The sequence below is a fragment of the Ictalurus punctatus genome, chromosome 2 (genome assembly GCF_001660625.3).
Source record: "Ictalurus punctatus breed USDA103 chromosome 2, Coco_2.0, whole genome shotgun sequence".
In the NCBI taxonomy this organism is placed as follows: domain Eukaryota; kingdom Metazoa; phylum Chordata; class Actinopteri; order Siluriformes; family Ictaluridae; genus Ictalurus; species Ictalurus punctatus.
Window position 1 is genome coordinate 13,400,060 of NC_030417.2, and position 144,179 is coordinate 13,544,238.

At 38.5% G+C, this 144,179-nt stretch overlaps 4 protein-coding genes, 8 non-coding genes and 1 pseudogene across 12 annotated transcripts; 11 read left to right on the forward strand and 2 right to left on the reverse strand.

Moving 5' to 3' along the window:
• Positions 1–1,299: 1,299 nt before the first annotated feature.
• On the reverse strand, positions 1,300–5,934 carry LOC128635365 (forkhead box protein J1-A-like). Its single transcript, XM_053688002.1, has 2 exons — positions 4,959–5,934; positions 1,300–4,244 (listed from the first exon to the last, which is right to left on the reverse strand). Exons 1-2 carry the CDS (start codon positions 5,385–5,387, stop codon positions 3,399–3,401), a joined length of 1,275 nt encoding a protein of 424 aa, XP_053543977.1. The 5' UTR covers positions 5,388–5,934; the 3' UTR covers positions 1,300–3,398.
• A 611-nt stretch (positions 5,935–6,545) lies between these two features.
• On the reverse strand, positions 6,546–15,800 carry LOC108274255 (forkhead box protein J1-A). The gene is made up of 4 exons (XM_053685918.1): positions 15,686–15,800; positions 15,100–15,225; positions 13,642–13,709; positions 6,546–9,881 (listed from the first exon to the last, which is right to left on the reverse strand). The coding sequence occupies exons 1-4, from the start codon at positions 15,798–15,800 to the stop codon at positions 8,964–8,966; spliced, it is 1,227 nt and encodes a 408-aa protein (XP_053541893.1). The 3' UTR covers positions 6,546–8,963.
• Positions 15,801–21,833: 6,033 nt separating this feature from the next.
• LOC108275810 (forkhead box protein J1-A-like) lies at positions 21,834–24,579 on the forward strand (annotated as a pseudogene).
• A 21,549-nt stretch (positions 24,580–46,128) lies between these two features.
• tsen54 (TSEN54 tRNA splicing endonuclease subunit) lies at positions 46,129–79,087 on the forward strand. Its single transcript, XM_017460811.3, has 11 exons — positions 46,129–46,325; positions 61,999–62,157; positions 64,644–64,707; positions 64,845–64,928; positions 65,133–65,231; positions 66,446–66,498; positions 66,648–66,695; positions 71,177–71,781; positions 74,713–74,773; positions 74,933–75,040; positions 76,421–79,087. Exons 1-11 carry the CDS (start codon positions 46,264–46,266, stop codon positions 76,566–76,568), a joined length of 1,491 nt encoding a protein of 496 aa, XP_017316300.1. The 5' UTR covers positions 46,129–46,263; the 3' UTR covers positions 76,569–79,087.
• Positions 79,088–84,628: 5,541 nt separating this feature from the next.
• On the forward strand, positions 84,629–86,762 carry LOC108275479 (myeloid-associated differentiation marker-like protein 2). The gene is made up of 2 exons (XM_017486334.3): positions 84,629–84,872; positions 85,226–86,762. The coding sequence occupies exon 2, from the start codon at positions 85,382–85,384 to the stop codon at positions 86,291–86,293; it is 912 nt and encodes a 303-aa protein (XP_017341823.1). The 5' UTR covers positions 84,629–84,872; positions 85,226–85,381; the 3' UTR covers positions 86,294–86,762.
• A 3,935-nt stretch (positions 86,763–90,697) lies between these two features.
• trnan-auu (transfer RNA asparagine (anticodon AUU)) lies at positions 90,698–90,771 on the forward strand. The gene has a single exon. It is a non-coding gene; the product is annotated as a tRNA-Asn (tRNA).
• Positions 90,772–101,911: 11,140 nt separating this feature from the next.
• trnai-aau (transfer RNA isoleucine (anticodon AAU)) lies at positions 101,912–101,985 on the forward strand. The gene has a single exon. It is a non-coding gene; the product is annotated as a tRNA-Ile (tRNA).
• A 12,097-nt stretch (positions 101,986–114,082) lies between these two features.
• Positions 114,083–114,156, forward strand: trnai-aau (transfer RNA isoleucine (anticodon AAU)). Its single transcript has one exon. It is a non-coding gene; the product is annotated as a tRNA-Ile (tRNA).
• A 13,096-nt stretch (positions 114,157–127,252) lies between these two features.
• On the forward strand, positions 127,253–127,326 carry trnai-aau (transfer RNA isoleucine (anticodon AAU)). Its single transcript has one exon. It is a non-coding gene; the product is annotated as a tRNA-Ile (tRNA).
• Positions 127,327–129,507: 2,181 nt separating this feature from the next.
• Positions 129,508–129,581, forward strand: trnai-aau (transfer RNA isoleucine (anticodon AAU)). Its single transcript has one exon. It is a non-coding gene; the product is annotated as a tRNA-Ile (tRNA).
• Positions 129,582–133,715: 4,134 nt separating this feature from the next.
• trnai-aau (transfer RNA isoleucine (anticodon AAU)) lies at positions 133,716–133,789 on the forward strand. Its single transcript has one exon. It is a non-coding gene; the product is annotated as a tRNA-Ile (tRNA).
• Positions 133,790–135,970: 2,181 nt separating this feature from the next.
• On the forward strand, positions 135,971–136,044 carry trnai-aau (transfer RNA isoleucine (anticodon AAU)). Its single transcript has one exon. It is a non-coding gene; the product is annotated as a tRNA-Ile (tRNA).
• Positions 136,045–143,207: 7,163 nt separating this feature from the next.
• trnai-aau (transfer RNA isoleucine (anticodon AAU)) lies at positions 143,208–143,281 on the forward strand. The gene has a single exon. It is a non-coding gene; the product is annotated as a tRNA-Ile (tRNA).
• Positions 143,282–144,179: the final 898 nt, after the last annotated feature.

Genomic DNA, 144,179 nt, shown 5'->3' on the forward strand with positions numbered 1-144,179 from the left:
CTAATTATTGACCTTACTCTGATTAAGATAATAATGTGATTAAGGTGTTTACATGAGTTGCTTTTAGAATACTCCTGTCATGTTCCCGTTTTACATGTTCTAGAACATAATTAGATTAACAGCCTGCATCATCACCTCACCGCGCCACGGCGTCCGACGTTCCTCCAGAATTTCACGTATCAACATACAGTTCGTTTTTATTATGGTACCGTATACAGTTTTGGGTGTTTTTATTTATTTATTTTTTTACGAATGCTTTAAGTGCAGTTAATTATATTTCATGCTATACGTGCAAATAGACAACTGCATAAAGCCGTGGGCTGCGTCTCAAACCGCGTAATTACCGTCTATATAGTAGCCGAGATACATGTATTTTTCCCCACTACAGGCCTATAGTAGGAAAGTATGCAGTTTGGGACACAGCCGAACTCTCTTGTTCGCCGTAAAACATAAAACTGCTGTGTGTGATCGTGTCCTGTCGCAAAATGCGGTGAAAACTCTCACACGACCTTAATAATGTGATTAAGATGTTTACATGTCTGTAATACACGTCCATAATGCGACTAAAACAGGAGTACTCCACCTGTCTTATTTCAATTAGAGCTTAATTCGATTATGACCTTAATTAGATTAAGGTAAGTAAAAATTGCTGTTTACATGGTAGTTTATTAATCAAAGTATGGTCTTAATCGGATTAAGAGTGGATTATTGTTGTCCATGTAAACGCAGCTTCTGTTTCACTTCATCCTCTGTCTTTTCCAGTCATGTGCTTTAACAGGAGGACCAGGCACCATGCAAATTCAGTACTTGGGGTTAGAGTCCTGAGAATGGCTACCGCTGTGTTAGAATTAGCTCTGGCTGGGCTGCTCTTTGAGGGGGTCCCACTTTAGATCTAGTATTTGGGCCTTTTGTGGGGTTTTTGTCACCCCAGAAATAAATAAATTAAATTAAACCTTTATACTCAGCAGAAGTCTAAGTGCTTGTTTACTGGAGGGCATCCTTTAAATAAAGTGATTTTTTTAAAAAAGGCCATAATATATGGGAAGCTTTTATGTACTTTTTAAAAACTTTTTTTTACTGAGGCCTAGTGACATACTGCAGTAAATTTGGCTTGCCTCCCGCCCAGTTGCTAAGCAGGTCTGGACTTGCCCATTCAAAGTAGAGACATGGCCAAAAGGATTACACATGGCAAAGCTTGAACCTGGCTGCCATGGTCTTTGTTGTGTTTCTTTTTCTTTATCTCTATGTAATTGTCACCCTCTTTCCACTCTTTCCAGTTGTGTGCTCCTGTTCAAACATATTTTTTTTCAATTCAATTTTATTTGTATAGCACATTTTACAATAGACCTTGTCTCAAAGCAGCTTTACAGAAACATATAAACACGGTATACAGATATTAAAAGTGCGAATTTATCCCAAGAATTTGAGCAAGCCGGAGGCGACGGTGGCAAGGAAAAACTCCCTAAGATGTAAAGAGGAAGAAACCTTGAGAGGAACCAGATTCAGAATGGAACCCATCCTCATCTGGGTAACAACAGATAGTGTGTAAAAGTTAATTATGAATTTATATGAAGTCTATTTGTCCTTAGAAGCAGCCGTAGTCCCAGCAATCTGGAATTGGAGTAGATGAGAGCTCCATCCAGAGGTAGGACATCTGAAATGGATCAGGCAGGTCCGGAGAGCAGAAAGGATCAGGATCTCTAGTATCTCCATAAAATCGTGTGTGCCTCGACAGAAGAAGAGAGGGAGAGAAAAGATTATTAGGACTGTGCTTAGCGTAACAGAAAGTCTAGTCAGGGTAGGCTTGAGTAAACAAATATGTTTTAAGCCTAGATGTAAACACTGAGATTGTCTCTGAGTCCCAAACACTAATTGGAAGGCTGTTCCATAAATGTGGGGCTCTATAATAGAAAGCTCTTCCCCCTGCTGTAGCCTTCGCTATTCGAGGTACCGTCGAATAGCGTGCATCTTTTGATCTAAGTAGGCGTGGCGGATCATAGAAAACCAAAAGGTCACCTAGATACTGTGGCGCGAGGCCATTTAGTGCTTTATAGGTTAATAATAGTATTTTATAATCAATGCAAGATTTCACTGGGAGCCAATGCAGTGTTGATAAGATCGGAGTGATGTGGTCGTATCTTCTGGTTCTAGTTAGGACTCTAGCAGCTGCATTCTGGACTAACTGGAGTTTGTTTATGCTCCTAATGGAACATCCAGACAGTAAGGCATTTCAGTAATCTAGTCTAGAGGTGAGGAAAGCATGAACTAATATTTCTGCATCATGTAGTGACATTATATTTCTTATCTTAGATCCTAGTAATATTATCTATCCTAGTAACCTATCCTAGTAATATTATCTACATGAGCATCAAATGATAGGCTGGAGTCTATAATCACACCAAGGTCTTTTACTGCTGTACATGATGAAACAGAAAGTCCATCCAGATTTACTATGTGATCAGAAAGCTTACTTCTAGCTACACGTGGTCCTAATACAAGTACTTCTGTCTTATCAGAATTAAGTAAAAGGAAGTTAGTTAGCATCCAACGTCTAATGTCCTTTACACATTCCTCAAATTTATTAAGCTGCTGTCTGTCCTCTGGCTTCCCTGAAACATACAACTGTGTATCATCAGCATAACCGTGGAAGCTAATTCCATGTTTACGAATAATTTGACCTAGAGGTAGCATATATAAAGTAAAAAGCAGCCAAAATCACCATTCTAATACATACTATTGTTAATGTACAATTTTATTGTTAGTATTTGACATGAAAAGACTGCATCCACCTTTTCTGTTGTAATGTGAATGAAAACAGTTTCAGTATATGCAACCTCATAGCTAGGCATAGCTAGGAGTCCAGTATTATCATTGTGATATATGTTTATTTGCATATTTTATTTTATTCCTTCCAAGCAGGTACCTCAATTGCAATACATGATTACCTTTATAACTTCTTTTTATTTGTAGATGCTAGAAATTATTTATTGCTTAATTGTAACTGCAGTTAGTTAAAATGAACAACTACACTGTTAAGATTACATTTTTGCCATTCATTTATGCACTGTTTCTGTCTGCAATTTCATTGTTGTCCAATTCTGGTTTCACAGTCCAGTCATGAAGAATTAGATTTTAGTTCTTTTAGAAGAACCCACTGTTGTGGCAGTTTTTGATCAGTGGCTTTTTGATAAATCACTTGCCAATAAACAAACAAACAAACAAACAAAAAAATGCAAATATAATATGAAAAAAATATGAAAAATATGAAAAAAATATATAAAATGGAAATGCAATGGACCAAAATTTTTTACTCTTTGGTATAAAACAGCTCTCTCCACTCATAATATTTCAATGGTATTGGTTAGATATTATCTGTCTCAAAAGATACTGATGACTATTCAGAGAAGAGATTCAATTTTACTGTCAAGATCATCACTGAGTGAGCCTCCCAGATCAAAGAGTTGATTGATGTTAACAGTAGACATTGAAAGAAAATCAGGATGGTTCCCCGCTTCTTCTTCTATCCAAGGACTCTGTAAAAATTCTGTGGCTAAGAATGTCTCTTTGTCAAGGTCTACATCACGGTCCTTTTGTGTTTCTATTAGCATGTTACTTTCTGTAGTATTGACAGAGGCCCCCAGGGAATTAACATGAATGCCAGGTACCATGAGGTTCTGATCTTGTGGTATTGGGCTCAGAGGACCACACTCATTCAGGCTCAAATCCTCATTTAGGGCTGAATTTAGCAGAGCATCCCAGTCAAAATTACCCATAAGAGATCCCAGAACCTTTGGTTCCTCCATGGCCAGCAGTGGGGAGCTTGAGCGACACAGAGCTTGGGCACTTCCAGCCCAGTGGCCATATGGCTGTTTTCTTTTGGGGCCTTTTACTGTGCTCCAGCTATCAGATAAAGTGGTTTCTGCTAGGTGAGGGTCCCAGTTCTGGTCAAGTCTAGTGACTTCCTCAAATTCTTCTAAGAGCTGCTGTGACTCAGGATCAACATGGCGAAAACCCATGACATCTGTTGGCGCAGGCATAACTGGCTGTGAGATCGTTCCAAGTTGATTTTTAAGAGCTGGGTTAATCTGTACTGGAGGCATCCTTTGCTTCTTATAAGCCCCAGTCAGGAGACGTTCAGCATATTCCGGATCAATCTTCCAGAAGCCACCCTTTCCAGGCTCATCCTTCTGCCTTGGAACTTTTATGAAGCATTTATTCAGAGAGAGATTGTGACGGATGGAGTTCTGAAATAATTTATTTGGAGAGAAGACAAAACCACAATAGCAACTTTCATTAATCACTTTGTGAAATTCATGCTATTCCTTAATTATAGCTAGCAAAGCAGAATGTACACTGTTGGGAAGTTCTCTGCTCATTCTCTATTTTAATCAACACCATCATAGACTGAAAAACTACCAAAAAGAAGCTATACTTGAATGAAGCAGTGACCCTTTGATCTTAGTTAAACATTATATCTTAATGTTTTGGGTTAGAGTGGCTAAAAACTGAGGAAATGTCTGGCTAATCCTCAGAAAGCTAGAGGGATAATAAATCATTCACCAACAAGTGTTTTTTTTTTTTTTTTTTTTCTCAAAAAAATCCCAAATTGAATTAGTACATCTGATGACTAAACTGACTGAATTTCTTTCCTTTTATATAGAATCAGGCTACACAGCACCTATGCTTTTCTTCAATGCGATTTTATTTGTATGGGACCTCAATTCATATGAAAGACAGTCATTGTGCTCAACAGAGGTTTGTTTCTATCCAAAGGGTCTGATATGGATGCTATTATAATTGCTCTTTCTTGCTCACTGTAGTATAGTATAGTAGTATGCTCAAATTTAGTTCTGTCAAGTTTTTGGATACACGTGCCCCATTTAGCTTTTTGAGGAGGCAACTAAAATTGGAAACAAAGTGGTCACTATAATCAACTCTAGGTGAACAGCCTAACTTACCTGCCAGTTGGGGTCAGCATGGCGGAAGTAGCAGAAGTTGTCAGTGATCCATTTATAGATACAGGAGAGTGTGACTTTGCTTTTCTTGTTTGCCTGTATAGCCATGCAAATTAGGGTGGCATATGAGTGTAGTGGCTTGATGTGAGGGTTTGTCTTGTAGTCAACCTCATCTGGGCAGTGTCCATGTGCAACCAAGCTGGGCAGAGTGCACAGGGCAGGAACTGCTGTTGCTCTGGGCTTGCCAGGGGTCAGTGGCATACCTAGAGTGGCAAGGTCGCCTGCTAGAGGAGATGCAGGAGCTTCTCCACCCAGCTGCTGCTCAAAGAGTTTGCTCTGATGTTGGCTAATAGAATTCACTTGTTGCCTTCCACTGTCACTAAGGATAGAGAACTCTTGCAACCACTGCAGACTGGTCAGAGTGTCATCCATGTTGTCAGAACTGCTGTTGTTGAAACTGCTGCTTTCGATTAGGTCCTTTGTAGCAGGACTAGTACCACTGACTGGTAGGAATCATCAAGAATTTAGAATTAGAATTTTATGAAGTCATTGTGTATTGCTGTCTGTATGGAAGGGAGTCACTTACGTTTACATGGACAGCAGTAATCTAATTATTGACCTTACTCTGAGTAAGATAATAATGTGATTAAGGTGTTTACATGAGTCGCTTTTAGAATACTCCTTTCATGTACCGGTTTGACATGTTCTAGAACATAATTAGGTTAACGGCACACGTCATTACGTCAACACGCCACGCCGTCTAATGTCCCTCCAGAATTTCACACATCAACATACAGTTCGTCTTCGTTATGGTACCGTATATAGTTTTGGGTGTTTTTATTTATTTTTTTTTACGAATGCTTTAAGTGCAGTTAATTATTTGTCCTGCTGTACGTGTAAATAGACAACTGCTTGAAGCCGTGGGCTGCGTCTCAAACCGCGTAATTACCGTCTATATAGTAGCCGAGATACATGTATTTTTCCCCACTACAGGCCTATAGTAGGAAAGTATGCGGTTTGGGACACAGCCGAACTCTCTTGTTCGCCGTAAAACATAAAACTGCTGTGTGTGATCGTGTCCTGTCGCAAAATGCGGTGAAAACTCTCACACGACCTTAATAATGTGATTAAGATGTTTACATGTCTGTAATACACGTCCATAATGCGACTAAAACAGGAGTACTCCACCTGTCTTATTTCAATTAGAGCTTAATTCGATTATGACCTTAATTAGATTAAGGTAAGTAAAAATTGCTGTTTACATGGTAGTTTATTAATCAAAGTATGGTCTTAATCGGATTAAGAGTGGATTATTGTTGTCCATGTAAACGCAGCTTCTGTTTCACTTCATCCTCTGTCTTTTCCAGTCATGTGCTTTAACAGGAGGACCAGGCACCATGCAAATTCAGTACTTGGGGTTAGAGTCCTGAGAATGGCTACCGCTGTGTTAGAATTAGCTCTGGCTGGGCTGCTCTTTGAGGGGGTCCCACTTTAGATCTAGTATTTGGGCCTTTTGTGGGGTTTTTGTCACCCCAGAAATAAATAAATTAAATTAAACCTTTATACTCAGCAGAAGTCTAAGTGCTTGTTTACTGGAGGGCATCCTTTAAATAAAGTGATTTTTTAAAAAAAGGATATAATATATGGGAAGCTTTTATGTACCTTTTAAAAACTTTTTTTTACTGAGGCCTAGTGACATACTGCAGTAAATTTGGCTTGCCTCCCGCCCAGTTGCTAAGCAGGTCTGGACTTGCCCATTCAAAGTAGAGACATGGCCAAAAGGATTACACATGGCAAAGCTTGAACCTGGCTGCCATGGTCTTTGTTGTGTTTCTTTTTCTTTATCTCTATGTAATTGTCACCCTCTTTCCACTCTTTCCAGTTGTGTGCTCCTGTTCAAACATATTTTTTTTTCAATTCAATTTTATTTGTATAGCACATTTTACAATAGACCTTGTCTCAAAGCAGCTTTACAGAAACATATAAACACGGTATACAGATATTAAAAGTGCGAATTTATCCCAAGAATTTGAGCAAGCCGGAGGCGACGGTGGCAAGGAAAAACTCCCTAAGATGTAAAGAGGAAGAAACCTTGAGAGGAACCAGATTCAGAATGGAACCCATCCTCATCTGGGTAACAACAGATAGTGTGTAAAAGTTAATTATGAATTTATATGAAGTCTATTTGGCCTTAGAAGCAGCCGTAGTCCCAGCAATCTGGAATTGGAGTAGATGAGAGCTCCATCCAGAGGTAGGACATCTGAAATGGATCAGGCAGGTCCGGAGAGCAGAAAGGATCAGGATCTCTAGTATCTCCATAAAATCGTGTGTGCCTCGACAGAAGAAGAGAGGGAGAGAAAAGATTATTAGGACTGTGCTTAGCGTAACAGAAAGTCTAGTCAGGGTAGGCTTGAGTAAACAAATATGTTTTAAGCCTAGATGTAAACACTGAGATTGTCTCTGAGTCCCAAACACTAATTGGAAGGCTGTTCCATAAATGTGGGGCTCTATAATAGAAAGCTCTTCCCCCTGCTGTAGCCTTCGCTATTCGAGGTACCGTCGAATAGCGTGCATCTTTTGATCTAAGTAGGCGTGGCGGATCATAGAAAACCAAAAGGTCACCTAGATACTGTGGCGCGAGGCCATTTAGTGCTTTATAGGTTAATAATAGTATTTTATAATCAATGCAAGATTTCACTGGGAGCCAATGCAGTGTTGATAAGATCGGAGTGATGTGGTAGTGTCTTCTGGTTCTAGTTAAGACTCTAGCAGCTGCATTCTGGACTAACTGGAGTTTGTTTATGCTCCTAATGGAACATCCAGACAGTAAGGCATTTCAGTAATCTAGTCTAGAGGTGAGGAAAGCATGAACTAATATTTCTGCATCATGTAGTGACATTATATTTCTTATCTTAGATCCTAGTAATATTATCTATCCTAGTAACCTATCCTAGTAATATTATCTACATGAGCATCAAATGATAGGCTGGAGTCTATAATCACACCAAGGTCTTTTACTGCTGTACATGATGAAACAGAAAGTCCATCCAGATTTACTATGTGATCAGAAAGCTTACTTCTAGCTACACGTGGTCCTAATACAAGTACTTCTGTCTTATCAGAATTAAGTAAAAGGAAGTTAGTTAGCATCCAACGTCTAATGTCCTTTACACATTCCTCAAATTTATTAAGCTGCTGTCTGTCCTCTGGCTTCCCTGAAACATACAACTGTGTATCATCAGCATAACCGTGGAAGCTAATTCCATGTTTACGAATAATTTGACCTAGAGGTAGCATATATAAAGTAAAAAGCAGCCAAAATCACCATTCTAATACATACTATTGTTAATGTACAATTTTATTGTTAGTATTTGACATGAAAAGACTGCATCCACCTTTTCTGTTGTAATGTGAATGAAAACAGTTTCAGTATATGCAACCTCATAGCTAGGCATAGCTAGGAGTCCAGTATTATCATTGTGATATATGTTTATTTGCATATTTTATTTTATTCCTTCCAAGCAGGTACCTCAATTGCAATACATGATTACCTTTATAACTTCTTTTTATTTGTAGATGCTAGAAATTATTTATTGCTTAATTGTAACTGCAGTTAGTTAAAATGAACAACTACACTGTTAAGATTACATTTTTGCCATTCATTTATGCACTGTTTCTGTCTGCAATTTCATTGTTGTCCAATTCTGGTTTCACAGTCCAGTCATGAAGAATTAGATTTTAGTTCTTTTAGAAGAACCCACTGTTGTGGCAGTTTTTGATCAGTGGCTTTTTGATAAATCACTTGCCAATAAACAAACAAACAAACAAACAAACAAAAAAATGCAAATATAATATGAAAAAAATATGAAAAATATGAAAAAAATATATAAAATGGAAATGCAATGGACCAAAATTTTTTACTCTTTGGTATAAAACAGCTCTCTCCACTCATAATATTTCAATGGTATTGGTTAGATATTATCTGTCTCAAAAGATACTGATGACTATTCAGAGAAGAGATTCAATTTTACTGTCAAGATCATCACTGAGTGAGCCTCCCAGATCAAAGAGTTGATTGATGTTAACAGTAGACATTGAAAGAAAATCAGGATGGTTCCCCGCTTCTTCTTCTATCCAAGGACTCTGTAAAAATTCTGTGGCTAAGAATGTCTCTTTGTCAAGGTCTACATCACGGTCCTTTTGTGTTTCTATTAGCATGTTACTTTCTGTAGTATTGACAGAGGCCCCCAGGGAATTAACATGAATGCCAGGTACCATGAGGTTCTGATCTTGTGGTATTGGGCTCAGAGGACCACACTCATTCAGGCTCAAATCCTCATTTAGGGCTGAATTTAGCAGAGCATCCCAGTCAAAATTACCCATAAGAGATCCCAGAACCTTTGGTTCCTCCATGGCCAGCAGTGGGGAGCTTGAGCGACACAGAGCTTGGGCACTTCCAGCCCAGTGGCCATATGGCTGTTTTCTTTTGGGGCCTTTTACTGTGCTCCAGCAATCAGATAAAGTGGTTTCTGCTAGGTGAGGGTCCCAGTTCTGGTCAAGTCTAGTGACTTCCTCAAATTCTTCTAAGAGCTGCTGTGACTCAGGATCAACATGGCGAAAACCCATGACATCTGTTGGCGCAGGCATAACTGGCTGTGAGATCGTTCCAAGTTGATTTTTAAGAGCTGGGTTAATCTGTACTGGAGGCATCCTTTGCTTCTTATAAGCCCCAGTCAGGAGACGTTCAGCATATTCCGGATCAATCTTCCAGAAGCCACCCTTTCCAGGCTCATCCTTCTGCCTTGGAACTTTTATGAAGCATTTATTCAGAGAGAGATTGTGACGGATGGAGTTCTGAAATAATTTATTTGGAGAGAAGACAAAACCACAATAGCAACTTTCATTAATCACTTTGTGAAATTCATGCTATTCCTTAATTATAGCTAGCAAAGCAGAATGTACACTGTTGGGAAGTTCTCTGCTCATTCTCTATTTTAATCAACACCACCATAGACTGAAAAACTACCAAAAAGAAGCTATACTTGAATGAAGCAGTGACCCTTTGATCTTAGTTAAACATTATATCTTAATGTTTTGGGTTAGAGTGGCTAAAAACTGAGGAAATGTCTGGCTAATCCTCAGAAAGCTAGAGGGATAATAAATCATTCACCAACAAGTGTTTTTTTTTTTTTTTTTTTTCTCAAAAAAATCCCAAATTGAATTAGTACATCTGATGACTAAACTGACTGAATTTCTTTCCTTTTATATAGAATCAGGCTACACAGCACCTATGCTTTTCTTCAATGCGATTTCCTGATTTGCTGTGTCCCAAACCGCGTACTTACCGTCTATATAGTAGCCGAGATACATGTATTTTCCCCCACTACAGGCCTATAGTGGTGTAGCAACGTGGCTCTTATTTTCGTTTTGTACCAACTACGCCACCCCGAGGAAACGGGGAAAATAGAAACTACGCCACATGTAGCAATGTGGCTCGCTCATTTCGTTTTCTATCAACTACACCACCCTGAGAAAACGCGGAAATAACCCAAATAAAGACACGCAAGTACATTCCACTTAGAACAGGCAAGAGGCATGGGTTTCCATTTAAAAATACATTTTGAAGTTAAAAAGACTGGCCAAGAATTAATTTAAAAGAAACATCCAACACAGTCAGGCATTGGTCAAATAAAACAGTCACAAGTTAACAATAATCATAGGAGGGCTGAGGCTTCCTGTATGAAGGGCAGACTAGTACGACGGCACCCTACTAATCAGAATCATACCCAAAAAATTCATTGCAAATGAAAACAGCAATAATGACAACCCTTAATAAAGTAAAGCCAAAGGTGCAGCAAAGAACTTCCGCTCAGCCTCAGGAAGCACTCAGCTCCTACAAGGAAAAAACAAACAAACAAACAAACAAAAACAATTACAATAAGCTCAAAGCAGACGAAAGAAAGAATAAAACAAAAACAAACTTACTGTGACCAAAACACAGATAACCCCACACTCAATCTGATTGCAGGTAGCAACTTTACCAAAGCTGACCAAAACTACTTCTACCGCATAGCAGTATCAACATAGTTGATACAGACTATTACAACACAGTTGAATTAAAAAAACTGATGTTAGTGACAGTAACCTACACATAATAACAAAACAAAGCAAAACAAAATAAAGCAAATCAAAACACAAACAAGCACAAAGTAAAAGACAAAACAAACTGAAGCAACAAAACCAAATAATCAAGCAGCCCAAAAGCAGCAACGTGGCCCCGCGAGTAAGGGGGAGGAGCTATACCAAAACAACCGCACTCACTCAGCCTGCCTTAACGCATGCAAGATCAAGGACCCTAAGAACAACAAACAGGTGTTACAACCTCAATTTGGAAAGCATAGAAAATCATTTAACTCAGATAATTGAACTAAGCGATTTACCTACCGTGATCCGATGGCATAATACTCACGACGGCACATATGAAAATCATATGATAGCTTCTTTAATAGTTGTGACAGCAACAGCTGGCATTCCGACCGTGGTTACATTAAACTGCCATGCTACACAGATGAGAGCCCTGACGGCACACTACACTGAGAGCAAGCAGCACACCACACATGCACAGTCTCAGTAGCCCAACGTCACACTAAACAAATAAATCACATGATAAGTGGACAACGCTAGCATCAAACAGCTAAGCAACAAAGCTAACAGCACATACCTCTGCAGTCCGTAGCAATGAAAGGAAGGGGTGGGTTTTCGACCATGACGCATTCCGTGAAGCCTAAACAGCAGCTTATATACTATGGTAGGAAGAGAGCTCATTGGCCACGTAGTTCATAAGGATGACGTTTTAATCATGGCACACCTCACTACATTTGGCATGTATGCAGTTTGGGACGCAGCCGGACTCTCTTGTTCACCGTAAAATGTTGAGCACTGCCAAGTGTGATCGTGTCCTGTCACAAAATGCAGTGAAATCTCACACGACGTTAATAATGTGATTAAGGTGTTTACATGTCTGTAATACACGTCGATAATGCGACTAAAACAGAAGTACTCCACATGTATTAATTCGATTAGTGCTTACTTTGAGTATGACCTTAATCAGATTAAGGTAATTAAAAATTGCTGTTTACCTGGTAGTTTCTTAATCAAAGTATTGTCTTAATCGGGTTAAGAGTGGATTATTGTTGACTGATAAAAAAAAAAAAGAAAAAAAAAGAAAGAGGCGAAGTTCCTGGAACTTCTTATAAGAAATTGCTCCATGTAATACTTCTCTCAATGTAATACACAAGAGAGAGAAATAGGTTGCATATTTCCTGTGCTACCAAAAATCACTAATTGGTTTTGAGAGGTCTAGGTCAAAGGAGATCATCAAATATAATGATCTTGACAGGTGATCATCATCAATTATAATGATCTTGACAGGTGAACATCATCAAATATAATTATGTTGGCAGGTCATCATCATCAAATAAAATTAAGTTGGCAGGTCATCATCATCAAATATAATTATGTTGGCAGGTCATCATCATCAAATATAATTATGTTGTCAGGTCATCATCATCAAATAAAATTAAGTTGGCAGGTCATCATCATCAAATATAATTATGTTGGCAGGTCATCATCATCAAATATAATTATGTTTGCAGGTCATCATCATCAAATATAATTATGTTTGCAGGTCATCATCATCAAATATGAATATGTTAAATCCGATTCCGGTGCAATCCCACGCACACATACAAGTTCTTTCACATAGATTGTGAAACACTCAGGAGTTAGGCCTATGTCAAAAGGTTCATGATAATTATTGTTACATGCTGTTTCCTATAGATTTCCGGTGCAATTCCACACACACCACACACACATGCACAAACGCACGCACAGACACAGACACCGACAGTATAATTTTTAAAAGTAAGGAAAGTGACTGGGTGCCGCCTTAAGCGATTACATAGGTGGTCTTACCAGCAAACTAGATGATGGCGGTCAAATCGTAGAATTCGTAAGCGCAAGCCCTAAAACCTACAATTACAAAACCGTAAAAGGAAAAACAACTATGAAAGCGAAAGGCATTATTTTAAATTGTATCAATTCTGAAAGTGTCGATTTGAAATTACTGACAGATCTGGTGTATGAGCGAGTGAAAAATCTGAGTCAAACCAGTCAACTCGTAACCACGCATAACCAAATCATAAGAGATAAAAAGCGGTTTCATTTGAGAAACAAATCCCTTGCATCACTACTCATCAGTGCTGAAAATTTTTTTAAACTTGGTTAAACTAGGATAGCAGGAAACCGCTCAACTGACCCTGTCCTTACCTAAAATACTGAAAAGCAAATCGGAAGCAATGGTGACTGAACTGCCCAAAGACTTGTGCTTGCTAACCTTTCTGCGAGAAACAAAAGAAACACTTCGTACGTTATGGAAAAGTTGGTGCTTCGTGGAACGATAGTGGTGAATTTATTTTTAAAGGAAACACTATCAAAGGATCTGACATGGTGGATTTGCTTGAAAATCTCACGGCCCCTCATCGAGTATCCGACGAACGGAGGCCTTTAGGCTGGAAAGAGCTCTTACAGACAATAGCCAACCTAAATATACCCTTTTCAGCAATACCTAATGGAGGTGTTCAATGCAAAATATCTGACATAAAAAGATTTAAAAGATACTTCTCACCTTGTTTCTCCCCCTAAAAGTTTTCAAATCTCCTGTTTTTAACCGATCTGACTGGTTTGGTTTTTGAACTGGCAAGGGACAACAAATGTTATATTGTGTTACCCTTTATTTCAATAAAATAACTTTTTTTAACCATTTTCTTGTGAAGCCTCCTCATTTAATATTCCACTACACATGCAAATGAAACATATCTAGAGAGTTAACACATTGTACACAAGTAAATGAATGCTTTTTATTTACTCTAGGGTACTTTTTTTTAACAAAAGACACAACAGCATTATCATTTCTATTTAAATCTTTGCTATACATAGACATAATATGGTTAAACGAATAACCTTTAGCTTTGTGACATAGAAAAAAAAACGCAGTGTTGCCCGCAGCAAACTGAAGTAAAGTTTTGAACTTGTACAGGGTTACATTTCATTTTGTAACAGTTCTTTGTCAAAAAAATAATGAATCGATCGAGGAAAGAGTTCATAGTCTGGCCATCACGTCGTGAAATATTTTTTCTATTTCAGGACAACTTCTCATAACCTCCGTTATTTCTCTGGTATCCATGCGTTACTGGTAATCGATGAGCACGTTTTTTTTTATTGTTTAGTTCTAAAATACTGTTGAAACTGGCGTACACGATTAGATTCACTGTGCTCGGAAGCGGTTGTCGAAATCTGAGTTCCAATCGCATATTTCCCGACTTTATTAATGACAAATGTTGCCCAAGGTCGTTCTCAGGATTCAGGTTGAATGCGAATAAAGTATATCTGTTAAGGTACTCTTCTCTGTTTATTGCCAAAGCCTGATGTTTCAGCTGCTTTCCTGATGCTAAAATTAAAGAATGGAATTAACGAACCACATTACCGGACTGAAAAACAGGTTGAAACAGTTTTGCAGGATATTGAGTTCCATCTACATAGAGCGCGATAAACTCTGCATCATAATGTTTAAAATTAAAAGGGTTTTTATTGTAAGATCCGCTGAAGGCATTGTTGTCTACCATCCCAAAGATAATGGTTTTAGGTAAAGGCCAACAACAATTTGTGAACAAATGCGGCTCCCTGCAGCTAGTCTTCAAACTCTTTCGATCGGGTACTTGGCTGCAAACCATTTTAATCCTCAAATCGATACCGTTCAGTAAAAGTTTATCCTGAAAAAAGATATCCAAAGTGAATGTGTCCAATCAGGTCAAAGGTGTTGCTTTCAGCACTGAAACTGGCCCTTTTTTTGAGACCTTCGTTTCGACCGTCTGGGTCTGTGGTGTCCATATGCCCCGATGAGTCTTTGTAGAATAGCCCAGGGCAAAATTGTGTTTCCAGGGTATCTTTTCCATAGTTGAGAAGACTTTCAAAGGTAGCATGGTATGGGTATGTACTGCTATATTGAGAAATAAGACAATCCCCGAGCATGACATCCACTTATGAAAAAAGTGAGGCTACAGGATAGTTAACGACCCCAACTAACCTGCATCGTTAGTTATGTTGGAACCGTCGGGGTTAAGGATTTTGCAGGCCAGATGTAAAAAAGTGTTGTTCAAGTCGAGGTAATCCTCCCCATTTCCAGCCACGTAGAACTCCAGGGGCCTGTTGTCTGTAAGAGCAGAAAGTGGAGGTATTTTGACATAAGTGTACCTTTGAATAATCATTTGGGTATAAGGTAATGTGAAAATATCCAATTCTGTCTTGGTACACTCTGAGGATAGACTGTGTAAGAAACCCATGATGTTAGAAAATGTTCAGCCACTTTCTCTTGTGAGAGATGGAATGATGCCTGTTGCCTCACTGCTCGGTCTTTTTCACACTGGTCTTGATTTTACTAACCTTACATCTTTTATTCAGAATCACTTGTCGACACCCTAGGAGCCATTTAGATATTTTATGCGCAATCAATGCAACTCCAGATCCCTCTTGATTCTGAGTTTGTGTCTTGATCATAATGTTGCTTACTACGTTGCTTACAAAACCTTTAGCCGCTGTTTTTAAATGAGGTTTTGCGATAACAAATCCCCTTTTGAACAGAACCGCCATTTTAAAAAGACCCTTGAACAGACCTCCTAGTCCCGACCCATACATGGTGAGGGGTCCTTGAAATCCCAGAAGGCCATTTCCAGCCTGGTGGACATAATAATCCACGTAGGACGGCAGATGAACATAGCCCCTATCCATCATTTTACATACGGAATGAATGTTTAGCAGGTCTAAAGTGTAGTTTAGCTATAAATTTCCCATAACTAAAAGGTATAGGCTTGTTCTGATCTGTTTTAACTTCGATTACTATATCGGTAATGTGGTTCTTGGTGAGAGGTATGTAATGCAGCTTATCATAAGTAACTGTGACAACTTTGTTGTTTTCACTCGTTATATGTATGCATCTCAGTAACGGGGGAAAACTGTCACCAACTCGTTGATACTCAATAAGGTCTGTATATACATACATCCTGTAAAAGCCTGCATGAATATCAGCAGGGTTAGGCGCATCTGGTTCTCGGACCGTTATCGGATCACCGGGGTTCATACCGAGCATACTGTATATGCTAATTTTCCATTAGCTTTGAACGTAAAATGTTTTTAGGACGCTCTCTGGAATAGGCTCCAGGTTTCCCCATGACCCTGAAAAGGATAAAGCGGTATAGAAGATGGATGGATGGATGGATTTTTTTAGGACACGATGCATATTTTAATTTTCATAGGTTTATAGGTTATCTCTATTCCAAGTTCCAATTTCTTCATGTTTTTGTTGATTACACTAACCAGTTCTTCGACACTTTTATGATATCCTTGAGTGATATTAAAGTTACTGTTTTGTTACTGTTACTGTTTTGTGTTTTCTGTCCATCCCTCTGGATGGACAGAAATATTAATATGTCACGGACAGTCTTCCTCTGTTAACAAGTACCAACTCTGGATATATTGAACCTCTGTGAGCGAGACTTCCCATAATTCATTGAAATCGATTGGTTTGGCGAATTTAGTAGTGTAGTGCGCTTATTCTTAGGGTTAGGGTTATCATTAGCTCTTTTACCTATCCAACGATGTGTTGCTTGGAAGGGTCACAAAGAATCCACACTCTTCCATGGTTTAATGAATATAGATTTCAGTTTTGTTCATGACGATCCTTTTGTCATGTTAACTACGTTTTCACCCAGAACCCAAGAGTTAAATTTATCGGGCCACCCCACTCATTTCACCAGGTGAACTTTTTTCTGGTTTTCTCAATTTTAAACATCTTGTCCTTCCCAATAATGATCTATTGTAACTCGGGTTCATAAAATGTTCCCTCAATTTTTTCACCATCATAGTCTTGTAATTTATGTACCGGGGGATCTCTCGGTATCTGTTCAGAGATTGTAAAATAATCGTCCGGAAATTTTTGCTCGTATCCTTTTTCAAACTGTCTTTTTAAACGGGAAATTCTAACGATATCACTGACTTTAAACTTGAATTTTAGTTTCTTTAATTTAGGTGAGAACAGTTCATAGAGGGTTTTAAATACTCTGAAGGAACTCAGCATCATTTTGATGCTGGAATGGTAATTGTGATTGTATCCTTGAATCAAATCCTGGACTATGTCGGTGAATTTTTCATGTTAAAAGCAGTAAAATATCTCCACATCCTGGTCTTTAGCGTTCTGTTGAACCTTTCACACACCAATGCTTTTTCCCCTGTACCCATAACAAAGTGAACAATGTCATGTTTTTTCATTAATGTTTGAAAATTTTTGTTAAAAAACTCCTTCCCTTGGTCAGTTTGTAGTTTTTTGGGAACTCTACCTTCCTTTAGAATGGAATCCAGGCTTTAGTTACCTCGAGTCCAGTCTTGTTTCGTAACACACGTACCCAGGCATATTTGGATAAAATATCCACACACGTTATCATAAATTTTGAGTTGTCATTACTCTCTGACAGGCTGCTCATGTCGAGTAAATCAGCTTGCCACTGTTCAGCGATGTTCTTTACAAAAACCTTGTTTCTTTTAAACTTTGTAGATACTGGTTTATGTAGACTGTATGCATCCTTCGCTGCTAACCAGTTTTTTATTTCAGTATCATTAGCTCTTTTACCTATTTTCTCAACAATAGGTCTTTGCAAACTCTCAACGCTACCATACGAACCAGGTTCTGATGGCGTATAATATATATTCTTCATCAATCGTTCAATCATTTGTGAGTGTCAAGACAAGAATGATCAAACACAAGTGTAGATTAAGCACCCATGGCAGCTATCCTTCAGATCTTGTTGGATAATTCTGTCCAACCCTTCTCCCGTAACCGCACGTATAATAGCTAACAAGGTATTGGTTATACACCCATCGGTTTCATCGTTCATTGTCAGATAGGTCAGATTTCTTTTTCCTAGGTTTTCGCCGTGTTCAAAACCCGAACTGGTCACATCATCATCCAGGGTAGCATCAGAGTTGTAGAAAACGGGACTGAGTTTACAAGCCATATTGCTTGTTGATGCTCAGAACGCTTTGACTTGATATGTAGTCAGACTCATTTATATATCATATGGGAGGAGTCTTAGGGAAGGTGGAGTTTCTGCTCAAGAGCAGTATGTTGACGATCTCAGAAGAGATCTTGTAGCCTTACTTTTATTTTCGTTGTTTCTTCCAATTTTTTGGAATAATTCATCGATTTGATGGAAGTCGCGTTGTAGATCGTGCCAGCTGGTTTGTTCATTCCTCACTTCACAGTTCTCTTTGTTATCAGGTGCATTGTCACTGGTTAATACAACAACACAGTGCAGTGAAACCTGGTTCTTGGAGAAATTTGTTGCTCTGATGTGGCATTTGCATTGCAGAGATGTACTGCTCCATTTATGCCTGTACGCATCCGGGGAAAAGAAGTCCATTCTAACAATGTAGTCAAAATCCTTGCACCATTTTCTGAACTTTTTCCAGTCACCTTCGTTAAAAGTTACGCTCACAGTATAGCACTGCTCCAGTGGATGTGACCCAGGACCGAAAACTTGAAAAGCAAAACGGTTCCCTTTTCTGCATCAAAAAAAATCTGGCTATACTAGCGTTTGACATTACCCAATATTTAATCTTTTCATGCTCTAAATTTTTTTTCTAAGCTTCCCAAAAAAGAGTGAGCTTTTTTTTGGTGCATTAGGACAAACATCATCCATGTTATAAGCTCATACACGTTGTTCTAAGTACAAAGTATTTTAAACCTAGAGGGTGTGTGAGGCCTTCTTCTTCTTCTTCTTCTTCTTCTTCTTCTTCCTCTTCTTCTTCTTCTATAAACTTATGGTGTTTATACCAACACCTACTGGATGGAGCAATTTTAATTTATTTTGTTCTGATTGGACAGGGGTATGTGTGTCTGTGTGTGTCTGATATTTTAGGTTGGATGTGTATGGGAATTCATTATTTGTTATTTCATCAGCATTATGTATGTGTGTGTGCGCACGTGTGTGTGTATGTGTGCGCGCATGTCTGTGTCTGCGTGTGTGGAATTGCACCGGAAAGCTATAGGAACGAACATGTAACAATAATTATCATTAACCTTTTTGACCTAGGCCTAACTCAGGAAAGCAAATAACAGCCTAAACAGGGAATATGCGTGGGAATGCACATGTCCATATTATATATGAATACAAGCTATCTGAAAGAACTTGTGTTTGTGCGTGGGATTGCACCGGAATCGGATTTAACATAATCATACTTGCTGATGATGACCTGCAAACATAATCATACTTGCTGATGATGACCTGTCAAGATCATTATACTTGATGATGATGACCTGCAAACATAATTATATTTAATGATGATGACCTGTCAAGATCATTATAACTGATGATGACCTTTGACCTAGACCTGTCAAAACCAACTAGTGATTTTTGGTAGCATAGGAAATATACAAATTATTTCTCTGTCTCTTGTGTATTACATTGAGACAAGTATTACAATTTCTGGAACAATTTCTTATAAGTTCCAGGAATTTCGCCTCTGCAACGGCAGAGATATTGGTGTTTCTTAGATCCAAGCTTCAAAACTAAGATATATACTGATGGGTGTTAGAATGTTATGAGGTCATTGTGTATTGACTCCCTTCCATACAGACAGCAATACACAATGACCTCATAAAATTCTAATTCTAATTTCTTGATGACTCCTACCAGTCACTGGTAAAGATGCATCGGTCTTTCGCTCTGCACAACAAAGGGCAAACCGCCTTGTACCGGAGACACGGGAAAGAACCGCGCGCATCAACGCTAACCATTAAGTCCCTCTACTTAGGCCTCAATATTAAGTCCTAATAAGGATTTAAATGACATATCAGGTGAGTTTGACCAAAGTTTTTTTTTATTAAGTAGATTTATTTACTAATATATATATATATATATATATATATATATATATATATATATATATATATATATATATATATATATATATATATATATATATATATACTGAAGAAATGACACTTGGCTACAATGTAAGGTAGTGAGTGTACAGCTTGTGTAACAGTGTAAATTTGCTGTCCCCTCAAAATAACTCAACACACAGCCATTCATGTCTAAACCTCTGGGAACAAAAGTGAGTACACCCCTAAGTGAAAATGTCCAAATTGGGCCCAAAGTATTAATATTGTGTGTGGCCACCTTTATTTTCCAGCACTGCCTTAACCCTCTTGGGCATGGAGTTCACCAGAGCTTCACAGGTTGCCACTGGAGTCCTCTTCCACTCCTCCATGACGACATCACAGAGCTGGTGGATGTTAGAGACCTTGTGCTCCTCCACCTTCCATTTGAGGATGCCCCACAGATGCTCAATAGGGTTTAGTCCATCACCTTCACCCTCACCTTCTTTAGCAAGGCAGTGGTCATCTTGGAGGTGTGTTTGGAGTCATTATCATGCTGGAATACTGCTCTGCGACCCAGTCTCTGAAGGGAGGGGATCATGCTCTGCTTCAGTATGTCACAGTACATGTTGGCATTCATGGATCCCTAAATGAACTGTAGCTCCCCAGTGCCGGCAGCACTCATGCAGCCCCAGACCATGACAGTCCCACCACCATGCTTGACTGTAGGCAAGACACACTTGTCTTTGTACTCCTCACCTGGTTGCAGCCACACATGCTTGACACCATCTGAACCAAATAAGTTTATCTTGGTCTCATCAGACCACAGGACATGGTTCCAGTAATCCATGTCCTTAGTCTGCTTGTCTTCAGTAAACTGTTTGCAGACTTTCTTGTGCATCATCTTTAGAAGAGGCTTCCTTCTGGGACGACAGCCATGCAGACCAATTTGATGCAGTGTGCGGAATATTGTCTGAGCACTGACAGGCTGACCCCCCCACCCCTTCAACCTCTGCAAAAATGTTGGCAGCACTCATACATCTATTTCCCCAAACACAACCTCTGGATATGACGCTGAGCACATGTACTCAACTTCTTTGTTTGACTATGTCGAGGCCTGTTCTGAGAGGAATCTGCCCTGTTAAACCGCTGTATGGTCTTGAGCACAGTGCTGCAGCTCAGTGTCAGGGTCTTGGCAATCTTCTTATAGCCTAGGCCATTTTTATGTAGAGCAACAATTCTTTTTTTCAGATCCTCAGAGAGTTCTTTGCCATAAGGTGCCATGTTGAACTTCCAGTGACCAGTATGAGGGAGTGCGAGAGCGATAACACCAAATTTAACACACCTGCTCCCCATTCACAGCTGAGACCTTGTAACACTAACAAGTCACATGACACCGGGGAGGGAAAATTACTAATTGGGCCCAATTTGGACATTTTCACTTAGGGGTGTACTCACTTTTATTGCCAGCGGTTTAGACATGAATGGCTGTGTGTTGAGTTCTTTTGTGGGGACAGCAAATTTACATTGTTACATAAGCTGTACACTCACTACTTTACATTGTAGCAAAGTGTCATTTCTTCAGTATTGTCACATGAAAAGATATAATCAAATATTTACAAAAATGTGAGGGGTGTACTCACTTTTGTGAAGTATTCATATATTATATATATATATATATATATATATATATATATATATATATATATATATATAAAATTCTACATCGCATTTCAAATCATGTAACCAATTTTTTAATTTTTTGTAAGACTTTCTCAGACAGCTTGCACAGCTAGCTGTGACTGTTCTGGGAAATTCTATGACCTTCATTCAGCTGTGTAATTTAGGGGAGCTTTGATTGGCTTGATCATAGCTGACTACATACCATTTTTATATCAAATTTTAAGGGCTCATTGGGTCTGGAGGAAAAAATAGTGAGTCCTGCTACAAAGGACCTAATCGAGAGCAGTGGTTTAAACAACAGAAGTTCTGATAACATGGATGACAGTCTGACCAATCTGCACTGGTTGCAAGAGTTCTCTATCCTTAGTGACAGTGGAAGGCAACAAAGTGATTTCTACTAGCCAACATCAGAGCAAACTCTTTGAACAGCAGCTGGGTGGAGAAGCTCCTGCATGTCCTCTAGCAGGCGACCTTGCCTCCATAGGCATGCCACTGACCCCTGGTAAGCCCAGAGCAACAGCAGTTCCTGCCCTGTGCACTCTGCCCAGCTTGGTTGCACATGGACACTGCCCAGATGAGGTTGACTACAAGACAAACCTTCACATCAAGCCACTATACTCATATGCCACCCTAATTTTCATGGCTATACAGGCAAGCAAGAAAAGCAAAGTCACAATTCTGTATCTATAAATGGATCACTGACAACTACTGCTACTTCTCCCATGCTGACCCCAACTGGCAGGTAAGTTAGGCTGTTCTCCCAGAGTTGATTATAGTGACCACTTTGTTTCCAATTTTAGTTGCCTCCTCAAAAAGCTAAATGAGGCACATGTACCCACAAACTTGACAGAACTAAATTTGAGCATACTACTATACTATACTACAGTGAGCGAAAAAGAGCAATTATAATAGCATCCATATCAGACCCTTTTGATAGAAACAAACCTCTGCTTATCACAGTGACTATGTTTACATGGACAGCAGTAATCTAATTATTGACCTTACTCTGAGTAAGATAATAATGTGATTAAGGTGTTTACATGAGTCGCTTTTAGAATACTCCTTTCATGTACCCGTTTTACTTGTTTTAGAACATAATTAGATTAACAGCCCACGTCAACTGCTTGAAGCTGTGGACTGCGTACTTATCGTCTATATAGTAGCCAAGATACATGTATTTTTCCCCACTACAGGCCTATAGTAGGCAAGTATGCGGTTTGGGACGCAGCCGAACTCTCTTGTTCGCCGTAAAACTGTCGTGTGTTATCGTGTCCTGTCGCGAAATGCGGTGAAAACTCTCACACGACGTTCATAATGTGATTAAGGTGTTTACATGTCTGTAATACACGTCCATAATGTGACTAAAACAGGAGTACTCCACCTGTCTTAAATTGATTATTGCTTACTTCGAGTATGACCTTAATTAGATTAAGGTAATTAAAAATTTCTGTTTACATGGTAGTTTCTTAATCAAAGTATGGTCTTAATCGGGTTAAGAGTGGATTATTGTTGTCCATGTAAACGCACTGAATCACTGTCTTTCGTATGAATTAAGGCCCCATACAAATAAAGTGGCATTGAAGAAAAGCATAGCTGCTGTGTAGCCTGATTCTATATAAAAGGAAAGAAATTCAGTTAGATTACTCATCAGATGAACTAATTAAATTTGGGATTTTTTTGAGAAATGAAAGAAAAAAAAAACATTTGTTGGTGAATGATTAATTATCCATCTAGCTTTCTGAGGATTAGCCAGACATATCCTCAGTTTTCAGCCACTCTAACCCAAAACATTAAGATATAATGTTTAACTAAGTTCAAAGGGTCACTGCTTCATTTAAGTATAGCTTCTTTGTGGTAGTTGTTTAGTCTATGATGGTGTTGATTAAAATAGAGAATGAGCAGAGAACTTCCCAACAGTGTACATTCTGCTTTCCTAACTATAATTAAGGAATAGCATGAATTTCACCAAAGTGATTAAGGAAAGTTGCTGTTGTGTTTTTTTCCTCTCTCCAAATAAATTCTTTCAGAATTCCATCCGTCACAGTCTATCACTGAGTAAATGCTTCATAAAAGTTCCATATGGCCACTGGGCTGGAAGTGCCCAAGCTCTGTGCCGCTCAAACTCCCCACTGCTGGCCATGGAGGAACCAAAGGTTCTGGGATCTCTTATGGGTAATTTTGACTGGGATGCTCAGCTAAATTCAGCCCTAAATGAGGATTTGAGACTGAATGAGTGAGGTCCTCTGAGCCCAATACCACAAGATCAGAACCTCATGGTACATGGCACTCATGTTAATTCCCTGGAGGCCTCTGTCAATACTACAGAAAGTAACATGCTAATAGAAACACAAAAGGACCGTGATGTAGACTTTGACAAAGAGACATTCTTAGAACTTTTACAGAGCCCTTGGACAGAGGAAGTTTTTGTTTTCATGTCTACTGTTAACATCAATCAACTCTTTGATCTGGGAGGCTCACTCAGCGATGATATTGACAGTAAAATTGAATCTCTTCTCTGAATAGTTAATTAGTATCTTTTGAGACAGATTATGTCTAACCTTGAAATATTATGAGTGGAGAGAGCTGTTTTATCCTAAAGAGTACAAACTTTGGTTCTAGTTCTGTACGATCATGGCCAAAATGATAATCCTGATGATTTTGATCAATTTTGAGATCTCGATTATTTACCATGATTATTAATTGATTTTAGTGACAACATTTTTATTGCACTTTCACATTTATTAAGTTTTCTCATGCCACAATATAACAGTATATTGTATATAATAGTAGGCATGAGAAAACTTGAGCTGGTCAATTATGCCAGAATTTAGGAATTTAGTGTGAGCCATGACAAATTAATTTACCTTCTGATAAACTAAATGTAATATTTTCAGTTCATTTTACAGACTGTATGCAAAAAACAACCGTTAACCTGTTCCACCTTGTAAACAAATAGAATAAACCTCAATGTTCAGTTTTTGAAGTCTGCTCCTCTTAAATATATTTAAAGCTACACTATGAGACATTTTCCACTGTCATGGTTCTGGGTTGGAGTCAGTTCTCGAACCGCTCTCTGTATATTGTGTATATATCTGAATAATCTCATATAGGATGTGATTGGGTGAGTTCATTTACCCGTCAGATGCAAAGCGCTTTAGTTTAATGGTGTTCATTGCTTATGCTCCGATCAGGATTTTTACGACCGGAACCGATCCAGATACCAATTTTTCTTTGTTTAAACTTTAATCAGAAGGTCTGTCATAAACAGTTAAATGTAAGCTCCCTGCTCATGGTTACTGTTAATTGAGTTAAAATAATAGCAATGGGAAACTGTTGGTTAATTGATAAATATTTTAAGCTTGTTTATTTATTTTTAAATATCTTAAAAATAACAGAGTCCTAATTTAAAGTAGACTAACACAAAAATGATCCATATTAGGAAAAAGGCTAATAGCCTTCTAAGGACATAGCGAACTAAGCTTAATGTCAAATTGATATTAAATGCAACCCATAGTAATTAAACATTATTTCATTTCTTATTTTATTGCAGTCTTTTCATGTCATACACTAACAATAAAATTGTACATAAACAATAATATGTATTAGGATGGCATGCTAAAATGTGATTAAGATAGGATAGTTTAATTACTTTATAATGTTTAAGTGCCAGACCCGGCTGGTCTTAAAATGTCTTTTGATTTAAAAAAAAAAACAACAAAAAACAAAAAACAAAACCTTAATTAATGATTATCTTGCTGTATAATTTGAGTGTTATAATCGCATGCTAATCAATTATTTTCACTGGTAAATCTATTTCATCTTTTTATATTAGCTTATACATTCAGATACAGTATAACATTATTGCATTTATACATATTATTAAATCTCTACAATACAGTACATTACACAGCACTGACTTGGTCAAATGTTATTTCCTGCGTACTTTTTAATTCTTTATTTTTTAAAAATGTGCAACTCAGCTATATATGCTTATACCTAAAATGTTTAATGTGCCAAGTCTAACAACTGGCAAAAAATTGTATGAGGTGTCACTTTGCTTCACAAATATGCCTTTTGGATTAGAATGAAATTTTAATGACATATTGTTATTCTCCTTCATTGTATTATAATTAAATACCAATAGAACTTGACACTCTTAGTGAGAATAATTATATGGGCTTTTGTTAAGAGATTCAGTCAGTGTCATTTTGAAGGTGCGTTTTTGTGCTGGCTTAGAGTATGATGTGTGTGTTTTGTGCTCAGACAAATTCTCACATTCCCTATAGTTCCAGGCTTTAATCCCATTAGTGGAGCCATGGCGGGACTGATGGAGAGGAGTATTCCACTCCCCCATATATCACTGGCTGAACAGTGTATTTTCTACTTCCACAACTACCACCATAACTTCATTAGTGAGTGAGCATGATTAGCTTAATGGATCTACTTATGCATTCAATACCATTTCTGTAAACCCGGATAAGTTGATTGTACTTAAATATTTGAGGAAAATTTAAAAAAATTAAGTAATGTTTACTCGATAACTTAAGTGAACTTAACTTAAACATTCCAGCCCTTCCAACAAGTATTTTTAAGTTCAATGCAATAAATTCCAAGTTGATTTAACTCAAAATCATTTGTAATATCAATTGCTCTGTCCAATTACTCAACTTAGTTTTTTAAGTTAAATTAAGTAAACTTTAAATTCATTAAATTATATAAAAAAGCAAGCAAATACCAAAAGTAAAAAAAAAAAATCTTTTAACTGAAATATTTTCATTTGAAAATACAATACACTCGGTCAAGAAAATTCTGTGAAATTATTTGCCAAATTTTACTTCCTAAAGATGTGGTCTTCTGAACTATCAACGTGAGGAAACTTGTCCGTAAACATGTTATTCTAAAAGTGCAACGTTACAAAGTTTCTCTTTTTGGCATTGTAGCTGAAAAATAAATAAATAAATACATACACACACATTTTATATATATATATATATATATATATATATATATATATATATATATATATAAATATATATATATATATATATATATATATATATATATATATATATATGTATATATACACATATATATACATATATATATATATATATATATATATATAGGGGTTTTATTTCTATATTTATTTCTTTTATACATATATATATATATATATATGGGGTTTTATTTCTAGCTTAGTGCGAAGTGTCCGACGTGAGGGGGGCGTGTCTGTGTTAGTGCGTGGGGGTTCGTGGGGGTGTGGCTGTCGCATGACCTTCTTGAGGGCGTGTCGGGGTTCCCGAGGCGAGGGCGTGGGTCTCCCGTGCCGTCATCCACCGGAGCGTGCGTTTTCACTGCCCGGTGATCTCGTCCGCGCTCGTACCTTCGGGGAGAAGTGGAGAGAGAGAGGTTAGTGGTCGGTGTGAGTCAAGGTTACCGTTGTACTCCGTGTGGGCGCGTCTGTAGGCCGCTGAAGAGCACGCACGGATTCCGTTTCTTCACCGTCGGTCTTCCTCTCCCTGTATGGCCGGAAGCGCGCCCTTTTATCCTCCTCCTCTGTCGCCTGATTGGTGGACTTTTCCCGCCTGACTCCCCAATTGCCGGCCGGCGTAGCGTCAGCGGTCCCGCCCCGCCGTGACGGTCCTTCCGGCTGCTGGTGTGTTTGGCACGAGGCTGTCCGCTTCGTGCCGGTGCGGCAGTTGGGGAAGGAGCGCCTTTCTTCTCTTGCGCGCCGGCTGTCGGTCCGTCGCGACAGTACCCCCCCCTCAGCTCCGAGCCTACTGCCGCTCGGTGGTGGGCCCAGAGTGCGTCTCGTCGAGAGAGCCCATCTGCGTTGCCATGCTGGGCCCCCGCTCGGTGCTTAACCTGGAACAAGAAATCTTGCAAGGCGAGAAACCAGCGTGTTACCCGGGCGTTTGTGTCCTTGGCTTTGGCCATCCACTGCAGGGGGGCGTGGTCAGTTACGAGGACGAAATGCCGGCCAGCCAGGTAGTACCGCAGCTCCTCGATGGCCCACTTTATCGCCAGGGCCTCTCGCTCGACGGCTGCGTATTTCTTCTCCGCAGGGGATAACTTCCGGCTGATGTAGAGGACCGGATGTTCTTCCCCGTCGAAGGTTTGCGAGAGGACGGTGCCAAGCCCGGTCTCGGACACATCCATGTGCACGGTGAACGGGAGGTCGAAGTCCGGATTACGCAGTACCGGCGCGCTGGTGAGGGCCCCTTTCAGGGCCTGGAAGGCCCTCTCTGCATTGGCTGACCACCTGACCCGGTCTGGCTGGCCCTTCTTGTTGAGATCTGAGAGGGGGGTAGCTACAGCAGAGAAGTTAGGCACAAACCTCCGGTAGTACCCCGCCAACCCCAAGAAGGCCCGTACCTGTTTCTTTGAAGTGGGACGAGGGTAGTCCTTTACGGCCTCGATTTTCTTCGCCTGTGGTTTCAGCATTCCCCGGCCGATGCGGTACCCCAGGTACTGGGCCTCAGTCAGCCCTAGGTGGCACTTCTTGGGGTTGGCCGTCAGGCCGGCCTCCCGGAGCGCCTTCAGGACCTCCCTAAGATGAAACAGGTGATCGGCCCATGTGGAGGAGTGGATGACTACGTCATCCAGGTAGGCAGCGGCAAACGTGCAGTGGGGCCACAGGAGGATGTCCATCAACCGCTGGTACGTGGCGGGTGCCCCGTGTAGCCCAAAGGGGAGAACCCGGTACTGCCAGTGGCCGGTGGCCGTGCTGAAGGCCGTCTTGGGTCTGGCCTCCAGCGCCAGCACAACTTGCCAGTAGCCCTTGGTCAGGTCCAAGGTGGAGATGAACCGGGCCCTCCCCAGCCTTTCGACGAGGTTGTCCACTCTGGGGAGGGGGTAGCTGTCGAACTTGGACACCGGGTTCAGCCTCCGGAAGTCGTTGCACAGCCGCATGCTCCCTTCTGGCTTTGGCACGACGACGATGGGGCTGGACCAGGGGCTGCTGGACTCCTCTATGATGTGGTCCCGTAGCATCCGACTGATTTCCTCCTCAATGGCTTTGCGTCGGGCCTCTGGGACACGGTAGGGCCGTTGTCTCACCACTACGCCGGGAGAAGTTTTGATCTCGTGCTGGACCAGCTGGGTCATCCCCGGGGAGGCCGAGAACACATCCGAGAACTGGTCGGTCAGCTCAGTGAGCTCCTGTCTCTGGGCGGGGGTGAGGTCCTCCCCTAACCCGACCAAGGTACGCTTGCCATGGTCCGAGTCCCGGGTTGCGTACGCCGACACTACTTGGGCCGGTTCTATATACTTCTTCAGGAGGTTCACGTGGTAGAACTTCTCCTCCGCACGCTTACCGGGCTGTTGCAGGCGGTAGTTGACCGGGCCCCGGCGCTCGAGGACTGTATAGGGGCCTTGCCACCGGGCCAGGAACTTACAGGCGCTGCTGGGCACTAACATGAGGACCCAGTCCCCCGGCTGGAATTCTCGGGGCTGTGCTGGGCGGTTGTACACTTTTCTTTGCTCCTCCTGCACAGCGTGCATGTGCTCCCGGACTATGGGAGCTACCCGGTCGATCCTCGCTTGCATCTCCTGCACGTATTCGACGACCGAGCGGAAGGGGGACGGTTGCTCCTCCCAAGCTTCGCGTGCCACATCCAACAGTCCCCGTGGGTGCCGGCCGAACAGGAGCTCAAAGGGGGTGAAGCCCGTGGATGCTTGGGGGCACTCTCCGACGGCGAAAAGCACGTAGGGGAAGAGGAGGTCCCAGTTCCTCCCCTCCTCGTCCACCACCCGGCGCAGCATCCGTTTGAGAGTCTGGTTAAATCTCTCAACTAGCCCATCGGTTTGGGGGTGGTAGAACGACGTCTTGAGGTGCTTCACCTGCAACAATCGACACAAGTCGGCCATTAATTTAGATACAAAAGCCATACCTTGGTCGGTCAACACGTCCTTTGGTATCCCCACCCGACTGAACAGGAGTACCAGCTCCCTGGCGATGTTCTGGGAGGTGGCCTTGCGCAGTGGCACCGCCTCGGGGTACCGAGTGGCGTAGTCAACAAAGACCAGGATGTACTCGTGGCCCCGGGCAGACTTGGGTAGGGGGCCCACGAGGTCCATGCCCACATGCTCGAAGGGGACGCTGATGATGGGTCGAGGGATAAGGGGAGCCGGGGGGGGCCACCGTGGAGCCGTGTGCTGGCACTGCGGGCATTGCTGGCAGAAGGCCCGGACATCCGCGTCCATCCCAGGACACACAAAGCGATCCCTCAGCTTCTCCAGGGTGTTTCGTGGCCCCAGGTGGCCGCCGAGTGGATGTGTATGGGCCAGATGCATGACGGTGGGTGTCCTGGGTTTGGGGACCACCAGTAGGTCCACCTGCTCCCCGCAGCGGCAGGCCCGTTGGTAGAGGAGCCCGTTCCAGACGAGGAAGTACGAAGCGGGGAGTCTCAGGTTGGGACTCTGGTCGACCCCCTCTATCAGTCACACCTGGGCCCAGCAGTGCTTCAGACGGTCGTCCTCCTTCTGCTCCCGTCCGAACTTCCCCTCCCGGTTCACCTGGGAAAAGACAGACCACAGAGGGTTAGTGGGTTGGGGGGTCTTACCTTCCGTGGAAGTCTCTCCGCTGTCCTGGGCCAGGTAGGCCTGCCGGGGCCGGCTCCTCTTCGTGCGTCGCCGCGGTCTCGATGGCTCGGCTGTCAGTCCCATTGGGAATCCGGGCCAGTCCCTCCCAAGGAGCAGGGGCACCGGGAGCTCGGGGATTAGGCCCACCTGGAGGGGCCAGACCCCGGTTTCGCCCCGGATCTGGACCTCAGCTGCGGGAACTTCCCGGGTGTCCCCATGGACGCAGGTTACAGTGAGGACTCCCCCCGGGCGATGTCCCTTGGGTAGGATGGAGGGCCTGGCGAGGGTCACCGTGCTCCCAGTGTCCAACAGGGCGGTTACCGGGTTCCCCTCGACCCACACCGTCAGGGACGGGGCCTGCGGCGGCTGTTGTAGGTGGAGGGCGCAGCCCGCCAGCCATGGCTTCAAAAGCGGCCGGGCGGGTTCCCTCTCCGGCTCCATAGGCATGGGCTCGTCCGGGGGGGGGGTTCCAGGAACGGGCGACCTCTGGCGAGCCCTCCAGGCGTGGGGATGGGGCTGGCGGTCGGGCCGGGGGCCAGGGGCACCGCGGGGTCGGTCGAGGGGCGGCTGCTCACCGTGGCCGAGCTCCGTTCGAGGGCTGTCAGGAGCTCCTGGGGCATGGTCGAGGCTTGTGCCCCCACTGCCTGGCGCTCTGTCCGGGGTAATGCCCTCAGAAAGCGGTCGACCACCACTTTTTCTGTCACCTCCGCGGCGGTATGCTGATCCGGCCGGAGCCATCTCTTGGTGATCCGGAGGAGGGTGTTCAGCTGGCCGCGTGGTCGGGCCCCCGGTTGGTAAGTCCAGCAATGGAAGTCTGTCACTGCCTGGTAGGGGGTTCGCCCACACCATGCCAGGACCCCCTCCTTCATGGCGGCGTAGTCGGCAGCCTCCTCTGGCTCGAGGGCATAGTAGGCCGTCCGCGCCTCTCCCGTGAGCAGGGGGCCGAGGGCGTGAGGCCAGTCGTCGCGATCCCATCCTTCCCGGCGGGCAATACCCTCGAAGGTCTCAAAGTACGCCTCAAGATCTTCTTCGGGGTCCGAGGGGGGGAAGCAGGTGGCGGATCTCGTGGCCCGGTTTGGGGAGGGGCACAGTGGCTGCGGGGGTCTCCGTCCTCAGGTCAATCAGCGCCTGGGTGGCAACCTGAAGGCTCTCGGCGAGCTGCTGGGTCACTGCTTGCTGCTGGAGGCTGGCCTGCAGCAGGTGCTTCAGTGTGGGATCCATGGTTGTCTTTGCCTTTTTTTTTTTTTTTTTTTTTTTCTCTTCTCTCTCAGGGTCCCTTTTTTTTTTTTTTTGTGCTCGTTGCCGGCGAGTCTGTGCTCCTATACCCGCGTTTTCACTGCCCGGTGATCTCGTCCGTGCTCGCACCTTCAGGGAGAAGAGGAGAGAGAGAGAGAGAGAGAGAGGTTAGTGGTCGGCGTGAGTCAAGGTTACCGTTGTACTCCGTGTGGGTGCGTCTGTAGGCCGCTGAAGAGCACGCACGGATTCCGTTTCTTCACCGTCGGTCTTCCTCTCCCTGTATGGCCGGAAGCGCGCCCTTTTATCCTCCTCCTCTGTCGCCTGATTGGTGGACTTTTCCCGCCTGACTCCCCAATCGCCGGCCGGCGTAGCGTCAGCGGTCCCGCCCCGCCGTGACGGTCCTTCCGGCTGCTGGTGTGTTTGGCACGAGGCTGTCCGCTTCGTGCCGGTGCGGCAGTTGGGGCAATTTTTATAGAAATTTCAATTTCTATAAAATAGGAACCTTGCAAATAAGAATTTAATCACACCACAAAATCAGATATCATAAAAGATGCAATTCATTACAAATTAACCACTTCCTAGTGGAACAGTAGTAGAACAATTGGGAGGTCCGTTTTACTGTTAGCTATTTTTTCAAAGATTGAATTTTGGGTGTCAGCTTACCTCCCAGGTTGATCATTACCTGCTGAATAAAGTGGAAACTGTTTTTCATGCACTTAGGATAGTCCAAGTACAGGGCATAAATCAGTCCGAAAAGAACACAGAAGGCCTGAGGCAGGTTGGCCAGTTCATCCATCACCAAACTCCTGTCCAAGACGATGCTCACTTTGAATGGTTAAGCTGAGGACTTTCTGATTTGAAGCAGAGGATCCCCACTGGAGTTTGACTGTATGAGTCCTTGTCTGTTACATCCCAACAGAGAAAGAAACAGATTGACAAAAAAATGTCCACTGAACTCGCCGGGTAGGGGTTCAAGCGGGAGAAAACGTTCAAAATTGTTTAAAACAATGTTTTTCACTATTAAAAATGAACAAGCGAAAAAATGTCAGCGAATTCAAGTGGGATCGTGTCCACCAAGCGCAAGTGAAAAACTAGCTAGTTAAAAGCTGAAAACAATGGTTTTTTTTTTGACTACTCACAAACAGCACCTCGACTGGGGGGGGGGGACCAAATAAAAATTAACAGACAAAAAAAATGTCCGCCGAACTCAACTGGCAGGGATTCAAGCGGGAGAAAACATCTGAAATGGTTTCAAACCATATTTTTCACAGTTAAAATGAACATAAGAAAAAATGTCGCCTGAACTCGCCTGGTTCAAGTTCAAGCGGGAGAAAACGTCCAAAATTGTTTCAAACTATATTTTTTATTAATCACAGTCTCTCAATGGAAAATAGAAACAATAAAAACTGGCTAAAACATACTTTATAACCACTTGTCAACAGCTCCTTGAATTCACTTGAAACCACTAGAAAAAAATGGCTTCCCTTGACTCTGCAACAGCCAACCAGCGGGGAGGTGTGGTCAGGACAAAAACTTAATAATTTTAATCCATTTAACTTAAAATTATTCATACATTGAAATATGTGAACAAATTAGTAGAATCTGCTTAATTTTTTTAGTAATGCACTCAAACTTAAATAATTTAAGCATGTTGTAATTAAATTCTTAAGTAGATATGAAATCTGGGCTAACAGTGTAGTACCTAATAAAATGGTCATAATTGAATGCCATAGTGTTAGTAGCATGTCCCTTAGTACATTGAAGGTGGTCCAAAATCATTCCTCCTTCTCCCTAGGATATTTAAAGACAATACAAACTAAAATCAAAATGCATTTCATCTTTTGCTGTTGATAACTGGGGCAGACGGTGTTATGATTATTATTCATTTTATTATCAATGGTTAACATTATTTTCCCTGCTAAATTAACACTTTGTAATGTTTAGTCTTAGTGTCTCAATTAAGGATTACATTAACACTGTAAATGTTAATTTAACAATTTTTTTAGTTGTTATAGTTGTTATTTAGTTGTAATAAGACTCATGTTTCATAGTTCATACTTATTTACAATAAACCTTTGTAGTAAGCAGGACAGGAACGTGTGCTTTACCTACCGATTAGCAAAGGACAGGTTATCTCTGGAATGACCAATCCATGCTGGAAGATTTTTTCCAGGTGGAATGCATGGTTGGTAATTATAATGTTGAGGCTTGGTTAAATGAGAGGCCAGAGTAACCTGATGCAAGCATTATCCATCATTGCTGAAGGCTGCACGTAAGGAGAGCTCCCTGTTGAAATATTATCCATAGCACTTTTTCAGCCAGTCCAGCAATATTTAGAACCAAACTGCATAGTACCTTTTACACCATTTAAAAACATCTGGCTGAAGAAGGAAGAAAACGTTTAGACATTCTGTGCTGTGAATGTAATTCAGGAGCATCACATACATTGACAGGTAAGATTAAATGGTTAGGTGGCCAGACATTTTTTTTTATATAATGGTCAAACGCAACTTTGTATCAGAACTAGTATCAAGCAGCGCTTTCAGGATAGATATTCCACTGTTGTCACCACAACTCCAATGCTGTTCCTGAAGCAAAAATGGAGAGCACAGAGCAACCACTGGTTCAGGAATCATCTCCAAGCTCAATTTACCCCCATTTTCCAGAAAAAAAGGCAGAACGCGTGGAAAACTGGACAAGAGAGAGGTAGAAAACATCTTTTTTCAGCACATGCCCCTCACATAAAGGCCTGTCTCCTGGGTAACTGTGGGTGCCATTGTCAAGCGGATTGGATGCAAAATGGAAGAAGGCCCATAACAGTTACTGCAAAACAGACAGAGAAAGGGCCTGGTGTTACCCAAGATTTATCACAGTGATTGTGCAAAGTTTTTAAATGACACTTATCTAGCTAATGTGATGTATTAAAACATCAAGGAATGTGCATGAGTGAATTCATAGGACAAACTTTGAATTGCTTCTCCATTTAGAGAAGATACTTTTCTCAATAGTATGATGGCACTGAAAATAAATTATTTGCATATCTGCAGTCTTCTAACCGACAGTGTATGCTCCATAGTCTTTAAACTAAAGATGAAGTTTAATGCCCTGTTGATATAACTAGGCTCTTCTTTGTCAAGTATAGCATTTTGTTTCCATTTACTAAACTGTAAAATATATATATATATATATATATATATATATATATATATATATATATATATATATATATATATATATATATTTTTTTTTTTTTTTAATTTTTAATGGTATTTTGGAGAGTTAAGGAAACAAATGGGGAATTTAGTCTGAAATCAAATTAGTAGAAGGAGGAGCAATCGATTACAGAGTGTTACAGAGTGTGGTCTCACTGTGCCCTCTAAAAGGATTCTTCAGTGTTTTTTCAAATTGTTACCAATTGTCACTTCTGTTGCCAATAAGCAAAAATAGCCAAATATATTTAAGTAAAGCTCAATATCCTCACCTTACAGATGCATCTGAAAAGTAGATGTCAAACAAGAGCAGTTAATCATTGTATGAAGAGTTGCTGGTGGTGGGTTTATGGTGTGTGTATTCTCTGAGCCAGTGCCTCTTTTTGAGTGAGCCACTGGTATCAGGGTAATCTGACATCCATCACCAACTTAGCGGTCAATACACACAGTGAGCAAATGCAGAGAGAACAATGCCTAGTGAAACTGTGGGAGGCTTCTTATTCATTACACAAAGCTGTGACTCTCTTTGGAAGGTGTTTGGGAAACAGAGGGGGATGAGAAGGCAAAAGATTGCCATGACAAAACTGTTTACCACCTTAGCCAGTTAAGAGGGATCATCATACCATGGAGTGACAAGCTGTCATTTTATATCATTCTATTATATATATATTTTTTATTGTAGTAAATGTGTTCTGTAATCAAAAAGTGAGGATATAATGCTACCTGTGGTTTCAGGCAGAACAAGGCTACTTGTATCAGGTACCTAAAATGTGTTTAGGAAAAGCAGGTGGTGCCACCTGTGAGCAAATAGCACCTGCAAGCGCTCACAGGTGGTGCCACCTGTGAGCAAATAGCACCTGCAAGCATCTCATTTTCATGATCAGAGCACACCTATCACCTCATCAGTAACAGTTAAATTGGACAAGGACCAGTTATTTAAAAAAGAGATAATATAAATGTTGATATGATCATATTTTCCTTAGGTCAAGAAAAATGGTACAATTATAAGGCATCTGTGGACAGGTACAGCAGGCTTGAATGATTACACACACAGTGATGCTTGAAATTTGTGAACCATTTAGAATTTAAAATTTTTCTGCATAAAAATGACCTAAAACATATTCAGATTTTCACAAAAGTCATAAAAGTAAATAAAGAGAACGCGATTAAACAAATAAAACTACCGTATTATACTTTGTCATTTTTTTATTTATCTGTGAGTGGCAAATATATGTGTACCTTTGCCCCCTTTTGCAGTAATAACTGCAACTAAACATTTCCCGTAACTGTTATCAGTCTTGCAATTTCGCTTGGAGGAATTTTAGCCCATTACTCAGTACAGAACAGTTTCAACTTTGGGATGTTGGTGGGTTTCCACATATGAACTGCTTGCTTCAGGTACTTCCAAAACAATTCTATTGGATTAAGGTCAGGACTTTGACTTAGCCATCTCAAAACATTAACTTTATTCTTCTCTAACCATTCTTTGGTAGAACAACTTGTGTGATTAGGGTCATTGTCTTGCTGTATGACCCACTTTCTCTTGAGATTCAGTTCACGAACGTGAAGTTTTTTGCCCCTCAGACGGACAGAGTTTTGCCCATCACAGATTAGTTTCATTATTTTCATTGGAATCACGGATGTTATATTGGATAATTCAATAAATAAATGATGAAGTATAATATTTTTGTCTCATTTGTTTAATTGGGTTCACTTTGTCTACTTTTAGGACTTGTGTGAAAATCTGATGATCTGACAAACTTTCAAGCACCACTGTATGATGGCACTGTTTTGGAGTGCAAGCAGTGTTCAGTCAGAGTTCTTTATCACATATGTTAGAACAGGAGCACACAACTGGAAAGAGTGCAAAGAGGGTGAGAATTACATAGAGATAAAAAAAAAGAAACACAACAAAGACCATGGCAGCCCGGTTCAAGCTTTGCCATGCGTAATCCTTTTGGCCATGTCTCTACTTTGAATGGGCAAGTCCAGACCTGCTTAGCAATACTGGGCGGGAGGCAAGCCAAACCTCTCGCAGTATGTCACTAGGCCTCAGTAAAAAAAAAAAAAAAAAAAAAAAAAAAAAAAAAAAATTTAAGTATATCAAAGCTTCCCATATTGGGGCCTTTTTATCACTTTATTTAAAGGATGTTCTCCAGTAAACAAGCACTTAGACTTCTACTGACTATAAAGGTTTCATTCAATTTCTTTATTTCTTTCTTTGTTTCCCAGCAGAGTGCATACTATAAAATGATGCTAATTTAAATATCTTAGGCTCTTCTTTCAATAGGCGAACAGCTGGGGTGACAAAAACCCCACAAAAGGCCCAAACACTAGATCTAAAGTGGGACCCCCTCAAAGAGCAGCCCAGCCAGAGCTTTCTCTTCCTAATTCTAACACAGCGGTAACCATTCGCAGGACTCTAACCCCAAGTACTGAATCTGCATGGTGCCCGGTCCTCCTGTTAAAGCACATGACTGGAAAAGACAGAGGATGAAGTGAAACAGAGACTTTTATGTCTCTGTTATTATGTATCTAATCCTGAGAGTTTATATGCATGTGTGCATATAGGGTTCACCTGACACCCACTGTGGTGAATGTGATCTGTGTTGGCACCTTAGTTATTATTATAGTTAATAGGTAAACTGGAGATCCATGAAAATTATTATGTTTATCAGCCTAACATCACTCTTGCTCCTTCGTATACTGCAAGAAGTGCCCAATCTGTTCCTGTGGGGTGATCTTTAGCCTCATGCATGGGATCAGACAAACACTTATTAACTGAGAGGAATGCAAACAAGACAGACCTTAAAGGCTAGACAGAGTAGAAAGAGAGAAAGAAAGGAGGGGTATACTCCCCCCAACCCCATCACCACCTCCACTACATACAAACAGCAAAAGGACTCATTCAGTGAATATGCTAGAGCATTGTACAAAATATCATTCTAATAAGGGTGGAATACTGTTACTTCACACTGAGCAGTGTGTTGCCCTTACTCAGCTGTGTATTGTTCACTTTACTCATTTTGTATTAGCAGATCTAAGCTCACAGGTGAATTGTTGTAATTACATACTCCATACTAGGCAGAGTGTAATCATGTAGGTTCGTGTACCAGACCGTGTACGTTCCCAGCCGGCACATGACCAACCTTCAACATTGAAATATGGTTAAAATAATGTCAGTTATTTAACGACAATTGTCGTTTCAATGTTGAAACAATGATTGATGCTAAATGGTTGCGGAATGGTAAAAAAAAAAAAAAAATTCTAAATCAAGGTTGAAATTTTCCCAAGATCTGTATGTTGGATCAACATAATATTTTCAACAACATACAGATCTGTTGGATCAACATAATATTTTCAACAACAATAATAATTTAAATCACAAAAAGTTGTGATTTAAATTATTATTTTAAAATACAAAAAAACAAAAACATTGAAAACAATAATAATAATAATAATAATAATAATAATAATAATAATAATAATACATTGTAGCTGAGTATGAGTAGATATACAATTACTTTAGAAAAATAAATCTCACATAAAAATATAAATATTATCGAGGCCATCTTACAATACAGACTTCAATACAGACTTCCGAGCTGTATTGTCTGGAACTTTCCACGACCTGGAGGCGTAATCTCGCGAGATCACACGAGACTGTAGCATTTTGACGTGTATGCACTTGCATGAAGCGCGGCAATCTGTGTAGTGCCAAAACGGCCAATGAGATCAAGAACACTACAACGAAAAATCGCAGCAAAGATTACACCATTTAACACTTTTAGATTTAAAGGTAAATCAATATTTGTAACTAGTAATGGGAAAAACGAAGCTTTTCGAAACTCTGAATCAACTGAACCAAATGCTTCGAAAAATGATTCAGTGTTTCGAAGCACTCCAAACACCACACTCTGGCCCCACCTGCTGGTGAAAACCTTGTAAAAGCAACGAGAACTCGGTCCAAACATAATGACACCTACAAAACAATTGCAAATTTTTTCATCAAAATGTAATGTTTTAAACATAATTTACAGATAAATAAGTACCATTAAATATTAGTGCTTCTATTGTGTGTTTTTAGTTACAGGATTGGCTAATCAGGCCATTTATACACAATTAACGATCACTCTTCTTTTTTTTAATTATACACACATGGGTTTGTTATTAAAGCTGTCTATAAAAACAGCTTTTTAAAAAAAATTTTTTTTACACATTTTGTTTCAAATTATATAGGCCTGTGTGTAAAAGGGAAATGATGTGACTGTATGACAAGAATCAATCAGACAGAAATAAGGGTGTTTTGAGCACAGGTGTTACAACATGTTGAAGTCGGTTGCTGGTCACAAATCATACACCTCACAAGGTAGTTTTGGAGGTTTTCAAAATGGTCCCATACAATAGACCTTGGTCTTTTTACATCTCCACTTGAAGTTGAAATGTTTATCAAAATGCAAATCTGTCCAAATTCTCTCTCGCCACAACATCTGTCCATAGGTGCCGCTAGGGTTTCTCGGCCCCCTTGCTAATTTGTACCCCGGGCCCCGTTCCTCACATTCCTCAACTTTATGCAGCTGCTGTATATCATCTGGCTTTGCTAAAACATACAACTGTGTGTCATCAGCATAACAGTGGAAGCTAATTCCATGGTTACGAATAATTTGACCCAGATGTAGCATATATAAAGTAAAAAGCATCGGCCATGTCACTGCGCTATTGAGCTGGTACCTGCAGCCACATTACCCAAAGGTAAAATTTACCCACTTTCGATCCTGGAAATGAAGGCCATGGAACAGTACATTGAGGAAGCACTTAAACAAGGATTCATTCAACCGTCCACATCCCCTGTCACTTCAAGCTTCTTCTTCATGGCCAAAAAAGAACAAGGGCTACATCCATGCATTGATTACAAGACTCTCAATGAGCAAAGCATTAAATATCATTATTCTCTTCCCCTGGACCCAGCAGCCTTAGAGCAACTAAGGGACGCTTATGTCTTCTCAAAGTTGGACCTACAAAGTGCATATAATCTCATCCCAATATGGAAGGGTGACGAGTGGAAAACCGCATTCATATGGGCTAGCTAACTAACCTTCTGTATTACAAGGATTCATAAATGAGGTATTCCGAGACATGCTTCACAGGGTCGTTATCGTTTACATAGATGATATCCTTATCTACTCCTGAAACCTGACCGAACATTGCCAACACATCACTCAGGTCCTTCAATGTCTGAGAGATCACCAACTTTATCTGAAAATGGACAAGTGTGACTTCCATCGCCCGGCCATCCATTTCCTGGGTTACATCATCGATGGACCAGGAGAAGGTACACAATGTCAAAAATTGACCACAACCTCCTTCAATCAAGGAACTTCAGTAATTTATAGGATTCGCCAATTTCTATCATAAGTTCAGTCAGATTGGCTCTCCCATAACATCTTTACTTCGCAATCAGCCCAAGTCTCTGTCCTGAACTCCTATCCTTACACACCCCAATACAGATCTGCCCTTTGTCATGGAAGTGGATGCATCCCAACACGGGAGTGTCTTCTCTCAGCGGCAGGGGGAATCAGTTCAGCTCCATCCATGTGCCTTCTTCTCCCGTAAACTGTGCCCGGCGGAGCAGAACTACGGCATTGGCAACCGGGAACTCTTTGCCATCAAAATTGCCCTAGAGGAATGGAGATATTGACCGGAGGGAGCAACTCACCAGTTTCAAGTAATCACAGATCACCGAAACTTGGAATATCTACAGAATGCACGTCGTCTTAATCCCCACCAAGCCTGGTTGGCCCTGTTCCTTACCTGCTTCAAGTTTAAAGTCACTTACCGTCCAGTTGCTTTCAGCCAATAAAAACAGTAAAAAGTGCAATTTTCTGGCATTATTTTGTAATGGGTTGGGGCAGTCTACAGCCCTTCCTCAAACTTCTCAACACACAGCCCACATCAGATTGCTTTTAACCAATACACAAATCGTAAAAAAAAAAAAAAAGATTAATCTTGTCTTTGCCTAAGTTCTGACTGAGTGGGCAAGACAGATGTTTGGGTACGTTCACACTACCCCTGCACATGCCTAGATCCAGCCTGGAATGTCGACGTTGTCCACGCATGAGTTAAAATGTCTTTATTAACATACAGAAGTCATTTACAAATCACACATGAATGTTATGCTGGTAGCACATTCTGATGACTCATTATTTCCCTGTCAAGATGTGTTACCTTAATTTTTTACACATTTCACAGTGTCCTGCTATCTCTGACAGCTTCTTTTCTGCCCCATGAAGTATGCTACCCATGTTATAACTGCAGCTAGTGGCACTTTTTGCGCGTATATGTAACACAACTATGGTTTTCATATTGGGCACATTCAAAATGTGCCCACCTACTGCACACACCACACTGCACCTACAAAAAATATATAAATAAAAAGAGCATTAGATACATAAAACTCAACAATGAGGTAAAATATATGCACATTTTTACCATTTCAATCATGCTCTGATCTTCATCTTTTTCAAGCAAGGAGCATACCATGCAGTAATCATCTGCATTCCCTGGAAACGGTGGTTTTAGTTTGTAACTGTAGCAACTTCATTCTTTCTGTATAAGTAAATGAATCATGGTACTCTACAAAGGTTTCATTTGTGAGTCAGAAAGTAAGTATTCACACACACACACACACACACACACACACACACACACACACACACACACACACACACACACATACAGATAGATGACAACTTAAAGGAGAAGGCCTGAATACTTAACACTTACAGCTGAGGGGATCCAGTGGCTCTGTTATGCTGTGGGGGGCATTTAGCTGGAATAGTGTGGGTTCCACTTGTCCCCCTAGAGGTAAGCAGTATGCGATTTGAGGGGGAATGACATCTCCTTTATTAGCAGATTGACCCCCTTGTTAACCTGCCATCCCCCCTCTGCATCCCCTAGTATAAATGTACTTATTTTTCAAACTCCTGTTCATCAATAAATAATGTTCTTTCGCCTGTCATAAATGCTTTCAAATTTCTTGCTCCAACCATGTACTGCATGAAACATTGATATTAATCATATTAAATAAATATATACAGTGAATAAGCATAGTTCCATGGTTAGAAACAACAGAGTCCCTTTACCTGAAATTGAAGTGGTGTGTTAAAAGAAATGTAAAAAAAAAACAAAAAAAAAAAAACAAGCCTGTGTCATAAAGCTCTACTAAAAGCTTGAAAAAAACTTGCCACTTTATGTTGTCATTTGATTTTTCATCCAGGCCATTGGTTTGGGGGTGACAGCCCAGCAAACAAATCGACGTTGAAAAAGTCGGCGGAAAGTCGCAAAGATTATCGTCGATATGACGTATAATCAAGCCGCAAAACAAGGGACACTTTTATCGTCGAAACCAAGCCTCTAAATGTATCGGCTCTAAGCGGATATTATACGTCGAAACCATCGTAAATGGTGCACATATATAGCGCTTTTATCCAAAGCACTTTACACTGTGTTTCATTCACCCATTCACACACACACTCACGGTAACAGAGCTACCACGCAAGGCGCTAACTTGCCATCGGGAGCAACTTGGGGTTCAATGTCTTGCCCAAGGACACTTCGGCACATGGAGTCACGCAGATTGGTGGACAACCCGCTCTACCAACTGAGCCACAGCCTCCCCTGACTTAATGTTAAACCAGCATTTAAATATATTAAGCATATGATTATGTTGTGATAATATATGGAATATTTTAATCAAAGTATAATCCAATCAAAGTATAATCTTATCATTGATATATAAGATATGAGAGTATACTCTCTTATATCTCTTGTATCGTGTACTGTCCCCTATTATCGCTCACATTCAAGTGCGATATCGACCACTATTTATTTAAACGCGATTTATTTAAATATTTATTTATAAATAAATAAATATTTATTAAACGCGATTTCGACCACGTATTAGCAACGAAGGGATTGTGACTTCAGAATCTTTTATTCAGGTTTATAAAATGAGCAACATTTTTGCATGTCATGGAAATGCCTGGAGTATAATCTACTTAACAATCCATTCATATATAACACAAACATACCAGTTCAAGATATAGCCTGTACAATGAAATCCAACGTGTTTTAGAGACAATATCTGTGCATGAGCGTGCTTAGCTTCGTATGTTTGGTTTCCTATGTGCAGTTTCGTATGCAAGAGATTTCATATTCCCATAAATTGGAGAAAATGCTTTCAAAAAATGAAATAAAAATAAATCTTAGTGAACAATGAACAATCACATCTAGATATATTTCTCTGAAATTACACAGCAGTAACTTCATTAATCAGTTTTTTTTTTTTGCATAATTTCAAAGTAATATAGCGTTTCAAGAATGTTAACATTGTTCAAACTTCTTTTCTATGTATATTCGACATCGATTATTTTTTTCTTCATGATCAAGCCTCTTTTCGACTAACTGTAGCTTGTATTTCAATGGCAGGGGTTCGCTTGACTTCGTATTTAATAAATGCACATACTTCATTCACAAATTCTCTTTTCTGATCAGAGATGATTCTTTTGGGACAACCATATCTATATGTAATCTAGACAGAGAAGTGTGATATGCAGAAGGACTTCAAACTACTTAAGTGTATTTACTGTTGACTGTTAAATGCCATCTTGATGGCTTTAGGAAGGGTTGTGCAAAACAAACCAGACAAAGGCCTAGGTTGTAGTGATTCAATCTCTGCCTTGTGCAGTCTCATGCCAAGTATGACCAGTAATTGTCAGGATTTACTTTAGAAAATAATGTTAATACACTCAGGAATAAGGAAACAAGACACTGAGGTCATATTCATCTGGGTCCTTGCTCATATAGGCATTATGGGTAATGAAAGAGTGGACAAACTCTCCCACTTAAGTTAAGCAGCTTTGAGCCTGGTCAGTACCTGGATGGAAGACCACCTGGGCAAATTAAGGTTACTGCTGGGAGTGGTATTAGTGAGGCCAGCAGTGGGTGATCGGTCTGTGTGGGGCCTAATCCCCCAGTATAGTGACAGGGACACTATTCTATTAAAACAGCACCTTCTTTTGGATGAGACCTTAAACCAAGGTGGTTTAAGGTGGTTATTAAAAATCCCAGGACACTTTTCCTCAAGAGTAGGGGTGTAACCCAGGTGTCCTGGTGAAATTCTCCTAAAAGTCCTTCTCTATCATGGCCCCTTAATAATCTCCATCTCTGAATTGGCTACATCACTCTTTCCTCTGCACTATAAGCTGGTTTGTGGTGGGCGTTCTAGCACACCATGACTGCCGTCATATCATCCAGGCAGATGCTACACACTAGTGGTGGTTGAGGAGACACCCCCAATACCCCCCCCCACCACCCAATATTATGTAAAAGAAAAGCACTATATAAATGTAACTGTAACTAACTAACAAACAACCTTGAAAAAAACATAGACACAAGTATTTGTTTCTGAAAATCAGAAGGAAAGAGCATTGTATGGAAAGAAATTATGAAAGAGTGGCAGCAGCAGTGGGATCGGGAGATAAAAGGAAGACATTTATACCCCATACAAAATAGAGTCTGTATTGTAGAAAGTAAGGGAAGAAACAGAAAAAAGGAGAAAACAATGACTAGGTTAAGAATAGGACACATTAAGCTGAATAGTACACTTCACATTATAGAGAAGCCTCCAACTGGCTTTTGTGATCATTGCCATGTAGCAGAAACTGTAGAACAGGTGCTTATTAACTGCAGAAAATATGGAGTAGAAAGAAAGGATATGATGGAAGAAATGGAAAGATAATGAAGAGCAGGAATAGGAATAAAGAGTATACTGGTGGGAATGGACAAGGCAGAAGATGTTGGAACCGCTTCCTAATAAGAACAGGATTAATGGAGAAAATATGAGTTACTAGAAAAATAGGAGTTAGCTAATCCCAGAAGATGGCAGTAGTGCTACACTTATGATGAAAGCTGCCATTAAAAACCAAAGAAGAAGAAGAAGAAGAAGAAGAACCATCACCCAGAATACTGAACTAGAGAGCTGTATAGTTCAGCATCAGCAACATTAATTAAATAAATTGCATGGCATTTTGGGTCAGTGTGAAGGGACATAATATGAAACATCCACTTAAAAGAGATTTGGAAGAAAGTTGGGAACATGAGAACAGAAGTGTCAGAAGTTTGGGATGGATATCAAATAAAAATGATCAAATAGTGGGCATTACAGAATTACAGATTAGCCCCAATGTTGTACTACCAAAGCGTACTACCACAGTACTGTTGTACTACTGTTGTACTACCACAGCCCTACTGTTGTACTACCTGTGCCATGGCTAGTAAATATGCCTAGAGTTTATTTCAGACTTAAAGAATTTTTTTTTTTAAATTAGATATCTTTCAACAATATAGTTATATTTCAACAATATATAGAACAAGAATATGTATCAGAATTACACATATTTACAGATGGTTCCAACGATCCAATTTCGGGTCAAACAGCTGCGGTTATATATATTCCAAAATTCAAAGTAAGCATAAAGAAAGAACATCAAATGATTTATCAGTATTTACTACAGAACTAGTAGCCATTATTTTAGCCCTTCAGTGGGTTGAAGATGTTAAACTAAGGAAAGTTGTCATGTTCTTTGACTCACTTTCAGCTTTATCAAGCAATTCAAGTGGAAAGTCCAAGTCAAGGCAGTACATAATAATACTTTATATATGAGATCCTTAAAACATTGCTTAAAATCAACAATATAGGGATGGGACTGAGTTTTCTATGGTACCAGCACATGTGAGTGCACATGAGACTGAAATGGTTGATAGATTGGCAAAACAATCAGTTGGTCATTCAGAAGTATATTTTCAAATAATGATGAGTAAAGATGAGGTAAAAGGAAAAATAAAGAATTTTGTGAATAAAAGATGTCAGGATATACGGGATAAGGACATAAGATGCAGACAATTTTACAGTATACAAAAACAAGTAGGTACATGAAGAATAGTAATGAGCAACAGGAAAGAAGATACTATAATAACTCGTCTCCAAATTGGACCCTCCATCAAGTCCTAACTAAGAATAAGAAAACATGAAACAGGATTATGTATGAATTGTAATCAAGAAGAGACATTGTAAGGCATATGAAGAAGAAAGAGGAAAGACTGCAAAGAAACTAAAGGACAAAGATGATACTAATTTCACATTACAAAATCTGCTTTGCTCACCAGGACAAGCAAAAATATAGAGTATTATTTGAATATCTTAAAATTACCGGTTTAGATCAAAGGATTTAAATAAGATGAATATTCAAATTGGATATAAAATATGAATTATACAACTACATATTAAATAATATTTATTTATTATTATTGTTGTTGTTGTTGTTGTTGTTTTCTTTCCCTCTCTGTCAATGCTTCACACTCCTGACCAATTGGTGGCGGTAATGCACCATTTTAGCTGGTTTGCCAACCGCCATAATACAACAGAAGAAGAATTAGAATAGGCATAGGAATAAGTATAGGAATAAGAAAACGAAACAGAGAAAGAGGAGAAGGATTACATCGCTGATTGAGACATACTTTCTCTGTTTGCGGAAGATCCTTAGTGAAGATGGCTGCGACCGATATTCAACCGGAACCTGTTCAGATAGATTTTACTAAAGAATTGCTGAGGTAAGCGGAATAAATGACCGTTTTGTCCTAACAAATTAGAGTACTTTATTCACACTTGAACCTTTCCTTATGAGATAAATGCATATTTCAAACAAATTTGTACAAGCACATGGACTCCACATTTCACAGTCTGTATTTTAAGCAATCCCATTTTAGTCATTACCACGAGGTTTACATTCCTTTATGAAATGTATGGTGAATAATCCTCACTTACGTGAAATTATAACACTTGTTTTTGAGTAAAATAAGCAGTCTCTGTTTCAGTTGGGGGTATTATTGACCAGAGAGATTATTAGTATTAAATTTACTAGACTAGACTGCTAGACTGCAAAGTTTAGCCATGAAACTTGCATTTTAAGTTTTACATATTTTAAGATCCAATCTCATTATGAGACAAAATGAACAGTGCCAGTGTGGAAAAAAAATCGATTTAATTTCCTAATTTATCAAATTAATTTAGTCACATTTTTGTATATATGTGGAGTCACAATGATGTGCCTTGCAAATGTATTTGCTGCATTTTTTGCACAACTTGATGGTTTTTACATCTCTTGGGGCCCAGAGTTTGGGTGACAATTACAGTTGGGCCCATATGTATTTGGGCAGTGACACAATTTTCATAATTATATTCTTCTGTGCACCACAGTGCATTTGAAATAAAGCAATTAAAAGATGTAATTGAAATGAAGATCTTCAGCTTTAATTCAGTGAGTTTAACAAATGGATTGCATTAACCGTTTAGGAATTACAGCCATTAATTTTTTTTTTACTTCATCCCTCCATTTTCACAGTATCAAAAATAAACAAATAAACGTGTGTGTGTATGTGTGTATATATATATATATATATATATATATATATATATATATATATATATATAAATATTATAAACAATACTGCCATGGACATCACCAAATGCTGAGTTTCCTTCCTTGAGATGCTTTGCCAGGCCTTTACTGCAGCTGCCTTCTGTTGCTGCTTGTTTGTTGGGTTTTCTGTCTTCAGTAAGTCAAAAGCATGCTCAGTTAGGTTGATGTTTTTTGGATCATTGTCCTACTTTACTGAGAAATGGCATCATTTCTGCAGCATTTGATTGAATCTGAGCAGAAAGTATAGCTCTATACACTTCAGAATTTATCTGACTACTTCTATCAGCAGTCACGTCATCAATAAACACCAGTGACCCAGTTCTATTGGCAGCCATACATGCCCATACCATAACACTTCCTTCACTATATTTGACAGATGAGGTGGTTTGCTTTGGATCATGAGCCCTTCTTTTCTTCCTCCATACCCTTCTCTTCCCATAATTCTGGTACAAGTTAATCTTGGTTTCGTCTGTCCAAAGGATGTTGTTCCAGAACTGGGCAGGCTTTTTTAGTTTTTCTTTCTTTCTTTCTTTCTTTCTTTCTTTCTTTCTTTCTTTCTTTAATTGTTTGTTTATTTATTTATTTATTTATTTATTTATTTATTTATTTATATTTTTTTAGCAAAGTCTAATCTGGCCTTCTGTTCTTGAGTGTTACTAGTCATTTGATTCTGGAGGTAAACCCACTTTGTGTACATTCACTGTTTCCCCACAGTATTTTGTGAGACTGTGGTGGTTGGACCTCTGACGCTCTGGGGAGGTCGAGGTGCATTCTTATGGCAGCAAATCCATGGAAAAAACAAACAAAAAAAACCCCACAGAGCATGTTATTTATGCTCTCGTGTGAGGACACTCAACAGACACTCTTCGTGTGAGTCATTTATTTTTTTATTTGTTAATAGTTTTCGATTGATACCCTTGCATCATGCTACATTATGTAATATAATATGTAAATACAGTGTATCTTTACCAGTTTTTAATTGACAGGAAATGTTCCACCAGTTTACTAGCTAGGCTTTGCATTCTTGGGATTTTGAAGGATACCAATCCATCCAGCTGATATCCTCACATTGATAATCATTACTTTGGAGAGTTTTAAGACTCTTAGTAATTAATTGTGAGCCCCCAGATAATAAATCACTAGCTTAGTAACAGAGGGTTGTAACTTTACTGTTGTGATTTTGCTTTGTTCACAAGCTTCAGTGATGGCTGTTTTTTGGTCATTGCTGGCTTACAGTGTTGGATGGATGGATGCCATCTATTAACATCTCAAAAATGCAAAGACTATCAGTTGTCAATAGATAGGAAATGTTCTACCAATTTACTAGCTAAAGATACACTGTATTTACATATATTATATTGCATAATGTAGTATGTTGCATGGGTATTAGTTGAAAATTAACAAAAATTTAAATAAATGATTCCCATGAAGAGTGTCCATAGTTGAAGCCATGTCTCTCATGAAGAACAGGTAACTTCTCTGTTTTGTCACAATGGCAGGCCACCAATCAAAACTGGATTTCTGGAATAAATTAGTTAGCAAATGATATTTGAGGTTACAGTCATGCCCATTCTGCCAGCCCACTTTAATTATCAGTGCAATTTTTTTGCATCATATAAAATAACGTATAAAAGTATCTATGCATTATTTTTATGGATGCACAAAAAAGCACTGATGATTAACTTATAGTCTTGAATTAATAATTGATGATAAAATAAACACTTTCACTACACCTTATGGTTTTTGTTACTCACTGTCTTTACGCATATTGCTTTATTTATGTTAACTTTGATTGTACCATTTTAATTAGACATTACAGACCTTACTTGTGCTACACTGTTTAGCACTGTGTCTACATTGTGAGTGAGGAGCAACGCTGCCTCGTTACTATTAGATCACTTACTGATCATTCCCGTTATAATAATCGACAGAAGTTACATTGCATTACACCACATTTGAATTAAATAAACCTTTTAAGCAACTTGCACCAGTTTCCCCTACCCCTTGCACAGTGGAGCATTTTGGATGTAAACATAAGTTTGTATTTGTGCATCACAATTGTGCTTCCATGCTACACAAGTTCCACTTTGTAAAGTTTGCAGGTTACAATATTCTTCACAGCATTTAATATAAAATGCTCCCATGCCTTAGTGGACTTGGTGTGCACACATTTTTTCCGCTGTCACTTGAAGATTACAGCTCTGTCTTTGAGAAGATACTACCCTTCTAAAATTCATACACTAGGCGGTATAATACATAGTGCATAGTACGTCCTTTGGGACACAACTTTTGGTCTGTACTCTCCGATGTGTGTTTTCGGAACAGAAGTAACACAATGCGTGAACATATCCCGTGCTGTCCGCAGACCAACTTGCCGATAATGAGATTCGTTAACGATTTTCATAATCAATTATTAATGATTTCATCGATTCGTTGTTGCAGCTCTATTTATGTTATTAATAGAAGTATAAAATATTTCTGGTTCATTATGAACCTGTGGCGGGACAAATTAGACTGTGGCGGGCTACCACAGTCTAGGTAATTAAAGGGTAACACTGATTCATGAAGGCGTCTTTTGAATGTAGACTTCTTGTAGACTTCTCGATCATGTTCTTGCTAGATGTTTTGAACAGGTTTTGCTGCACCAAGGAAATAAATCTGCGATCATTCACTTTTAGTTGTCTTCTGTGGTCTTCTGGGCCTTTTGGTGTTGCTGAGCTCGCCAGTGCATTTCTTCTTTTAAGAATGTATTATAGTGTTGATTTGGCCACTCTTAAAGTTTCTGCTATCTCTCTGATTGGTCTGTTTTGTTTCTTCAGCATAATGAAGGCCTCCTTCACTTGCATCGACACCTCTTTTGACCCATGAACTAGGGTTGTCAAAAGTACCGGTACTTCAGTACCAATGTCGGTACTGAAAAGAAAAAAGTTGATGGTACCAGATTTTCATAAGCATTGTTAGTACCGGGTCAATCTGGTACTGACCCGCTGCCTGATAGGTGGTCAGTCGGGAACTTTTCATGGGTGCACCGTACAACAAGAATAGCCAAAGCAACAGCAGCTCCACTGGTTACCATGGCTGCATCCGAAACCACATACTTACCACCTCTATATTAGGGAAAATACACGTATTTCTCTTGGACGCTCGTTTTCTGCTTTCGGGGCTATTACCGCTAAGTGTGTAAAAGCTGCACCCCTAAAATTTATGTGTGGATAGATTAACCATGCTTTCAGGAAGAGCGGCTGCTTACCATCTATCCATCCTCAACCGCTTATCCGTTATCGGGTCACGGGGGCAGCAGCTCCAGCAGGGGACCCCAAACTTCCCTTTCCCAAGCCACATTAACCAGCTCTGACTGGGGGATCCTGAGGCATTCCCAGGCCAGTGTGGCGATATAATCTCTCCACCTGGTCCTGGGTCTTCCCCGATGTCTCCTCCCAGCTGGACAAGGCCTGGAACACCTCCCTAGGGAGTTGTCCTTACCAGGTGCCGAACCACCTCAAGTGGCTCCTTTCAATGCAAAGGAGCAGTGGCTCTATTCTGAGATCTTCTTGGATAACAGAGCTTCTCACCCTATCTCTAAGGGAGAAGTCAGCCACCCTCCTGAGAAAACCCATTTCAGCCGCTTGTACCCGCGATCTAGTTATTTCGGTCATTACCCAGCCTTCATGACCATAGGTGAGGGTAGGAACGAAGATTGCCAGTAGATCGAGAGCTTTGCCTTCCGGCTCAGCTCTCTTTTCGTCACAGCGGTGCGGTAAAGTGATTGCAATACTTGCAATGCTCCCGCTGCTCCAATTCTCTGGCCAATCTCCTGCTCGCATGTCCCCTCACTAGTGAACAAGACGCTTCACACTCAGCTGCAAACCGATCCAGTGAGTGCTGGAGGTCGCGGACCGATGACGCCATCAGGACCACATCATCTGCAAAAAGCAGTGATGAGATCAGGTCACCATACCGCAACCCCTCCCCAGCATGACTACACCTCGATATCCTGTCCATGAATATCACAAACACTGAGACTTCCACGCAATATTAAAGAGGCGTGTCATCCAAGACATCCCCTCCACAACCAGAGCGTTCAGCATTTCTGGACGGATCTCATCAGTCCCCGGGGCTTTGCCACTGTGCAGTTGTTTGACTACCTCAGTGACCTCCACCAGGCAAATTGACAATGATCCCCCATCATCCTCCATCTCTGCCTCTACCATAGAGGGCGTGTTAGTCGGATTCAGGAGTTCCTCAAAGTGTTCCTTCCACCATGCAGTTACTTCCTCAGTTGAGGTCAACAGCGTCCCATCCTTACTGTACCCAGCTTGGATGGTTCCTCACTTCCCCCTCCTGAGGTGCCAGATGGTTTTCCCGAAACACCTTGGTGCCGACCGAAAGTCCTTCTCCATGTCCTCTCCGAACTGCAGCCCTTCGGGCCTGTCGGTACCTTGCAACTGCCTCCGCAGTCCTCCGGGATAACACATCCCGGAAGGCCTCCTTCTTCAGTTGGACGGCTTCCCTGACCACCGGTGTCTACCACGATGTTCAAGGATTACTGCCCCTTTTGGCACCTAAGACCTTGAGACCACAGCTCACCGCCGCAGCTTCAGCAGTGGAGGTTTTGAACATTGCCCACTCGGGTTTTCACAGACAGTGGCCTCCTCCAGACGTTCCCAGTTCACCTGCACTACCTGTTTGGGCTTTCCAGATCTGTCCAGAATCTTCCCCCACCCCTTGATCCAACTCACCACCAGATGGTGATCAGTTGACAGCTCTGCCCCTCACTTCACCCAAGTGTCCAGAACATGCGGCCTCAGATCAGATGATATGATTACAAAATCGATCATCGACCTTCGGTCTAGGTTGCTCTGGTACCACGTACACTTATGAGCCTCCTTATGTTTGAACATGGTATTCGTTATAGAAAATCCATGACTAGCACAGAAGTCCAACAACAAACACCCGCTCGGGTTTAGATCAGGGAGGCCGTTTCTCCCAATCACGCCTCTCCAGGTATCTCCATCATTGCCCACGTGCACTATGGAGTCCCCTACTGGTGCCCTATACAGGACTCTGTGCAGAGTCTCCAAGAAGGCCGAGTACTCTGAACTGGTGTTCGGTGCATATGCACAGACAGTAGTCAGAGTCCCCCCCCCCCCCCCCACACACACACCCCAAACACCACCCGTAGGCATAAGGTGGTGACCCTCTCGTCCACCGGTGTAAACTCCAACGTAACGGCGTTCAACTTGTAAGTATCCCCACACCCGCCAGGCGCCTCACACCCTGGTTAACTCCAGAGTAGAATAGAGTCCATCCCCGGGAGTACGGTTCCAGAACCGAGACTGTGCATTGAGGTAAGCCCCACCAAATCTAACTGGTAGTGCTCCATCTCCCGCACAAGTTCCAGTTCCTTCCCCTCTACCATCCGAGTCTGGTCCGTCGAGGCCCCTGACTTTCACTGCCACCCATGTAGCAGCGCACCCGACCCCCACGGTTCACCCCACGAGTGGTGGGCCCATAGGATGGAGAGGGGGGTGCCACGTTGCTTTTTCAGGCTTTGCCTGGCTGGGCTCTGTGGCAAACCCAGCCACCAGGCGCTCACAGTCAGGTCCTCCCTCTGGGCCTGGCTCCAGACGGGGGCCCCGGGCTTCCTCTGGGCAAGGTAACTCCTCCTCCCTTTGTTTTCTTCATGAGGGTGCCTTTGAACCATTCTTAGTCTGGCCCCGACCCTGAGACCACTTTGCCTTGAGAGACCCTACCAGGAGCACAAGGCTCCAGACAACACAGCCCTCAGATTCGTAGGGACACACAAACCTCTCCACCACGGTGAGGTGACAGTTCCCGGCTACTTACCCCCAGTATTTAAAAATTATGGTAGTGGTTGCATTATGAATGTTGTTGCATAGTTTAATTGGAGTGTATTATTGCAAGAAAACATCCTCATTTTTGCTCACTTGATGTTAACATATGCGCGTTTTAATTCTAATACGGTCAGGAGTCCTTATTAACCATTTAATGCTTTAACTTTTTGGGGGTAAAATGGGAGGACATGATTGGGTTTAGTAATTGTACACCCCAGAGACTTTTTGATGAGAGATATATCTGAAATTTATATGTTTGAAAATAATAGGTGTGTGGCTAGCACTGTTTGTCTTCATCAGTCAGTCAGAAAAAAATTCTTGTTTGGATAACTCTAGTAGCTTTAATAATGATATCCTTGGAGTACAGAATGGCATTTTTTAAAAATACATTTTAAATTAATATTTAACTTTGTTAATAAAATAGTGTGTTGTTTAATTAGCATGTTTTTGTGTTTTGCTTTGGTACCGAAATTGATAGAGTGCAGTGGAATTTTACTGGTATTGGTACTGACTACTAAAATTTTGGTACCGTGACAACCCTACCATGAACAGCTACCAAATGCAAATTCAACACTTGGAATCCGCTCCTGACTTTTTATCTCCTTAATTTGTCATGAAATAATGAGGAAACGGGCCACGCTTGGCCATGAAACTGCTTGTCAGTTGTCCAATTACTTTTGAGCCTGTGAAAATGGAAGTATGAGGTTAAAAATGGCTGTAATTCCTAAACGGTTAATGCAGTTATTTTTTGTTAAACCTCTTGAATTAAAGCTGAACATCTACACTTCAATCACATCTGTTTCAAATCTATTACTGTAGTGTACAGAGGCAAAATAACCAAAATTTGTGTCACTGTGCAAATACTTATGATCCCTATATAACCAGGGTTGCCAGGTCTCAGCAAATTTTCAAGCCAACTACATGTTTTTGTTTTGTTTGTTTGTTTTAAAATCAAATATTCCAAAATATTCTGCTACTGTAATTTTTTTTGTCAGTGCTTGTGTGTGAAAAAAGTTCACTGTGGTGTGCATGAATTTTAGATTTGCAATATCTAAGTATACTGTTCTTGTTATTGCCTAGTATGCATTCTCCATAACCCCCTTTTTCTCTCCCAATCTTTACAATACAGTTGAGGTCATAAGTTTACATAAGCCTTGGAGAATCTCCAAAATGTTGTTATTAAAATAATAAAAATAAGAGGGTTCATAAAAATTGCAATTTTTTTTTCCATTTGTTTAGTACTGCCTTGAATAAGCTAATAACACCATAATTGGTGAAAAGACTACACACTTTACATGTCCAACTGATTACGAATGAGTATACGTATTAAGATTTTTTTACGTTATCCAATTTGTGATAGTCTTCAGTACAAGTGAGTATTTCTTCAATGGAGCATCAGATGTATGCAGGAAAGACAAGGGAACTTCTAAAACCTGTTGTCTTGATCTCAAGGTTGCATGAACTCATGAAGTTTGTGCAAAACCTTATGATCTTTTAGTTCAAATCCATGCTGTCTGAACCCATGCTTCAGTAGAAGAGATTAGGAATAAGGAAAATCTGACCTTTTGTACAAAGCAGTTAACTTGGTCAATATCACAAATTTACTATAAATAAATAGTACAGAATCTTGAATATTAAAGCTGCAGTAGTGAACTTTTGCTTCTCTATTGCCATCTCTGTTTGAAACATAAAACTGCAAGTTATTTTCTTTATTTTAGTTAGTTTCTTTTAAAACTAGGGTTGTGCTTCAGCATTGCTCCTCTGCGTGGATGAATCTGATGGTTTGAGGTATTCGAATGGGTTGTTTATTAGCTACAATACTTGAGGGCGGAGGTGGAGGCGGGTATGGTTTTCTTGGAGTAGAGGGGAGGTGCTCTCTCTCATAGCTAGCAGTACATACAGTGCATCCGGAACGTATTCGCAACTTTTTCCACATTTTATGTTACAGCCTTATTCCAAAAGGGATTAAATTCTTTATTTTCCTCAAAATTCTACAAACAATACCCCATAATGACAACATGAAAGAAGTTTGTTTGAAATCTTTGCAAATTTATTCAAAATAAAAAAGCACATTTACACAAGTATTCATAGCCTTTGCCACACTCAAAATTGAGCTCAGGTGCATCCTGTTTCCTCTGATCATCCTTGAGATGTTTCTACAACTTGATTGGAGTCCACCTGTGGTAAATTCAGTTTATTGATTGGACATGATTTGGAAAGGCACACACCTGTCTATATAAGGTCCCACAGTTAACAATGCATATTAGAGCACAAACCAAGCCATGAAGTCCAAGGAATTGGCTGTAGACCTCCTGAAACAGGATTGTATCAAGGCACAGATCTGGGGAAGGGTTCAGAAACATTTCTGCAGCATTGAAGCTCCCAATGAGCACAGTGGCCTCCATCATCCGTAAATGGAAGAAGTTTGGAACCATCAGGACTCTTCCTAGAGCTGGCCGCCTGACCAAACTGAGCAATCGGGGAGAAGGGCCTTAGTCAGGGAGGTAACCAAAACCCCCATGTCACTCTGACAGAGCTCCAGCGTGTCTCTGTGGAGAGAGGAGAACCTTCCAGAAGAACAACCATCTCTGCAGCCCTCCACCAATCAGGCCTGTATGGTAGAGTGGCCAGACGGAAGCCACTCCTCAGTAAAAGGCACATGACAGCCTGCCTGGAGTTTGCCAAAAGGCACCTGAAGGACAATCAGACCATGAGAAACAAAATTCTCTGGTCTGATAGCCTGAATGGCAAGCGTCATGTCTGGAGGAAACCAGGCACCACTCATCACCTGGATAATACAATCCCTACATTGAAGCATGGTGGTGGCAGCATCATGCTGTGGGGATGTTTTTCAGCAGCAGGAACTGGGAGATTAGTCAGGATCGAGGGAAAGATGAATTCAGCAATGCACAGAGACATCCTTGATGAAAACCTGCTCCAGAGCGCTCTGGACCTCAGACTGGTCTTCCAACTTGACAACGACCCTAAGCACACAGCCAAGATAACAAAGTAGTGGCTACGGGACAACTCTGTGAATGTCCTTGAGTGGCCCAGCCAGAGCCCAGACTTGAACCACATTGAACATCTCTGGAGAGATCTGAAAATGGCTGTATGCCGACGCTCCCCATCCAACCTGATGGAGCTTGAGAGTTCCTGCAAAGAAGAATGGGAGAAACTGCCCAAAAATAGGTGTGCCAAGCGTGTAGTGTCAAACTCAAAAAGACTTGAGGTTGTAATTGGTGCCAAAGGTGCTTCAACAAAGTATTGAGCAAAGGCTGTGAATACTTATGTACATGTGCTTTTATTGTTTTTTTTATTTTTAATACATTTGCAAAGATTTAAAAAAAACTTCTTTCACATTGTTATTATGGGGTATTGTCTGTAGAATTTTGAGGAAAATAATGAATTTAATCCATTTTGGAATAAGAATGTAACATAACAAAATGTGGAAAAAGTGAAGCACTGTGAATACTTTCCGGATGCACTGTATGTGCTAATGTTAGCTATCTACTTATTGAGCCACTGAAATGTCGTACCTGTTCAGCAGAAAAAAAGCCATCTCTGCAGTCTTCAGTCCCTTCAGATCTCTGCGTTTTCAACACCTCTCAAAAGCCGTGCCAATATTTATTCTTGTTTTAGCATGGGCCCTGTCACTGTCCCTTTTTGACTGCAGGTTCTCTGCAGTTGGACACTTTTTGGTTTTGACAACAGCTGATTCCCCAGATGTCAATGATGATGATTGCATTTAGAACTATCCAGATTAAAAGCAGCCATCTAGATGACAAGTGTAAATTCTAAGCAACTGTTGTAAGGACACGCTACAAGCACTCCACCATCCCCAGCCCCCCTACACGTGAAATAGTAGCCAGCTCTTCTTTTTTCTGTTTAAGAACATGATGTCAAACTGACGTTTCCCATGAAATCTAATCTTAAAAATTATTAATCATTATAAGCTTACTGTTGCAAATCAGGATAAGGTAAGGAGACAGTTTTGAACACTTTTTTTTTTTTTTTTTTTTTTTAAACATGCATCAAAATTCTTCAACCCCCATTACAAATCAGGTTTATTGTCAGAATTCACAGACTTTCAGCTGTTTGAAATGAACAAATTAAACAAAATCTATTGAAATAGTTCAACACAATGATTGCTTGAAGTGGTTTCCCTGAATTCAACCGATAATGCAACTTATTATGACTTCTCCAGTCTCAATATTATTCAACCCCCTGAATAGAATCCCTCACAACAGCACAAATATGTAAACGTGTTTAAGTGTTGTCTCAAGCTCATCTGATGCAACTAATCAAGGGCTTCATTAGTTGCGCCAGGTGTGCTTGAGCTGGAACACATGAAGTACCTGAACTGGCTAGGGATTTGTAGAGTGTCACTTGTGACTGCATGTTAGAAATATGGCTAAGTCAAAAGAATGGTTCAGAAAGTTAAGAGAAGAGATTATCGCCCTTCATAAACAAGGAACAGGATACAAAAAGTTAATGAAGGCACTGAATGTTCCTAGAGACACCATTGAAGCGTAGTTCGCAAGTTCAAAGTTAAGGGAACAGTGGTTACACTACCTGGACAGGGCAGGAAAGGGAAGCTCTCAACGGTTACAACCAGATTTCTGAGAAGCCAGGTTGTGAAAAAACAATAAGTGACTGCAAAAGACCTGCAGCAAGGCTTGGTGGCAACAGGCACTGAGGTTTCAGTGAGCACAGTATGGTGCGTACTAAGTGCAGAAGGCTTCCGTGCCAGAACTCCAAGACGTACACTACTACTTACCAAAAAGCACTAGAAAAGTCTGCTCCAGTATGCTCCAATTTAAATAAATAAGCTACAGAAGTTTTGGGATTTTGTTCTGTGGAGTGATGAAACAAAACTGGAACTTTTTGGTACGATGGATCAGCAGTATGTCTGGAGGAAGAAGAATGAAGAAAGGAGACACTGTCCTAGGGCTGGACGATATGGCCAAAATGTATATGACGATATATTTCTTAATTTCAGTCGATACGATTTAATTCCGATATCGATATGAACAATATAAATCCTCAGAAAAACTGCCAAGGACGCCCACAACAGATGTCTGTACCTTTAAACTTCTGTAAACTTCTCCTCCTATAAAACTATATAATAATTTAGAAATAAAAATGGCACAAATAAATGAACGTTCACCTTTTATTTGAATTTAACCTTCATACAAACAAGAAATGTGAAATCACCGTCAAATAAACATAAAACTCTCACCTTTGTCAATATTAATATCTTTCACTTTAAACTACAACATAGGCTGATTATTTTATTCTTATAGACTGAAATTAAAGTGCTTCAGCCAGGATAAAAAAAAATATGAAAAATGCTCAGAGTTGCTGAAGAAAAGTGTGAGCAATAACAACTACACATGTTGCTGGGGCAGGGACATTGTTGGGGGTTGATGACACCCTATGACAGGCTCTAGAGGTTTCTGGCAAGAAATACAAGCTGGTCTACATTATCTGGCTTCAAAGATGCCCCTTTACATGTGACAATATTGCCACCTGTACTAAAAACCTTCTCCGAGGGGCAGCTTGTGGCTTGAATACACAGGTAATGTTTTGCCAGTTGGCTTACTCTGGGGAAGTTCTTATGAGAGACTCTCCACCAATCCAGAGGATTTGAGTCATTGTCAGCATCTGGAGACAGAAGGTAGTTGCTGAGCTCCCTCTCAACTGCCTGCTGTACACTCAAGCCTTCTGTGTTGGTACTGGTGGACCTGTTTGGGAAAAAAAGCTAGCCAGAGACCTCTTTGTTTTCTTGGCTGGTGTCACTGCTGCAGAAGCATCTCCCATGGCTTCTTCTCTGGACTCCTCTTCCCTTACCACAACAGCTCTCTCTCCCTTCAGCATTTCCAACACAGCTTTCTCTTTGATGTATTCTCTCTTCTCCTCCTGAGTGTACTGAAGCTTCAATCTTGGGTCAACGAGGCATGCCATGTCAAATAGATTATCTGTGGCTGGGTCATCATACTTTTCATTCAGGTATCCCATCACTGTTGTCTTTATGGTCCTGGTGAGGTCTGTGTCACACTCTGCTTCCTTCAAGATGGAGGTGTTGAAGAGATGCATCACTGGTTTTAGGAATAACACATTGACATAGGACTCACCGGACAAGGCATCGGTGAATTCAAGGAGCGGGCTTAGAGCTGCATCTATAGACTCTAAAACGTCCACATCTTGCCAAGTAGGAACCAGCGACCTGGTCGTCTTGTCTTTTGAGAGGACCTCTGTGATGTCCCTTTTCTGCTCCAGAACCCGCCTCACCATTTGTTGACGGGAGCCCCATCTTGTTGGGGCTTCACTGATGAGCTTGTGCTGTGGCAAGTGGTACTCCTCCTGAGCAGCTGCAAGGTCCCGTTTCTTCTTCCAGGAGTAGGAGAAGGCAGCCACCACCTTTTTACAGACCCCAACTGCTCTGTCCACTCACTTGTCTTGGTGAACTTTCTCTGTACACAGAAAGAGAGAAAAAATTGCAATATATAGTTCTCATTTGTATTTTAACTACAAAATTTGATTTATTTATATTATTCTTGCAGCAAAATCACAATTCTTCTGCTTATGTACATTTTGTTGTTTTTATTTCACACCTGATTTGGCAAAGTAAACATCTGTTTCCATGCCAGTAAAACACCTTTGAATCTTATTAATATAACTGCTGTATGTATAAATCCATACAAATATGTATGTCTTAATTAAAGAATAAATGAATAACCTATTCAGTCACTTAAACTGGGGGAATGAAATCATAGCCTACACAACACAGAGCACCTGAACTCAAGTGTTTTAATTATCAAATCAAATGCACATTATAACACATGCTCAATGAACTTATGACATGGCATGCAACAACCACATAGCAAGCATAAAATTGTGTGAATATAAACATACTATAAACAAATATAAAGAATATAAAAATAGCTATCAAAAACATACAAGCACTGATAAGCTACATTTAGGTTAGGCCTATTTTGTGTTAAGCATATCGCCTATTTGTTACTGCAATGATTGTAGTAATATATCCTCATGCCATAAGCAAAATAACTTAACATAATACTCAAATGTATATTAACTGTGTATAACTTACCAATAGCGGAGTTCAGTCGGTGCCCGAAGCATTGTAGTCTTGTCCATCTGTTCAGCTCAGCGGCTTTGATGATATTGGTCCCGCTATCTGTCGTGATGCAGACCTGGCGCTCCTCGCTGAGTACCCAGGAGGCAAGCGCGTCCGTAAGTCCGGCTGCAATTGCTTCGCCCATGTGATCCTCGGGAAAGTAAACCGTCTGGAGGCATAAGTTGACAAGCTTCCAATCTTGGTCAATAAAGTGGACCGTCAGGCTCAAGTATGGTTCGGAGGTTCGGCTTGACCATAGGTCAGCTGTGGTCGCAAAATATGACCCTGACTTCAGTTGCTCCTGCACCCTTTCCCTAACTTCACCGTAAAGTGTAGGTATAGCTGTGCGGGAAAAATATTTCCGGCCAGGGAGCTCGTATCTGGGGTCGATGACGGACATCATTTTCCTGAAGCCCACATTTTCTACCGTACTAAACGGCATCATGTCCTTAGCCAAAAAGTTTGTGACAGCCTTAGTAATGTCTTTATATCGTTTAGACTGTTTGTCATAAGGCATGAATGCAGCGGTCCGCGTTTGCTGCATCGGTTTCTCTTTTGACACAGCTGGTGATGGGGATGTGGGTCGCGGTGATATTTCAGAGACAGGTTGGCTTAAACCTTTATGATGCCTCATCTTCTGACTCTCAGAATATTCTATCGGGTGGAACTGCTTCAGATGGTGGAACAGATTTGATGTGTTCCCGCTGCTAGTTGGCACCACTCTCCGACACATTTTGCAGCGCACTGAAACCTGAAGTTTATCAGAGCTTAGATAGCCAAACCACTTCCATACCACTGAATTAGTCTTTCCTCTCTTATCGACTATTTTGTCTGCTTTCTCTTCACTTGTGGAAGCTCACTCAGTCGCATTTGTATTGCGGTCAGGGGTACTCATTTTATAGCTAAAACTTGCCGTGTTGGAGCTTAGCTTAACACTGCCGAGCACTGGCTGCGTGCCTGTGGTGTACGTCATCACGCACGTAGCTAAATGTGTTCTGCTCATTCTCCTCGGCTTGAATACAACAAACTGACTCCTGCGCCCTGAACGTCAGTCAGTGACTAATGTTTTAATGTATATCGAAATATCGGAAATGTGTTTAAAAATCATATCACCGTTATTGAAAAAAATTATATCGTGATATATATAGTGATATTGAATTATTGTCCAGGCCTACTCTGTCCACAGTCAAGCATGGTGGTGGCTTGGTGATGCTCTGTGGTTTCTCCTGCTTTTCACGAGCCAATAACATACAAGCTAGCCCATTCTCTTGTTCTTTCTCTATATCTGTACATACACACACATGCAGAATCCTCCAAAAACATTTTTGAGAGCTTTGCAACTTTTAATGCACTAGCTATCACCAGAACCCAAAATTCTTTAAATTTAGAGTAAAAAAATCATAAATTTAAAATGTATATATGGAATTTTCTTCTGTAAAGCTGCTTTGTGACAATATCAATTGTTAAAAGTGCTATACAAATAAAATTGTATTGAAAATCCAGGAGTAAGAGAAAGAGGCCCTGAGAATGCAGTAAATAACATAATGACCAAAAATAAAAATAAAAAATACATGGTATTTGAGTCATATCCATCACAAAAACTATATGTAAACTATATATGAAATGTAATGGGTCTCTTGCAAGCTCAATTTTATTTTTATTATTTACTTTTGTGGGTTACATTTGTGATTTATAGGAATGTAAATGCTGCTTATTTATTTATTTTTATTTTTTGTTAGTCATGAAGCCATTGGTTGGTTGGTTGGTTTGTTTATTTATTTATTTTTACTGTCCTATGCTTTCCCTTACAGTTCATCAGAACTATTTCAAAGACGGAGTCGAAGTCATAAGATTCCTGTGAGGGGACAAAAAGAATTTTTGCCAAATTACTCTGTGCAGCAAAAGGCATGTCTGCAGAAGACCCTTGACGAGCACTGGATGCTTATGACAGAGGAACGATTGGAACGAGCGTGAGTTACACAGTATTCTATATGTTTAACACAAGAAGAAATGCGAACAATCATGTTTTAGCAAAGGTTCTAAATGTCTATAGGTTTTCAATCATTTGCATCATTTGAAATGCCTAGTGAATGTCTCACTTATGAGACACTTATTTACAGTAGCAAAATGTAATTGTTTCCAAAGCTGCAAGAGCACAGGAAACCCAGGCACCTTTTTATTTTTTTATTTATTTATTTTTTTTGGGGTGAAAGCATAGCTCACCCTCTGACAGGACAGAAACCTTGGGCCTGGTTTATAAAACTTTTCATGGATTCCGGAGTGAAAGTGTGCACCAACACCAGTCATACGCAATTTTTCTCTGCCTATAAAACCTTGCATATACACCTGCGTACATTTTTGCTTTATAAATCTCAATCTTTTTTGAAAATGTACACAAATGAGTTAGCTTCTTCTTTAGCTCAAGTTACCACCCACAAATATCCAAAATTAGCCAATGCAGACTACTTCCTTCATACATAGTGGGTTGTACAATTAATTCTTAAGTGAGGTATTATTGATAAGAAAAGAGCAAAAGAAGAGGAATTTTGGGGAATGCAAATTGAAATGGCTGAAGATCAAGACAAAAAAATTACTGCTATTGATTAAAATATGATTAATGAACTAAAAGAAATAAAAGGGACCATGTATAAAATACCAATAACATTTATTTAAGAGCTTGTTCAAAAATGCACTACTACACTAGTCTCCACTATTTACAATCAAACCATGACCATTTCACGCAGTCTCACATGTGAATAATTGCTCTCCTCTTGTGGGTAGAGATGTGAATTGGTTAATCAGATTGTTGGGTAGGGGAGATGAGGAAGCCCATTCTGCTGTGCTATTTTGTGCTGCACAGCACATGCTCTCACAATCCGGCAGACTATTTTTGGTTGGTTTAACAGTCTTCCACCTGTCACATCAAGACAACACCATCGTGCAACTGAACACGAGAGCGTGCACATCATTGTAGCATCTCTCCCCTGAGCTATGTGGGTTATGAAATTAAATGACTTGTTCTTTTGGGCTATGGAATGAAATGACTGTTGACTGATAAAAGCATATAGGTGCCTTTATTGCAACATAGGTGTAGTCATTTGAACCAACTCATTAATTAACCCATGCCTTTGTCCCCCAATCTCCCTTTCCTGTTACAATCTTTGGCAAACCTTGCCCTGCCTGCCACACAAATCAACATTGCTATTATAAGTAAAGTTTAAGAGTCCTATAAAGGCTAGTATATATTTAGTGTATGACCGTGTGTGTGTGTGTGTGTGTTTGTGCGTGCAGAAGCAGTGGCAATGTAAGCGGCATTGTATACATGCTCTATTTTTATGTATTTTATGTAAATCTGGAAGATTAAAAATGACATCCCCTAGATGGCATGTCCGAGCCAAAACATGCCTGTCACTTTGTTGTCCTGAGCTCCATCTCAAATCGAAACTCTGACCTTACTTTCAAACGCATTTTATCTGGTACACAAAACAGACCTTTTGCTGGTTATAATATGACATGAGATGTTTTTAAAACATTGACTGTAATAGGAAAACTCTTTAGTGTTTGTTCTCAACAGCTGTGATGAAATCGTGCATATGGATGCGATTTGTGACCGCACTACTTTGTTTAGTCATTTGCGGATACTGTCACATGGTGCTATACTGCCCCCGCTATTTACACTGGTATTGCACCATGCAGTGCAATTAATTTCAATAGACTTAATTTCTGAGGATGTGAACAAGTGATGCACCAAATGACTGCCGATTATGCATGACCGCCAACTTGTGCATGTGTACGTGTCGAGAAAAGCGAGTATAATTCAACCTTAAGTGTCCCGCCTGAGGTCACCGTACTAGACATTATTAATAACCCTTAGAAGTGACATGGTGTGATCAAGATCACATGAATTCATGGATGTAAAGCCACAGCGGAGGCTGAGGCAAAATGCAAAAGGGAAATTCCCAGACTAAAAAAGCAAGGATTAAAAGCTTAAAAGGTGCTTATTTCTTCAATCACACACCCACACATTCATGCTTGCAACCATAGAGGGAGGAGTTAAAAAGCAAGATGTGTTAACAAGGACAGGAACAGTAAAGAGAAAGTATTTGTTGATCTTTTAGTCTATTTACATGCTTCAATAGTAAATAGTTTCCAGGAGTTTTTAATTTGATTTTTTTTTTATATTTTTTTTTCTTTTTTTAAAACAAAAACAAAAACAAAATACCATGGTATAGACTTTGGTATCGAGTATTGTGTACTTTTGGTGGTATCGGTACCGACTACTAGATTTTATTCTAGTACCAATAGACTATTCTACAACTGAGTTTAAATAATTTTAGATCCAGCTAGATTACTGATACTCAATGTTGTTATTCCACAGATGTAGAGCCAACTATAAAATTATGATTTATTTGCCCCATTTATTCATGGTTAATTTATTCTCTTCCCTCATGTGTAGTGGGAACCTTGTGAATGCGGAATGGATCCCTGAGGAAAAGATAGTGAAACTGCAGTCTCCAGCAGTGAGAAATACTTTTAACTGTTAATTCATGTTTTTGTTCTGTTAACACCTTGTTGCTAGAAAAATAAAAGCTATTTTAAAATGATTGGAGAAAACTACTAAGTGCAAGTTTCTATAAACTCTAAAATTCTGTTACAGGGAAAATTTTGGCAGACAATGGGATTTTCTGATCAAGGAAAGCAGTGCTTGTTTCCAGAGGAGGCTCTTTATCTCATGGAATGTGTAAGCACATACATATGTTGCTAATAATGACTGAAAGGCAGATGACAAGTTGGCATTGTAGATTAGATGCTGATTATAAGTGACATTTAACCTTGCTAAATTTTTGTCCATTAATTTTTAAGTGCTTTATGCAAGTCTATAATTTAACATTAATCACATTTAAGTTCATGTTATGGATTGTTGATCCCTTATTAAACATCACAGGGCAGTCTGCAAGTGTTCTACCAGGATCTTCCTCTCTCCATCCAGGAGGGTTATGAAACTTTCCTTTCTGCTGAAACTGTGACTTTCCTTCAGTACCAGGTTGGTAGGAATACAAATTTGGTGTTTCAATAGTCAGAACCTGGATTCTTCCATTGGCATTGGTAGATCACAACAAACAAGCTGTATTTTTTTTTCTTTTGTCTTTTAGAATTTGCCATGAAAATCAGTAGTCAAAATGAACTTGGAGACTCATTAAATGTCTCTCAAAGATTAGACAGCATTTTGGATGCTTAAAAAAGGTGCCCATGAAGTTTATAACCCTCTGAAATCTGAGTTTATTTAGGTTACTGAAGGCCATATGGAGAAAGTAAATATAGAGTCAATGGTCAGAGGCTACTCATAATAATAAGAATTAAGAAATAAAATATTGCATTGAGCAGTAGTAATTGGGGTCCAAACACTATTTAGCATGCAGGCTATACTTTTCAACAGCTCCTTGCATTAAGAAAATTAATTTAAAAAAAGAAAGTATCGGCCTGCATAAAGAAGGAAGATTTAGGATTACCTAAACCTAATAAATGAGCAATGGCTTGTTACCACCCTCTACACACTGCATAAACATGTTGCATTAAACATTTGGTTATGATCAGCCAAATCTTTCCAGATTATTAGTCGATAAAGATATAACATACAAAAGTGTGAACACCTGACCATCACACCCATACAGTGGTGCTTGAAAGTTTGTGAAACCCATTTTGTATACATCTCCATATATGACCTAAAACATTAGATTTCACAGAAGTCCTAAAAGTAAACAGAGAAAACCCAATTAAACAAATGAGACAAAAATATTATACTTGGTCATTTATTTATTGAGGAAAATTATCCAATATTACATATCTGTGAGTGGCAAAAATATGTGAACCTCTAGGATTAGCAGTTAATTTGAAGGTGAAATTAGAGTCAGGTATTTTCAGTCAGTGGGACCATGTGAGTTAGCACCCTGTTTAAATTAAAGAACAGAGATCTATCAGAGTCTGGTCTTCACAACACATGTTTGTGGAAGTGTATCATGGCATGAACAAAGAAAGAATTCTGAGGACCTCAGTTGTTGATGCTCATCAAGGTCAAAAAACGTTATAAAGCCATCTCTAGAGAGTTTGGATTCCACTAATGCATGTCTGTGGTGACCACTACCCTCAATGAGTAGTTTCTCCATTTTTTCAAAAAAATAAAAGATTAATATACTTTTCCAATACTTATGAAAGACTTTGCATTTCTTTTCTGAAGCATGGCTCTTTTCCCCTCAATAGGTGTTTGGTCATTTAAAGAGACTGGGATATGTGGTAAATCGATTTGATGCTAGGTAACTCTTCATATATCTATTTGTAACCATACATATTTATTTTTCCATCCAGACATGTGATGTCATTTTCCTAAAATTGTAATACCTTTTGTAATATATTGCCATCTTTAATATAAACAACTACTGAATCTGCCCCTATCCAACAACAGACCAAGCAAGCAGCTGAAGAGGAAATGGAGCCGGAGTCCCAGTTTTAGGTAGCCACCATTTTGCCAAAATCTGCTCAGTGATGTCCTTGGTCCTGCATTCTCTTATCCATCCATCTGGCTTGCTTGACATTTTAAAGTGCTTTTGGAAAGTTATTCACACAGTTTTGACAATGGAAGACAGATTTTTTACTGACAAATCAATCACCTGACCTGAACTCCACTGAGCTTGTATTTAATTTACTGTGGACAACACTCAATCAAAAAGTCAAAAGGCCCTTAAATTTAATCTAATGGGTACCCAGGATCTGGGTCACAGACTTAATGCAGCCAGTTGCATAGGAGTGTCTAAATCATATAGGTATGAAATGTGAATTGGGCAGGTTCTGGTGATTTAGGTTAATTTAAATGGATTATTTTAAAAAAAAAACTTTTGCGTTCAAACTTTAGCAGAACATTAAAGGCTAACACGTGAAAATAGAAGTACTTACAGACTGAGTTACCCTTATTAATAATACATACTCACTACAACAAAGAATCAAAAAGTAAAAGCTTAGTAAAATTACAATACACTAATATATTGTAAGGGATTAAATAAAACCATAATGTTTAAACAGATCATATAATTTCCTGGCCTTATAATTTCCCATATTTTTAAAGTCTGTATGTATGTATGTGTGTGTGTAAATATATCTCTTTAAAGACATTAATTGGGGGGGTGTCTTCAAAAATGTACTTTTGTGAATGACTTAACAAAGTAAGTAAACAATTTATAGCAAAGCTTACACTTTTGTCCTTCAAAAGTACTCCAAATTAAACCACATCCCATGCAATAGTAGGTAAAATAGAATTTCCTTTTTGTTTTATCCAATTATGTACCCCAATCCAAAATCAATTAACCAAGTTACATTGAAAAAATAACTGTTCAACATTTTCTATGTCGTCATTACAAATTTGGCATGTATATGAATCTATATTAAATCTTATTCTAAGAAATTCCTTATCTGGGTAAATATCATACCTAATTTTAATATGCACTTCTTTAAATTTAGGTGGAAGGGGAAATAAAAAATACAGTGCACTTCACTAATATTGGCACCCTTGGTGCAAAGAAGGCTGTGTAAAATCGTCTTTAGTGTTTAACCTTTTGAGCATTTGTTGAAAAATATTCACAAAAATACTCTGCTCTCATGGATATTAAACAATTGCAAACACAACACATTCTTATAAAAACAATTTTGTGAAATTTGTGCCACAGTTATTGGCACCCTTATGAAATCATATGACAAAAATATATTTTCCCATTGATCTTTAAAAAAAAAAATTAGTACAGATTGGTGACTAGGAACAGGAAATTGTTCAACCATGACTTCTTGTTTCACAGGGGTATAAATATGAGGTAACACACAGGACCAATTCCCTTAGACATACATTACAATGGGTAAGAGCAAGGAATATAGCTGTGATGTGATCAGTTGGTTGTTGAGCTTCACAAAATGGGAAGTGGCTATAAGAAAATAGCACAAGCATTGAAAATGCCCATTTCCAAGATCAGGGATCAGATCAGGAACAGTTCTAGTCAACTGGAAATGTTATGAATCAACCTGGAATTGGATGTGTGTCTATATTGTCTCAATGCATTGTTAGAGTGGTTAGAGTAGCCAAACAATCTCCAAGGATCACAGCTGGAGAATTGCAGAAGTTAGTTGTATCTTGGGGTCAGAAAGTCTCCAAAACTACAATCCGAAGTCACCTACATCACCACATGTTGTTTGGAAGGGTTTGAAGAAAAAAGCCTCTACTCTCATCCAAAAACAAACTCGAGCATCTTCAATTTGCCAGACACTACTGGCACGTCAAATGGGATTGGATTCTATGGTCAGATGAAACCAAAATAAAGTACTTCATGCCCACGGTAAAATGATTTTTTTTTTCTTTCTTTCTTTCTTTAACCGTCTTTAATGTTTTGGGGCTGTTTTTCTGCCAGAGAACCTGGACATTTTTTAAGATACATGGCCTCAAGGACTATCAAATATCAAGATATTAAATGAAAACCTGACTGCCTCAGCCAGAAAGCTTAAAATGGGCTGTGGTTGAACGTCCCAGCAGACAATGATCCAAAACATACAGCACAATCAACACAAAAATGGTTTACATACCTGCAAACTAGTTGCTTTTCGGCGAAATTCTCCGTTTTTAATCAAAATATGTAATTTACATGAATCGTGTAGATCGAAAGAGTTTTTTTTGGTGGGGGGTGAAACTGGAAGCACAATAAGGGCCTGATCTTTTATTCATTATATTAAATGTAGATGTGCTCATGATGTTCATGCTCGTTTTTCGAGATGGAAAATCCCAACTTGTCAGAATTCTGAAAGCGCACCGCAGGTTATGTGACAAGAACCAACCAATCAGCTTCATCCTTTCTCTTTGTCCACTCTGAAATAGGCTTTGAATCTCATGGAGCGGTTGGATTAGTTGGTGAAATTACCCGTGTTTTCTACGAGATTGAAGGGCGGGGTGCGCCCAAGCACTACTTTTTTTTTTTTTTTTTTTTTGGTCTCTCTTCTCCATAAATAAACCTAGTAGCAGACCTTCTGCAAGGGATTTGCGGTGCTGTAAATCCATCCTGTGCTAAAACTTCCTCGTTGCTTAGCAATGGCAGACACCGCGGGAGCGCAAGCGTTTTCCACGCGTCTTTAGGCGTTAAATGTGAATAGCCACTAAACCTCACAAGAATTGGAAATTCGCTAAGTTCCCATACACTAGAGTAAGACCACGGGCGTCTCTCTAGCTGTCGTGACTTTTTTCCCAATACCTTGTGATACGTTTTTTCCCTAACATTACCCCATCAAACTTTTCCCAACCTGTTGGTATGCTAGTAAAAACGAACACGTAAAGAAAAGACCCACTGTGTTTTAATGAGTGATCGTGTTCAACATGGTTACGTGTTAACATGATCAGTGTTTGCTAATGTATTCAATTTAGAGATGTAAAATTTATGAAACCTTTTTTTCTTCAGCTTTATGCTTCAAAGTCGCGAAACAGTTGGGTTTTTAATGTTTTGTGTATGAGCTTCACCTTGGTCATATACACTGATGTATATATCTATCCATCCATCCATCTTCTATACCGCTTACCCTTCAGGGTTGCAGGAACCTAGAGCCTATCCCAGGGAGTATCGGGCACAAGGCGGGGTACACCCTGTATGGGGTGCCAATCCATCGCAGGGCACACTCACACACACATTGACACACCCATTTATACACTACGGACACTTTGGACATGCCAAGCAGCCTACCATGCATGTCCTTGGACTTGGGGAGGAAACCCCCACAGCACGGGGAGAACATGCAGAGAATAAATATATATATATATACACACAACATGTCACCTTTTTCACCTCTTCTGAGTTTGCTTGTGTGGGATTACTGACCACCAATTCAAGGTCCTGCCATGGCTATCCCTCTCCCCTAACTTGAAACCCATAGAAAACCTGTGGGGTGAACTGAAGAGGAGAGTCCACCAGTATGGACCTCAAAATTTGAAGGATCTGGAGATATTCTGTATGGAGGAATGATCTCAGATCCCCTTGCCATGTATTCTCAAACCTCATCAGGCATTATAGGAGAAGACTCTGTTTTCTTGGCAAATGGAGGTAGCACAACTTATAGACTAAAATGGTGCCAATAATTGTCACACATTTAACAAAGTTTTTTTTTTTTTTTTGATAAACCTGTTTTGTTTGCAATTGTTTGATATCCATGAGAGCAGAGTATTTTTGTGATTGATTTAAAAAAAAAAAAAATTTAAACAAAAGATACAAAGGTTAAACCATAAAGACAATTTTTCACAGTCTTCTTTGCTCATATTTTATCATGGTTGCCAATATTAGTGGAGGGCACTGTATTTGCTTCTAAACTCAGTGATCAATTTTCTACTGAGAAGTTGAAATATGATCTCTTCTTATTCTTTGAGTAGCTTTCCTGCACAAGACATTTTCGCATAATCCTATTGGTACCTTCGTTACCTACAAAACTTATTTTGCCCAAATTAAGATCAAATATCTTGGAAAAAGCTGCAGAATATGTTTAAAAATTTTTTTAAAAAAAAATCATTCCAATCATTTGTAAAGGAATGCTAACTTTTATTTATTAATTTTTTTTTCACCACAATTAAAATTGAATTGGGTATAACTCACTATATCAGAATACAGCCATTCTTGTCCATAATGTGCAACACTGAGCCCTCTTTGACACCATTCTTCCAAAAACAAAGATTTTCTCTGAGATAATATGCAATGATTATTCAATAAGGATATATTATGTGGACTGAAATTGTGTTTAAAAAGCATTTTCCAGTACAAGAGGACTTTTTTTTCTGAAAAGCAGAAATCTTCAGTGGAATTTTAGATAACTCAAAGTTGCTCTGTAATAAAATGTTGATTTTAAAATTAGCTTTTTGTTTTGTTCTGGTATTCTTAGGCTCTACTTGTATATGTCTTCACACATTATGATTCTGCTCTTGTTTAGATTGTGTGCTAAGAAAAGTACTGCATCTCCAGAGGTATCTGCAGGACAGCATAAAGGTGAAATTAAGACCAGTGTCCCATACAGCAACTTGGAAACTCCAGGCCAACTACAAAGACAACAGACCTTTCAGGATGATGCATTAAAATCTGATCCAGAATCAGACAGAGCTCCAGAGAGGAACTGGTGGACAAATGTATCAAGACAACTCCAGCCTGATTCACTCCAGACTTCGGAGCATTGCTGGGATTTCAGCTGCATCTTTTTTCCAGACCTGGGGTCATATAGTGGCAACCGTGCCTGCCTTCCCCCTCCTGATCCCAGCTTGCTCCCTGGTGCTCTGCAGGTATCTGAGTGCCACCTGGCTCACTGGCACAGAAATATCCATTTGAAGGAGGAATGTTGGTCCAAGCAAAAGTGGCAGAGGGACCAAGAACGAAACAGATGCAGCATTAATGATGACCAAGAGGTGTGTCGGTGCAGGAACTGGGTTGAATATTTAGAACTATTGGAGAAAAGGAGGAGCCAGCAGCACAACGAAAGGCCCACACACCTTGGGGAACAGGAGGTTATGCCTCTTGCTCAGCCCGGAAAGTGTAGTTCACATCGTAAGTGTTTGAATTGAAATGTCAGTAATATACAGTGCTGTGAAAACGTATATGCCCCCATACTGGTTTCTTTTGTTTTTGTGTACATCTCATATGAATAGTTTTAGATCTTCAAATGAAAAGCAACATAAAACAAAGGCAACCTGATTAAACACAAAACACATTATATTTTTTCATTGAAGCAAAAAAGTTTTCCAACACCTATTACCCATGTGAAAAAATAATTGCCCCTGGCTGTGCCACCTTTAGCAGCAATAACTGCAACCAAATGCTTCCGATAATCAGTGTTTCACTTACTCCTATGCTTTGGATCATTGTCTTGCTGCACAATCCAGTTACACATGAGTTTCAACTTACAGACTGAAGACCGGATATTCTCCTTTAGGATTTTCAGGTAGAGAGCAGAATTCAGGTTTCCCTCAATTATTGTAAGTTGCCCAGGCCCTGAAGCAGCAAAGCATCCTCACACCAACACACTCCACCACCATGCTTGACCGTAGTAACGAGAAAGAGCATATGATGTTCTTTTTGTGGAATTCGGTGTTTGGTTTAAGCCAGATGTAACGGGACCCCTGTCTTCCAAATAGCTCCACTTTCAACTTTAGTCCACAGAACATTCTCCCAAAAGGTTTGATGATCATCAAGGTGTGTTTTGGCAAATTTCAGATGAGCCTTAATGTTCTTCTGGATTAGCAGTGGTTTTCACCTCACCACTCTTCCACTGATGCCATTTTTGTTGTTTCTGATAGTGGAGTCATAAACATTGACCTTTATTGATGCAAGAGAGGCCTGTAGGTCCTTTGATGTTGTCTTTGGGTCTTTTATGACTTCCTGGATGAGTCATTGATGTGCTCTTGGAGGAATTTTGGAAGGTCAGCCACTTCTGGGAAGGTTCACCAATGTGCCATTTGGAGATAATGAATCTCACTGTGGTTATTTGGTGTTCCAGAGCCTAAAAAGCTTTGTAACCCTTCTCAGACTGAAATTGAAATACATCACCTTCTTCCTCATAATTTCTGTCATTTCTTTCAACTTTGTCATAGTGTGTTACAGAGTAAGACCTTTTTAACCAACCTCACGCTGTTGAACAAGATCTGGTTAAGGGCTGATTTGATTGAACAGTGTTTGCAGTAATCAGGCCTGGTTGGTCTAGTCCAGCTGGACCCCATTATGAATGCAGTTTCATAGATTTGGGGAAATAGTAACTATGAGGGAAAAAATATTTTCACACAGGCCCAGTTGGTAATGGATATCTTTTTTGCTTCAATAAATAACATCATTTAAAAACTGTTTTTTTGTGTTTACTCAGGTTGCCTTTGTTTTAACTTAGATTTTGTTTTAATTTCTGAAACAATTTACTATGAGAGACACAAAAACAGCAATTTAAAAGCACCATTCAGATCAGACCAGAATGTATACTCACATTGCAGGAACACTGTCCTGAAGAGTAGTCTGTAGCTAAAACCTTTTATATCAACTCTACAGTTTAATTTGCATTATAGTAGTAATTTGATAGATTCATATCAATGAAGTGGGAAATCCCACTGGAGTCAACAAACAAAATTGTGGGCATGGGGTATTTTTAGCATTTTACAGGTGAGAGCAAGCATTCAGGCATTAAAAACTTGGGGACAAAGAGAGAATACACAACGGGGGGTACTTTTATATTACTGGTTTCTAACCAGCTCTATTTCATATGTATAGGTGTTCATGCAGAATTGGGGTAAATACAGAACTTATAGCCTGTGCATATATGAAGTAATAGATGCGTATTAAGGCGTCTTAAGTTATGTCATCTTGGGGATTCCACTGGAGAGAAAAGTGCATCCTTTTTACAGAATGTATTATGTATTTGCAGAGGGTCTGTGCTATTTACTAGTAGATAAAGCTGTCTGTTTTCCATATTTACAGCATGAAATATGACTGCTCACCAAACAAGTGAATATTTTTCATTCCTGTGGGCTGCTCTTAACGATGCTTATTGTGGTGTGCACCCTCGACCACATTTAACAGCAGCAGCTGTTGGCTCTGTAATATGATCTGAGTTGTCTGAAGCCTGAATTATATTTATGCATAGTTGCCTGTACATATATCTGCATTTCTGACACAGAGAATGAGAATCTGCCTTGCTGTGTCAGGTAAATGCTTTTTGGTTGAGTAGACACATGTATCCAGTAGCTTCAGGACTGGGCTTACTGATTTAAACAATTAAGAATTTGCTGATTTAACCCTCCTATTATGTTATGGGTCAATTCGACCCACTTCCACATTTGAGATATGTCTTTCTTTTTTAAATTTTTTGACTTTGAATTTATATGCAACTATTTATTCTTATGGCTCGTCTCAGACGGACCATAATAAAGGATTACTGTTTTAAGATGTTATTTGCTGTTTTTGTGTGTATTTAAACTGTGGAAGTAATTTTCACCCATAACATAATGGATGTAACTTTTTTCCCCCCAACATAGGAGGGTTAACAATTACTTTTTTCCCATTTAATGACCTCTGAGGCAGTGGGGGTGTGGTTGAGCATCAGTTTCAGACGCAGAGGCTGAAACATAACATGCTGTGACTCTCAGCTGTGTGTTAATACCACCAGTCTACTTGTGTGCTTTTTGTTTTTGTTTTTGTTTTTTCAGTAAATATCTTGAACCAGAGAGAAAGAGACACAGCTGCTGAAGTTCACACACAAACACACACGCCAAGTTCTTTCGTTGTGGTTCACAGCATTCGCTGAAAGGACAAACAAAGCAAACACAAGTAATCTGGTTGTAATAACACATGGCTGAGAATTGTCACATTACCTGCCAGTTCAACCCACCACCTCTGTGTTCGCAGTCGAAGCTCAAACATAATGGACAGATTAATTTTTCTTGTTTTTGTGAACATGTTTTTCCTGCACTGTTTTTCTTCTCATTTCTTCTTGTATAGGTGAGCTCCTGGAGCAAGTCAGCATTATTCAGTCTTATGATTTGCTGGTAGGAAACTCCAGGTACATGAAAATGAGCATTTACTTCTTTTTACTTGTTTAATTTAATTGTGTTTTACTCTAGAAAACTCATACCCAAGGCCAGACAGTGATGTTTTACCTCAGGTATATGAACTGCACTATTTGGTATATTTAATTGCACTTAAGCCTCTTCCCTTTTAGGTTACCTGGCTCAGACCATTGGAGGATCACTTTCAATGTATACCAGCCTGACACAGAGTTTAAGAAGAGTTATCCAGGAAAGCCCTATACCCACTTGTGTGTTTGCAGGTAAACACAGACACAGTAGGCTGGCTATCAGACATATTCTATTGCAGACGTGTTCAGGTCTTTCCACCTTACCACTTCCCAGTTTTTTGAGATCTATTTAATCTTTTCTGTTTCTTCTTTAAATAGACCTAGCTCATTTTTATTACATTTACACCATTTAGCAGAGGCCTTATCCAGAGCAACTTACAGAAGTGCTTAGTAATCTCTATCAAAAACACATCCACATGTTGGTTCACTAGGTTAGGGACTATGGATACCACCCAGAGACTTTGAAACCCAGTCATTTTATATTATTGGCATTAATTAAAGAATATGAAAACTTAAGAAAGGGAAGTAACACAAACCCATTAATTAAGACAAATAAAACTAGTCTTTCAATTATGACAAAACAATAATAAAACAAAATAAACAGAGAATGCACTGGTTCGCATATCCAAAAACCATAAACAAATGCATCGGCTGACAGAAAACTTTGTGCTCGTCATGCTTATGAGAGCAGGGATTAAAGTCAGGTATATTTTTTCGGAGAATGATTGCTGGCTTATAAATATATTCTATTTATAATGGCATCTTTTTCAAATGCTGCACAACACTTCAGATACAGCATATCGGGTGAGACATAATTTTAAAAAAGCAGTTTCGCTGTGTGATATGCTTGGTATCCATGATCACCTGGGTACTGTATAGATCTTTTTTGTTGTTGTTGTTGTTTTAACCTCCTCCATTTCACACCATTTTTCTTTTTCTTAATTCACTTTTTTTTTTTTTTTTTTTAACTTAATTCACACCTAATTCACTTTTTCCATAATTTGGCTCTTGGTTTCAACCTTTTTAAATGCTGTTACACTGTTGCATAATATATATTTTATTTGCATAGATGTGAATCTTCTTTTTTTTTTTTTTGCTGTATGTGTTATTTTAGTGCAGTGAGCTTTGCATTAAATGGAGTTGTGTGTGCATCACCAAATGCAAAAAAACTTTGCTGTGCACATGCCTGGCAATTTATGGGAAATTGTCATGCGTCAACATGCACACGAGTCTGAAGAAAATTGGTGTATCTGAAACTTTTTTTGTAAATCTTTTTTTTTTTTTTTTTACAAAGTAAAACTTTTTTTAAAAGTTCAGTTTGGCTTATGCAAACATTTACATAAAACTTTACTAAAATATAAATGAGGCCCAATGAGAGTAAATGGTGCCATGCTGTTCACTCATACGGTCATTTATTTATATTTATAATGGGCCAAGTCATTTTGGAGTTGACCTTATATAATGTGTTTAGTGTGTACTGCATGTTATTTGCACCTGTTCCTGACTTGTAAAAGGAGTTTTGAGGTTTCACACTGCAACAGTGACTTGAGTCTTTGTGTCTTCTTTGCATAGTTTCGATGGTCCGGTGCCAGACTTGCATGCTTTGAAGGAGCTGTCCTTCCAAAGTGGAGATGTTTCCGTGACATTCGCAGTGGTGGACCATGGGGACATTTCCTTCTACTGCTTCAAGGAGTTTAAGCTGCCCACTGATGTCTACTGACAGGACTTAAGATACTGTTTCCATGTCAATGGATAACATCACAAAACCAACTGTAACCATCAAAATCGTCGTATCTATTAGGGTATTAGGGCATTTTCATATAATTAAATTTTATGGTGAATCTAAATGCTTACTCATGGGGTGGTAACATAAAACACATTGCAGATGTGTATCGGCATGTCAAATAATACATTTTGCACAGTAACTGATCTTATTACATTGTTCAAAAAAGTAATTGTTACCTTTACTCCATATTTAGAAAAGAAAGGTAGATCTGTTGTGTTTTATTTATTTATTTGTTTAGAAGTTTTTTTAAATTTTAATCATTTTCAGTGCAAAAGTCACACACTGCAGTACTGGCACTTCTACATTTTACTCTTTGGTGTACCTTGAATTTTAATTGCTTACCAGCACTTCTCTCAAGCTGCCGGTACTCTTTTCTGCCTTCTCCATATCAGGTTCTGAGTGATTCATAATTACCCTACATAAACTACATTACCCAGAGGGCACTATGTGATGCTCACCTGTTCCTGTTCTCTCAAAACGTCTCAAGATATATAACGTTCATGCTAGTCTATCATTATGTACCGCAACATTAATGCTAGTCTAAGTAATTTAACGTTAATACCATAATATAGAGGGTTGCACCCACTGCGTGGCAGAAAGATTGATTAGCAGCATTAGTGTTCAGCTTGAATGCTACAGAAAAACAAAAAACGCATCTAAAATGGGAAACAGCTGTTGAGCGACTGACTGTACCAATAGATTAAACAAGAAATCTGAGCTATCCGTTTCCCAGACTGCCGAAAGCTACAGAAAAGAGAAGCAAATGGCTCGCTGCAAGGGAGATGATTAGACAGTGTAAGCTAGCCGAGACAGACCCAGTTTTCTTTGCAAGCGGGTATTCCACAAAGCAAGCTTAGATAGATAGATAGATAGGTAGATAGATAGATAGATAGATAGGCTGCTGTTTAAAATTCCGACTGATACAGGCAAAAAGGAGTTCTTAAACAGGTTTAATTTATGCTGGTGAACTCTATATCCTCTGCCTGACGGTAACAGCTGGCCAGCAAACACAGAACATTACCCTAACATTAGCATATGGTTCCCGGTTGGTTATTTTTTGGGAACCATATTATAATGTTCGAGGAATGTTCTCTGTAGGATCTTTTTTTTTTTTGTAACAAAAAACTAACCTTCCCAAAACGTTACATGAAGGTTTTTTAGTAACAACCTGCAGAGAACCTATGCAGAACGTCCTCTAATCGTTATTTTTAGGTCAATTGAGAGAATTGACATTTCCTTCAGGCACTGGCAATTCTGAGGGTGGGGCTATATAGGTACGGCCTGGCCCCAGCTGAAATCTGATTGGCTCCTGAAGTGCCCCTGTCCTGTCAATCATCTCTGATCTACATCAGAGCACTCAATCAGCCGAGTAGTGTTCGGATCATTTTACTGACTGTTCAGTAAAATGAACTAATCCTTTTTCGAGTCATTTCGTTCATTTCAGCAGAATATATTTAAAATGTTACATGTAAATTCCCCAACACATCTAGTACTTACGCAAACATTGAGCACATTTGGAATAAAAAATAAATTCTAGGCTAATGCAGCCAAGGCCAAATTATGAGAAACAGAAATGATTCATTAATAGTTTAGCATTAGGTGTTCAGGCTATGCAATCTTTTGGTTCACCTCCTGATCCGAGTCGTTCTTTTGTCACATCACATTTGTCGCATCTGTTCCCGGAAACGGAAATGATTAGTCCGTGTCTCAAGTCTTCGGGTCCAAGTCATTCATTCATCCCATGACCACCCCATAGGCCATGCACCATGCAGTACCAGAAACAGAAATGATTAGTTCACCTCTCGAGTCTTCGGGTTCAAGTCGTTCGTTCATCACGTGACAGCCCCACTGCATTCAGCCTATGGTGCTGTTGTCGTGATGAACGAACGTCTCGACCCGAAATTCAGCTCACTTAACCGTTTCTTTCTACCACATCTCGTAATGGACATCTCATCTATAGACAGTGCGTTTTTATCATCCTCGTTCACTTAAGCTTCGATGGTAAGTACATATTCAACACTTTAACTAACGTTTCAAAGGACATTAGTGTTGCTGTCATTATACTTCTCTTTTGTCTAACATTAAGAAACTAGTTAACTACAGTACAACACAGTATGAGAGCACACTCCCAGGCAAGACTTCTGCATGAAGGAAAAAGTTGGATATGTCACTTGTATTTTTGTTATGCTGTTGTGTTTTTGTGTACTTTTTTGTAACAAACAACATTATAACAACTTGTAATATTGAACAAATGAGAGACTGAAACAACAAGATGCATTGCAAAACAATCAAAATGCCCATCCCTAATAGTATCACACAGATATTGCATTATTACTGTAAAATACAGATATTATATTATTAAAATATTATACATTCTTATTATATATTGTAAAGTTAATAGTTTGACAAGTGCTTGTCCCTTTTGGGTAAATAAATTTATGTTGTGAACATCAGTGATATCTCCTAGTATCTTTTATTCACTGTAGAAATTCAGAATGTAGCACTTAATGATTAGCCAATAATGGCCAGAACACACGCAAACATGAATAAGGGGAGTACTGGCACTGTTTTTCCCCCACTTCAAGCACTAGTCATACTGCCATGAGTCTTTCTGACTATGCAATAACCAATGTAGCTGATACTTGAAAGTTTACTGTTCAGGACTCATTATTAATAGCTATAATTAGCACCAAGATACACCCCTTACAAAAAAGAATCCTACAGGAATCTTGCAGGATTAAAGTTTTTCTGCAGGATGTTTGCTGGTATCCCACAGGAATGGTGAAATCCTGTAGGACACATTGACAAACTGTGCAGGATATTCCTATAGGGTTTAGAAGGGAGCCTTCTCTACAATAGAAACATACAAGAATGTCCAGCACACTTCCTGCATAAGGGAAAAATCCTGCAGGATTGTATAATTCCTGCTGAACACGTACTGCAGTGATAAAATAAAGTTCCCAAGTACTTAATCTATCCTGCTAGAGAACTTCTTATTTCCTGTAAATGAAAAAAAAAAATCTGCAGGTTATGTAGTTAACAAAATTCATTTTTAAAATGTAGATCTTATCTGAGTGGGGGAAAACATGCTGCATAAATATTCTTTCTGATGTCTTTTAGTAGATAATGTAGGCATGCTCATTTTAGAATAATAAGACATTTTAGTCATAAATGACGATGTTTTAATGAATTGGTTGCATAAATTAATGAGTCATTCAATGAGTCAATTTACAGAAAGGGCAGGTAAATTAATCTTTTTGAGAAAAGATTCAATTCACTAAGATGACACACATTCAACCGTCACCAACCGTCATGTGGCTGTAGCAGTATAGTCCCACTTGTATTAAATAATTTCTTTAATCGTTATGGTATACTAAATTACTGTTATGTTAGCTCGCTTACTAGTAAACACGGCTAATTTTATTATCTAGACACAGCGGTTAACATAATGTTAGTTCGCTTACTATTAAACATGACTAATTGTAATCTACACACAGCGGTTAGCGTAATGTTAGCTTGCTTACACGGCTAATATTTTTTATTTACAATTGTTTTTTTTTTATTATTCTGTATTTTTTAAAGGTGTGAAATGCAATCTGTAAAGTTTCCAAGCCGTTGCAAAAGTCATTATGTGACATAATTTCAGTAAATCAAATAATTCATTCATAAAAATACTTTGCTTTTGTTGTGAAGTTATTTATGTTCCTGTAGTCACAATGTCCTGCACAATAGTCCTGCAGGAAGTCTGTGTGTGTGTGTGTGTGTGTGTGTGTGTGTGTGTGTGTGTGTGTGTGTGTGTGTGTGTGTGTTAGGTTAAATAGACCTGCAGGGTATCATTCCTGCATTTAATTATTTTTCCTTCATAGAATTCCTGAAGCTATTTCTACAGGAAAATGAGCTGAAAATCCTGTAGGATCTGCATAATATTCCTGCAGGATTCCTGTGTTGTTTTTTTTTGTTGTTGTTTTTTTTTTTAAAGGAACATTACAGTTTATGAGATTAATACTATGTTTTTTCTCAAAACTGATTTTAAGACCCTGAAAGTGTTTGTAATTGCTTCTGATTGCGATTGAATGTGGATTTCAATCATACAATGAGGCAGCAATAATAAAATATTATTTTATTAAAAGATAATAAAAAAGATAATAAAAATCTGTAGCTTAAACTAAATGTTACATCTGCTTACCAGTTCTCATATATAAGCATCCTTTATTCTTTTTTATTTATTTATTTAAAACAAAGGATATACTGTCAATCATGTATTTCTTGGCTTCATGTTTCATCTGCAGAAATGTGTCTGTTATTTATACAGAATATTTGTCATGCGGAAGGTGGGAGTTATGAGCACGCATATGATTGACGGATCTGTAGCAAATCATTTGTCTGTGAGTCATGGTCGTCTATCCCGGTATCCAGACAGATGGAAAGCTACTACACCTCATGCTCATCAGATCGCATAATTTTGTCAAAATTGTACAGAAACGATTATTCTGCCTAAAGAAATGTGAAGTAAACGTGGGAATCCACTAATATTTCTCCAAATGTGCACACTTTTGGACTAAAAGCAATAATGGACATTGTTTAGCGAAGCCCTGTGATCACAAATAAACGAAAATAGATTCGATTGGATATGTATGTGTCTCGTTATTTCATTTGAAATATCAAAATTACCCGTTTGATTTTGCATCTTTTATTGTGTACTCTTGACAGAAATTAAGAAATTGCTGTCAATATAACTATAAATAACCATCAGTTATTTAATTTATTACATATTACATTAAATTAAATTATTACATTAATTAATTAGTTCTTAATTTAATAAGAACCTTATAAACCCTTAGAACAGTCCAGCCCCCGGAGTCATCGCGCAGGCGCAGTGCGGAAACTTCTGTATTTGAGAATTCGCGAACTGCTGCATACGTTTAGCCCCTCTCCCTTGCCGTAGCCTCAGTGGACTGCACTGGGAAGGCGCTATAACACTGGTAACTACACATACAAAGACATCGACAAACACAAATGCAGATAAGTAATAAAGATGTGTGTGTATATTAACACATGCACAACCTCTGGTGTGTGCATGTGTTTTTTGGGGAGTAAACTGTAGGGTTAAGTGATGTGTGTATTCAATGGTATTAAATTATATAATCATGGAAAATAAGAAAAATATTTCACAATACAGGTGTCTTAAGTGCCTGAGCTTTATGCTATAGTTTTGCATATTATATTTAAGTGACTGTTTCCTTTCCCAAAAATCCTGTCTTGGACCCAACCTGCCCAAAAAAAGGATGGGCCCTAGTCAAAGCTGTTGCTAGTTCTTCACACTGGTAGTCTTTTGGATATTTTATGTATTTCATCATTTCGTGATAATTCCTTTTAGCTTTGGTTCAGGGTTGAGGTATATTCCATTCATCTTAAATTCTCTATTACCTACTAAGATCTACGATATAGTGCCAAACTGCATTCTTTGTACTGCTACATTTATAACCCTAAAAAGCAGGAGATTGTAGAGAATTACCACATGCAGCAGTTAAATGACAAATGATGCAAATCAGATTATGTAAACAAGTATTGGTTACCATCACTAGGAGGTTACCACATATAACTTAGTAATTCGCTTGCAACTGTGAGAGAAGATGAATAATTAGCAAATAATTTAGATTGATGCAAGAAAATATTACTACCACTAAAATTAAGGGAGTCGTAACATGATTTTTCATGTTTTTCTTCTGTTTGGGAGTGTAATGTACCTGTTTGTGCATGCATAAAGTCTGCAAAGTCCCAAAACTCTTTTTTTCCCCCAAAGGGATTTATTCTATCTAATAGAGAGCCCTGCTTCAGACCTGCCCGAAACGCGTCATTCAAAGTCCATATTTACTTCTGTAATTGCTCTACGTCACAGAAAGCACTATTAGCATAATCCTGCCCAAAGGCAGCCACAGAGAAAGAAAGCAAGGCTTCAGTGAATTCAGGCGCCATGTCACGAAGATCCTGTGTGTTTCTGTGCAAAAGCAAAACCTTTGTTTAGCCTTCCAAAAATGTAAGAAATCAGTGATTACTGTTTATTTGTGACACTGTTCCTGAGCAGTACAATCCAAGCGTTTGCTTGTGCACAGCGCATTTTACGGAGGACAGCTTCCTGGAACTGGGTATGTACAACGCAGGCTATACACAAAGGTTACTCCTGAAAAGTTTGGCGATTCCCACTTTGCTCAGACAATCTTGTGCTTCTGAATCAGAACCTGTAAGTGTGTTTGAATATTTTATGAAGTATCTGCTTTTGACTGTTCAAATGCTGAGGTTTGTGTTGTGGCTCAGTTGTAGACTAACGTGCTAGCTAAAATTTGCTAAGTTGCCTCACTTTTGTAAGTTTGTTTATATGTTGGTGGTCTGAAAGAAGCAGAAAACAAAATGTCCAGGTTCTCTGGCAGAAAAACAGCGTGAAAACATTAGACACACCACCTTATTTAATTGTGGGACTGAGGTACTTTTCCATATGGCTACCTCTCTGTATGTGCCAAAACCACCTCTAATGTTTATTGCCACAAGCTCTATTTTGGTTTCATCTGAACATAGAACCCAATCCCATTTGAAGTTCCAGTAGTGTGTGGCAAATTGAAGATGTTTGAGTTTGTTTTTGGATGAGAGTAGAGGATTTTTTCTTCAAACCCTTCCAAACAACTTGTAGTGATGTAGGTGACTTCGGATTGTAGTTTTGGAGACTTTCTGACCCCAAGACACAATTAACTTCTGCAATTCTTCAGCTGTGATCCTTGGAGATTTTTTGGCCACTCAAACTATCCTCTTCACAGTGCATTGAGACAATATAGACACATGTCCAATTCCAGGTTGATTCATAACATTTCCAGTTGACTGGAACTTCTTAATTATTGCTCTGATCTTGGAAATGGGCATTTTCAATGCTTGTGCTATTTTCTTATGGCCACTTCCCATTTTGTGAAGCTCAACAACCAATTGATCACATCACAGCTATATTCCTTGCTCTTACCCATTTGTTATGTATGTCTAAGGGAATTTGTCCTGTGTGTTACCTCATATTTATAACCCTGTGAAACAGGAAGTCATGGTTGAACAATTTCCTGTTCCTAATCACCCAGCTGTACTAAATTTTTTTTTAAAGATCAATGGGAAAATATATTTTTGTCATATGATTTCATAAGGGTGCCAATAATTGTGGCACATCTATATTTAACAAATATATATTTTGGTTAAACCTGTGTTGTTGGCAATTATTTGATATCCATGAGAGCAGAGTATTTTTGTGAATTTATTGAACAAAAGATGAAAAGGTTAAACAATAGGCAATTTTCACAGCCTTCATTGCTCATATTTACCAAGGGTGCCAATATTAGTGGAGGGCACTGTAGATGGCATTGTGATGTAAGAAATATCCTTACAAAGAAAAATAATGTGAAGAAAATAGTGTCAACCTAGGGCATAACACGGTGAAATGCAACTACATATGCTTTCCACATGGGATCATATATTACTCACATAATTATATGTGAAATGCATGTGACTTTTTTTTTAAATTAAACTTGGACGCCAAAGTAAAGGTTTGTGAGACCAACTTTTCTTTAATCATATATGAATGGCTAGTGTTGAAATCCAGCTGCAAAGTGGTATTGGTATGGTGGGACATGTTTATATCCATTGTGTAGTTCCAGTTTGCGGCCCTTTTCCTGCATATACTCCTTTCAATTCAGACAAACGAGTTGAAAATATAAAGCTGAAGACTTTCTGCTTTCAGGCACATTTACATTCTGATGTGGCTACTAGGACATCTCTTTAAATTATACCAAGTTGAAATCTGTGAAGTATCACAAAAATAATAAAAGGTTATATATGTTTCTATGTGAGTGAAGTTTCTTCTCTGGGAGACATAAATGTCTAGTCTCTACACAGACCAGGTCCCCACCCTAGGATAACTACATACAAATTTGCCTGACACAGACATATGGTCCTATTTATAGAGCTGGTGTGGTACAACTCGGTACAACAGTTGTCTACTTTTCATAGCAGTTCAAGTGGGAAAGTTTGACGGAGAAAGAAGGACACAGAAACAAGGCTGGGAAAAAGTTTACATTTTCTTCTATCTTCCTAAGATTTTTGAAAGGCACTTATCCAGTTTTTGGAATTCTTCTATGGCATGGATAAGGAACTTCTGCAGTCTTCTTTATTTTAAAGGGAACTACATTGACAAGATCTTTAAGTTGGCAGGTGAAGCTTTTTTATTTATTTATATATATATATATATATATATATATATATATATATATATATATATATATATATATATATATATATATATATATATATATATATATATATATATATATATATATATATACACACCCCAAGGGTAATTTACTTGGCATAAATATGGTGAACATCATGAATGTTACTTTCACTTATATCAATATATAGTCAAAGGTACTTAATATATTGACAAGAATGACAATTTTACATATCAATTAAATATTATAAAGTTATTTGTAAGACCTATGAAAAAAATTACTCATGTTTAGAGTCAAACACAATACAAGAACTAAAAATCTGATCCTACACACCAGATCACAAAGTGTGGCAGGAAAGCACTGAAGGAGATTGGTAATTAAAGGGCATCTAAAAAAAGCTGGACAGAGGGCGAGGCTGTGGAGGCACAGTAACTCTGAGTCTACAAGAAGAGCTGTTTAAATCCATCCAGACTGCACCACGAGGATCTGCTCATGGATCCATATGGAGGCCACTACCTGAACCGAGAGGCAGTGCTGTCTGTACTGGGTATGGCTCGCATGTGCCAACTGATACTGGGCTGCACCACCATGGCTTTGGTGGCCCACAGCGCAGGCTTCAGTGCCACCTATGGTACCTTCTGCATGTTCGTGTGGTGCTTCTGTTTCGCCATGACATTAATGATCTTCGTGCTCGATGTGATTCGCCTGCATGGCTGTGTGCCTATCTCCTGGGACAATTTCACTGTGGCCTTTGCCATGCTTGCCACATTAATGTACATCACAGCTTCTGTTGTGTACCCTGTGTACTTCCTCAGCAATGATTGCCTGGCCAAAGACTGTGAAGTGCGCAATTACCGCATTGCTGTTACCGTGTGCTCCAGCATCTGTTCTTTTGCCTATGGTGCCGAGGTCCTCCTTACACGGGCCAAGCCAGGCCACGTGGTGGGTTACATGGCCACCATGTCAGGCCTGCTCAAGGTAGTTCAGGCCTTCATTGCTTGCATCATCTTTGGTGCGTTGGCAAACGACAGTGAGTACCATCGCCACATTCCCACGCAGTATTGTGTAGTGGTCTACAGTCTATGCTTTGCCATCACAGTGGTGGTGGTGGTCCTGACTGTCTCAGGCAGGACTGTAGTTCTGAGGCTGCCCTTTGATCGCTTTGTAATTACATACACCTTCCTGGCATTCCTGCTGTACATGAGTGCTGCTGTGGTGTGGCCTGTCTTCAGTTTTGATAAGAAGTATGGCTCTCCTGGGCGACCAGATGATTGCCCCCAGGGAAAATGCCCATGGGACAGCAAGCTGGTGGTGGCAGTGTTCACGTTTGCCAACCTGGTGCTCTACTTCATCGACTTACTGTACTCTCAGAGGATCCGCTTTGTCTCACAGACAGCAGCCTAAATAGCATGTTTTATCTGAAAAGTTTTACTACATAGACTGTGTGTTTTAATACATACATCTGCACTGTGTGTATCTCTCTCTCTTTCTCTCTCTTTCTCTCTCTATCTATATCTATATACATAAATGTTAGTCCAAAATAATGTTAAATAGTTAAAATACTCATTCTGATATTAATATTCTGAACTAGACTTACTGAGCACCCTCTTATGAGCTCAGTAAGTGGTTATCCTGTTCGACTGAAGTGACCTCTATGACTGCTTGCATGTGATGGAAATCCTGTGATAGCTTAATTTTCATGTATGCCTTTCAATGTTACTTAATAACATGATTTCAGCCGCAATCTTGAATTTATAAAGCTTTAATCTCTACCACTTTGTTATACATGACTCTACATGAAATATATTAAATATATCTATTGTACTGCTAGTTAACTGTGTTTAAATGTGGAATAAAACAAAGTGGTATGTTATCCATTAAGGTGGTATAATTTTTTGGATTTAACTTTTGTGGGTTTCACTAATTTAACTGATAATAGGTTTGATTGTTTTAGTAAATACATGTTTCATTAATATACATTAATAGATGGATTACATAGATAAATACATAAATGAAGATACAGTATTTTTCATTAATGATGCATTTCCAAAACTATTGTTGACCATTTCCAGTCTGAAATTAGTAAAAAAAAAAAAAAAAAAATGAAAAAAAAAGGCTTAATAATCATATTTGGTTTATATATTTATACTAGATAAATCTGAATATATTCAAGATATATATATATATATTTTGTAGTGGCAACACTGAAATTGTTATTTTTCTAGCATCTTCTGAGTATACCAAGTATGCATGTATGTATATACAGTTCCCTCTGAAAGTATTGGAACAGCAAGAACAATTCTTCAAGGAAGAATTGTTCAAGAATTGTTCAAGGAAGAATGTCTTCCTTGAAGACATTTGGGTTTGAGATCAAAAGATGAATATGAGACCATAGTTCAGAATTTCATTTATCATTTTCTAATATTTACATCTAGATGTGTTAAACAACTTAAAACGTGGCACCTTTGGTTTCAGACCACCAAATTTTTAGGTGAGAGAGTATAGGAACAGAAAGTCTTAAAGTAAATTAAATTACTTAAATATTTAAATAAGAATATAAAGTAAATATTTGGTTGCATATCCCTTGCTTGCAATAACTGCATCAAGCCAGTAACCCACTGAAATCACCAAACTGCTGCATTTTTCTTTTCTGTTGCTTTTCCAGGCTTGTACTTCCACTTTTTCCCCTGAGGAAGTCCTTTGTTGTGTTTGCAGTGCATTTAGGTCATTGTCTTGCTGCATTATGAAGTTCCTCCCAAATAGATTGGATGCATTTTTCTATAAATTGGAAGACTGTTTCTATAGACTATGTATTCATTCTGCTGCTACCACAGTGTTTCCAATAAATTACATAGGCTGTTACCTAGTTGAATTACCTAGTTTCATAATGAACTGAAAATATTTTTAAACTTTTCAAAATAAAATAAAAGATCTACGAGCCCCAATAAAATGCTGCTGTGCCCCTGTAAAATTTTCTGATATAACAGTAGATATGTCTAAAAATAGCCTTTCCTATTCATTGCACATTATCTTTTACATCATTTGAATTATTTAAAACATGAATATTGATTGTAATGTCAGTTGAAGCGAAAATATCCTGCACATCTTCTTCAGTCATATACCTCTTCCTTCTCGCTGTGCTCCTCCTCCCTTCACTTTTTCCAGTGGAAACCTTGACTTGCAGTCAGACATTAATTCATAACACAACATTGTAGCTGAGAAGAGGTAACTACCAAGGTAACACTTGTCACTGTGTTAAGGAGTAGTATGTGGATTTGTATGTAGTTGAATGAGGACATCCCGTTTTCCAGACCAAATTTACTTGGCACAGATTTGATCGATAACGTTAGCTTGCTAACTGCTAAAAGAATGCATGCTTATCTCTTCTAATTTGGTATTCTGCCACAAATAATGTGATTTAGTCATCATTAGTGAAAGCTTTTTGAAGTGATTTATTAATTTAGGGAGGTCGTTAGTTAGATTACTCATGAAAATGCTGGTTTTGTATTGTTTTTTTTTTTTTATAGATTTATTTTTAATGCATTAGCTGTACTGTTTGCAAAACGTGATCTACTTAGTACTACTTACACAGCAAACCTACAATGTTCTCCTAAAATTAGCATATGGTTCCTGTTTGGTTATTTTTTTTGGGAACCAAATAATAATGTTCTAGGAACATTCTCTGTTGGTTCTTTTTTGTAACAACCTAAAGAGAACCCGTACAGAACATCCTCTAATGGTTTTTTTTTTAAGTTTTATTTTTGTAACCAAAAACTAACCTTCCCAAAACCTTGCAGGGAGTTTTTATTTATTTATTTATTTTTAGTAACAACCTAAAGAGAACTATACTACGGAAGCCCTAAGTGGCCATGCTTTATTAATCGTTTTTCTGTTGTTTTCTCATGATCTTGACATAAACAATAATTGTTTTCTCATGATGTAATTTTATCCCGAGAAAATCTCACTTTGTGAATAGGACTGGTGTTACATGCACGTTGGCATCTTCGCCATCATAAAATGTAATAATTCCCCATTGTAGAGATGGACTTTATCTTCGCATTAAGAGAGAGGGATGTGCCCCTTCTCAAATGTTGGACACTAATGTAGAAGTCATCAATCCTGCAGGGATGAGGTCTTTTTGTAGGCCACCCCAGAAATTAGTATCACCCTGGTTCCCTTGACAAAAATCAAATAGGATTTTTTTCCACTGGCTTTTGGATTATTGTGGAAAATAATCTCTGTGACCATCAAAAGTTAAGATTCTCGCATGTTTTGTTCATTCAGATGAGATTCATAAGATTTTGAAGCCTATTCAATTGCCAGGAGTAAAAAGCTAATGTTAGGCTATAAACGAACTACACCACGCTCGCATAAGTTAAATGTCACCACCACTGAGCTTCAGACAACTCTGTTAATCATTATTTTAAAAAACAATACAATTGGAAAATACTATAAATCGCTACATCTACAAGTTGGAAAAGTTGAGTTGCAGGAGCGCGAGAATAAATACAAGACTGTACTAGATAAGTTTTCCTGTTCGGCGTGATGACGTTTAATGTCCCCGACAACCTCTGTAGTTCTGTTTAGCCACTTGTTAGCAACTGCCTTTTTCAAGACACGTAAAAGCTTTTTAAAAAATCCTGAGTGGGGTATCACTGATGTATTTTATGAAGAGCTTAAACAACTAATCGATAAAAATCGATAATAATTGATTATGAAAATCATTGTCAACAAATCTCATTATCGATTACTTGGTTTGTGCATGGCGTGGAGCATATTTACTGACTACGTTACTTCTGTTCAGTAAATACTAAAGTTGTGTCACAAATGAAGTACTGTACACTTACACTATGCACTCTGCACTACCGTCTAGTGTGTGGATTTTAGAAAGGTAATATCATCTCAAATGTAACACTAGCGTTTTTTTTTTTTTTTTTTTTTTTTTTTTATTAACCAGAAGTATAAGCCACGACGGTGCATGATGTCATACGCAGGCATTAGCAAACACCCAGAGTCACCAATAATCACTTTCTTCAGTTTAATTTCTGTCAGAGTTACTTTTTATTCCCAACATGACCTCAGTCCTCATCAGACGGAGGCGAAATCGTCATGTGACTGAGGAAGAAAGTGTGTAACCTCCAAGTCATCTAAAGCAGGGGAGCATTTTAAACACCGTGGAAATCAAACTGATGCACGAGGACAAACTTATGATTATATCCAAAATGCTCCACTGTGTGTAAGGGGCAGGGGAAACTGGTGCAAGCTGCTTAAAAGGGTTAGTTTAATTTAAATTAATTGTCATTATATGCTGTATTTGCGCGCTTGCAGTATAAATTCTGTTGTTTATTATAATGGAAGCGATGTGTTAGTAACGAGGCCGCGTTGCTCCTCACACGCTGTGTAGACACGCTAATACAGAGTGTAGTGCAAGTAAGATCTGTAATTTCTAATTAAAACACTAAGGTCAAAAGTAAACACAAGTAAAATAATATCCCTAAAGGCGGTGAGTAACAGAAAAATGCAGTGAAAATGAGTTCTTATTATTAGACAAACTAATTCTTCCCTTTGTCACTTCCTGTTAGTTTATATGACGATTACTCCGAGTCGGTCCCATTTGGTTTCAAAGAATATTACAAGGACGAGCGCGTCAAGTATAAACGCCTCGCCAGGTGGTAGGTTTGAGCTATATGGCGGTAGGTTGGCGGTATATGGCGGCAGATAGAGTTCGACGTCGATGAAGGTCTTCTTCGCTTAGCCCCTTCCTAGCTCGCGGTACGGAGCCAGGCAAAAGTCTTAAGGTAACCCTTAGGCCGGTTGGCTCAGATAGTTAGAGCGTGGTGCTATTAACGCCAAGGTCACGGGTTCGATCCCCGTACGGGCCATGAGATGCTTTGATCTTCAGACAAATTCACTCACAAGCCAACACCATGCTTGACTACCTCCAGCAATAGCCAAGCAAACACTGATTTGTGCGAGGCAACGCCTTTTTAAGCCTCTACGGTTTGTGGCTCCTTGCTTCCTTTAAATTTATTATTTTTTTCTTTCAGGTGGCAGGTGGAGTTAGACGGCAGTAGGTAACCATAGAGAAAGCCAGATGGCGCAAAATTCAGGAATTTTTAAAAAATATATATAGTTAATTCTATTTGCTTTTGTACATGAAGTTGAAAGTACAAAGCTATAAAATAAATAAAATAAAGCTCAAGCTGACAGGTTTTCTTTTGGGTTGCACCATGTATTCATTCATCAGTATCTTCACAAATAAACCCAGTCACTACACATTAAGACGGTGATTAAACCTCATTCTTTTGTCTTTACAAATAGAGATATTTACATGGATGGGCGGCCATTCAGAGTGATTATTCTGTAATATCTTTCTTTTGTCTCTATAGATAAAGAGATAGTTGCATTGCTGGGCGAACATTATCACCTGATTTTGTGAGAAATGACATTTGCAGGAAACACCCACTTTTTGCAAACGTCTGCTGTAATTGCTAACATTTAAACATTCAGCCTACAATAAATAATAAGTCTATTCAATGAAAGTAAAGGTCAGTGTTTAATCAAAAATGTTAAAGAAATGAATGAAATAATAATTTTAAAAAATTGGTTGATCAATTTAGTTTAATACAGGTTCTCATATTCATGGCTTTATTTTCCTGTAAGGTGACAAGTGATAATCTCAAAGTTTTCTGGATTTCTTATCATTCTTATATGATTACTTGCTCTTTTTTTTCCTACTGTGGGTTTTAGTCCATCATCCAGATGGTGGTGGTTGAGGAGATTCCCTCGCCCCCATACAATGAATAGCGCTTTGATTTTACAGGCTTGGTTGGTTTCAAAGGATTTTACGAGGACGAGCTCGTGGCTCATTGTTACTGTTACATTTATTTTTTCTTTCAGGTGGTAGGTTTGAGCTATATGGCGGTAGGTTGGCGGTATATGGCGGTATATGGCGGCAGGTAGAGTTCGACGTCGATGAAGGTCTTCTTCGCTTAGCCTCTACGGTTTGTGGCTCCTTGCTTCCTTTAAATTTATTATTTTTTTCTTTCAGGTGGCAGGTGGAGTTAGACGGCAGTAGGGAACCATAGAGAAAGCCAGATGGCGCAAAATTCAGGAAATTTTTTTTACAAAATATAGTTATTTCTATTTGCTCTTGTACATAAAGTTGAAAGAACAAAGCTATATAAAATAAAGCTCAAGCTGACAGGTTTTCTTTTGGGTTGCACCATGTATTCATTCATCAGTATCTTCACAAATAAACCCAGTCACTACACATTAAGACGGTGATTAAACCTCATTCTTTTGTCTTTACAAATAGAGATATTTACATGGATGGGCGGCCATTCAGAGTGATCATTCTGTAATATCTTTCTTTTGTCTCTATAGATAAAGAGATAGTTGCATTGCTGGGCGAACATTATCACCTGATTTTGTGAGAAATGACATTTGCAGGAAACACCCACTTTTTGCAAACGTCTGCTGTAATTGCTAACATTTAAACATTCAGCCTACAATAAATAATAAGTCTATTCAATGAAAGTAAAGGTCAGTGTTTAATCAAAAATGTTAAAGAAATGAATGAAATAATAATTTTAAAAAATTGGTTGATCAATTTAGTTTAATACAGGTTCTCATATTCATGGCTTTATTTTCCTGTAAGGTGACAAGTGATAATCTCAAAGTTTTCTGGATTTCTTATCATTCTTATATGATTACTTGCTCTTTTTTTCCTACTGTGGGTTTTAGTCCATCATCCAGATGGTGGTGGTTGAGGAGATTCCCTCGCCCCCATACAATGAATAGCGCTTTGATTTTACAGGCTTGGTTGGTTTCCAAGGATTTTAGGAGGACGAGCTCGTGGCTCATTGTTACTGTTACATTTATTTTTTCTTTCAGGTGGTAGGTTTGAGCTATATGGCGGTAGGTTGGCGGTATATGGCGGTATATGGCGGCAGGTAGAGTTCGACGTCGATGAAGGTCTTCTTCGCTTAGCCTCTACGGTTTGTGGCTCCTTGCTTCCTTTAAATTTATTATTTTTTTCTTTCAGGTGGCAGGTGGAGTTAGACGGCAGTAGGGAACCATAGAGAAAGCCAGATGGCGCAAAATTCAGGAAATTTTTTTTACAAAATATAGTTATTTCTATTTGCTTTTGTACATAAAGTTGAAAGAACAAAGCTATATAAAATGAAGCTCAAGCTGACAGGTTTTCTTTTGGGTTGAACCATGTTTTCATTCATCAGTATCTTCACAAATAAACCCAGTCACTACACATTAAGACGGTGATTAAACCTCATTCTTTTGTCTTTACAAATAGAGATATTTACATGGATGGGCGGCCATTCAGAGTGATCATTCTGTAATATCTTTCTTTTATCTCTATAGATAAAGAGATAGTTGCATTGCTGGGCGAACATTATCACCTGATTTTGTGAGAAATGACATTTGCAGGAAACGCCCACTTTTTGCAAACGTCTGCTGTAATTGCTAACATTTAAACATTCAGCCTACAATAAATAATAAGTCTATTCAATGAAAGTAAAGGTCAGTGTTTAATCAAAAAATGTTAAAGAAATGAATGAAATAATAATTTTTAAAAATTGGTTGATCAATTTAGTTTAATACAGGTTCTCATATTCATGGCTTTATTTTCCTGTAAGGTGACAAGTGATAATCTCAAAGTTTTCTGGATTTCTTATCATTCTTATATGAGTACTTGCTCTTTTTTTCCTACTGTGGGTTTTAGTCCATCATCCAGATGGTGGTGGTTGAGGAGATTCCCTCGCCCCCATACAATGAATAGCGCTTTGATTTTACAGGCTTGGTTGGTTTCAAAGGATTTCACGAGGACGAGCTCGTGGCTCATTGTTACTGTTACATTTATTTTTTCTTTCAGGTGGTAGGTTTGAGCTATATGGCGGTGGGTTGGCGGTATATGGCGGTATATGGCGGCAGGTAGAGTTCGACGTCGATGAAGGTCTTCTTCGCTTAGCCTCTACGGTTTGTGGCTCCTTGCTTCCTTTAAATTTATTATTTTTTTCTTTCAGGTGGCAGGTGGAGTTAGACGGCAGTAGGGAACCATAGAGAAAGCCAGATGGCGCAAAATTCAGGAATTTTTTTTTACAAAATATAGTTATTTCTATTTGCTCTTGTACATAAAGTTGAAAGAACAAAGCTATATAAAATAAAGCTCAAGCTGACAGGTTTTCTTTTGGGTTGAACCATGTTTTCATTCATCAGTATCTTCACAAATAAACCCAGTCACTACACATTAAGACGGTGATTAAACCTCATTCTTTTGTCTTTACAAATAGAGATATTTACATGGATGGGCGGCCATTCAGAGTGATCATTCTGTAATATCTTTCTTTTGTCTCTATAGATAAAGAGATAGTTGCATTGCTGGGCGAACATTATCACCTGATTTTGTGAGAAATGACTTTGCAGGAAACACCCACTTTTTGCTAACGTCTGCGGTAATTGCTAACATTTAAACATTCAGCCTACAATAAATAGTAAGTCTATTCAATGAAAGTGAAGGTCAGTGTTTAATCAAAAATGTTAAAGAAATGAATGAAATAATAATTTTAAAAAATTGGTTGATCAATTTAGTTTAATACAGGTTCTCATATTCATGGCTTTATTTTCCTGTAAGGTGACAAGTGATAATCTCAAAGTTTTCTGGATTTCTTATCATTCTTATATGATTACTTGCTCTTTTTTTCCTACTGTGGGTTTTAGTCCATCATCCAGATGGTGGTGGTTGAGGAGATTCCCTCGCCCCCATACAATGAATAGCGCTTTGATTTTACAGGCTTGGTTGGTTTCAAAGGATTTTACGAGGACGAGCTCGTGGCTCATTGTTACTGTTACATTTATCTTTTCTTTCAGGTGGTAGGTTTGAGCTATATGGCGGTAGGTTGGCGGTATATGGCGGTATATGGCGGCAGGTAGAGTTCGACGTCGATTAAGGTCTTCTTCGCTTAGCCTCTACGGTTTGTGGCTCCTTGCTTCCTTTAAATTTATTATTTTTTTCTTTCAGGTGGCAGGTGGAGTTAGACGGCAGTAGGGAACCGTAGAGAAAGCCAGATGGCGCAAAATTCAGGAAATTTTTTTTACAAAATATAGTTATTTCTATTTGCTTTTGTACATAAAGTTGAAAGAACAAAGCTATATAAAATAAAGCTCAAGCTGACAGGTTTTCTTTTGGGTTGCACTATGTTTTCATTCATCAGTATCTTCACAAATAAACCCAGTCACTACACATTAAGACGGTGATTAAACCTCATTCTTGTCTTTACAAATAGAGATATTTACATGGATGGGCGGCCATTCAGAGTGATCATTCTGTAATATCTTTCTTTTGTCTCTATAGATAAAGAGATAGTTGCATTGCTGGGCGAACATTATCACCTGATTTTGTGAGAAATGACATTTGCAGGAAACACCCACTTTTTTGCAAACGTCTGCTGTAATTGCTAACATTTAAACATCCAGTCTACAATAAATAATAAGTCTATTCAATGAAAGTAAAGGTCAGTGTTTAATCAAAAAATGTTAAAGAAATGAATGAAATAATAATTTTTAAAAATTGGTTGATCAATTTAGTTTAATACAGGTTCTCATATTCATGGCTTTATTTTCCTGTAAGGTGACAAGTGATAATCTCAAAGTTTTCTGGATTTCTTATCATTCTTATATGATTACTTGCTCTTTTTTTCCTACTGTGGGTTTTAGTCCATCATCCAGATGGTGGTGGTTGAGGAGATTCCCTCGCCCCCATACAATGAATAGCGCTTTGATTTTACAGGCTTGGTTGGTTTCCAAGGATTTTAGGAGGACGAGCTCGTGGCTCATTGTTACTGTTACATTTATTTTTTCTTTCAGGTGGTAGGTTTGAGCTATATGGCGGTAGGTTGGCGGTATATGGCGGTATATGGCGGCAGGTAGAGTTCGACGTCGATGAAGGTCTTCTTCGCTTAGCCTCTACGGTTTGTGGCTCCTTGCTTCCTTTAAATTTATTATTTTTTTCTTTCAGGTGGCAGGTGGAGTTAGACGGCAGTAGGGAACCATAGAGAAAGCCAGATGGCGCAAAATTCAGGAAATTTTTTTTACAAAATATAGTTATTTCTATTTGCTTTTGTACATAAAGTTGAAAGAACAAAGCTATATAAAATGAAGCTCAAGCTGACAGGTTTTCTTTTGGGTTGAACCATGTTTTCATTCATCAGTATCTTCACAAATAAACCCAGTCACTACACATTAAGACGGTGATTAAACCTCATTCTTTTGTCTTTACAAATAGAGATATTTACATGGATGGGCGGCCATTCAGAGTGATCATTCTGTAATATCTTTCTTTTATCTCTATAGATAAAGAGATAGTTGCATTGCTGGGCGAACATTATCACCTGATTTTGTGAGAAATGACATTTGCAGGAAACGCCCACTTTTTGCAAACGTCTGCTGTAATTGCTAACATTTAAACATCCAGTCTACAATAAATAATAAGTCTATTCAATGAAAGTAAAGGTCAGTGTTTAATCAAAAAATGTTAAAGAAATGAATGAAATAATAATTTTTAAAAATTGGTTGATCAATTTAGTTTAATACAGGTTCTCATATTCATGGCTTTATTTTCCTGTAAGGTGACAAGTGATAATCTCAAAGTTTTCTGGATTTCTTATCATTCTTATATGATTACTTGCTCTTTTTTTCCTACTGTGGGTTTTAGTCCATCATCCAGATGGTGGTGGTTGAGGAGATTCCCTCGCCCCCATACAATGAATAGCGCTTTGATTTTACAGGCTTGGTTGGTTTCAAAGGATTTTACGAGGACGAGCTCGTGGCTCATTGTTACTGTTACATTTATTTTTTCTTTCAGGTGGTAGGTTTGAGCTATATGGCGGTAGGTTGGCGGTATATGGCGGTATATGGCGGCAGGTAGAGTTCGACGTCGATGAAGGTCTTCTTCGCTTAGCCTCTACGGTTTGTGGCTCCTTGCTTCCTTTAAATTTATTATTTTTTTCTTTCAGGTGGCAGGTGGAGTTAGACGGCAGTAGGGAACCATGGACAAAGCCAGATGGCGCAAAATTCAGGAATTTTTTTTACAAAATATAGTTATTTCTATTTGCTCTTGTACATAAAGTTGAAAGAACAAAGCTATATAAAATAAAGCTCAAGCTGACAGGTTTTCTTTTGGGTTGAACCATGTTTTCATTCATCAGTATCTTCACAAATAAACCCAGTCACTACACATTAAGACGGTGATTAAACCTCATTCTTTTGTCTTTACAAATAGAGATATTTACATGGATGGGCGGCCATTCAGAGTGATCATTCTGTAATATCTTTCTTTTATCTCTATAGATAAAGAGATAGTTGCATTGCTGGGCGAACATTATCACCTGATTTTGTGAGAAATGACATTTGCAGGAAACGCCCACTTTTTGCAAACGTCTGCTGTAATTGCTAACATTTAAACATTCAGCCTACAATAAATAATAAGTCTATTCAATGAAAGTAAAGGTCAGTGTTTAATCAAAAAATGTTAAAGAAATGAATGAAATAATAATTTTAAAAAATTGGTTGATCAATTTAGTTTAATACAGGTTCTCATATTCATGGCTTTATTTTCCTGTAAGGTGACAAGTGATAATCTCAAAGTTTTCTGGATTTCTTATCATTCTTATATGAGTACTTGCTCTTTTTTTCCTACTGTGGGTTTTAGTCCATCATCCAGATGGTGGTGGTTGAGGAGATTCCCTCGCCCCCATACAATGAATAGCGCTTTGATTTTACAGGCTTGGTTGGTTTCAAAGGATTTCACGAGGACGAGCTCGTGGCTCATTGTTACTGTTACATTTATTTTTTCTTTCAGGTGGTAGGTTTGAGCTATATGGCGGTGGGTTGGCGGTATATGGCGGTATATGGCGGCAGGTAGAGTTCGACGTCGATGAAGGTCTTCTTCGCTTAGCCTCTACGGTTTGTGGCTCCTTGCTTCCTTTAAATTTATTATTTTTTTCTTTCAGGTGGCAGGTGGAGTTAGACGGCAGTAGGGAACCATAGAGAAAGCCAGATGGCGCAAAATTCAGGAATTTTTTTTTACAAAATATAGTTATTTCTATTTGCTCTTGTACATAAAGTTGAAAGAACAAAGCTATATAAAATAAAGCTCAAGCTGACAGGTTTTCTTTTGGGTTGCACCATGTTTGCATTCATCAGTATCTTCACAAATAAACCCAGTCACTACACATTAAGACGGTGATTAAACCTCATTCTTTTGTCTTTACAAATAGAGATATTTACATGGATGGGCGGCCATTCAGAGTGATCATTCTGTAATATCTTTCTTTTATCTCTATAGATAAAGAGATAGTTGCATTGCTGGGCGAACATTATCACCTGATTTTGTGAGAAATGACATTTGCAGGAAACGCCCACTTTTTGCAAACGTCTGCTGTAATTGCTAACATTTAAACATCCAGTCTACAATAAATAATAAGTCTATTCAATGAAAGTAAAGGTCAGTGTTTAATCAAAAAATGTTAAAGAAATGAATGAAATAATAATTTTTAAAAATTGGTTGATCAATTTAGTTTAATACAGGTTCTCATATTCATGGCTTTATTTTCCTGTAAGGTGACAAGTGATAATCTCAAAGTTTTCTGGATTTCTTATCATTCTTATATGATTACTTGCTCTTTTTTTCCTACTGTGGGTTTTAGTCCATCATCCAGATGGTGGTGGTTGAGGAGATTCCCTCGCCCCCATACAATGAATAGCGCTTTGATTTTACAGGCTTGGTTGGTTTCAAAGGATTTTACGAGGACGAGCTCGTGGCTCATTGTTACTGTTACATTTATTTTTTCTTTCAGGTGGTAGGTTTGAGCTATATGGCGGTAGGTTGGCGGTATATGGCGGTATATGGCGGCAGGTAGAGTTCGACGTCGATGAAGGTCTTCTTCGCTTAGCCTCTACGGTTTGTGGCTCCTTGCTTCCTTTAAATTTATTATTTTTTTCTTTCAGGTGGCAGGTGGAGTTAGACGGCAGTAGGGAACCATGGACAAAGCCAGATGGCGCAAAATTCAGGAATTTTTTTTACAAAATATAGTTATTTCTATTTGCTCGTGTACATAAAGTTGAAAGAACAAAGCTATATAAAATAAAGCTCAAGCTGACAGGTTTTCTTTTGGGTTGAACCATGTTTTCATTCATCAGTATCTTCACAAATAAACCCAGTCACTACACATTAAGACGGTGATTAAACCTCATTCTTTTGTCTTTACAAATAGAGATATTTACATGGATGGGCGGCCATTCAGAGTGATCATTCTGTAATATCTTTCTTTTGTCTCTATAGATAAAGAGATAGTTGCATTGCTGGGCGAACATTATCACCTGATTTTGTGAGAAATGACTTTGCAGGAAACACCCACTTTTTGCTAACGTCTGCGGTAATTGCTAACATTTAAACATTCAGCCTACAATAAATAGTAAGTCTATTCAATGAAAGTAAAGGTCAGTGTTTAATCAAAAATGTTAAAGAAATGAATGAAATAATAATTTTAAAAAATTGGTTGATCAATTTAGTTTAATACAGGTTCTCATATTCATGGCTTTATTTTCCTGTAAGGTGACAAGTGATAATCTCAAAGTTTTCTGGATTTCTTATCATTCTTATATGATTACTTGCTCTTTTTTTCCTACTGTGGGTTTTAGTCCATCATCCAGATGGTGGTGGTTGAGGAGATTCCCTCGCCCCCATACAATGAATAGCGCTTTGATTTTACAGGCTTGGTTGGTTTCAAAGGATTTTACGAGGACGAGCTCGTGGCTCATTGTTACTGTTACATTTATCTTTTCTTTCAGGTGGTAGGTTTGAGCTATATGGCGGTAGGTTGGCGGTATATGGCGGTATATGGCGGCAGGTCGAGTTCGACGTCGATTAAGGTCTTCTTCGCTTAGCCTCTACGGTTTGTGGCTCCTTGCTTCCTTTAAATTTATTATTTTTTTCTTTCAGGTGGCAGGTGGAGTTAGACGGCAGTAGGGAACCGTAGAGAAAGCCAGATGGCGCAAAATTCAGGAAATTTTTTTTACAAAATATAGTTATTTCTATTTGCTTTTGTACATAAAGTTGAAAGAACAAAGCTATATAAAATAAAGCTCAAGCTGACAGGTTTTCTTTTGGGTTGCACTATGTTTTCATTCATCAGTATCTTCACAAATAAACCCAGTCACTACACATTAAGACGGTGATTAAACCTCATTCTTGTCTTTACAAATAGAGATATTTACATGGATGGGTGGCCATTCAGAGTGATCATTCTGTAATATCTTTCTTTTGTCTCTATAGATAAAGAGATAGTTGCATTGCTGGGCGAACATTATCACCTGATTTTGTGAGAAATGACATTTGCAGGAAACGCCCACTTTTTTGCAAACGTCTGCTGTAATTGCTAACATTTAAACATCCAGTCTACAATAAATAATAAGTCTATTCAATGAAAGTAAAGGTCAGTGTTTAATCAAAAAATGTTAAAGAAATGAATGAAATAATAATTTTTAAAAATTGGTTGATCAATTTAGTTTAATACAGGTTCTCATATTCATGGCTTTATTTTCCTGTAAGGTGACAAGTGATAATCTCAAAGTTTTCTGGATTTCTTATCATTCTTATATGATTACTTGCTCTTTTTTTCCTACTGTGGGTTTTAGTCCATCATCCAGATGGTGGTGGTTGAGGAGATTCCCTCGCCCCCATACAATGAATAGCGCTTTGATTTTACAGGCTTGGTTGGTTTCAAAGGATTTTACGAGGACGAGCTCGTGGCTCATTGTTACTGTTACATTTATCTTTTCTTTCAGGTGGTAGGTTTGAGCTATATGGCGGTAGGTTGGCGGTATATGGCGGTATATGGCGGCAGGTAGAGTTCGACGTCGATTAAGGTCTTCTTCGCTTAGCCTCTACGGTTTGTGGCTCCTTGCTTCCTTTAAATTTATTATTTTTTTCTTTCAGGTGGCAGGTGGAGTTAGACGGCAGTAGGGAACCATAGAGAAAGCCAGATGGCGCAAAATTCAGGAAATTTTTTTTACAAAATATAGTTATTTCTATTTGCTTTTGTACATAAAGTTGAAAGAACAAAGCTATATAAAATAAAGCTCAAGCTGACAGGTTTTCTTTTGGGTTGCACTATGTTTTCATTCATCAGTATCTTCACAAATAAACCCAGTCACTACACATTAAGACGGTGATTAAACCTCATTCTTGTCTTTACAAATAGAGATATTTACATGGATGGGCGGCCATTCAGAGTGATCATTCTGTAATATCTTTCTTTTGTCTCTATAGATAAAGAGATAGTTGCATTGCTGGGCGAACATTATCACCTGATTTTGTGAGAAATGACATTTGCAGGAAACGCCCACTTTTTTGCAAACGTCTGCTGTAATTGCTAACATTTAAACATCCAGTCTACAATAAATAATAAGTCTATTCAATGAAAGTAAAGGTCAGTGTTTAATCAAAAAATGTTAAAGAAATGAATGAAATAATAATTTTTAAAAATTGGTTGATCAATTTAGTTTAATACAGGTTCTCATATTCATGGCTTTATTTTCCTGTAAGGTGACAAGTGATAATCTCAAAGTTTTCTGGATTTCTTATCATTCTTATATGATTACTTGCTCTTTTTTTCCTACTGTGGGTTTTAGTCCATCATCCAGATGGTGGTGGTTGAGGAGATTCCCTCGCCCCCATACAATGAATAGCGCTTTGATTTTACAGGCTTGGTTGGTTTCCAAGGATTTTAGGAGGACGAGCGCGTGGCTCATTGTTACTGTTACATTTATTTTTTCTTTCAGGTGGCAGGTGGAGTTAGCCGGCGGTAGGTTTGAGCTATATGGCGGTAGGTTGGCGGTATATGGCGGTATATGGCGGGAGGTGGAGTTCGACGTCGATGAAGGTATTCTTCGCTTAGCCCCGTCCTAGCTCACGGTACGGAGCCAGTCTTAAGGTGACCCTTAGGCCGGTTAGCTCAGATGGTTAGAGCGTGGTGCTAATAACGCCAAGGTCACGGGTTCGATCCCCGTACGGGCCATGAGATGCTTCGATCTTCAGACAAATTCTCAGGACTGATTCACTGACAAGCCAACACGGTGCTCGACTACCTCCAGCAATAGCCAAGAAAACACTGATTTGTGCGAGGCCACAGCTTTTTAAGCCTCTACGGTTTGTGGCTCCTTGCTTCCTTTAAATTTATTATTTTTTTCTTTCAGGTGGCAGGTGGAGTTAGACGGCCGTAGGGAACCATAGAGAAAGCCAGATGGCGCAAAATTCAGGAATTTTTTTTAAAAAATATATAGTTATTTCTATTTGCTTTTGTACATAAAGTTGAAAGAACAAAGCTATATAAAATAAAGCTCAAGCTGACAGGTTTTCTTTTGGGTTGCACCATGTTTTCATTCATCAGTATCTTCACAAATAAACCCAGTCACTACACATTAAGACGGTGATTAAACCTCATTCTTTTGTCTTTACAAATAGAGATATTTACACGGATGGGCGGCCATTCAGAGTGATCATTCTGTAATATCTTTCTTTTGTCTCTATAGATAAAGAGATAGTTGCATTGCTGGGCGAACATTATCACCTGATTTTGTGAGAAATGACATTTGCAGGAAACGCCCACTTTTTGCAAACGTCTGCTGTAATTGCTAACATTTAAACATCCAGTCTACAATAAATAATAAGTCTATTCAATGAAAGTAAAGGTCAGTGTTTAATCAAAAATGTTAAAGAAATGAATGAAATAATAATTTTAAAAAATTGGTTAATCAATTTAGTTTAATACAGGTTCTCATATTCATGGCTTTATTTTCCTGTAAGGTGACAAGTGATAATCTCAAAGTTTTCTGGATTTCTTATCATTCTTATATGATTACTTGCTCTTTTTTTCCTACTGTGGGTTTTAGTCCATCATCCAGATGGTGGTGGTTGAGGAGATTCCCTCGCCCCCATACAATGAATAGCGCTTTGATTTTACAGGCTTGGTTGGTTTCAAAGGATTTCACGAGGACGAGCTCGTGGCTCATTGTTACTGTTACATTTATTTTTTCTTTCAGGTGGTAGGTTTGAGCTATATGGCGGTAGGTTGGCGGTATATGGCGGTAAATGGCGGCAGGTAGAGTTCGACGTCGATGAAGGTCTTCTTCGCTTAGCCTCTACGGTTTGTGGCTCCTTGCTTCCTTTAAATTTATTATTTTTTTCTTTCAGGTGGCAGGTGGAGTTAGACGGCAGTAGGGAACCATGGACAAAGCCAGATGGCGCAAAATTCAGGAAATTTTTTTTACAAAATATAGTTATTTCTATTTGCTCTTGTACATAAAGTTGAAAGAACAAAGCTATATAAAATAAAGCTCAAGCTGACAGGTTTTCTTTTGGGTTGAACCATGTTTTAATTCATCAGTATCTTCACAAATAAACCCAGTCACTACACATTAAGACGGTGATTAAACCTCATTCTTTTGTCTTTACAAATAGAGATATTTACATGGATGGGCGGCCATTCAGAGTGATCATTCTGTAATATCTTTCTTTTGTCTCTATAGATAAAGAGATAGTTGCATTGCTGGGCGAACATTATCACCTGATTTTGTGAGAAATGACATTTGCAGGAAACGCCCACTTTTTTGCAAACGTCTGCTGTAATTGCTAATATTTAAACATCCAGTCTACAATAAATAATAAGTCTATTCAATGAAAGTAAAGGTCAGTGTTTAATCAAAAATGTTAAAGAAATGAATGAATTAATCATTTTAAAAATTGGTTGATCAATTTAGTTTAATACAGGTTCTCATATTCATGGCTTTATTTTCCTGTAAGGTGACAAGTGATAATCTCAAAGTTTTCTGGATTTCTTATCATTCTTATATGATTACTTGCTCTTTTGTTCCTACTGTGGGTTTTAGTCCATCATCCAGATGGTGGTGGTTGAGGAGATTCCCTCGCCCCCATACAATGAATAGCGCTTTGATTTTACAGGCTTGGTTGGTTTCAAAGGATTTTACGAGGACGAGCTCGTGGCTCATTGTTACTGTTACATTTATTTTTTCTTTCAGGTGGTAGGTTTGAGCTATATGGCGGTGGGTTGGCGGTATATGGCGGTATATGGCGGCAGGTAGAGTTCGACGTCGATTAAGGTCTTCTTCGCTTAGCCTCTACGGTTTGTGGCTCCTTGCTTCCTTTAAATTTATTATTTTTTTCTTTCAGGTGGCAGGTGGAGTTAGACGGCCGTAGGGAACCATAGAGAAAGCCAGATGGCGCAAAATTCAGGAATTTTTTAAAAAAATATATAGTTATTTCTATTTGCTCTTGTACATAAAGTTGAAAGAACAAAGCTATATAAAATAAAGCTCAAGCTGACAGGTTTTCTTTTGGGTTGCACCATGTTTTCATTCATCAGTATCTTCACAAATAAACCCAGTCACTACACATTAAGACGGTGATTAAACCTCATTCTTTTGTCTTTACAAATAGAGATATTTACACGGATGGGCGGCCATTCAGAGTGATCATTCTGTAATATCTTTCTTTTATCTCTATAGATAAAGAGATAGTTGCATTGCTGGGCGAACATTATCACCTGATTTTGTGAGAAATGACTTTGCAGGAAACACCCACTTTTTGCAAACGTCTGCTGTAATTGCTAACATTTAAACATCCAGTCTACAATAAATAATAAGTCTATTCAATGAAAGGAAAGGTCAGTGTTTAATCAAAAATGTTAAAGAAATGAATGAAATAATAATTTTAAAAAATTGGTTAATCAATTTAGTTTAATACAGGTTCTCATATTCATGGCTTTATTTTCCTGTAAGGTGACAAGTGATAATCTCAAATTTTTCTGGATTTCTTATCATTCTTATATGATTACTTGCTCTTTTGTTCCTACTGTGGGTTTTAGTCCATCATCCAGATGGTGGTGGTTGAGGAGATTCCCTCGCCCCCATACAATGAATAGCGCTTTGATTTTACAGGCTTGGTTGGTTTCAAAGGATTTCACGAGGACGAGCTCGTGGCTCATTGTTACTGTTACATTTATTTTTTCTTTCAGGTGGTAGGTTTGAGCTATATGGCGGTAGGTTGGCGGTATATGGCGGTAAATGGCGGCAGGTAGAGTTCGACGTCGATGAAGGTCTTCTTCGCTTAGCCTCTACGGTTTGTGGCTCCTTGCTTCCTTTAAATTTATTATTTTTTTCTTTCAGGTGGCAGGTGGAGTTAGACGGCAGTAGGGAACCATGGACAAAGCCAGATGGCGCAAAATTCAGGAAATTTTTTTTACAAAATATAGTTATTTCTATTTGCTCTTGTACATAAAGTTGAAAGAACAAAGCTATATAAAATAAAGCTCAAGCTGACAGGTTTTCTTTTGGGTTGAACCATGTTTTCATTCATCAGTATCTTCACAAATAAACCCAGTCACTACACATTAAGACGGTGATTAAACCTCATTCTTTTGTCTTTACAAATAGAGATATTTACATGGATGGGCGGCCATTCAGAGTGATCATTCTGTAATATCTTTCTTTTGTCTCTATAGATAAAGAGATAGTTGCATTGCTGGGCGAACATTATCACCTGATTTTGTGAGAAGTGACTTTGCAGGAAACACCCACTTTTTGCAAACGTCTGCGGTAATTTCTAACATTTAAACATTCAGCCTACAATAAATAATAAGTCTATTCAATGAAAGGAAAGGTCAGTGTTTAATCAAAAATGTTAAAGAAATGAATGAAATAATAATTTTTAAAAATTGGTTGATCAATTTAGTTTAATACAGGTTCTCATATTCATGGCTTTATTTTCCTGTAAGGTGACAAGTGATAATCTCAAAGTTTTCTGGATTTCTTATCATTCTTATATGATTACTTGCTCTTTTTTTCCTACTGTGGGTTTTAGTCCATCATCCAGATGGTGGTGGTTGAGGAGATTCCCTCGCCCCCATACAATGAATAGCGCTTTGATTTTACAGGCTTGGTTGGTTTCAAAGGATTTTACGAGGACGAGCTCGTGGCTCATTGTTACTGTTACATTTATTTTTTCTTTCAGGTGGTAGGTTTGAGCTATATGGCGGTGGGTTGGCGGTATATGGCGGTATATGGCGGCAGGTAGAGTTCGACGTCGATGAAGGTCTTCTTCGCTTAGCCTCTACGGTTTGTGGCTCCTTGCTTCCTTTAAATTTATTATTTTTTTCTTTCAGGTGGCAGGTGGAGTTAGACGGCCGTAGGGAACCATAGAGAAAGCCAGATGGCGCAAAATTCAGGAATTTTTTAAAAAAAATATATAGTTATTTCTATTTGCTCTTGTACATAAAGTTGAAAGAACAAAGGTATATAAAATAAAGCTCAAGCTGACAGGTTTTCTTTTGGGTTGCACCATGTTTTCATTCATCAGTATCTTCACAAATAAACCCAGTCACTACACATTAAGACGGTGATTAAACCTCATTCTTTTGTCTTTACAAATAGAGATATTTACACGGATGGGCGGCCATTCAGAGTGATCATTCTGTAATATCTTTCTTTTGTCTCTATAGATAAAGAGATAGTTGCATTGCTGGGCGAACATTATTACCTGATTTTGTGAGAAATGACATTTGCAGGAAACGCCCACTTTTTGCAAACGTCTGCTGTAATTGCTAACATTTAAACATCCAGTCTACAATAAATAATAAGTCTATTCAATGAAAGGAAAGGTCAGTGTTTAATCAAAAATGTTAAAGAAATGAATGAAATAATAATTTTAAAAAATTGGTTAATCAATTTAGTTTAATACAGGTTCTCATATTCATGGCTTTATTTTCCTGTAAGGTGACAAGTGATAATCTCAAAGTTTTCTGGATTTCTTATCATTCTTATATGATTACTTGCTCTTTTGTTCCTACTGTGGGTTTTAGTCCATCATCCAGATGGTGGTGGTTGAGGAGATTCCCTCGCCCCCATACAATGAATAGCGCTTTGATTTTACAGGCTTGGTTGGTTTCAAAGGATTTCACGAGGACGAGCTCGTGGCTCATTGTTACTGTTACATTTATTTTTTCTTTCAGGTGGTAGGTTTGAGCTATATGGCGGTAGGTTGGCGGTATATGGCGGTAAATGGCGGCAGGTAGAGTTCGACGTCGATGAAGGTCTTCTTCGCTTAGCCTCTACGGTTTGTGGCTCCTTGCTTCCTTTAAATTTATTATTTTTTTCTTTCAGGTGGCAGGTGGAGTTAGACGGCAGTAGGGAACCATGGACAAAGCCAGATGGCGCAAAATTCAGGAAATTTTTTTTACAAAATATAGTTATTTCTATTTGCTCTTGTACATAAAGTTGAAAGAACAAAGCTATATAAATTAAAGCTCAAGCTGACAGGTTTTCTTTTGGGTTGAACCATGTTTTCATTCATCAGTATCTTCACAAATAAACCCAGTCACTACACATTAAGACGGTGATTAAACCTCATTCTTTTGTCTTTACAAATAGAGATATTTACATGGATGGGCGGACATTCAGAGTGATCATTCTGTAATATCTTTCTTTTGTCTCTATAGATAAAGAGATAGTTGCATTGCTGGGCGAACATTATCACCTGATTTTGTGAGAAGTGACTTTGCAGGAAACACCCACTTTTTGCAAACGTCTGCGGTAATTTCTAACATTTAAACATTCAGCCTACAATAAATAATAAGTCTATTCAATGAAAGGAAAGGTCAGTGTTTAATCAAAAATGTTAAAGAAATGAATGAAATAATAATTTTTAAAAATTGGTTGATCAATTTAGTTTAATACAGGTTCTCATATTCATGGCTTTATTTTCCTGTAAGGTGACAAGTGATAATCTCAAAGTTTTCTGGATTTCTTATCATTCTTATATGATTACTTGCTCTTTTGTTCCTACTGTGGGTTTTAGTCCATCATCCAGATGGTGGTGGTTGAGGAGATTCCCTCGCCCCCATACAATGAATAGCGCTTTGATTTTACAGGCTTGGTTGGTTTCAAAGGATTTTACGAGGACGAGCTCGTGGCTCATTGTTACTGTTACATTTATTTTTTCTTTCAGGTGGTAGGTTTGAGCTATATGGCGGTGGGTTGGCGGTATATGGCGGTATATGGCGGCAGGTAGAGTTCGACGTCGATGAAGGTCTTCTTCGCTTAGCCTCTACGGTTTGTGGCTCCTTGCTTCCTTTAAATTTATTATTTTTTTCTTTCAGGTGGCAGGTGGAGTTAGACGGCCGTAGGGAACCATAGAGAAAGCCAGATGGCGCAAAATTCAGGAATTTTTAAAAAAAATATATAGTTATTTCTATTTGCTCTTGTACATAAAGTTGAAAGAACAAAGGTATATAAAATAAAGCTCAAGCTGACAGGTTTTCTTTTGGGTTGCACCATGTTTTCATTCATCAGTATCTTCACAAATAAACCCAGTCACTACACATTAAGACGGTGATTAAACCTCATTCTTTTGTCTTTACAAATAGAGATATTTACACGGATGGGCGGCCATTCAGAGTGATCATTCTGTAATATCTTTCTTTTATCTCTATAGATAAAGAGATAGTTGCATTGCTGGGCGAACATTATCACCTGATTTTGTGAGAAATGACTTTGCAGGAAACACCCACTTTTTGCAAACGTCTGCTGTAATTGCTAACATTTAAACATCCAGTCTACAATAAATAATAAGTCTATTCAATGAAAGGAAAGGTCAGTGTTTAATCAAAAATGTTAAAGAAATGAATGAAATAATAATTTTAAAAAATTGGTTAATCAATTTAGTTTAATACAGGTTCTCATATTCATGGCTTTATTTTCCTGTAAGGTGACAAGTGATAATCTCAAAGTTTTCTGGATTTCTTATCATTCTTATATGATTACTTGCTCTTTTGTTCCTACTGTGGGTTTTAGTCCATCATCCAGATGGTGGTGGTTGAGGAGATTCCCTCGCCCCCATACAATGAATAGCGCTTTGATTTTACAGGCTTGGTTGGTTTCAAAGGATTTCACGAGGACGAGCTCGTGGCTCATTGTTACTGTTACATTTATTTTTTCTTTCAGGTGGTAGGTTTGAGCTATATGGCGGTAGGTTGGCGGTATATGGCGGTAAATGGCGGCAGGTAGAGTTCGACGTCGATGAAGGTCTTCTTCGCTTAGCCTCTACGGTTTGTGGCTCCTTGCTTCCTTTAAATTTATTATTTTTTTCTTTCAGGTGGCAGGTGGAGTTAGACGGCAGTAGGGAACCATGGACAAAGCCAGATGGCGCAAAATTCAGGAAATTTTTTTTACAAAATATAGTTATTTCTATTTGCTCTTGTACATAAAGTTGAAAGAACAAAGCTATATAAAATAAAGCTCAAGCTGACAGGTTTTCTTTTGGGTTGAACCATGTTTTCATTCATCAGTATCTTCACAAATAAACCCAGTCACTACACATTAAGACGGTGATTAAACCTCATTCTTTTGTCTTTACAAATAGAGATATTTACATGGATGGGCGGCCATTCAGAGTGATCATTCTGTAATATCTTTCTTTTGTCTCTATAGATAAAGAGATAGTTGCATTGCTGGGCGAACATTATCACCTGATTTTGTGAGAAGTGACTTTGCAGGAAACACCCACTTTTTGCAAACGTCTGCGGTAATTTCTAACATTTAAACATTCAGCCTACAATAAATAATAAGTCTATTCAATGAAAGGAAAGGTCAGTGTTTAATCAAAAATGTTAAAGAAATGAATGAAATAATAATTTTTAAAAATTGGTTGATCAATTTAGTTTAATACAGGTTCTCATATTCATGGCTTTATTTTCCTGTAAGGTGACAAGTGATAATCTCAAAGTTTTCTGGATTTCTTATCATTCTTATATGATTACTTGCTCTTTTTTTCCTACTGTGGGTTTTAGTCCATCATCCAGATGGTGGTGGTTGAGGAGATTCCCTCGCCCCCATACAATGAATAGCGCTTTGATTTTACAGGCTTGGTTGGTTTCAAAGGATTTTACGAGGACGAGCTCGTGGCTCATTGTTACTGTTACATTTATTTTTTCTTTCAGGTGGTAGGTTTGAGCTATATGGCGGTGGGTTGGCGGTATATGGCGGTATATGGCGGCAGGTAGAGTTCGACGTCGATGAAGGTCTTCTTCGCTTAGCCTCTACGGTTTGTGGCTCCTTGCTTCCTTTAAATTTATTATTTTTTTCTTTCAGGTGGCAGGTGGAGTTAGACGGCCGTAGGGAACCATAGAGAAAGCCAGATGGCGCAAAATTCAGGAATTTTTTAAAAAAAATATATAGTTATTTCTATTTGCTCTTGTACATAAAGTTGAAAGAACAAAGGTATATAAAATAAAGCTCAAGCTGACAGGTTTTCTTTTGGGTTGCACCATGTTTTCATTCATCAGTATCTTCACAAATAAACCCAGTCACTACACATTAAGACGGTGATTAAACCTCATTCTTTTGTCTTTACAAATAGAGATATTTACACGGATGGGCGGCCATTCAGAGTGATCATTCTGTAATATCTTTCTTTTGTCTCTATAGATAAAGAGATAGTTGCATTGCTGGGCGAACATTATTACCTGATTTTGTGAGAAATGACATTTGCAGGAAACGCCCACTTTTTGCAAACGTCTGCTGTAATTGCTAACATTTAAACATCCAGTCTACAATAAATAATAAGTCTATTCAATGAAAGGAAAGGTCAGTGTTTAATCAAAAATGTTAAAGAAATGAATGAAATAATAATTTTAAAAAATTGGTTAATCAATTTAGTTTAATACAGGTTCTCATATTCATGGCTTTATTTTCCTGTAAGGTGACAAGTGATAATCTCAAAGTTTTCTGGATTTCTTATCATTCTTATATGATTACTTGCTCTTTTGTTCCTACTGTGGGTTTTAGTCCATCATCCAGATGGTGGTGGTTGAGGAGATTCCCTCGCCCCCATACAATGAATAGCGCTTTGATTTTACAGGCTTGGTTGGTTTCAAAGGATTTCACGAGGACGAGCTCGTGGCTCATTGTTACTGTTACATTTATTTTTTCTTTCAGGTGGTAGGTTTGAGCTATATGGCGGTAGGTTGGCGGTATATGGCGGTAAATGGCGGCAGGTAGAGTTCGACGTCGATGAAGGTCTTCTTCGCTTAGCCTCTACGGTTTGTGGCTCCTTGCTTCCTTTAAATTTATTATTTTTTTCTTTCAGGTGGCAGGTGGAGTTAGACGGCAGTAGGGAACCATTGACAAAGCCAGATGGCGCAAAATTCAGGAAATTTTTTTTACAAAATATAGTTATTTCTATTTGCTCTTGTACATAAAGTTGAAAGAACAAAGCTATATAAATTAAAGCTCAAGCTGACAGGTTTTCTTTTGGGTTGAACCATGTTTTCATTCATCAGTATCTTCACAAATAAACCCAGTCACTACACATTAAGACGGTGATTAAACCTCATTCTTTTGTCTTTACAAATAGAGATATTTACATGGATGGGCGGACATTCAGAGTGATCATTCTGTAATATCTTTCTTTTGTCTCTATAGATAAAGAGATAGTTGCATTGCTGGGCGAACATTATCACCTGATTTTGTGAGAAGTGACTTTGCAGGAAACACCCACTTTTTGCAAACGTCTGCGGTAATTTCTAACATTTAAACATTCAGCCTACAATAAATAATAAGTCTATTCAATGAAAGGAAAGGTCAGTGTTTAATCAAAAATGTTAAAGAAATGAATGAAATAATAATTTTTAAAAATTGGTTGATCAATTTAGTTTAATACAGGTTCTCATATTCATGGCTTTATTTTCCTGTAAGGTGACAAGTGATAATCTCAAAGTTTTCTGGATTTCTTATCATTCTTATATGATTACTTGCTCTTTTGTTCCTACTGTGGGTTTTAGTCCATCATCCAGATGGTGGTGGTTGAGGAGATTCCCTCGCCCCCATACAATGAATAGCGCTTTGATTTTACAGGCTTGGTTGGTTTCAAAGGATTTTACGAGGACGAGCTCGTGGCTCATTGTTACTGTTACATTTATTTTTTCTTTCAGGTGGTAGGTTTGAGCTATATGGCGGTGGGTTGGCGGTATATGGCGGTATATGGCGGCAGGTAGAGTTCGACGTCGATGAAGGTCTTCTTCGCTTAGCCTCTACGGTTTGTGGCTCCTTGCTTCCTTTAAATTTATTATTTTTTTCTTTCAGGTGGCAGGTGGAGTTAGACGGCCGTAGGGAACCATAGAGAAAGCCAGATGGCGCAAAATTCAGGAATTTTTAAAAAAAATATATAGTTATTTCTATTTGCTCTTGTACATAAAGTTGAAAGAACAAAGCTATATAAAATAAAGCTCAAGCTGACAGGTTTTCTTTTGGGTTGCACCATGTTTTCATTCATCAGTATCTTCACAAATAAACCCAGTCACTACACATTAAGACGGTGATTAAACCTCATTCTTTTGTCTTTACAAATAGAGATATTTACACGGATGGGCGGCCATTCAGAGTGATCATTCTGTAATATCTTTCTTTTGTCTCTATAGATAAAGAGATAGTTGCATTGCTGGGCGAACATTATTACCTGATTTTGTGAGAAATGACATTTGCAGGAAACGCCCACTTTTTGCAAACGTCTGCTGTAATTGCTAACATTTAAACATCCAGTCTACAATAAATAATAAGTCTATTCAATGAAAGGAAAGGTCAGTGTTTAATCAAAAATGTTAAAGAAATGAATGAAATAATAATTTTAAAAAATTGGTTAATCAATTTAGTTTAATACAGGTTCTCATATTCATGGCTTTATTTTCCTGTAAGGTGACAAGTGATAATCTCAAAGTTTTCTGGATTTCTTATCATTCTTATATGATTACTTGCTCTTTTTTTCCTACTGTGGGTTTTAGTCCATCATCCAGATGGTGGTGGTTGAGGAGATTCCCTCGCCCCCATACAATGAATAGCGCTTTGATTTTACAGGCTTGGTTGGTTTCAAAGGATTTCACGAGGACGAGCTCGTGGCTCATTGTTACTGTTACATTTATTTTTTCTTTCAGGTGGTAGGTTTGAGCTATATGGCGGTAGGTTGGCGGTATATGGCGGTAAATGGCGGCAGGTAGAGTTCGACGTCGATGAAGGTCTTCTTCGCTTAGCCTCTACGGTTTGTGGCTCCTTGCTTCCTTTAAATTTATTATTTTTTTCTTTCAGGTGGCAGGTGGAGTTAGACGGCAGTAGGGAACCATGGACAAAGCCAGATGGCGCAAAATTCAGGAAATTTTTTTTACAAAATATAGTTATTTCTATTTGCTCTTGTACATAAAGTTGAAAGAACAAAGCTATATAAAATAAAGCTCAAGCTGACAGGTTTTCTTTTGGGTTGAACCATGTTTTCATTCATCAGTATCTTCACAAATAAACCCAGTCACTACACATTAAGACGGTGATTAAACCTCATTCTTTTGTCTTTACAAATAGAGATATTTACATGGATGGGCGGACATTCAGAGTGATCATTCTGTAATATCTTTCTTTTGTCTCTATAGATAAAGAGATAGTTGCATTGCTGGGCGAACATTATCACCTGATTTTGTGAGAAGTGACTTTGCAGGAAACACCCACTTTTTGCAAACGTCTGCGGTAATTTCTAACATTTAAACATTCAGCCTACAATAAATAATAAGTCTATTCAATGAAAGGAAAGGTCAGTGTTTAATCAAAAATGTTAAAGAAATGAATGAAATAATAATTTTTAAAAATTGGTTGATCAATTTAGTTTAATACAGGTTCTCATATTCATGGCTTTATTTTCCTGTAAGGTGACAAGTGATAATCTCAAAGTTTTCTGGATTTCTTATCATTCTTATATGATTACTTGCTCTTTTGTTCCTACTGTGGGTTTTAGTCCATCATCCAGATGGTGGTGGTTGAGGAGATTCCCTCGCCCCCATACAATGAATAGCGCTTTGATTTTACAGGCTTGGTTGGTTTCCAAGGATTTTAGGAGGACGAGCGCGTGGCTCATTGTTACTGTTACATTTATTTTTTCTTTCAGGTGGCAGGTGGAGTTAGCCGGCGGTAGGTTTGAGCTATATGGCGGTAGGTTGGCGGTATATGGCGGTATATGGCGGGTGGTGGAGTTCGACGTCGATGAAGGTCTTCTTAAGGTGACCCTTAGGCCGGTTAGCTCAGATGGTTAGAGCGTGGTGCTAATAACGCCAAGGTCACGGGTTCGATCCCCGTACGGGCCATGAGATGCTTCGATCTTCAGACAAATTCTCAGGACTGATTCACTGACAAGCCAACACGGTGCTCGACTACCCCAGCAATAGCCAAGAAAACACTGATTTGTGCGAGGCCACAGCTTTTTAAGCCTCTACGGTTTGTGGCTCCTTGCTTCCTTTAAATTTATTATTTTTTTCTTTCAGGTGGCAGGTGGAGTTAGACGGCCGTAGGGAACCATAGAGAAAGCCAGATGGCGCAAAATTCAGGAATTTTTTAAAAAAATATATAGTTATTTCTATTTGCTTTTGTACATAAAGTTGAAAGAACAAAGCTATATAAAATAAAGCTCAAGCTGACAGGTTTTCTTTTGGGTTGAACCATGTTTTCATTCATCAGTATCTTCACAAATAAACCCAGTCACTACACATTAAGACGGTGATTAAACCTCATTCTTTTGTCTTTACAAATAGAGATATTTACATGGATGCGCGGACATTCAGAGTGATCATTCTGTAATATCTTTCTTTTGTCTCTATAGATAAAGAGATAGTTGCATTGCTGGGCGAACATTATCACCTGATTTTGTGAGAAGTGACTTTGCAGGAAACACCCACTTTTTGCAAACGTCTGCGGTAATTTCTAACATTTAAACATTCAGCCTACAATAAATAATAAGTCTATTCAATGAAAGGAAAGGTCAGTGTTTAATCAAAAATGTTAAAGAAATGAATGAAATAATAATTTTTAAAAATTGGTTGATCAATTTAGTTTAATACAGGTTCTCATATTCATGGCTTTATTTTCCTGTAAGGTGACAAGTGATAATCTCAAAGTTTTCTGGATTTCTTATCATTCTTATATGATTACTTGCTCTTTTGTTCCTACTGTGGGTTTTAGTCCATCATCCAGATGGTGGTGGTTGAGGAGATTCCCTCGCCCCCATACAATGAATAGCGCTTTGATTTTACAGGCTTGGTTGGTTTCAAAGGATTTCACGAGGACGAGCTCGTGGCTCATTGTTACTGTTACATTTATTTTTTCTTTCAGGTGGTAGGTTTGAGCTATATGGCGGTAGGTTGGCGGTATATGGCGGTAAATGGCGGCAGGTAGAGTTCGACGTCGATGAAGGTCTTCTTCGCTTAGCCTCTACGGTTTGTGGCTCCTTGCTTCCTTTAAATTTATTATTTTTTTCTTTCAGGTGGCAGGTGGAGTTAGACGGCCGTAGGGAACCATAGAGAAAGCCAGATGGCGCAAAATTCAGGAATTTTTAAAAAAAAATATATAGTTATTTCTATTTGCTTTTGTACATAAAGTTGAAAGAACAAAGCTATATAAAATAAAGCTCAAGCTGACAGGTTTTCTTTTGGGTTGCACCATGTTTTCATTCATCAGTATCTTCACAAATAAACCCAGTCACTACACATTAAGACGGTGATTAAACCTCATTCTTTTGTCTTTACAAATAGAGATATTTACACGGATGGGCGGCCATTCAGAGTGATCATTCTGTAATATCTTTCTTTTGTCTCTATAGATAAAGAGATAGTTGCATTGCTGGGCGAACATTATCACCTGATTTTGTGAGAAATGACATTTGCAGGAAACGCCCACTTTTTGCAAACGTCTGCTGTAATTGCTAACATTTAAACATCCAGTCTACAATAAATAATAAGTCTATTCAATGAAAGTAAAGGTCAGTGTTTAATCAAAAATGTTAAAGAAATGAATGAAATAATAATTTTAAAAAATTGGTTAATCAATTTAGTTTAATACAGGTTCTCATATTCATGGCTTTATTTTCCTGTAAGGTGACAAGTGATAATCTCAAAGTTTTCTGGATTTCTTATCATTCTTATATGATTACTTGCTCTTTTGTTCCTACTGTGGGTTTTAGTCCATCATCCAGATGGTGGTGGTTGAGGAGATTCCCTCGCCCCCATACAATGAATAGCGCTTTGATTTTACAGGCTTGGTTGGTTTCCAAGGATTTTTAGGAGGACGAGCGCGTGGCTCATTGTTACTGTTACATTTATTTTTTCTTTCAGGTGGTAGGTTTGAGCTATATGGCGGTGGGTTGGCGGTATATGGCGGTATATGGCGGCAGGTAGAGTTCGACGTCGATGAAGGTCTTCTTCGCTTAGCCTCTACGGTTTGTGGCTCCTTGCTTCCTTTAAATTTATTATTTTTTTCTTTCAGGTGGCAGGTGGAGTTAGACGGCCGTAGGGAACCATAGAGAAAGCCAGATGGCGCAAAATTCAGGAATTTTTAAAAAAATATATATAGTTATTTCTATTTGCTCTTGTACATAAAGTTGAAAGAACAAAGCTATATAAAATAAAGCTCAAGCTGACAGGTTTTCTTTTGGGTTGCACCATGTTTTCATTCATCAGTATCTTCACAAATAAACCCTGTCACTACACATTAAGACGGTGATTAAACCTCATTCTTTTGTCTTTACAAATAGAGATATTTACACGGATGGGCGGCCATTCAGAGTGATCATTCTGTAATATCTTTCTTTTGTCTCTATAGATAAAGAGATAGTTGCATTGCTGGGCGAACATTATTACCTGATTTTGTGAGAAATGACATTTGCAGGAAACGCCCACTTTTTGCAAACGTCTGCTGTAATTGCTAACATTTAAACATCCAGTCTACAATAAATAATAAGTCTATTCAATGAAAGGAAAGGTCAGTGTTTAATCAAAAATGTTAAAGAAATGAATGAAATAATAATTTTAAAAAATTGGTTAATCAATTTAGTTTAATACAGGTTCTCATATTCATGGCTTTATTTTCCTGTAAGGTGACAAGTGATAATCTCAAAGTTTTCTGGATTTCTTATCATTCTTATATGATTACTTGCTCTTTTTTTCCTACTGTGGGTTTTAGTCCATCATCCAGATGGTGGTGGTTGAGGAGATTCCCTCGCCCCCATACAATGAATAGCGCTTTGATTTTACAGGCTTGGTTGGTTTCAAAGGATTTCACGAGGACGAGCTTGTGGCTCATTGTTACTGTTACATTTATTTTTTCTTTCAGGTGGTAGGTTTGAGCTATATGGCGGTAGGTTGGCGGTATATGGCGGTAAATGGCGGCAGGTAGAGTTCGACGTCGATGAAGGTCTTCTTCGCTTAGCCTCTACGGTTTGTGGCTCCTTGCTTCCTTTAAATTTATTATTTTTTTCTTTCAGGTGGCAGGTGGAGTTAGACGGCAGTAGGGAACCATGGACAAAGCCAGATGGCGCAAAATTCAGGAAATTTTTTTTACAAAATATAGTTATTTCTATTTGCTCTTGTACATAAAGTTGAAAGAACAAAGCTATATAAAATAAAGCTCAAGCTGACAGGTTTTCTTTTGGGTTGAACCATGTTTTCATTCATCAGTATCTTCACAAATAAACCCAGTCACTACACATTAAGACGGTGATTAAACCTCATTCTTTTGTCTTTACAAATAGAGATATTTACATGGATGGGCGGACATTCAGAGTGATCATTCTGTAATATCTTTCTTTTGTCTCTATAGATAAAGAGATAGTTGCATTGCTGGGCGAACATTATCACCTGATTTTGTGAGAAGTGACTTTGCAGGAAACACCCACTTTTTGCAAACGTCTGCGGTAATTTCTAACATTTAAACATTCAGCCTACAATAAATAATAAGTCTATTCAATGAAAGGAAAGGTCAGTGTTTAATCAAAAATGTTAAAGAAATGAATGAAATAATAATTTTTAAAAATTGGTTGATCAATTTAGTTTAATACAGGTTCTCATATTCATGGCTTTATTTTCCTGTAAGGTGACAAGTGATAATCTCAAAGTTTTCTGGATTTCTTATCATTCTTATATGATTACTTGCTCTTTTGTTCCTACTGTGGGTTTTAGTCCATCATCCAGATGGTGGTGGTTGAGGAGATTCCCTCGCCCCCATACAATGAATAGCGCTTTGATTTTACAGGCTTGGTTGGTTTCAAAGGATTTTACGAGGACGAGCTCGTGGCTCATTGTTACTGTTACATTTATTTTTTCTTTCAGGTGGTAGGTTTGAGCTATATGGCGGTGGGTTGGCGGTATATGGCGGTATATGGCGGCAGGTAGAGTTCGACGTCGATGAAGGTCTTCTTCGCTTAGCCTCTACGGTTTGTGGCTCCTTGCTTCCTTTAAATTTATTATTTTTTTCTTTCAGGTGGCAGGTGGAGTTAGACGGCCGTAGGGAACCATAGAGAAAGCCAGATGGCGCAAAATTCAGGAATTTTTTAAAAAAATATATAGTTATTTCTATTTGCTCTTGTACATAAAGTTGAAAGAACAAAGCTATATAAAATAAAGCTCAAGCTGACAGGTTTTCTTTTGGGTTGCACCATGTTTTCATTCATCAGTATCTTCACAAATAAACCCAGTCACTACACATTAAGACGGTGATTAAACCTCATTCTTTTGTCTTTACAAATAGAGATATTTACACGGATGGGCGGCCATTCAGAGTGATCATTCTGTAATATCTTTCTTTTGTCTCTATAGATAAAGAGATAGTTGCATTGCTGGGCGAACATTATTACCTGATTTTGTGAGAAATGACATTTGCAGGAAACGCCCACTTTTTGCAAACGTCTGCTGTAATTGCTAACATTTAAACATCCAGTCTACAATAAATAATAAGTCTATTCAATGAAAGGAAAGGTCAGTGTTTAATCAAAAATGTTAAAGAAATGAATGAAATAATAATTTTAAAAAATTGGTTAATCAATTTAGTTTAATACAGGTTCTCATATTCATGGCTTTATTTTCCTGTAAGGTGACAAGTGATAATCTCAAAGTTTTCTGGATTTCTTATCATTCTTATATGATTACTTGCTCTTTTTTTCCTACTGTGGGTTTTAGTCCATCATCCAGATGGTGGTGGTTGAGGAGATTCCCTCGCCCCCATACAATGAATAGCGCTTTGATTTTACAGGCTTGGTTGGTTTCAAAGGATTTCACGAGGACGAGCTCGTGGCTCATTGTTACTGTTACATTTATTTTTTCTTTCAGGTGGTAGGTTTGAGCTATATGGCGGTAGGTTGGCGGTATATGGCGGTAAATGGCGGCAGGTAGAGTTCGACGTCGATGAAGGTCTTCTTCGCTTAGCCTCTACGGTTTGTGGCTCCTTGCTTCCTTTAAATTTATTATTTTTTTCTTTCAGGTGGCAGGTGGAGTTAGACGGCAGTAGGGAACCATGGACAAAGCCAGATGGCGCAAAATTCAGGAAATTTTTTTTACAAAATATAGTTATTTCTATTTGCTCTTGTACATAAAGTTGAAAGAACAAAGCTATATAAAATAAAGCTCAAGCTGACAGGTTTTCTTTTGGGTTGAACCATGTTTTCATTCATCAGTATCTTCACAAATAAACCCAGTCACTACACATTAAGACGGTGATTAAACCTCATTCTTTTGTCTTTACAAATAGAGATATTTACATGGATGGGCGGACATTCAGAGTGATCATTCTGTAATATCTTTCTTTTGTCTCTATAGATAAAGAGATAGTTGCATTGCTGGGCGAACATTATCACCTGATTTTGTGAGAAGTGACTTTGCAGGAAACACCCACTTTTTGCAAACGTCTGCGGTAATTTCTAACATTTAAACATTCAGCCTACAATAAATAATAAGTCTATTCAATGAAAGGAAAGGTCAGTGTTTAATCAAAAATGTTAAAGAAATGAATGAAATAATAATTTTTAAAAATTGGTTGATCAATTTAGTTTAATACAGGTTCTCATATTCATGGCTTTATTTTCCTGTAAGGTGACAAGTGATAATCTCAAAGTTTTCTGGATTTCTTATCATTCTTATATGATTACTTGCTCTTTTGTTCCTACTGTGGGTTTTAGTCCATCATCCAGATGGTGGTGGTTGAGGAGATTCCCTCGCCCCCATACAATGAATAGCGCTTTGATTTTACAGGCTTGGTTGGTTTCAAAGGATTTTACGAGGACGAGCTCGTGGCTCATTGTTACTGTTACATTTATTTTTTCTTTCAGGTGGTAGGTTTGAGCTATATGGCGGTGGGTTGGCGGTATATGGCGGTATATGGCGGCAGGTAGAGTTCGACGTCGATGAAGGTCTTCTTCGCTTAGCCTCTACGGTTTGTGGCTCCTTGCTTCCTTTAAATTTATTATTTTTTTCTTTCAGGTGGCAGGTGGAGTTAGACGGCCGTAGGGAACCATAGAGAAAGCCAGATGGCGCAAAATTCAGGAATTTTTTAAAAAAATATATAGTTATTTCTATTTGCTCTTGTACATAAAGTTGAAAGAACAAAGCTATATAAAATAAAGCTCAAGCTGACAGGTTTTCTTTTGGGTTGCACCATGTTTTCATTCATCAGTATCTTCACAAATAAACCCAGTCACTACACATTAAGACGGTGATTAAACCTCATTCTTTTGTCTTTACAAATAGAGATATTTACATGGATGGGCGGACATTCAGAGTGATCATTCTGTAATATCTTTCTTTTGTCTCTATAGATAAAGAGATAGTTGCATTGCTGGGCGAACATTATCACCTGATTTTGTGAGAAGTGACTTTGCAGGAAACACCCACTTTTTGCAAACGTCTGCGGTAATTTCTAACATTTAAACATTCAGCCTACAATAAATAATAAGTCTATTCAATGAAAGGAAAGGTCAGTGTTTAATCAAAAATGTTAAAGAAATGAATGAAATAATAATTTTTAAAAATTGGTTGATCAATTTAGTTTAATACAGGTTCTCATATTCATGGCTTTATTTTCCTGTAAGGTGACAAGTGATAATCTCAAAGTTTTCTGGATTTCTTATCATTCTTATATGATTACTTGCTCTTTTTTTCCTACTGTGGGTTTTAGTCCATCATCCAGATGGTGGTGGTTGAGGAGATTCCCTCGCCCCCATACAATGAATAGCGCTTTGATTTTACAGGCTTGGTTGGTTTCAAAGGATTTCACGAGGACGAGCTCGTGGCTCATTGTTACTGTTACATTTATTTTTTCTTTCAGGTGGTAGGTTTGAGCTATATGGCGGTAGGTTGGCGGTATATGGCGGTAAATGGCGGCAGGTAGAGTTCGACGTCGATGAAGGTCTTCTTCGCTTAGCCTCTACGGTTTGTGGCTCCTTGCTTCCTTTAAATTTATTATTTTTTTCTTTCAGGTGGCAGGTGGAGTTAGACGGCAGTAGGGAACCATGGACAAAGCCAGATGGCGCAAAATTCAGGAAATTTTTTTTACAAAATATAGTTATTTCTATTTGCTCTTGTACATAAAGTTGAAAGAACAAAGCTATATAAAATAAAGCTCAAGCTGACAGGTTTTCTTTTGGGTTGAACCATGTTTTCATTCATCAGTATCTTCACAAATAAACCCAGTCACTACACATTAAGACGGTGATTAAACCTCATTCTTTTGTCTTTACAAATAGAGATATTTACATGGATGGGCGGACATTCAGAGTGATCATTCTGTAATATCTTTCTTTTGTCTCTATAGATAAAGAGATAGTTGCATTGCTGGGCGAACATTATCACCTGATTTTGTGAGAAATGACATTTGCAGGAAACGCCCACTTTTTTGCAAACGTCTGCTGTAATTGCTAACATTTAAACATCCAGTCTACAATAAATAATAAGTCTATTCAATGAAAGTAAAGGTCAGTGTTTAATCAAAAAATGTTAAAGAAATGAATGAAATAATAATTTTTAAAAATTGGTTGATCAATTTAGTTTAATACAGGTTCTCATATTCATGGCTTTATTTTCCTGTAAGGTGACAAGTGATAATCTCAAAGTTTTCTGGATTTCTTATCATTCTTATATGATTACTTGCTCTTTTTTTCCTACTGTGGGTTTTAGTCCATCATCCAGATGGTGGTGGTTGAGGAGATTCCCTCGCCCCCATACAATGAATAGCGCTTTGATTTTACAGGCTTGGTTGGTTTCAAAGGATTTTACGAGGACGAGCTCGTGGCTCATTGTTACTGTTACATTTATCTTTTCTTTCAGGTGGTAGGTTTGAGCTATATGGCGGTAGGTTGGCGGTATATGGCGGTATATGGCGGCAGGTAGAGTTCGACGTCGATTAAGGTCTTCTTCGCTTAGCCTCTACGGTTTGTGGCTCCTTGCTTCCTTTAAATTTATTATTTTTTTCTTTCAGGTGGCAGGTGGAGTTAGACGGCAGTAGGGAACCATGGACAAAGCCAGATGGCGCAAAATTCAGGAAATTTTTTTTACAAAATATAGTTATTTCTATTTGCTCTTGTACATAAAGTTGAAAGAACAAAGCTATATAAAATAAAGCTCAAGCTGACAGGTTTTCTTTTGGGTTGAACCATGTTTTAATTCATCAGTATCTTCACAAATAAACCCAGTCACTACACATTAAGACGGTGATTAAACCTCATTCTTTTGTCTTTACAAATAGAGATATTTACATGGATGGGCGGCCATTCAGAGTGATCATTCTGTAATATCTTTCTTTTGTCTCTATAGATAAAGAGATAGTTGCATTGCTGGGCGAACATTATCACCTGATTTTGTGAGAAATGACATTTGCAGGAAACGCCCACTTTTTTGCAAACGTCTGCTGTAATTGCTAATATTTAAACATCCAGTCTACAATAAATAATAAGTCTATTCAATGAAAGTAAAGGTCAGTGTTTAATCAAAAATGTTAAAGAAATGAATGAATTAATCATTTTAAAAATTGGTTGATCAATTTAGTTTAATACAGGTTCTCATATTCATGGCTTTATTTTCCTGTAAGGTGACAAGTGATAATCTCAAAGTTTTCTGGATTTCTTATCATTCTTATATGATTACTTGCTCTTTTTTTCCTACTGTGGGTTTTAGTCCATCATCCAGATGGTGGTGGTTGAGGAGATTCCCTCGCCCCCATACAATGAATAGCGCTTTGATTTTACAGGCTTGGTTGGTTTCAAAGGATTTTACGAGGACGAGCTCGTGGCTCATTGTTACTGTTACATTTATTTTTTCTTTCAGGTGGTAGGTTTGAGCTATATGGCGGTGGGTTGGCGGTATATGGCGGTATATGGCGGCAGGTAGAGTTCGACGTCGATGAAGGTCTTCTTCGCTTAGCCTCTACGGTTTGTGGCTCCTTGCTTCCTTTAAATTTATTATTTTTTTCTTTCAGGTGGCAGGTGGAGTTAGACGGCCGTAGGGAACCATAGAGAAAGCCAGATGGCGCAAAATTCAGGAATTTTTTAAAAAAAATATATAGTTATTTCTATTTGCTCTTGTACATAAAGTTGAAAGAACAAAGGTATATAAAATAAAGCTCAAGCTGACAGGTTTTCTTTTGGGTTGCACCATGTTTTCATTCATCAGTATCTTCACAAATAAACCCAGTCACTACACATTAAGACGGTGATTAAACCTCATTCTTTTGTCTTTACAAATAGAGATATTTACACGGATGGGCGGCCATTCAGAGTGATCATTCTGTAATATCTTTCTTTTGTCTCTATAGATAAAGAGATAGTTGCATTGCTGGGCGAACATTATTACCTGATTTTGTGAGAAATGACATTTGCAGGAAACGCCCACTTTTTGCAAACGTCTGCTGTAATTGCTAACATTTAAACATCCAGTCTACAATAAATAATAAGTCTATTCAATGAAAGGAAAGGTCAGTGTTTAATCAAAAATGTTAAAGAAATGAATGAAATAATAATTTTAAAAAATTGGTTAATCAATTTAGTTTAATACAGGTTCTCATATTCATGGCTTTATTTTCCTGTAAGGTGACAAGTGATAATCTCAAAGTTTTCTGGATTTCTTATCATTCTTATATGATTACTTGCTCTTTTGTTCCTACTGTGGGTTTTAGTCCATCATCCAGATGGTGGTGGTTGAGGAGATTCCCTCGCCCCCATACAATGAATAGCGCTTTGATTTTACAGGCTTGGTTGGTTTCAAAGGATTTCACGAGGACGAGCTCGTGGCTCATTGTTACTGTTACATTTATTTTTTCTTTCAGGTGGTAGGTTTGAGCTATATGGCGGTAGGTTGGCGGTATATGGCGGTAAATGGCGGCAGGTAGAGTTCGACGTCGATGAAGGTCTTCTTCGCTTAGCCTCTATGGTTTGTGGCTCCTTGCTTCCTTTAAATTTATTATTTTTTTCTTTCAGGTGGCAGGTGGAGTTAGACGGCAGTAGGGAACCATGGACAAAGCCAGATGGCGCAAAATTCAGGAAATTTTTTTTACAAAATATAGTTATTTCTATTTGCTCTTGTACATAAAGTTGAAAGAACAAAGCTATATAAAATAAAGCTCAAGCTGACAGGTTTTCTTTTGGGTTGAACCATGTTTTCATTCATCAGTATCTTCACAAATAAACCCAGTCACTACACATTAAGACGGTGATTAAACCTCATTCTTTTGTCTTTACAAATAGAGATATTTACATGGATGGGCGGACATTCAGAGTGATCATTCTGTAATATCTTTCTTTTGTCTCTATAGATAAAGAGATAGTTGCATTGCTGGGCGAACATTATCACCTGATTTTGTGAGAAGTGACTTTGCAGGAAACACCCACTTTTTGCAAACGTCTGCGGTAATTTCTAACATTTAAACATTCAGCCTACAATAAATAATAAGTCTATTCAATGAAAGGAAAGGTCAGTGTTTAATCAAAAATGTTAAAGAAATGAATGAAATAATAATTTTTAAAAATTGGTTGATCAATTTAGTTTAATACAGGTTCTCATATTCATGGCTTTATTTTCCTGTAAGGTGACAAGTGATAATCTCAAAGTTTTCTGGATTTCTTATCATTCTTATATGATTACTTGCTCTTTTGTTCCTACTGTGGGTTTTAGTCCATCATCCAGATGGTGGTGGTTGAGGAGATTCCCTCGCCCCCATACAATGAATAGCGCTTTGATTTTACAGGCTTGGTTGGTTTCAAAGGATTTTACGAGGACGAGCTCGTGGCTCATTGTTACTGTTACATTTATTTTTTCTTTCAGGTGGTAGGTTTGAGCTATATGGCGGTGGGTTGGCGGTATATGGCGGTATATGGCGGCAGGTAGAGTTCGACGTCGATGAAGGTCTTCTTCGCTTAGCCTCTACGGTTTGTGGCTCCTTGCTTCCTTTAAATTTATTATTTTTTTCTTTCAGGTGGCAGGTGGAGTTAGACGGCCGTAGGGAACCATAGAGAAAGCCAGATGGCGCAAAATTCAGGAATTTTTAAAAAAAATATATAGTTATTTCTATTTGCTCTTGTACATAAAGTTGAAAGAACAAAGCTATATAAAATAAAGCTCAAGCTGACAGGTTTTCTTTTGGGTTGCACCATGTTTTCATTCATCAGTATCTTCACAAATAAACCCAGTCACTACACATTAAGACGGTGATTAAACCTCATTCTTTTGTCTTTACAAATAGAGATATTTACACGGATGGGCGGCCATTCAGAGTGATCATTCTGTAATATCTTTCTTTTGTCTCTATAGATAAAGAGATAGTTGCATTGCTGGGCGAACATTATTACCTGATTTTGTGAGAAATGACATTTGCAGGAAACGCCCACTTTTTGCAAACGTCTGCTGTAATTGCTAACATTTAAACATCCAGTCTACAATAAATAATAAGTCTATTCAATGAAAGGAAAGGTCAGTGTTTAATCAAAAATGTTAAAGAAATGAATGAAATAATAATTTTAAAAAATTGGTTAATCAATTTAGTTTAATACAGGTTCTCATATTCATGGCTTTATTTTCCTGTAAGGTGACAAGTGATAATCTCAAAGTTTTCTGGATTTCTTATCATTCTTATATGATTACTTGCTCTTTTTTTCCTACTGTGGGTTTTAGTCCATCATCCAGATGGTGGTGGTTGAGGAGATTCCCTCGCCCCCATACAATGAATAGCGCTTTGATTTTACAGGCTTGGTTGGTTTCAAAGGATTTCACGAGGACGAGCTCGTGGCTCATTGTTACTGTTACATTTATTTTTTCTTTCAGGTGGTAGGTTTGAGCTATATGGCGGTAGGTTGGCGGTATATGGCGGTAAATGGCGGCAGGTAGAGTTCGACGTCGATGAAGGTCTTCTTCGCTTAGCCTCTACGGTTTGTGGCTCCTTGCTTCCTTTAAATTTATTATTTTTTTCTTTCAGGTGGCAGGTGGAGTTAGACGGCAGTAGGGAACCATGGACAAAGCCAGATGGCGCAAAATTCAGGAAATTTTTTTTACAAAATATAGTTATTTCTATTTGCTCTTGTACATAAAGTTGAAAGAACAAAGCTATATAAAATAAAGCTCAAGCTGACAGGTTTTCTTTTGGGTTGAACCATGTTTTCATTCATCAGTATCTTCACAAATAAACCCAGTCACTACACATTAAGACGGTGATTAAACCTCATTCTTTTGTCTTTACAAATAGAGATATTTACATGGATGGGCGGACATTCAGAGTGATCATTCTGTAATATCTTTCTTTTGTCTCTATAGATAAAGAGATAGTTGCATTGCTGGGCGAACATTATCACCTGATTTTGTGAGAAGTGACTTTGCAGGAAACACCCACTTTTTGCAAACGTCTGCGGTAATTTCTAACATTTAAACATTCAGCCTACAATAAATAATAAGTCTATTCAATGAAAGGAAAGGTCAGTGTTTAATCAAAAATGTTAAAGAAATGAATGAAATAATAATTTTTAAAAATTGGTTGATCAATTTAGTTTAATACAGGTTCTCATATTCATGGCTTTATTTTCCTGTAAGGTGACAAGTGATAATCTCAAAGTTTTCTGGATTTCTTATCATTCTTATATGATTACTTGCTCTTTTGTTCCTACTGTGGGTTTTAGTCCATCATCCAGATGGTGGTGGTTGAGGAGATTCCCTCGCCCCCATACAATGAATAGCGCTTTGATTTTACAGGCTTGGTTGGTTTCCAAGGATTTTAGGAGGACGAGCGCGTGGCTCATTGTTACTGTTACATTTATTTTTTCTTTCAGGTGGCAGGTGGAGTTAGCCGGCGGTAGGTTTGAGCTATATGGCGGTAGGTTGGCGGTATATGGCGGTATATGGCGGGAGGTGGAGTTCGACGTCGATGAAGGTCTTCTTAAGGTGACCCTTAGGCCGGTTAGCTCAGATGGTTAGAGCGTGGTGCTAATAACGCCAAGGTCACGGGTTCGATCCCCGTACGGGCCATGAGATGCTTCGATCTTCAGACAAATTCTCAGGACTGATTTACTGACAAGCCAACACGGTGCTCGACTACCTCCAGCAATAGCCAAGAAAACACTGATTTGTGCGAGGCCACAGCTTTTTAAGCCTCTACGGTTTGTGGCTCCTTGCTTCCTTTAAATTTATTATTTTTTTCTTTCAGGTGGCAGGTGGAGTTAGACGGCCGTAGGGAACCATAGAGAAAGCCAGATGGCGCAAAATTCAGGAATTTTTTAAAAAAATATATAGTTATTTCTATTTGCTTTTGTACATAAAGTTGAAAGAACAAAGCTATATAAAATAAAGCTCAAGCTGACAGGTTTTCTTTTGGGTTGAACCATGTTTTCATTCATCAGTATCTTCACAAATAAACCCAGTCACTACACATTAAGACGGTGATTAAACCTCATTCTTTTGTCTTTACAAATAGAGATATTTACACGGATGGGCGGCCATTCAGAGTGATCATTCTGTAATATCTTTCTTTTGTCTCTATAGATAAAGAGATAGTTGCATTGCTGGGCGAACATTATCACCTGATTTTGTGAGAAGTGACTTTGCAGGAAACACCCACTTTTTGCAAACGTCTGCGGTAATTTCTAACATTTAAACATTCAGCCTACAATAAATAATAAGTCTATTCAATGAAAGGAAAGGTCAGTGTTTAATCAAAAATGTTAAAGAAATGAATGAAATAATAATTTTTAAAAATTGGTTGATCAATTTAGTTTAATACAGGTTCTCATATTCATGGCTTTATTTTCCTGTAAGGTGACAAGTGATAATCTCAAAGTTTTCTGGATTTCTTATCATTCTTATATGATTACTTGCTCTTTTGTTCCTACTGTGGGTTTTAGTCCATCATCCAGATGGTGGTGGTTGAGGAGATTCCCTCGCCCCCATACAATGAATAGCGCTTTGATTTTACAGGCTTGGTTGGTTTCAAAGGATTTCACGAGGACGAGCTCGTGGCTCATTGTTACTGTTACATTTATTTTTTCTTTCAGGTGGTAGGTTTGAGCTATATGGCGGTAGGTTGGCGGTATATGGCGGTAAATGGCGGCAGGTAGAGTTCGACGTCGATGAAGGTCTTCTTCGCTTAGCCTCTACGGTTTGTGGCTCCTTGCTTCCTTTAAATTTATTATTTTTTTCTTTCAGGTGGCAGGTGGAGTTAGACGGCAGTAGGGAACCATGGACAAAGCCAGATGACGCAAAATTCAAGAAATTTTTTTTTACAAAATATAGTTATTTCTATTTGCTCTTGTACATAAAGTTGAAAGAACAAAGCTATATAAAATAAAGCTCAAGCTGACAGGTTTTCTTTTGGGTTGAACCATGTTTTCATTCATCAGTATCTTCACAAATAAACCCAGTCACTACACATTAAGACGGTGATTAAACCTCATTCTTTTGTCTTTACAAATAGAGATATTTACATGGATGGGCGGACATTCAGAGTGATCATTCTGTAATATCTTTCTTTTGTCTCTATAGATAAAGAGATAGTTGCATTGCTGGGCGAACATTATCACCTGATTTTGTGAGAAGTGACTTTGCAGGAAACACCCACTTTTTGCTAACGTCTGCGGTAATTTCTAACATTTAAACATTCAGCCTACAATAAATAATAAGTCTATTCAATGAAAGGAAAGGTCAGTGTTTAATCAAAAATGTTAAAGAAATGAATGAAATAATAATTTTTAAAAATTGGTTGATCAATTTAGTTTAATACAGGTTCTCATATTCATGGCTTTATTTTCCTGTAAGGTGACAAGTGATAATCTCAAAGTTTTCTGGATTTCTTATCATTCTTATATGATTACTTGCTCTTTTGTTCCTACTGTGGGTTTTAGTCCATCATCCAGATGGTGGTGGTTGAGGAGATTCCCTCGCCCCCATACAATGAATAGCGCTTTGATTTTACAGGCTTGGTTGGTTTCCAAGGATTTTTAGGAGGACGAGCGCGTGGCTCATTGTTACTGTTACATTTATTTTTTCTTTCAGGTGGCAGGTGGAGTTAGCCGGCGGTAGGTTTGAGCTATATGGCGGTAGGTTGGCGGTATATGGCGGTATATGGCGGGAGGTGGAGTTCGACGTCGATGAAGGTCTTCTTCGCTTAGCCCCGTCCTAGCTCACGGTACGGAGCCAGTCTTCAGGGGACCCTTAGGCCGGTTAGCTCAGATGGTTAGAGCGTGGTGCTAATAACGCCAAGGTCACGGGTTCGATCCCCGTACGGGCCATGAGATGCTTCGATCTTCAGACAAATTCTCAGGACTGATTCACTGACAAGCCAACACGTTGCTGGACTACCTCCAGCAATAGCCAAGAAAACACTGATTTGTGCGAGGCCACAGCTTTTTAAGCCTCTACGGTTTGTGGCTCCTTGCTTCCTTTAAATTTATTATTTTTTTCTTTCAGGTGGCAGGTGGAGTTAGACGGCCGTAGGGAACCATAGAGAAAGCCAGATGGCGCAAAATTCAGGAATTTTTTAAAAAAAATATATAGTTATTTCTATTTGCTTTTGTACATAAAGTTGAAAGAACAAAGCTATATAAAATAAAGCTCAAGCTGACAGGTTTTCTTTTGGGTTGCACCATGTTTTCATTCATCAGTATCTTCACAAATAAACCCAGTCACTACACATTAAGACGGTGATTAAACCTCATTCTTTTGTCTTTACAAATAGAGATATTTACACGGATGGGCGGCCATTCAGAGTGATCATTCTGTAATATCTTTCTTTTGTCTCTATAGATAAAGAGATAGTTGCATTGCTGGGCGAACATTATCACCTGATTTTGTGAGAAATGACATTTGCAGGAAACGCCCACTTTTTGCAAACGTCTGCTGTAATTGCTAACATTTAAACATCCAGTCTACAATAAATAATAAGTCTATTCAATGAAAGTAAAGGTCAGTGTTTAATCAAAAATGTTAAAGAAATGAATGAAATAATAATTTTAAAAAATTGGTTAATCAATTTAGTTTAATACAGGTTCTCATATTCATGGCTTTATTTTCCTGTAAGGTGACAAGTGATAATCTCAAAGTTTTCTGGATTTCTTATCATTCTTATATGATTACTTGCTCTTTTGTTCCTACTGTGGGTTTTAGTCCATCATCCAGATGGTGGTGGTTGAGGAGATTCCCTCGCCCCCATACAATGAATAGCGCTTTGATTTTACAGGCTTGGTTGGTTTCCAAGGATTTTTAGGAGGACGAGCGCGTGGCTCATTGTTACTGTTACATTTATTTTTTCTTTCAGGTGGTAGGTTTGAGCTATATGGCGGTGGGTTGGCGGTATATGGCGGTATATGGCGGCAGGTAGAGTTCGACGTCGATGAAGGTCTTCTTCGCTTAGCCTCTACGGTTTGTGGCTCCTTGCTTCCTTTAAATTTATTATTTTTTTCTTTCAGGTGGCAGGTGGAGTTAGACGGCCGTAGGGAACCATAGAGAAAGCCAGATGGCGCAAAATTCAGGAATTTTTAAAAAAATATATATAGTTATTTCTATTTGCTCTTGTACATAAAGTTGAAAGAACAAAGCTATATAAAATAAAGCTCAAGCTGACAGGTTTTCTTTTGGGTTGCACCATGTTTTCATTCATCAGTATCTTCACAAATAAACCCTGTCACTACACATTAAGACGGTGATTAAACCTCATTCTTTTGTCTTTACAAATAGAGATATTTACACGGATGGGCGGCCATTCAGAGTGATCATTCTGTAATATCTTTCTTTTGTCTCTATAGATAAAGAGATAGTTGCATTGCTGGGCGAACATTATCACCTGATTTTGTGAGAAATGACATTTGCAGGAAACGCCCACTTTTTGCAAACGTCTGCTGTAATTGCTAACATTTAATCATCCAGTCTACAATAAATAATAAGTCTATTCAATGAAAGGAAAGGTCAGTGTTTAATCAAAAATGTTAAAGAAATGAATGAAATAATAATTTTAAAAAATTGGTTAATCAATTTAGTTTAATACAGGTTCTCATATTCATGGCTTTATTTTCCTGTAAGGTGACAAGTGATAATCTCAAAGTTTTCTGGATTTCTTATCATTCTTATATGATTACTTGCTCTTTTGTTCCTACTGTGGGTTTTAGTCCATCATCCAGATGGTGGTGGTTGAGGAGATTCCCTCGCCCCCATACAATGAATAGCGCTTTGATTTTACAGGCTTGGTTGGTTTCAAAGGATTTCACGAGGACGAGCTCGTGGCTCATTGTTACTGTTACATTTATTTTTTCTTTCAGGTGGTAGGTTTGAGCTATATGGCGGTAGGTTGGCGGTATATGGCGGTAAATGGCGGCAGGTAGAGTTCGACGTCGATGAAGGTCTTCTTCGCTTAGCCTCTACGGTTTGTGGCTCCTTGCTTCCTTTAAATTTATTATTTTTTTCTTTCAGGTGGCAGGTGGAGTTAGACGGCAGTAGGGAACCATGGACAAAGCCAGATGGCGCAAAATTCAGGAAATTTTTTTTACAAAATATAGTTATTTCTATTTGCTCTTGTACATAAAGTTGAAAGAACAAAGCTATATAAAATAAAGCTCAAGCTGACAGGTTTTCTTTTGGGTTGAACCATGTTTTCATTCATCAGTATCTTCACAAATAAACCCAGTCACTACACATTAAGACGGTGATTAAACCTCATTCTTTTGTCTTTACAAATAGAGATATTTACATGGATGGGCGGACATTCAGAGTGATCATTCTGTAATATCTTTCTTTTGTCTCTATAGATAAAGAGATAGTTGCATTGCTGGGCGAACATTATCACCTGATTTTGTGAGAAGTGACTTTGCAGGAAACACCCACTTTTTGCAAACGTCTGCGGTAATTTCTAACATTTAAACATTCAGCCTACAATAAATAATAAGTCTATTCAATGAAAGGAAAGGTCAGTGTTTAATCAAAAATGTTAAAGAAATGAATGAAATAATAATTTTTAAAAATTGGTTGATCAATTTAGTTTAATACAGGTTCTCATATTCATGGCTTTATTTTCCTGTAAGGTGACAAGTGATAATCTCAAAGTTTTCTGGATTTCTTATCATTCTTATATGATTACTTGCTCTTTTGTTCCTACTGTGGGTTTTAGTCCATCATCCAGATGGTGGTGGTTGAGGAGATTCCCTCGCCCCCATACAATGAATAGCGCTTTGATTTTACAGGCTTGGTTGGTTTCAAAGGATTTTACGAGGACGAGCTCGTGGCTCATTGTTACTGTTACATTTATTTTTTCTTTCAGGTGGTAGGTTTGAGCTATATGGCGGTGGGTTGGCGGTATATGGCGGTATATGGCGGCAGGTAGAGTTCGACGTCGATGAAGGTCTTCTTCGCTTAGCCTCTACGGTTTGTGGCTCCTTGCTTCCTTTAAATTTATTATTTTTTTCTTTCAGGTGGCAGGTGGAGTTAGACGGCCGTAGGGAACCATAGAGAAAGCCAGATGGCGCAAAATTCAGGAATTTTTTAAAAAAATATATAGTTATTTCTATTTGCTCTTGTACATAAAGTTGAAAGAACAAAGCTATATAAAATAAAGCTCAAGCTGACAGGTTTTCTTTTGGGTTGCACCATGTTTTCATTCATCAGTATCTTCACAAATAAACCCAGTCACTACACATTAAGACGGTGATTAAACCTCATTCTTTTGTCTTTACAAATAGAGATATTTACATGGATGGGCGGACATTCAGAGTGATCATTCTGTAATATCTTTCTTTTGTCTCTATAGATAAAGAGATAGTTGCATTGCTGGGCGAACATTATCACCTGATTTTGTGAGAAGTGACTTTGCAGGAAACACCCACTTTTTGCAAACGTCTGCGGTAATTTCTAACATTTAAACATTCAGCCTACAATAAATAATAAGTCTATTCAATGAAAGGAAAGGTCAGTGTTTAATCAAAAATGTTAAAGAAATGAATGAAATAATAATTTTTAAAAATTGGTTGATCAATTTAGTTTAATACAGGTTCTCATATTCATGGCTTTATTTTCCTGTAAGGTGACAAGTGATAATCTCAAAGTTTTCTGGATTTCTTATCATTCTTATATGATTACTTGCTCTTTTGTTCCTACTGTGGGTTTTAGTCCATCATCCAGATGGTGGTGGTTGAGGAGATTCCCTCGCCCCCATACAATGAATAGCGCTTTGATTTTACAGGCTTGGTTGGTTTCCAAGGATTTTAGGAGGACGAGCGCGTGGCTCATTGTTACTGTTACATTTATTTTTTCTTTCAGGTGGCAGGTGGAGTTAGCCGGCGGTAGGTTTGAGCTATATGGCGGTAGGTTGGCGGTATATGGCGGTATATGGCGGGAGGTGGAGTTCGACGTCGATGAAGGTCTTCTTAAGGTGACCCTTAGGCCGGTTAGCTCAGATGGTTAGAGCGTGGTGCTAATAACGCCAAGGTCACGGGTTCGATCCCCGTACGGGCCATGAGATGCTTCGATCTTCAGACAAATTCTCAGGACTGATTCACTGACAAGCCAACACGGTGCTCGACTACCTCCAGCAATAGCCAAGAAAACACTGATTTGTGCGAGGCCACAGCTTTTTAAGCCTCTACGGTTTGTGGCTCCTTGCTTCCTTTAAATTTATTATTTTTTTCTTTCAGGTGGCAGGTGGAGTTAGACGGCCGTAGGGAACCATAGAGAAAGCCAGATGGCGCAAAATTCAGGAATTTTTTAAAAAAATATATAGTTATTTCTATTTGCTTTTGTACATAAAGTTGAAAGAACAAAGCTATATAAAATAAAGCTCAAGCTGACAGGTTTTCTTTTGGGTTGAACCATGTTTTCATTCATCAGTATCTTCACAAATAAACCCAGTCACTACACATTAAGACGGTGATTAAACCTCATTCTTTTGTCTTTACAAATAGAGATATTTACATGGATGCGCGGACATTCAGAGTGATCATTCTGTAATATCTTTCTTTTGTCTCTATAGATAAAGAGATAGTTGCATTGCTGGGCGAACATTATCACCTGATTTTGTGAGAAGTGACTTTGCAGGAAACACCCACTTTTTGCAAACGTCTGCGGTAATTTCTAACATTTAAACATTCAGCCTACAATAAATAATAAGTCTATTCAATGAAAGGAAAGGTCAGTGTTTAATCAAAAATGTTAAAGAAATGAATGAAATAATAATTTTTAAAAATTGGTTGATCAATTTAGTTTAATACAGGTTCTCATATTCATGGCTTTATTTTCCTGTAAGGTGACAAGTGATAATCTCAAAGTTTTCTGGATTTCTTATCATTCTTATATGATTACTTGCTCTTTTGTTCCTACTGTGGGTTTTAGTCCATCATCCAGATGGTGGTGGTTGAGGAGATTCCCTCGCCCCCATACAATGAATAGCGCTTTGATTTTACAGGCTTGGTTGGTTTCAAAGGATTTCACGAGGACGAGCTCGTGGCTCATTGTTACTGTTACATTTATTTTTTCTTTCAGGTGGTAGGTTTGAGCTATATGGCGGTAGGTTGGCGGTATATGGCGGTAAATGGCGGCAGGTAGAGTTCGACGTCGATGAAGGTCTTCTTCGCTTAGCCTCTACGGTTTGTGGCTCCTTGCTTCCTTTAAATTTATTATTTTTTTCTTTCAGGTGGCAGGTGGAGTTAGACGGCAGTAGGGAACCATGGACAAAGCCAGATGGCGCAAAATTCAAGAAATTTTTTTTTACAAAATATAGTTATTTCTATTTGCTCTTGTACATAAAGTTGAAAGAACAAAGCTATATAAAATAAAGCTCAAGCTGACAGGTTTTCTTTTGGGTTGAACCATGTTTTCATTCATCAGTATCTTCACAAATAAACCCAGTCACTACACATTAAGACGGTGATTAAACCTCATTCTTTTGTCTTTACAAATAGAGATATTTACATGGATGGGCGGACATTCAGAGTAATCATTCTGTAATATCTTTCTTTTGTCTCTATAGATAAAGAGATAGTTGCATTGCTGGGCGAACATTATCACCTGATTTTGTGAGAAGTGACTTTGCAGGAAACACCCACTTTTTGCTAACGTCTGCGGTAATTTCTAACATTTAAACATTCAGCCTACAATAAATAATAAGTCTATTCAATGAAAGGAAAGGTCAGTGTTTAATCAAAAATGTTAAAGAAATGAATGAAATAATAATTTTTAAAAATTGGTTGATCAATTTAGTTTAATACAGGTTCTCATATTCATGGCTTTATTTTCCTGTAAGGTGACAAGTGATAATCTCAAAGTTTTCTGGATTTCTTATCATTCTTATATGATTACTTGCTCTTTTGTTCCTACTGTGGGTTTTAGTCCATCATCCAGATGGTGGTGGTTGAGGAGATTCCCTCGCCCCCATACAATGAATAGCGCTTTGATTTTACAGGCTTGGTTGGTTTCCAAGGATTTTTAGGAGGACGAGCGCGTGGCTCATTGTTACTGTTACATTTATTTTTTCTTTCAGGTGGCAGGTGGAGTTAGCCGGCGGTAGGTTTGAGCTATATGGCGGTAGGTTGGCGGTATATGGCGGTATATGGCGGGAGGTGGAGTTCGACGTCGATGAAGGTCTTCTTCGCTTAGCCCCGTCCTAGCTCACGGTACGGAGCCAGTCTTCAGGGGACCCTTAGGCCGGTTAGCTCAGATGGTTAGAGCGTGGTGCTAATAACGCCAAGGTCACGGGTTCGATCCCCGTACGGGCCATGAGATGCTTCGATCTTCAGACAAATTCTCAGGACTGATTCACTGACAAGCCAACACGTTGCTGGACTACCTCCAGCAATAGCCAAGAAAACACTGATTTGTGCGAGGCCACAGCTTTTTAAGCCTCTACGGTTTGTGGCTCCTTGCTTCCTTTAAATTTATTATTTTTTTCTTTCAGGTGGCAGGTGGAGTTAGACGGCCGTAGGGAACCATAGAGAAAGCCAGATGGCGCAAAATTCAGGAATTTTTTAAAAAAAATATATAGTTATTTCTATTTGCTTTTGTACATAAAGTTGAAAGAACAAAGCTATATAAAATAAAGCTCAAGCTGACAGGTTTTCTTTTGGGTTGCACCATGTTTTCATTCATCAGTATCTTCACAAATAAACCCAGTCACTACACATTAAGACGGTGATTAAACCTCATTCTTTTGTCTTTACAAATAGAGATATTTACACGGATGGGCGGCCATTCAGAGTGATCATTCTGTAATATCTTTCTTTTGTCTCTATAGATAAAGAGATAGTTGCATTGCTGGGCGAACATTATCACCTGATTTTGTGAGAAATGACATTTGCAGGAAACGCCCACTTTTTGCAAACGTCTGCTGTAATTGCTAACATTTAAACATCCAGTCTACAATAAATAATAAGTCTATTCAATGAAAGTAAAGGTCAGTGTTTAATCAAAAATGTTAAAGAAATGAATGAAATAATAATTTTAAAAAATTGGTTAATCAATTTAGTTTAATACAGGTTCTCATATTCATGGCTTTATTTTCCTGTAAGGTGACAAGTGATAATCTCAAAGTTTTCTGGATTTCTTATCATTCTTATATGATTACTTGCTCTTTTGTTCCTACTGTGGGTTTTAGTCCATCATCCAGATGGTGGTGGTTGAGGAGATTCCCTCGCCCCCATACAATGAATAGCGCTTTGATTTTACAGGCTTGGTTGGTTTCCAAGGATTTTTAGGAGGACGAGCGCGTGGCTCATTGTTACTGTTACATTTATTTTTTCTTTCAGGTGGTAGGTTTGAGCTATATGGCGGTGGGTTGGCGGTATATGGCGGTATATGGCGGCAGGTAGAGTTCGACGTCGATGAAGGTCTTCTTCGCTTAGCCTCTACGGTTTGTGGCTCCTTGCTTCCTTTAAATTTATTATTTTTTTCTTTCAGGTGGCAGGTGGAGTTAGACGGCCGTAGGGAACCATAGAGAAAGCCAGATGGCGCAAAATTCAGGAATTTTTAAAAAAATATATATAGTTATTTCTATTTGCTCTTGTACATAAAGTTGAAAGAACAAAGCTATATAAAATAAAGCTCAAGCTGACAGGTTTTCTTTTGGGTTGCACCATGTTTTCATTCATCAGTATCTTCACAAATAAACCCTGTCACTACACATTAAGACGGTGATTAAACCTCATTCTTTTGTCTTTACAAATAGAGATATTTACACGGATGGGCGGCCATTCAGAGTGATCATTCTGTAATATCTTTCTTTTGTCTCTATAGATAAAGAGATAGTTGCATTGCTGGGCGAACATTATCACCTGATTTTGTGAGAAATGACATTTGCAGGAAACGCCCACTTTTTGCAAACGTCTGCTGTAATTGCTAACATTTAATCATCCAGTCTACAATAAATAATAAGTCTATTCAATGAAAGGAAAGGTCAGTGTTTAATCAAAAATGTTAAAGAAATGAATGAAATAATAATTTTAAAAAATTGGTTAATCAATTTAGTTTAATACAGGTTCTCATATTCATGGCTTTATTTTCCTGTAAGGTGACAAGTGATAATCTCAAAGTTTTCTGGATTTCTTATCATTCTTATATGATTACTTGCTCTTTTGTTCCTACTGTGGGTTTTAGTCCATCATCCAGATGGTGGTGGTTGAGGAGATTCCCTCGCCCCCATACAATGAATAGCGCTTTGATTTGACAGGCTTGGTTGGTTTCAAAGGATTTCACGAGGACGAGCTCGTGGCTCATTGTTACTGTTACATTTATTTTTTCTTTCAGGTGGTAGGTTTGAGCTATATGGCGGTAGGTTGGCGGTATATGGCGGTAAATGGCGGCAGGTAGAGTTCGACGTCGATGAAGGTCTTCTTCGCTTAGCCTCTACGGTTTGTGGCTCCTTGCTTCCTTTAAATTTATTATTTTTTTCTTTCAGGTGGCAGGTGGAGTTAGACGGCAGTAGGGAACCATGGACAAAGCCAGATGGCGCAAAATTCAGGAAATTTTTTTTACAAAATATAGTTATTTCTATTTGCTCTTGTACATAAAGTTGAAAGAACAAAGCTATATAAAATAAAGCTCAAGCTGACAGGTTTTCTTTTGGGTTGAACCATGTTTTCATTCATCAGTATCTTCACAAATAAACCCAGTCACTACACATTAAGACGGTGATTAAACCTCATTCTTTTGTCTTTACAAATAGAGATATTTACATGGATGGGCGGACATTCAGAGTGATCATTCTGTAATATCTTTCTTTTGTCTCTATAGATAAAGAGATAGTTGCATTGCTGGGCGAACATTATCACCTGATTTTGTGAGAAGTGACTTTGCAGGAAACACCCACTTTTTGCAAACGTCTGCGGTAATTTCTAACATTTAAACATTCAGCCTACAATAAATAATAAGTCTATTCAATGAAAGGAAAGGTCAGTGTTTAATCAAAAATGTTAAAGAAATGAATGAAATAATAATTTTTAAAAATTGGTTGATCAATTTAGTTTAATACAGGTTCTCATATTCATGGCTTTATTTTCCTGTAAGGTGACAAGTGATAATCTCAAAGTTTTCTGGATTTCTTATCATTCTTATATGATTACTTGCTCTTTTGTTCCTACTGTGGGTTTTAGTCCATCATCCAGATGGTGGTGGTTGAGGAGATTCCCTCGCCCCCATACAATGAATAGCGCTTTGATTTTACAGGCTTGGTTGGTTTCAAAGGATTTTACGAGGACGAGCTCGTGGCTCATTGTTACTGTTACATTTATTTTTTCTTTCAGGTGGTAGGTTTGAGCTATATGGCGGTGGGTTGGCGGTATATGGCGGTATATGGCGGCAGGTAGAGTTCGACGTCGATGAAGGTCTTCTTCGCTTAGCCTCTACGGTTTGTGGCTCCTTGCTTCCTTTAAATTTATTATTTTTTTCTTTCAGGTGGCAGGTGGAGTTAGACGGCCGTAGGGAACCATAGAGAAAGCCAGATGGCGCAAAATTCAGGAATTTTAAAAAAATAGATATAGTTATTTCTATTTGCTCTTGTACATAAAGTTGAAAGAACAAAGCTATATAAAATAAAGCTCAAGCTGACAGGTTTTCTTTTGGGTTGAACCATGTTTTAATTCATCAGTATCTTCACAAATAAACCCAGTCACTACACATTAAGACGGTGATTAAACCTCATTCTTTTGTCTTTACAAATAGAGATATTTACATGGATGGGCGGCCATTCAGAGTGATCATTCTGTAATATCTTTCTTTTGTCTCTATAGATAAAGAGATAGTTGCATTGCTGGGCGAACATTATCACCTGATTTTGTGAGAAATGACATTTGCAGGAAACGCCCACTTTTTTGCAAACGTCTGCTGTAATTGCTAACATTTAAACATCCAGTCTACAATAAATAATAAGTCTATTCAATGAAAGTAAAGGTCAGTGTTTAATCAAAAATGTTAAAGAAATGAATGAATTAATCATTTTAAAAATTGGTTGATCAATTTAGTTTAATACAGGTTCTCATATTCATGGCTTTATTTTCCTGTAAGGTGACAAGTGATAATCTCAAAGTTTTCTGGATTTCTTATCATTCTTATATGATTACTTGCTCTTTTTTTCCTACTGTGGGTTTTAGTCCATCATCCAGATGGTGGTGGTTGAGGAGATTCCCTCGCCCCCATACAATGAATAGCGCTTTGATTTTACAGGCTTGGTTGGTTTCAAAGGATTTTACGAGGACGAGCTCGTGGCTCATTGTTACTGTTACATTTATTTTTTCTTTCAGGTGGTAGGTTTGAGCTATATGGCGGTAGGTTGGCGGTATATGGTGGTATATGGCGGCAGGTAGAGTTCGACGCCGATGAAGGTCTTCTTCGCTTAGCCTCTACGGTTTGTGGCTCCTTGCTTCCTTTAAATTTTTTTTTTTTTTTTTTTCAGGTGGCAGGTTGAGTTAGACGGCAGTAGGGAACCATGGACAAAGCCAGATGGCGCAAAATTCAGGAATTTTTTAAAAAAATATATAGTTATTTCTATTTGCTCTTGTACATAAAGTTGAAAGAACAAAGCTATATAAAATAAAGCTCAAGCTGACAGGTTTTCTTTTGGGTTGAACCATGTTTTCATTCATCAGTATCTTCACAAATAAACCCAGTCACTACACATTAAGACGGTGATTAAACCTCATTCTTTTGTCTTTACAAATAGAGATATTTACATGGATGGGCGGCCATTCAGAGTGATCATTCTGTAATATCTTTCTTTTGTCTCTATAGATAAAGAGATAGTTGCATTGCTGGGCGAACATTATCACCTGATTTTGTGAGAAATGACTTTGCAGGAAACACCCACTTTTTGCTAACGTCTGCGGTAATTGCTAACATTTAAACATTCAGCCTACAATAAATAATAAGTCTATTCAATGAAAGGAAAGGTCAGTGTTTAATCAAAAATGTTAAAGAAATGAATGAAATAATAATTTTAAAAAATTGGTTGATCAATTTAGTTTAATACAGGTTCTCATATTCATGGCTTTATTTTCCTGTAAGGTGACAAGTGATAATCTCAAAGTTTTCTGGATTTCTTATCATTCTTATATGATTACTTGCTCTTTTTTTCCTACTGTGGGTTTTAGTCCATCATCCAGATGGTGGTGGTTGAGGAGATTCCCTCGCCCCCATACAATGAATAGCGCTTTGATTTTACAGGCTTGGTTGGTTTCAAAGGATTTCACGAGGACGAGCTCGTGGCTCATTGTTACTGTTACATTTATTTTTTCTTTCAGGTGGTAGGTTTGAGCTATATGGCGGTGGGTTGGCGGTATATGGCGGTATATGGCGGCAGGTAGAGTTCGACGTCGATGAAGGTCTTCTTCGCTTAGCCTCTACGGTTTGTGGCTCCTTGCTTCCTTTAAATTTATTATTTTTTTCTTTCAGGTGGCAGGTGGAGTTTGACGGCATTAGGGAACCATAGAGAAAGCCAGATGGCGCAAAATTCAGGATTTTTTTTTTACAAAATATAGTTATTTCTATTTGCTTTTGTACATAAAGTTGAAAGAACAAAGCTATATAAAATAAAGCTCAAGCTGACAGGTTTTCTTTTGGGTTGCACCATGTTTTCATTCATCAGTATCTTCACAAATAAGCCCAGTCACTACACATTAAGACGGTGATTAAACCTCATTCTTTTGTCTTTACAAATAGAGATATTTACATGGATGGGCGGCCATTCAGAGTCATCATTCTGTAATATCTTTCTTTTATCTCTATAGATAAAGAGATAGTTGCATTGCTGGGCGAACATTATCACCTGATTTTGTGAGAAGTGACTTTGCAGGAAACACCCACTTTTTGCTAATGTCTGCTGTAATTTCTAACATTTAAACATTCAGCCTACAATAAATAATAAGTCTATTCAATGAAAGTAAAGGTCAGTGTTTAATCAAAAATGTTAAAGAAATGAATGAAATAATCATTTTTAAAAATTGGTTGATCGATTTAGTTTAATACAGGTTCTCATATTCATGGCTTTATTTTCCTGTAAGGTGACAAGTGATAATCTCAAAGTTTTCTGGATTTCTTATCATTCTTATATGATTACTTGCTCTTTTTTTCCTACTGTGGGTTTTAGTCCATCATCCAGATGGTGGTGGTTGAGGAGATTCCCTCGCCCCCATACAATGAATAGCGCTTTGATTTTACAGGCTTGGTTGGTTTCAAAGGATTTCACGAGGACGAGCTCGTGGCTCATTGTTACTGTTACATTTATTTTTTCTTTCAGGTGGTAGGTTTGAGCTATATGGCGGTGGGTTGGCGGTATATGGCGGTATATGGCGGCAGGTAGAGTTCGACGTCGATGAAAGTCTTCTTCGCTTAGCCTCTACGGTTTGTGGCTCCTTGCTTCCTTTAAATTTATTATTTTTTTCTTTCAGGTGGCAGGTGGAGTTAGACGGCAGTAGGGAACCATAGAGAAAGCCAGATGGCGCAAAATTCAGGAATTTTTTTTTACAAAATATAGTTATTTCTATTTGCTTTTGTACATAAAGTTGAAAGAACAAAGCTATATAAAATAAAGCTCAAGCTGACAGGTTTTCTTTTGGGTTGCACCATGTTTGCATTCATCAGTATCTTCACAAATAAGCCCAGTCACTACACATTAAGACGGTGATTAAACCTCATTCTTTTGTCTTTACAAATAGAGATATTTACATGGATGGGCGGCCATTCAGAGTGATCATTCTGTAATATCTTTCTTTTATCTCTATAGATAAAGAGATAGTTGCATTGCTGGGCGAACATTATCACCTGATTTTGTGAGAAATGACATTTGCAGGAAACGCCCACTTTTTGCAAACGTCTGCTGTAATTTCTAACATTTAAACATTCAGCCTACAATAAATAATAAGTCTATTCAATGAAAGGAAAGGTCAGTGTTTAATCAAAAATGTTAAAGAAATGAATGAAATAATAATTTTTAAAAATTGGTTGATCAATTTAGTTTAATACAGGTTCTCATATTCATGGCTTTATTTTCCTGTAAGGTGACAAGTGATAATCTCAAAGTTTTCTGGATTTCTTATCATTCTTATATGATTACTTGCTCTTTTGTTCCTACTGTGGGTTTTAGTCCATCATCCAGATGGTGGTGGTTGAGGAGATTCCCTCGCCCCCATACAATGAATAGCGCTTTGATTTTACAGGCTTGGTTGGTTTCCAAGGATTTTTAGGAGGACGAGCGCGTGGCTCATTGTTACTGTTACATTTATTTTTTCTTTCAGGTGGCAGGTGGAGTTAGCCGGCGGTAGGTTTGAGCTATATGGCGGTAGGTTGGCGGTATATGGCGGTATATGGCGGGAGGTGGAGTTCGACGTCGATGAAGGTCTTCTTCGCTTAGCCCCGTCCTAGCTCACGGTACGGAGCCAGTCTTAAGGGGCCCCTTAGGCCGGTTAGCTCAGATGGTTAGAGCGTGGTGCTAATAACGCCAAGGTCAGGGGTTCGATCCCCGTACGGGCCATGAGATGCTTCGATCTTCAGACAAATTCTCAGGACTGATTCACTGACAAGCCAACACGGTGCTCGACTACCTCCAGCAATAGCCAAGAAAACACTGATTTGTGCGAGGCCACAGCTTTTTAAGCCTCTACGGTTTGTGGCTCCTTGCTTCCTTTAAATTTATTATTTTTTTCTTTCAGGTGGCAGGTGGAGTTAGACGGCCGTAGGGAACCATAGAGAAAGCCAGATGGCGCAAAATTCAGGAATTTTAAAAAAATAGATATAGTTATTTCTATTTGCTCTTGTACATAAAGTTGAAAGAACAAAGCTATATAAAATAAAGCTCAAGCTGACAGGTTTTCTTTTGGGTTGAACCATGTTTTAATTCATCAGTATCTTCACAAATAAACCCAGTCACTACACATTAAGACGGTGATTAAACCTCATTCTTTTGTCTTTACAAATAGAGATATTTACATGGATGGGCGGCCATTCAGAGTGATCATTCTGTAATATCTTTCTTTTGTCTCTATAGATAAAGAGATAGTTGCATTGCTGGGCGAACATTATCACCTGATTTTGTGAGAAATGACATTTGCAGGAAACGCCCACTTTTTTGCAAACGTCTGCTGTAATTGCTAACATTTAAACATCCAGTCTACAATAAATAATAAGTCTATTCAATGAAAGTAAAGGTCAGTGTTTAATCAAAAATGTTAAAGAAATGAATGAATTAATCATTTTAAAAATTGGTTGATCAATTTAGTTTAATACAGGTTCTCATATTCATGGCTTTATTTTCCTGTAAGGTGACAAGTGATAATCTCAAAGTTTTCTGGATTTCTTATCATTCTTATATGATTACTTGCTCTTTTTTTCCTACTGTGGGTTTTAGTCCATCATCCAGATGGTGGTGGTTG

What these genes read in the sequence shown, in the direction of transcription:
- LOC108274255 (XM_053685918.1), bottom strand. Translation starts at nt 15,800, where the DNA reads ATGGATAGGGGCTATGTTCATCTGCCGTCCTACGTGGATTATTATGTC. An exon ending in CAACATAACTAACGATGCAG is followed by an intron (nt 13,710 to 15,099) that starts GTTAGTTGGGGT and finishes GTCCCTTGCCAG; the next exon opens with TTCAAAAACCAAACCAGTCA. An exon ending in CTTTTAGGGGGAGAAACAAG is followed by an intron (nt 9,882 to 13,641) that starts GTGAGAAGTATC and finishes ATTAAGGAATAG; the next exon opens with CATGAATTTCACAAAGTGAT.
- tsen54 (XM_017460811.3), top strand. Translation starts at nt 46,264, where the DNA reads ATGGCTGCGACCGATATTCAACCGGAACCTGTTCAGATAGATTTTACT. An exon ending in CTCTTTATCTCATGGAATGT is followed by an intron (nt 64,929 to 65,132) that starts GTAAGCACATAC and finishes TAAACATCACAG; the next exon opens with GGCAGTCTGCAAGTGTTCTA. An exon ending in ACCCACTTGTGTGTTTGCAG is followed by an intron (nt 75,041 to 76,420) that starts GTAAACACAGAC and finishes TTCTTTGCATAG; the next exon opens with TTTCGATGGTCCGGTGCCAG.
- LOC128635365 (XM_053688002.1), bottom strand. Translation starts at nt 5,387, where the DNA reads ATGGATGACACTCTGACCAGTCTGCAGTGGTTGCAAGAGTTCTCTATC. An exon ending in ATGCTGACCCCAACTGGCAG is followed by an intron (nt 4,245 to 4,958) that starts GTAAGTTAGGCT and finishes AAATTATTTCAG; the next exon opens with AACTCCATCCGTCACAATCT.
- LOC108275479 (XM_017486334.3), top strand. Translation starts at nt 85,382, where the DNA reads ATGGATCCATATGGAGGCCACTACCTGAACCGAGAGGCAGTGCTGTCT.